The 140,688-nt window shown below is 46.1% G+C and overlaps 12 protein-coding genes, 3 long non-coding RNA genes and 1 pseudogene across 16 annotated transcripts; 10 read left to right on the forward strand and 6 right to left on the reverse strand.

Moving 5' to 3' along the window:
• Positions 1 to 12,020: 12,020 nt before the first annotated feature.
• LOC100834161 (glyoxylate/hydroxypyruvate reductase HPR3) lies at positions 12,021 to 13,332 on the forward strand. The gene is made up of 2 exons (XM_003580939.4): positions 12,021 to 12,512; positions 12,807 to 13,332. The coding sequence occupies exons 1-2, from the start codon at positions 12,021 to 12,023 to the stop codon at positions 13,329 to 13,331; spliced, it is 1,017 nt and encodes a 338-aa protein (XP_003580987.1). The 3' UTR covers position 13,332.
• Positions 13,333 to 23,397: 10,065 nt separating this feature from the next.
• LOC100834463 (serine/arginine repetitive matrix protein 1) lies at positions 23,398 to 26,545 on the forward strand. Its single transcript, XM_010242405.3, has 2 exons — positions 23,398 to 24,224; positions 24,323 to 26,545. The coding sequence occupies exons 1-2, from the start codon at positions 23,987 to 23,989 to the stop codon at positions 26,092 to 26,094; spliced, it is 2,010 nt and encodes a 669-aa protein (XP_010240707.2). The 5' UTR covers positions 23,398 to 23,986; the 3' UTR covers positions 26,095 to 26,545.
• Positions 26,546 to 29,110: 2,565 nt separating this feature from the next.
• Positions 29,111 to 29,998, reverse strand: LOC100834767 (annotated as a pseudogene).
• Positions 29,999 to 31,149: 1,151 nt separating this feature from the next.
• On the reverse strand, positions 31,150 to 33,823 carry LOC100845759 (glyoxylate/hydroxypyruvate reductase HPR3). Its single transcript, XM_003580681.3, has 2 exons — positions 33,261 to 33,823; positions 31,150 to 31,976 (listed from the first exon to the last, which is right to left on the reverse strand). Exons 1-2 carry the CDS (start codon positions 33,714 to 33,716, stop codon positions 31,437 to 31,439), a joined length of 996 nt encoding a protein of 331 aa, XP_003580729.1. The 5' UTR covers positions 33,717 to 33,823; the 3' UTR covers positions 31,150 to 31,436.
• Positions 33,824 to 35,790: 1,967 nt separating this feature from the next.
• On the reverse strand, positions 35,791 to 39,445 carry LOC100821269 (arginase 1, mitochondrial). Its single transcript, XM_003580686.4, has 6 exons — positions 39,035 to 39,445; positions 37,800 to 37,959; positions 37,578 to 37,711; positions 37,135 to 37,344; positions 36,548 to 36,658; positions 35,791 to 36,212 (listed from the first exon to the last, which is right to left on the reverse strand). The coding sequence occupies exons 1-6, from the start codon at positions 39,185 to 39,187 to the stop codon at positions 35,952 to 35,954; spliced, it is 1,029 nt and encodes a 342-aa protein (XP_003580734.1). The 5' UTR covers positions 39,188 to 39,445; the 3' UTR covers positions 35,791 to 35,951.
• A 1,620-nt stretch (positions 39,446 to 41,065) lies between these two features.
• On the forward strand, positions 41,066 to 42,086 carry LOC100835075 (21 kDa protein). Its single transcript, XM_003580942.4, has one exon. The coding sequence runs from the start codon at positions 41,119 to 41,121 to the stop codon at positions 41,773 to 41,775; it is 657 nt and encodes a 218-aa protein (XP_003580990.1). The 5' UTR covers positions 41,066 to 41,118; the 3' UTR covers positions 41,776 to 42,086.
• Positions 42,087 to 43,838: 1,752 nt separating this feature from the next.
• LOC100822502 (acetyl-CoA acetyltransferase, cytosolic 1) lies at positions 43,839 to 49,315 on the forward strand. The gene is made up of 14 exons (XM_003580690.4): positions 43,839 to 44,048; positions 44,214 to 44,310; positions 44,805 to 44,903; positions 45,004 to 45,177; positions 45,273 to 45,378; positions 45,703 to 45,841; positions 46,197 to 46,274; positions 46,360 to 46,425; positions 46,760 to 46,845; positions 47,702 to 47,801; positions 48,032 to 48,142; positions 48,220 to 48,261; positions 48,436 to 48,522; positions 48,977 to 49,315. Exons 2-14 carry the CDS (start codon positions 44,283 to 44,285, stop codon positions 49,064 to 49,066), a joined length of 1,206 nt encoding a protein of 401 aa, XP_003580738.1. The 5' UTR covers positions 43,839 to 44,048; positions 44,214 to 44,282; the 3' UTR covers positions 49,067 to 49,315.
• A 2,366-nt stretch (positions 49,316 to 51,681) lies between these two features.
• On the forward strand, positions 51,682 to 54,358 carry LOC104585268. The gene is made up of 2 exons (XM_010241362.3): positions 51,682 to 52,811; positions 53,346 to 54,358. The coding sequence occupies exons 1-2, from the start codon at positions 51,745 to 51,747 to the stop codon at positions 54,118 to 54,120; spliced, it is 1,842 nt and encodes a 613-aa protein (XP_010239664.2). The 5' UTR covers positions 51,682 to 51,744; the 3' UTR covers positions 54,121 to 54,358.
• Positions 54,359 to 63,242: 8,884 nt separating this feature from the next.
• LOC104585497 lies at positions 63,243 to 65,216 on the forward strand. Its single transcript, XM_024455722.1, has one exon. The coding sequence runs from the start codon at positions 63,243 to 63,245 to the stop codon at positions 64,980 to 64,982; it is 1,740 nt and encodes a 579-aa protein (XP_024311490.1). The 3' UTR covers positions 64,983 to 65,216.
• A 209-nt stretch (positions 65,217 to 65,425) lies between these two features.
• LOC100827438 (UNC93-like protein 1) lies at positions 65,426 to 68,365 on the reverse strand. Its single transcript, XM_003580704.4, has 2 exons — positions 67,055 to 68,365; positions 65,426 to 65,853 (listed from the first exon to the last, which is right to left on the reverse strand). Exons 1-2 carry the CDS (start codon positions 68,245 to 68,247, stop codon positions 65,613 to 65,615), a joined length of 1,434 nt encoding a protein of 477 aa, XP_003580752.1. The 5' UTR covers positions 68,248 to 68,365; the 3' UTR covers positions 65,426 to 65,612.
• Positions 68,366 to 70,270: 1,905 nt separating this feature from the next.
• Positions 70,271 to 75,996, reverse strand: LOC100829558 (UMP-CMP kinase 2). The gene is made up of 9 exons (XM_003580711.4): positions 75,804 to 75,996; positions 75,519 to 75,563; positions 75,381 to 75,420; positions 75,120 to 75,237; positions 74,877 to 75,033; positions 72,525 to 72,605; positions 71,963 to 72,070; positions 71,405 to 71,469; positions 70,271 to 70,603 (listed from the first exon to the last, which is right to left on the reverse strand). Exons 1-9 carry the CDS (start codon positions 75,915 to 75,917, stop codon positions 70,597 to 70,599), a joined length of 735 nt encoding a protein of 244 aa, XP_003580759.1. The 5' UTR covers positions 75,918 to 75,996; the 3' UTR covers positions 70,271 to 70,596.
• Positions 75,997 to 78,631: 2,635 nt separating this feature from the next.
• Positions 78,632 to 80,036, reverse strand: LOC100830793. Its single transcript, XR_732863.3, has 2 exons — positions 79,756 to 80,036; positions 78,632 to 79,072 (listed from the first exon to the last, which is right to left on the reverse strand). It is a non-coding gene; the product is annotated as an uncharacterized LOC100830793 (long non-coding RNA).
• A 3,786-nt stretch (positions 80,037 to 83,822) lies between these two features.
• On the forward strand, positions 83,823 to 86,198 carry LOC104585498 (UPF0481 protein At3g47200). The gene is made up of 3 exons (XM_010242407.3): positions 83,823 to 84,217; positions 84,382 to 85,171; positions 85,252 to 86,198. The coding sequence occupies exons 1-3, from the start codon at positions 84,154 to 84,156 to the stop codon at positions 85,895 to 85,897; spliced, it is 1,500 nt and encodes a 499-aa protein (XP_010240709.1). The 5' UTR covers positions 83,823 to 84,153; the 3' UTR covers positions 85,898 to 86,198.
• Positions 86,199 to 89,257: 3,059 nt separating this feature from the next.
• LOC100835380 lies at positions 89,258 to 89,841 on the forward strand. Its single transcript, XR_732864.2, has 3 exons — positions 89,258 to 89,290; positions 89,451 to 89,547; positions 89,610 to 89,841. It is a non-coding gene; the product is annotated as an uncharacterized LOC100835380 (long non-coding RNA).
• Positions 89,842 to 120,316: 30,475 nt separating this feature from the next.
• Positions 120,317 to 122,036, forward strand: LOC100834461. 2 transcript variants are annotated; one of them, XM_014895610.2, is made up of 3 exons: positions 120,317 to 120,800; positions 121,416 to 121,511; positions 121,619 to 122,036. In XM_014895610.2, exons 1-3 carry the CDS (start codon positions 120,543 to 120,545, stop codon positions 121,712 to 121,714), a joined length of 450 nt encoding a protein of 149 aa, XP_014751096.1. In that variant the 5' UTR covers positions 120,317 to 120,542; the 3' UTR covers positions 121,715 to 122,036. The 2 variants fall into 2 exon arrangements, with proteins under 2 accessions (XP_014751096.1, XP_003580775.2); XM_003580727.4 differs by having other exon boundaries at positions 120,320 to 120,800; positions 121,413 to 121,511.
• Positions 122,037 to 138,582: 16,546 nt separating this feature from the next.
• LOC104585269 lies at positions 138,583 to 139,326 on the forward strand. The gene is made up of 2 exons (XR_732865.3): positions 138,583 to 139,016; positions 139,087 to 139,326. It is a non-coding gene; the product is annotated as an uncharacterized LOC104585269 (long non-coding RNA).
• The last annotated feature ends 1,362 nt before the right edge of the window (positions 139,327 to 140,688 follow it).

Here is a 140,688-nt window from a genome sequence, read left to right on the forward strand (position 1 = left end):
GCGCTCGACGCCCCTTCACCTTGGAGGAGATTCATTCTGCCATTCAAGCTCTGCCTTCCGACAAAGGTCCGGACCCAATGGATTTCCAGGTCTTTTTTTCAAATCATGTTGGGACACTATTAAAGATTCCATCTTCCTTGCTGTCCAGTCCTTTGCCAATTCTGCCGGTGCTAATTTCGGTTGCCTGAACTCTGCCTGTATCACTCTTCTGCCTAAGAAGGCTGTCCCAACATGCATGGGGGACTTTCGGCCCATCAGCCTCATTCACAGCATTGCTAAGATTATTGCTAAAGCCATGGCCATCCGGCTTGCTGAGAGGATGAACGATCTCATTTCGACCTGCCAAAGCGCCTTCATTAAGTCCAGGTGTTTGCAAGACAACTTCCTTTTTGTCCAAAATCTGACTAGACGCTTCCACAAGAAAAAAAAAACCATGCTCTTCATCAAGCTTGACTTCGCCAAGGCGTTTGACTCTGTTTCGTGGCCGTACCTCCTCGACGCCCTCCTTGCTCGGGGCTTCGGTCCCAACTTCATTGGCTGGGTCTCCACTCTCTTCCGGTCGGCTAGCTCCAACATTGTCTGTAATGGAATTGAGGGCATCCCCTTCCAGCACATGCGCGGCCTGAGACAAGGGGACTCGCTCTCCCCCTTCCTCTTCAACCTGGCCATTGAGTCTCTCGCCCGGCTACTCGATCTAGCCACCGATCATGGTCTGCTAGGCGAGCTGTCTCATGATGTTGGTCGCCTGCGCGCTTCGTTGTACGCTGACGATGTGGCGGTTTTCGTTCGGCCGTGTGCCGAGGACATCCACTGCCTGTTGGCCATTCTGGACATGTTTGGCGCGGTCTCGGGCCTCCGGATTAACCTCGCGAAGAGCAACATTATCCCTATACGTTGCAATGGTACTGATGTTGCCGCTCTCTCTACCTTGTTTGGGGCTCCGCTTGGTTCCTTTCCTACCTGCTACCTTGGACTCCCCCTCTCTCTTATGAAGCCTCGGAAAATTCTGTTCCAACCACTTATTGATTTAGATTGAGGGTCGGTTGGCGGGATACAAATCCAAGATGCTCAACAAGGGTGGACGTCTTATCGTTCTCAGATCGGTGCTTTCCACTCTGTCTACCTTTCACCTCACGATCTTTGAATTCCCTGCCAAGCTTCGCGAAAGAATTGAGAAGCTCCTTCGCGCTTGGCTTTGGCATGGTGAATCTTGCTGCACCGGTCAGCTGCCTTGTTCGATGGTCCACTATGTGCTCCCCTAAATCCTTTGGCGGTCTCGGTGTTCTCGATTTGGATAAATTCGGCAGGGCCCTGCGCCTGCGTTGGGAATGGCTTCGTTGGACGCAACTTGACAAGCCTTGGGCCTGTGTTGCCGCTTCGCTTAATGACATTGATCGCTGTGTTTTTGCTGCTGCCACTACTATCACGGTGCTGGACGGCCGCTTCACCAATTTTGGGCAGGATGCCTGGCTCTTTGGCCAGCGGCCCATGGACATAGTGCCCGATCTATTTCAGATCGCTAGGCGCAAGAACCGCTCGGTCCGTTCTGCTAGATGGCAATTTCGTTGGGTGACGGACGTTGCGCATGGCATCGGCCCACTCAACATCGCCCAATTCACTCACCTCTTCTCTTTGCTGGATGAAGCTCCCGCTCTTGCGCCCAGCGCCGATTCCATCCGTTGGAACCTCACTGCCAATGGCTGCTACTCCGCGAAAAGTGCCTACTTGCTTCAGTTCCAAGGGCTTACTCGGGTTCCCTTCGATCGCCTGTTTTGGCGCATTTGGGCTCCCGAGAAATGCAGACTCTTTGGCTGGCTCATCGCCCTCCAGAGAATCCCCACGGCTGACTTGCTTGAACGACGGGGCATCCCGAATGACAAATGGTGCCCTTTCTGCCACAACGTTGTGGAAACTGCCGTTCACATCCTTCTGGACTGCTCTTACGCCTGGGCTGTTTGGTCGCTTACTGCTCACCGCTTCAACTCCCCGGCGATCCACCCTTCTGGCTGGACTGACGTCTCCTCCGTCAGGTCCTGGTGGTCTGAGCGCTCCTCAGTCTCGAGCGCGTTGGGGAAGCCTCGGGTTAAGGCCACGACGTCGCTTATTCTGCTCATCTTATGGGAGACGTGGAAGGAGCGGAACCGGCGCATTTTTCAGCACAAGCTCCTTCGTCAGTCTGCGGTCGCCGCCTTCATCAAGGAAGAAGCTGCCCTCTGGATCAAGGTAGGTGCCGGGCTTGGCGAGCTACTCTCCGGCTCTGATGATGTTCCTTAAATTGTTTGACTGTATTGCCTCCCCCTCCCCTTTGCTCGTGCCCGTTTTCTGTATTTAAATTGTGTATTTTTTCCTGGGGTTGATTCTCTCAACTCCTCTATTGACAATAAATAGCTTGCTGTGACTGTTTTGTCAAAAAATAAAAATAAAAAACTCCAAAAACAGGCACCTGTTTTGACAACATAAAGCAGGCGCCTGGCCAGGGGATAGACATACCCACGTGGTTTTTGCCGGGTACTAGTGTTTTGTCCATCCGAGCCCCGTGGAGCAGGGTGTCTTTGTCCAACGGCCAGCCTCCATTGGAAAGTTGGCTCGCAACCCGGCCGCAATCAAGTCGACAGCTGACGCGGCCGTACCGTCGCGCAACGCGAGAGATATCCTCTGGATGGACGGCGGCGGCATGGCTCCCAGCAAAACCTCGACGAGTCTGCATTCCTCGCCGTCCGTTCCCCTGAGCCCGTGGACATTCCAGCAGGCTAATATTCTTCTGGACGCCACCCCATCGATACTCTCCTCGCGGTGGCACCGGCACGGCGCTCTGCTGCACGATCCACATGGAAAAAATACATCACAGAGCGCGCTCCATGGCCTCGCGGTACCACGGGCTGCCGATGTAGCCGTGCCCGTCGTCGAACTCGAGCGAGATGGAGGGGATGGCGGACGTCGGGTACCGCGAGAGGGCATCCGTGCAGAGGTCCCGGAAAGAGACTGCCACGCCGCGACAGTCCTGGACGGAGAGATTGAGGGCGAATCCAACTCGATCCACTCGCCGGGAATCCAAGTTTCAGCTCCCGTCTGCCTTGCGCTTCTTCATGCATGCCAAGGCCCGTCCCGCCGCTAGTGCGTCTGCTTTGTTACACTTAATTAATCTTCACTCTGAGTTATATACTGGATGGATTACGTACGTGTTAGCATATATAGCTGAGTATGAGTCGACATTTCTAGCTACCTAAACCCACCCGGCGGGCATATCAATTAATCTCCAATTTATTTTATTCTTACTTGGGCTGATACAAAACATGTTCTTTAGTTGTCGACTCGGACACTGGAGTATTTGGATGTGGGCTTGCCTAACTAGGATCACTTGGTTGGGGAAATAGATGTAAAATCCCAATATCTGGGTTCAGGTCATTTAGATTCCCATTTACACTGTAGGGGTTCTCCCGTGCAGGTTTCTTTTTTTAAAAAAAAATGGGCTGTCAGGTTTTTTTGCCATTTTTTGGCAACTTTGAAGTTTCGATGTTTTGGTTTTTAATTCTTTAGCTTTTAATTTTTATTATCTAATTCGAAGAATTTAAAATTTTCAACTTTAGTTTTAAGATTTTAAATTTGCAGGGTTTTGTTGAAAAATGCACCTCCTCCATCTACCCTGGCGAGCGATGGCGGCTGCGGTGGTGAGGCTCAACGGTGATTACGGTGAGGGACGATGAGGGGGGAGGGAGGGGGGGAGCGATGCTGCAGCGGTGCGCAGAGAGGAGCTCAGCGGCGGGTCCTGGGGTTGGATCCAGGCCATGGTGATCCCCGGTGGCGCGAGGGGTGGGGAGCTGTGGGCGCGGCCGGGGGAGATGGTCGCGCGAGCAGGAGGGAGAGGGGGAACGACGGCGGCTCGAGAGGAGGAGAAGGTGGGGGGTCCGAGCGAGGAGAGCAGGAGGAAGAGGGAGAAGTCGTCGACCGCGCGTGGCGGAATCGGCGAAGGAAGGTGGAAGATGTTTCTCATTTGGATGGTTCTTAATTATTTATCCAACTATATAAGGAGATTGGCGTAAGAGAAATTAAGTTGTTACAATCACGGACGGACGATCAGATCAACCCACCATAATTTGACCGGCCGGTTCTTTTTTGACCTGGAATTTTGTCCGGCTCTCCCGTTCATGAATAAATATGCATGCAGTCATGCGCTGGGATAAAACCAGTCAACTCTCAAGCTACGGCCGTCAAAGTGATAGCAGTTGAGCTCATCGATGGCCTTCTCGGCATCCTCCCGGCGTTGGAAGACGACATAGGCGAAGCCCCTGCACACCTCCGGGGCGACCATGGCAACGCCCGTTCTGTACATGTTAGAACTTAAAGTCTCCTACAGATGAATCCCAGTTCAGTGTTCATTACCATGCTCCATGCACAAGAATGGCAGTTGATTCCGAGTAAGATCTTACATAAATATATTTACTTTCTTGACTTATCGGTCCTTTACTGGTTAGAACTTAAAGTTTTAGATCATTTCCATAACTTGAGACATGTGGTAGAGGCAAACAACATTTCTGAAAAAAAAATACATTTTCAATCATATATTTAAGAGTGACAAAATTAACGTTTCTATAATTAATTTTTCAGTCACCAATATTACATCTGAAGAAACTGATACAAAATTATTACTCGAGCCACAAGGGTGATAGCATTAGACTAGGCACAACAGCAATGTCCGTTCTCGCAATGGGCACCAGATGAAGGGCTGCCACTGGCGCTGCAGAAAGTTCCGCAACGTTCTTCACAATTTGGCAAAGGGGAGCACGCTGCAGCTTTCGCTCCATCAACAACTGCAAGGTCAATAGAAAAAATCTATTATAAATCCCACATGAATTAGTCAATTAACTAGCAAACACAAATCATATAAGAAGATTGATGTTGTAGTAGGACAATGAGGCTATATCACAAGCTAGATATTTATAATGGAGCAATTAGTTTTCGTTCTGATCTACGCTATGGATGATTGTACTCTGCTAGTCCATATGTACCTTGTACTGAAGTAGTTTATGCTAAAGTATATAACATGTTGGAAATTTTAGTAACTAACCTGCTTCTGCATCTGCACAGGACTGCTGGACAGTGGCCATGACCACCATGAGGGCTACCAGGCACACAATGGTTGCATTTCTCTTGCTAAGCGCCATGACAAGATATATAAGCTCGCAAGTGATCATTTGTCTACTTCTGTTGTTTGATTTCTATGACAATGGGTTGACGCTAGCTCCTTTTGCCGGTGTTTATATAGAGGGGAGATCGAGGCACATACGTGTGTATATATTAATGGCCTCATGGGGATGGTTATCTCCGTGATGATTTGGCAGCAATTATTAATTATATTAATTGAATAATGGATATCCTTAAATAAGACACTACTATAGAAATCTACATTAGTAACGGACGAAAAGGTACATCAGTAACGGGCCGAGGGCCCGTCACTAACTTCTTGTCACTAATGTGGGTATCAGTGGCGGGCAACAACACCACGACCGACACTAAAAACATTTTCACGATTTAAAAAAAAGCACCCACTTTCATAGGCACCCCCCGTTCCAATCGCCAGCCGGAACGAGAATTCATAGAATGAAAAAAGCATCCGTTCCCGTCGTCAGAATGAGAATTCATACGGTCAAAAAAATCACAGAAGCAGATCTAAACTAATGAAAATGAACCTAAAACTAAAACAGATCCGACGACGACGAGCTCCTCCTCTCCTCTCCAACGACGAGCAGCTCCTCCTCTCCTCTCCTCTCCTCTCCGATGAGCTCCTCCTCTCAGAGTAAACCAAATAGAAAGCGAGTTAGAGGGAGAAATCCGAGAGACGGAGAGAGAAATCAGAGAGAGGGAGAGACTAACCGAGAGAGGAGAGGGGGAACCAGTGGCTCGCCTGGTCAGGGGAACCGGATCCGGCGGAGATGGCCACCACGACACCTGCGAGGGAGAGAGTAAGAGAGGGAAATTTAGAGAGAAGGAGAGAGGAAGAGAGAACTTACCGCGAGAGGTGGTGTGGCGGCCGGTGGTGCTCTCCTCGGATCCATGGCGCAGGGAGGCGGATCCGATGGTGCCTCCTCGGATCCATGGCACAGGGAGGCGGATCCGGCTCCTCGGATCCATGGCCGGCATGATGTAGGATGGCGGGGGAGGAGAGACGAGGGAGAGGAGGGAGCTTGGGCGCCGCCGTTCGGGTAAGACGAGGGAGACGAGGGAGTTCGCCAGGGGGAGAGATGGGGAGAGGGAGCTCGCGGCCAGTGGAGAAGAGAAGGAGGGAGGGCGCTCGGGCCAGTGGAGAAGAGAAGGGGGAGGTGGGGCGCTCGGGCTAGTGGAGAGAAGAGAAGGGGGAGGAGGGGCGCTTGGGCCAGAGAGAGGGAGAGAAACGGCTGAGAGTAGGAGGAGAATGAAGTTTAGAATTTGTGGAGTTGTTATATAGGATGGACAGTTTGGACCGCAAATGGGTCGGGCCCAAGCCGCACAAGTGGTCATCAGTGGCGGGCACAGATGTAAAGCCCGCCACTGATGTGCGTTTTTATGATTTTTACAATTTTTCATATGTGATCATCAGTGCGGGCTCTCCGTGCTCATTACTGATTAGGGTTCATCAGTGACGGGCATGCGAGACTCGTTCATCAGTGACAGGCTTGGTACGCCCGCCACTGATGAGGGGTCATCAGGGACGAGTTTTATGTGCCCGTCACTGATGACCCCTCATCAGTCACGGGTTTTCCCCGCGCCACCTATGATGTGTTTTGTAGTAGTGAGATAATCCTCGCTGATAGTTTAGCTAGAATGGGCTGGTCTCGTTTCCATTTATGCAGATGCTCATGGAAATATTATTTCTATATTTTCATGCCTTTCGATTTTTTTGGTAAAAAATAAAATCTCACGCTTATCCTTATTCTATACGTAGTACTACATAAATGGAGTTGACTAGGGAGAGGAGGCGCTCCGTAGGGCACGCGACGGGCCAACACCGGCAACACTCTAGCAAAGTAGCAAGGCCCGGTGCAGCCCAGTCCAAACACATGTTTCAAAGAATCTGCCGGAAAAATTTACTAAAAATCATGGGCCTCAATCACCCCGGTCAAAAAAGTAGCAGGCACGTAGGATCAAATAATCTAGTCATTAGAAGTAAAAAATATGGCTATCGAGTAATGGAAAAAAAGGATGGCAACTAGATAGTACAGAAAATGCCAACTACAATCAAAATAAACAGGTGATTAGAGACAAAAAATTATGGCAATTGCAACGATGTTAGAAAACAAGATGTCGAAGTTTGTATACTACACAACATGTGAAGTATGACCAAACAACATATCAATTAGGACCAAAGGATAGGTAAATACTTCCTCAGTATCATAATTCTTGTCTCAAATTTGTCCAAATATAAATGTATCTATTCATAAAAAACGTTTATATACAAGTAATATTTCGACAAGAATTATGGGACGGAGGGAGTAGGTAATAGATGACATGCTGACTAGAGCCAAACAACATGGTAACTAGGTGGTACACGACATGACAGCTAATTCATATTGCTTATAGAGGTCGGCAACATTTGTTGAATAATGACATTTCTTTCAGTCGAGAGTAATTAGGTTCACTCCAGAAATAAATATAATTCTTCCCCTTCCATTGCTGCCAAAGCTTCACAAAATTTACAGATGTAGCGCATCATAAGCTGTTTCATTTTATAATTTGTTGGTCACCAATACACCATCTATACATAATTCAAAAACTGTAGTAAGATTACAGCTCCATCGGAGCATTATATTAAGGCATGATCATAGGAGCCATAAAAATTACAGTAGTCCTTGTCGCAATGTTCACGATGATTACCATGATGAGGATCAAGGAAGTCACTTATGTGTTACCGTTGTGTTCTTATAGTTACCAAATGCTATGGCTCTTGCAGGTATTTAGTTTATATCGTGGGAGAAAATGAAATCATATGCATCGACCTATTAATTCTCCTGCATAATTATTGTTCTCATCTACTACATTGATATTATGATATCATGATATCACAGGTAAGGTTTGATGCAAGCCTTTGCAGTTCTTGTTGCAGGACACAACACTATCCCCCAGCCCGGACTCCAGGACTCTGATGGATGGCAAGCCTTTCAGCTTCAACGTGGTTTATCATGCGCTAATGCAAACACAACCATCTACAAATATCCATCATTATATCGTATTATTGTGCAACACAAAAATGTTCCTGTTGCCATTGTCTTTGCGACGATTCCTCTAAATATATGTCTTACCTTATTGGAGCCAATTGGACGAGATGGTTACATTTGGTCCAACGATTGATGATGGTTAACATTTCTAATGAACCTGATAGATTTGTCTGGAGCCTTACTTCATCGGGAGTTTTTTTCCGTTAAGTCTATGTATGCTGACTATATGGATGGGAAAACGGTTTTTCATGGGAAATACCTTTGGAAGTTAAAGATCCCATCAAAAGTCAAGATTTTTATATGGTTCCTTGATCGCCAAGTTTTATTAACAAAAGATAATGTCGCGAAACGGAATTGGGCAAGGAGTTTAAAGTGTTGTTTTTGCGATTCTGATGAGTGTACAACCTCCTTTTTTCACTTGCCCGCTTGCGCATATTATTGCGCACCATTTTTTATACCTTTAATTTGCCTCCACCGATATCGAGTACTAACATGTTTGGCAATTGGCTTAATGGTGTGGATAAAAAGATTAATACTCAGACTCGAATGGGAGTTTCGGTTTTTTGTTGGGCTATCTGGAATTGCAGAAGTGATGTTGTTTTTAATCGATCAAGAATTCCACACTTTTTGCAGGTAATCTACAAAGCTACTCGGTGGATTCATCTTTGGGCTTTTCTGCTTTCTGCGCATCATCGGGAACCTTTGGATATTGGATGCAACCGGCTAGAAATGACATCTCAAGATATTTTCGACCGGGGTGTCTAGCGGCATACTAGATGCGTAGATTGGTTATGTTTGTTCTATCCGCTGGTTTATTTTTGTATCCACGATCGCTGATCGTTGAACTGTATGACTTGGTCTCTTTTCTTAACATTGCAATAAAAATGGTTCTGTTGGGGGATCCTTTCCGCTTTTCGATGACATGGTGAGGAGTATTGATTAATGGGAAAGAGATACCCTAAATCTATACCCGTACCCTAACCAAGACTAATCGGACGACCTGTCGGGCATACCCATGGGCGTAAACGTCTACCCATATCCCACCCATTCGGCTCGGGTACCCGTGGGCGAGATTAATCATTGGGGGGGGGGGGGGGGGGGGAGAGAGAGAGAGAGAGAGAGAGGAGTATTGATTAATGGGAAAGAGATCTCTATCCTGTGAATCACTCCAATGGCGAAGAAAAATTCACCGTTTGGATTGGAAGAAAAAATAGGCAGTATGTGAGACCTCTTGATTAACATACAAGTCGCAAGTTAGGTAAATGTCTAATCACCATACATGTGGGGAAGGTTAATCCTTCACAATACCATTCATGAGCAATCGACTTGTTTTCACAGAAATACTACATTCACTCCTCTAATTCGCTTCACATTTTCATAAGAGGCTTAATTATATAATCCATTGAGGAAAGAAAATAGGCTCTCCCATTCCCAACTGACACATTGATACATGTGAAAAACAATTACTAATAAGATGAACCAACCTAATATTACATCCGCAATTGCTTGAGCGAGACGAGAATCATTATACTGGGGGCCGGCAACAGCACTCCCACTGGTTATGTGGTTCGAGCTTGCAGTAGGCCCCAGATGAAGGGTTGCCGCTGCTTGCACATTTGCCCTTGCATTGGTAGTCATCGCACGCTTCCAAAAGAGTGCACCTTATAGGATTGTTCAATAGTTCATCATCAACTACCAGGTCGATCAGCGATCCACAGAAGACAATTAATTAGCTTGCAAACACAGATGATAAAGAAGATTTATGTATCTAGGATAAATAAACCAGTCTTTATTTTTATTTTTTATGAAAGAGCTACAACGAGCTATTTTATTGCAAAAATTGAACGAAAATAATTCATCCAAGAGGTTTAGAGAGTTTGGAAAGACATGCATAGAAACAAATAGCGAGAGATGTTATTACTTGGGTTTGCATAGCAGAACGATGATGACAAGGTTGAAGACATGATCATAAGAGAGAAGAAAACCGCAACCATCCTTGATGCATATTGCCGCTGATGAGTGCCATGGCGATGGTGTGATAACTTTTTTTTAATGCTTATGTTACCTTCCGCTCTGGCCTTTGTAGGTTTATTTATAGGGACAAAATCAAATCATAGCATTGAATGAATAAATATTTGTAAATCAGACCGAGATATGCCTCCATGATTTTTTTTGCTGGAATTAACGTGTTGATTTTTGTGTAAAATACTCAATTAGTCCACGAACTCGGAAAAAATGAACACTTTAGTCCATGAACTCGGAAAACGCACACTTAAACCTTTAAATTGGCTACAATGGCATTTTAGTCAAAAAACGGTCCGGCAAGGATTAAACACGTTACGTGGCCGCCACGTCGGTTTCGGGCAGGACCGCGGCTGCTACTAGTTTTCTCAGTTTTTTTTGCCAAATCACCACACTGATCAAAATCCATCCGCGGCCGCTGCCACGCCGGGGATACTCCTGCTCCTCCTCCTCTCCCGTCCACCCCCGTGTGCCCAGCGCACCACTGGAGGGTTCCACCCGTCCTGCCTCCTCGGCTGCGGCGCCGCCATGTCGGTCTACCTAGCCACCTTCCCCGCCGCCTCGCTCGCCGCCGTCAAGACCTGCTCATCCCTGCACGAGCTCCATCTCCTCGCCTTGCTCCTTCCGGCTCCTGTCGGGTCGTCTCCCTTCTCGGCTACTCCTCCAACTTCTGCGTTGATGCCCAGCCTCTATTCCGTTAAGGAACCCGGATTGGGCCGACGACATCAACGATGACTCCAATGACGACAAGAGCACCCCCCCCCTTTACGAACGAGAACGCTATGCGTTAGAAGCCTCAGCGAAGGACAAGAAGAATGCCATCGACAGCGGCGCAAGTAAAGGCAACAACGACGGCGAGAAGCTGGAGGCGAACCAGCGTGGTGATTTTGCAAAAAAAAAAAACCTTGAGAAAATCAAGTAGCAGCCTCCAAAGCTGACGTGACGGCCATGTGACGTGTTTAAGTCTCGTAAAACCGTTTTTGGACTAAAGTGACATAGTAGTCCCAATTTAGAGATCTAAGTGTGCGTTTTCTGAATTCGTGTACTAAAATGTTCATTTTTGCCGAGTTCATGGACTAATGGTATTTTACTCTTGATATTTTTTACCATGAATTAATGTATTTGAGTAAGTCGTATCTGGCATGCACCTCAAAGATTTTTCAGCTGGACCAAATCTATTAAGATATTATTCCTCCGTCCAACAAAAGATGTTTCAAGTTCGTCAAAATTTGGATGTATCTAGACATGACTTAGTGGATAGATGCATTCAAATTTGGACAAAATTGAGACATTCTTTGTTGGACGAAGGGAGTACTAAGGATACATTATGTAATACGTATCTTGTACGTATCTCTCAGATTTTTTTTTCCAGATGGAACTAATGATTAAATAGATATCCTTAAGAATACATTTATTTAAGGCTTATACAGCACGTACTTCTACGAATTTTTTTTTGTGTGTGGAAATTATTTGTTTCCAAGGACAGTGTATCCTCCTCTGCTTGTCACGAAAGTGGAGCATGGAAGAGTCGATCAGAATGCAGAGCGTTGCATCGTCGCAACGCAAGAGAGGCCCGACATCCGCATCCTGCAGTAGAACACGAGCAAACATCAAGTGAATTAGCGTTTAGCGTACTAGCGAATTCAGCTCGTGGGTTTAGGCTCATCAAGTGGAATAGGCGGATCCAGTTAGTTAGCATTAGCGAATTCTCCTCCAAGCACCATGCATGTGCCCACGAGAAACAATCTCAGTTAGTTGAGCATTAGCGAATTCTCCTCGGAGCGCCACACCCATCTGGCATCCCCCGCCATGGCCGCCAACGGAACGCCTGCCTCCGCCAACGAGAAGCCGCCGCCGCTGCTCCTCCTCCGCCCTTCCAACGACCGCCTCAACACGGCGCTGCGGTCGCGCTTCCGGGTCATCAGCTTCTCCGACGATTCCTCGGGGGGCACTCCCGACCTCCAGGCTTTCCTCGCCGCGTCCGCCGCCGCCAAGGAGCCGCCGCCCCGCGCCGCCCTCGTGGTCGGCGGCGGCACCGTCGTCGTGGACGCCGCGTTCCTCCACGCGGCGCCGCACCTCCGCTGCCTCGTGACCACCTCCACGGGCATGGACCACATCGACCTCGCCGAGTGCGCGCGCAGGGGCGTCGTCGTCGCCAGCGCCGGCGAGACATACTCCATCGACGTCGCCGACCACGCCGTCGGCCTCCTCATCGATGCGCTCCGCCGCGTCTCTGCCGCCGACCGCTACGTCCGCCGCGGGCTCTGGCCCGTGCAAGGAGACTACCCGCTTGGCTCCAAGGTTCATCAGTTCTTGCCGTATTACTACTCCTACGTAGATCGGGATCACAGTATTAATTCATCACCACTGTTTGATCGATTGGAGTTAAACAGACATATAAACTAATTTCTCCAGTTTTTCCTACTGATCGATTGAAAATCACCAGAGATTCAGCATAGAATGGTTAAACAATTTTGTTGTTCAAGAGATAAAACAACAGTACAGCACTAGGATTGATCAGTGTGTTTAATTTGTATGGTTAAGAGTAGAAATGGATGGTAATACATATGTTTTGATGATGTACTAAACATACAGCTTGGTGGGAAACGTGTGGGCATCATCGGTCTCGGCAGTATCGGCTCCTTGATCGCAAAGAGGCTCCAAGCATTCGGCTGTGTCATCCAGTACCATTCCAGAACACCAAAACAGACTGCAGCCTCCTTCAAATATTTCCCCAATGTCATCAACCTTGCTGCCGAATCCGACGTCCTCATCGTGGCCTGCGCTCTGAACTCCCAAACACGGCACATCATCAACAAGGATGTCCTGGAGGCACTGGGGACAGACGGCGTCCTGGTCAACATCGCCCGCGGCGGGAACATCGACGAGGCGGCGTTGATCGCCGCGCTGAAAGGAAGGGAGATAGCCGGCGCGGGCCTCGACGTCTTCGAGAAGGAGCCTGTCGTGCCACCGGAGTTCTTCTCCATGGACAATGTGGTGCTCACGGCGCATGATGCCGCCTTTACCACTGAGTCGGACCGCGACTTGTGCCAACTCATGATCGCCAACCTGGACGCCTTCTTCCAAGGTAAGCCGTTGGTCACGCCTGTGTTTCCCTAGATAAATGTCAGAGATCATAGAACAGATCGTCGAGAGGACAATCCTTCCATTACTTTTACTTTTATAAAGATATGTAAGTACCGTAACTGTTATTCATTCTACGTTCTAGACATCTGTATCACGGTGTGCTGATTAGCTGATTCTACTGATGTGTGTGTACACTGAGACCGATCGTCCTTTATTCATTCTACGTTAGACATATGTATATGTATCGTAGTGTTTTGATTACCTGATATTCTACTGACTACTGGAGTACTGGTTATATATTAGCTAATCTAACTAGAAGACCAAGTCGGATCGCATACAGCATTTGTAATGTTAGCTTTGTCAGGTAGCCAGATATATACCACGACTAACATACAGCTCTAGTAGCATGCATTCGTGTGGAAGCTTGTCGATTGTGAAATTGTGGCGGAGAGGTTTTCCTCAGATGATTGGCTTGTTTTTTTTTTTTGTAAATTGTCAAGGAATGAAGGTTGCACATGCATCCACAGCAACAGCGATCTAGTACTACTGGGAGCAGAAACGGTAACGGAAGATCCAGGCCGAGGGTTGTCAAGAAAAGAAGAGGCAGATCATGAGGCAGCTAGAGGAGTAAAACACCTTGCTCGTAATAGTGAGTTAGGCAATGAAAGAACAAAGCAACGACATCTATAGCAGAGGCCGGGGCCTTCGGAGGAGGAAACGCACTCAACCGAGGGCTCTTCTGCACACGGCGTTCGCGGATCCGAGGCCCATCCGCGCAGGCAAGGATACATGGGCCGCCAGCAGCTCAGGAGAGAACACACAAATTGCTTGGCACCGCCGGCACAGACAAGCCTAATCAAAATTCTCCGTGTGCCTCGCGGATGATGACCAGTCGTGGCCAATAACTCCCTAGTAAATATATACAGGTAAATAAATGAAGAGTTAAATGCACCCGAGTTTCTAAAAGTATTCATGATGTGTTAAGTAGGTACTAAATCCTGATAGTATGAAAATGCACGTCTTGGATCTAAAAAGTATATTAAGTGTGTAACAGGTGATACTAAACACGTCATAACAGTTCTTACCTGCCCATGTGTCTGGTTGACTTGTGCCACATCGACATGAGTTATGCTGGAGGGTAACTAAACCTTTCCTTGCGTTTAAACATGTAATGTGCACAGTATATCATACCTAGATTTTGTGAAAATACAGGGCAATTGTCTCGTGTCGTTCCACGGTTAATGACTTAATTAATGGCCAAGGAGAAAACATAAGACTATCAAATGCACAAAACTCGTTCGCCTGTGCTTTCGAAGTTAGGACACTAAGATGAGTTTTTAGTCGTCTCTTTTATTCCATCCGTCCCATATTAAGTACCGAAAATATCACATGTATATATCTAAACATGTTTTGGTGTGTAGATACATGCATGTTTAGATAAATTTGAGTCACTTAATATGGAACGGAGGGAGTACATTTTTTTAGGAATATAGTGTTCCCTTTTTTGTTTTTTTTCTGAATATTGCACACTTTATTCTTTGTGTATTAGGTTACCTAGATCCAATTTCTGAAGCAGTTTGAGTAGTCTTTATTCTTGAAAACATGGGTACTAAATGCCTTTGCATAGTGTTTCCCAACTCACCTCAGGATCGATCAAACCTGTTTAAAGAAACATACAATTTTTATCCACACATGCATTTTGCAAATCAATAAAATATATCTTATCAATTTTCTGAGTTGTATATTTGTCTCAGTAAATTGGTAAAAAAAGAGGAAGATCAGACGGTAGCATTATTCGTAAAAGCAACACTTCCATGTCCAACTATGGTCGAAACAAATTGTCAACATCAGGATTTAGTGGTTTCAAAAACGAGCTACAGTATTCAAATTGCCGTTCTGATTCAGTGCACCAAATTTCATCAATCTCCGATAATGCGGTGTCAAATGCAAGGTTGGTACGAGTTCTGTCTGAAACTTGAACATTCATATTCTCATATGGGTGCTTATTGAACACTTATGGTATTGATTAACTTCTTTTCTTTTGAAAATTACCACAGGTATATCGGAAACTGCGGACTACATACGGTATTGTGCTAGCGCTCTTCTCCTTTTTAGCAAATTTGTTGTAGGCGAGGACGAGTGTAGCAGCAGCCCAGACGGGCAGCGCCCAACATCAAGAGCATGTTGCTGAAGTTGTTGGATCTGCTGCTGCTGCTGCGCCTGAGTAGTGGCCTGCGCCATGGGATAGGCGTTCTTGGTGAGGTCGGCCATTGGTGATGAAGAAGCCGACCAAGCATGGATGTGCCGAAACGAGCAGTCGCGTAGGAACACTCCCCAAAAACCTTATCGACTATCTCCTGAGGAGAATCTTGAAGGTCGGGATTTTGGGGGCCTGCTCTCCAGGCGAGCTGTGCACGTAGCCGGCAAGATGGGTAATTTTGAGGAAATGACGTACCGACGACGTACGCCGGTTTTTTCTCAAAAAACCGTACGCCGGTACCATCACCATCAACTGTAATTTAATAGATAGTAATAGATTTATGAGTGAACGTAATCGCTCTTGAATGAAAGAAATATGATTATTCTACAAATGTCGTCGACCTCTGTAAGCAATATGAATTAGCTATCATGCCGTGTACTACCTAGTTGTCATGTTGTTTGGCTTCAGTCACTCATGTCATGTACAACCTAGTTACCATGTTGTTTGATCCTAATTGACATGTTGGATACAAACTAGTTGACATGTTGTTTTCTAACACTATTGCAATTGCCATAATTTTTCTCTCTAATCACTGGTTTATTTTGATCGTAGTCGGCATCTTCTGTACTGTCTGGTTGCCCTCTTTTTACATTACTCAATAGCCATAATTTTTATCCCCGTGACTAGATTATTCATTTATTTGATCTAAGTGTTATACTGTTTTTTTTTACTGGCGTGATTGAGGCTGCAGGCTAGACAGTGAAGGCTGGTGCACTGGCCGGGCCACGCTGAAGTGTTGCAGGCGTTGGCGCGCCGCTCGCTAGCCATACGGAGCGTCGCCGCCCCCTAGTCAACTTTGTATAGAATAAGGATAAGTGTGAGATTTATCTTTTACAAAAATTAAAAGGCATGAAAATACAGAAATATATTTCCATGCGCCTATGCATAAATGGAAACCATTAATTTTGGTACGTCGTGTAGTGAGAGACCAGCCAATTCCAGCTAAAAAAATCAGCGAGGATTATCTTATTTAAGGATATCCATTATTTAATTAATATAATTAATAATTCCTGCCAAAAATCATTACGGAGATAGACGTGTGTGCCTCGATCTCCCTCTAGGCCTCTATATAAACACCAGCAACAGGAGCTAGCGTCAACAGAAGATCAGACAAAAGAAGTAGACAAAAGATCAGTTGCGAGCTTATATATCTTGTCATGGCGCTTAGCAAGAGAAATGCAACCATTATGTGCCTGGTAGCCCTCATGGTGGTCATGGCCACTGTCCAGCAGTCCTGTGATGCAGAATTAGGTTAGTTACATTTCCAACATGTTCTTCCAGAAATATTGTTTGCGTGTACTACGACATCTCAAGTTATGTAAATGATCTAAGATATAAACTTTTTTTGTTCTTCCAGAAATGTCTAACCAGTAAAGGACCGATAAGGCAAGAAAGTAAAGCAGAGTCCGGGCCTTCCGAGGAGGAAACAGACTGCACGTCCTTCGCTGATCCGAGGCCCATTCGCGTCGGCAAGGACACATGGGCCGACAGCCGCTCAGGTGAGAAACACAAATCGCTTTGCACCGCCGGCGCCGGCACACACAAGCCGAATCGAAATTATCCATGTGCCTGAGTGCCTCCCTCTGCACATGATGAGCAGTCGTGGGCACTAACTCCGTAGTAAATGCACGCACACAACACAGGTAAACGAATGAATGCATTGCCGCCTCCCTGCCTGCGCCCTGTTGGCTGCAGCAGTGTATATGCCCACATTAAACATTCTGTCGTTTGCTCTCGCATTGGCAATACAGTGGAGTATACCCTGGTACGATCGGCTCAAAATAAAAATCCAGTACGTACCGCAGCCCTGGTACGAGAGAAGCGATCCGCCTCGTATTTCAGAAAGGGATTCGCAAAAGAATCATATTTCAGAAACATTCGTAAAGGAAATCATCGGTCCTGGGCAGTTTGGAAAGGAGAGAACGCAATTACGTACTAATTAATGATTAAATTCACAGGCACGAAAATGTAGTTACCCGGCCGCCTTTCACAGTATGCTCCCTCTTGTCTTCGAAACCTGTACGTAGACGGTACTAGTACTCCGAATATGGTCGACCTGGCAGCCCACGGGACACGGGACATGGCTACATGCACGCATGGTCGAAGATTCGATCGACCGAGTGACGAGGTAGGTTTGATCATGTACTGCTACACGCGTCGGATCCGAGTTTGCTTCTTGGGTTAATTCCGATCGACGGCTGTGGCACGAGGTTTGAATTCGTATTGGCATGCAATTAAATCATCGAGATCGATCGGTCCGTACGCGAGGCTGTGTTAATTTCTCCTCCGTTGTTTCCGCTTCCTTGTCGGCTGGCTGGGCGTCCCACACAACGTACACGTTGCCTTTACTCCTTTACTCCTCCAATCTATCCACTGTGCCTGCATTCCTGTGGTCTCCTGACCTGACCGGCCAAGCTAGCTATGGCCGTTGGTTCCTTGATTCATTCACCTTGCTGTACATCGATCGATCACCCGCGCGCATGTGCATGCAGCTATATATATATCCGCGGTGGAGCTCCACGTACAAATATATACCGTGACATGCATGCGCCGAATCAAGTTGACATCGGCTCGTGTTCGTGTATATATACGCAGAGCACGCACCGCCGCCTGCTGGTATTATATCGTCTCTGTCTACGTGCCAAAACAATACCCGGAAGGTACATGAAGCCGTACGTGTACACAAATGAGGAAATGCATCAATGCATGGAGTACTATATATTTCGACTATATATTTGAAAAATGGAGAAAAAAAACGAGTGGCTGTGTAACGAGGCGCGCGCGCGGAGTATACATGATAGATGCATGTGTGCATCTAATGGCTTGCTAGCGTTGCTGTCAGCTGGCCTGAACGATCGAGGCTGTCAAGGACTCAATTGGTCGACATGCATGGGGGAGGCCGGCAACGTATATATTTGAATCGAGTTGAACTGGTCGTTGCGTTCGATCTTTGCCCGGCACACACAGTCACACACACGTGATTCAGCCAAGTGGATCTTCATACGGACACAAGTGCCGTACGTGCGCATGCAGGTCGCTCACTACCTGCGCGTATAGTACCTATTGGTGGGTAGGAATATGCCTTTGAGTTTCTCATCCGTTATTTTCGCCTATCGTCCAGACATGGGAGCATGCATGCATGCAACATTGCCCTCGTGTCAGTGTGCATGCTGCCGGGACGCGGTATTTACTCCTCGGCCGATCTATAACACTTGCATATGTGGTCCTTGCGTCTTCTTCCTACAGACAGCTGCTCCTGGCTTTTTATACAACTGCTAGCTCTATAAATGCTAGCATCTCCTGGTCCTGGGAGGAGCAGGTCCATATGTATGCAACTACCATCTGTTTTAAAATTTTCACTCTCGTCTCGTTCCGTACGTTCCGCTCGCCGGCCAATTCATTCACCTTGCTGTACACGTATAGTAGTAGACTGCATCATGCCATCATTTCACTAGCTACGACATGCATGCAGGCATATATAGGGCCTACGTACAACCGCTGTGGCCTACGCGAAATCAACATACGGAAAGCACATATATTTTTATTTTTGTAAATTTCCCCTTTTGGTGACATCGGCTCGTTCTTCAACATATGGAAAGCACATAATTAACGACTATAGTGGTGGAGAGGTGCGGTGGATCCATCTTCTCTCTTTTTTGTACGTAATTTCTACACAATCTTATGTTTAGATCGACCGGATGGTTCTAACTTCTTAGTGATTGCTTTGAAATATTTATTTCACGGTCGAGAAAATGATTAACGAAACCGAACTGGAACCTTCAACACGTGATGGCCTCCTTTCTCCCCCCTTCTTATTTGCTGTCACGAGTGCAAACGTTCTGAAACTCACGAGACTAGCTATACGTACGTACGGTTGCTGTCAGTGTCATGGTGCCATGTCATATTGTCCAGGACACGCGCGAAAAAGTAGGAGAGCAAGTTAGCCTGGAAAGGAAAGGGCTCAATCGTTCAATTAGCTCCTCGGAATATAAAGGCACAAGGAACGCAGCAGGCACGTCGTTTTCCTAGCTGGCCAGCTTTGTCTCGCTACACACCTTATGCATGCATGCATGCACGGGTAAGTAGGCCAGTCGGCGTGGGACGTACTCCATCGATTAGTCTGTCACGAGATCGGTCGAGATCGGACGTCGCGCTCTCGGCCGGCCGGGCGGTATTTTAAAATTCAAATCGAAGATGGTGCTCCACACTTAATTAGTACTCCGTACCAGTACTCCTTTACATGCATGCATGCACATACCACCAATTAAGCTAGCGCGCCTGATGCACATGCATGCACGTACGTATAGTATGCCTGAATGCACGCGATGATCCATTACCTCGATTAGGAACTTTTCTCTTCTTGACACCCTAGACTCACCTTGAATCAACACATTTGAAGTCTAAATCCCAATTCGTTCGAAACATTTGGATCGTGACATGTTAGCAATAACCCATAAATAATGTCCATCTGCAAAGTTTATTACTCCCTCACTACGAAAATAAGTGACGTGAATCTGTATAAAAATTTATACAAATCCAAGTCACTTATTTTGAACAGAGAGGGAGTATTTATAAATATTTTTAACGTACTCTTTTCTTTTCATAATTTTTGTTTCAAATTTGATAAAAATGGACTATGAAACGGAAAGATTACATACTTTTATTTCACGTGGTACGTACTGTATATTCTCCAGTAGCTGTGAGAGCAACCAAGAGCTAGCTAGCCGGACAGGGCAAATTGCATGGCGCGCTTGTCGTATAGTCAGAGAGAGAGAGACACTGCTTAGTGGGGCTGCGTGCCAATACTGGAAGTCTGGAACCGTTGCTGCATTCTGTTTCTGCCACGTACTCTCCTGATCTTTACTCACTTTTTTTCGTGCTCCGAGACGCTCTCCGATCCCTTTCTTTCTTTCTTTCTTTCTTTCTTTCTTTCCCTTTCTCTGGCGCGCACTCTCTCGCTTTATCGTTTTCTCTAGCTAGCCCTCTCTGCCTGGCAAGCAAGCCAGCGTCGTACGTACGAGCTGTCATATGCATGCATGGCACGAAATGGCCAAATGGGATGGAGGCCACAGAAAGCAGAAAAGGCAGAGAGCAAGTTAGCTCAGAACGGAAGGCCTAGTCACGTAGCTATCTCTCACGGTACACTAGCGAGCTAATTCTCGGACTCGTCTATCACCAGTCGCGGTCGATCCGCAGTCATTCTCTTCTCCTGTCCACGTCTTTACTTTACACGCTAGCTATATATATAGCTGCTCGATCCACGTACTCCAGGTTTCTTTTGTTGCTTTCGGTCATATCCTTGACTTTCTTTCAAGATTTCAAATTTCGAATATCAACGAAAGAGAACCATGTGCAGATCATGCATCGATCATGCTTTGCATGGAGCTAGCTACAAGCATATACGCATGCACGTACGAGCGTAGCAGTACCACACAACTGACATGCATCCACGCATTAATTTGGATAGATATTACTACTGTTCTGATCGATTAAATTGATTGCTGGCCGGTAGATCACGCGCACGTACCGCCCGTGAGTGTGTGATGACGCCCAGAGCTATATGGTCCTCTACTGTGTCCTCTGCAGACTGCCTGGAATAGCTAACACAGCTTCGAAATACTGCCTCCTCTGTTTCACCGTAACAGAGCAAATGGTCTCCTCCGTCTTGGGAGAATCCGTCTGGTAAGTTTTTAAATAAAAAATAAAAGTTATACAATAAATAGAGTATGGAGTAACCTTCAGCCTCTGGGTCATCCCTACAAGAAAACACTTCAGCCTCTGCGTACAAGGCGTACGTATATGTACCCAGAAAGCAACCAAAGTCTTATTACAACATGAGAAATAAATAAAAAGAACTCTATGACTATGGAGGACCTTCCAAAGACTAGACCACCGCCCATGAGAAAATATTGCTCCCTGACCACTGCTTCAGCCGGTTCATATGCTAGTACCGACAAATTCCGATCCTATGGATTCGGATGTGTAGACCAAGTATGGAACCGGTGTATGTACAAGAGCACATAATTAACCTGCATAGAAAGAAGTTGATTAAATCAGATCAAATCATTTTCGCATAGCCAAAGTGTGCGAACATAATGCTCCACACCAACGAGAAGCGATGCCCTCAATCATTTCGCACAATATTTTGGTTCATAGAGAAAAAACAATTTTTTTGGTAAAAAAAGGAAGAAGTGTAAATTACTGTCGTACTTCTTACTTGTTACGTCCATAATCCACTAGTAATTAAGTCTAGCCGGTGGATTGATGAAATCCTGTGGTCTCCCCACGCGCGTACGGACGAATAATGAATAAAACTAATTAAGCGGGCGATGGATACGCCAAAATCCTAACGCATGTGCGGATGGATCCACTGGCTAGCTGCATCTCAGCAATTTTCAAACCCGTGCATGGACTCGAATTCAAATCCTCCCTAACGTATACCTGCCATATGCATACATACAAAAGTAATCTAGCTCTAGCTGCTGCCCGATCGATCGAGAGCGGCCGGATATATACAGATCTAACTAATCTGCCTGCATTGAATAATAATCTACGGCCAGAACGTACTACAGCACACGGTGCCAGTACTAGTCTGATTAATTAACTATACAGTTCAGTGTCACTGTCTCAGTCAGCTTGTTTCAAAAACAGAGCCAAAGCGGTAGCTGCAGGGCGTAACTTGCCCATGTCCGTTTAAGTTTTTCCAAGGAAACTAAACTGGTTTCATTTCGTTTTTGTGAAAAAATCTTACTACTACTTAATTTGGTTGTAAAAAGAAAGAAAGATAAGACTAGTATGAGAAGGATAAGGGAAGAAGACGTGGGACAGTCCAGTGGGGGTGGTCACGGCGGCAGCATGCAGCTATTTTACTGGGGGGCTGTGGGTGCATATGTCAGGAAGATTCGGACAGTGCATCAATTTCAGTGCAGCCAATGGGGCCTCAAAACGTCATCATGCGTGATTCCTTATCCGCTTGGTAATAACCCAGTGAGTAAATTACTGGCGTCTCCGTGGTAATTAAACGTCCTGTCGCCGTGCATATGCTCGCATTCGCAGGCATCTCGCATGGGGATTAGTAATTACCACGATAATTAACTAAAGTAAGAGGGAGTGTGTTAATCTAAGCTACTCCAGCTTTCTTAATTTCTAGGATGAGTGGACAGCATCATGCGGTCCATGTACGTACGTGATCGAGCCCCATTTCTTTTGGTTTGCTCTTTGGAATCATAGTACGTACATACTTGTGTCCGTCGTGCCGTCATCTTCCCTCCCCCTTTCTCTGTCTCACACACACAAAAGTTAGAAATGCCTTGAAAAAAGGGAGAAGAAAGAGCTGGAACTTGGAAATGCGAATGCGGTACCTCCGTCCTCTCCTTTGCGCCCCGCAAAGCGAGAAAGGTCCCACCCAGATAATGAAACAAACTTTGGGTATCATCATGTATCCCTTTCCGTCTCCCCACTGGATGCTGCTAGCAACTTTCATTCTCCGCATGGATGCATGAATAACAATAGCAATGCACTAAACCACGACAACTATTTAAAAACAGAGTGAGTACGTGCGTGCTCCTTTCAAATCCTAATGACGAAGCATGTATATATGTATATGTACGTACATACATCCGTATATACCTGTGCTAAACTAGTTAATTTTTGTAGCACGTACGCACGTAGTGTTGGATGAGAAGATGCAGAAATCAATTGAGAAGGTCGTCAGCGAGCAAGGGTTAGTTAGACTGAAGCACATTAAAGAAACATAATACGGGGCCCGCGATGTGACGGTGAGGGGTAGCAGGATCCGGTTTTGAAAACAAAATTTTAAAGTAATGCAGCAGCCCAGGCCCAGCGACGGACCGCCCAGCATAGGTGCATGGGGAGCTCCGAAAGACTGAAAGAAAGAGATGTGTTGTAGTAGTAGCAGGAACTAGGAATCAGCCTGCATGATAACAACTTTCCCCTGTTTACATTGTCTACAGCAGCGATCGCTCTCACAGTCGCAGTACTGCAAATGCACAATCTCCCTCGATTTTTTCTCTCTCTGTGTAGCCTACCACCTTGCTGGCTGCTACCTGCTGCTTGTTGTTCTGCTCTGAATTCTGAATCCTGAATTCTGAAACGAAACTAATTTCCTCTCCCGGCCGGCGGCCCGCTCGCTGCTTATTCCGGCAGAACGGCCTCGATCCCTCTTCCTCCTCTCCTACACTACCATTACTGCCTGAGACCCTGCTCTGCTCCTTCCTGCTGCCAGCCTTCGCTCACTCTCACCTATCTATAGCTTAACTACTCCACCTGACACTCTCCTTCCTTCCTCTGTCTCTCACTCAAACTTCAAACTCTCACTCTCTTCCTTCTCCCAGCTTGCAACAGCTCGTTGCGTCGATCAGCTCAATCTCTCTCCCTCCATAATCCATCCATTAGAGCAGACATTCAGATGAAGAAGCAACACTGGTATTCGCGCAGCCGCTCCGTGCCGGCCTCGCCGAGGAGGGGCCTCCCGGCCGACGCCATGGCCAACCCGGGCTGCATGTCCATGGTGCACTACCTCATCTTCGCCCCCGGCGCCGGCTGCGTCGGCCGCCCCCCTTCTTCCGACGCCGCCGCCACCGCCACCGTCAACAATTCTCACCACGCCATCGTTTCTCCTCCCACTGCCACCCCTTGCACCAAAGGTAACTAATAATTGACTGACTACCCCACGGCCGGTAATTGCGATTGCTGGAACCCGTGAATGGAGAAGATTTGGTTGAGTTGGAATGTGCAATTGCAGGGGGGTTGGAGGCGCCGAGGAACAGCCTGGAGCTGGAGGCCGACGAGCTTCGGGACATCCAGATCGGCGTGCAGATCGAGCCGGCGTTCGACGCGCTGGCGGGGAGCAGCAGGAGGAGGAGCACCAGCAGCTGCAGGGCCACGGCGCCGTCCTCAGAAGCCGAAACGCCGCGGACGCCGAGCCTCGTGGCGCGGCTCATGGGCATCGACGGCCTCCCGGACTCGCCCTCGCCGTCGCCGGGTCTCAAGCAGCCGCGACCGTCCATCGTGAAAGAGAAGAAGAAGCGCGTCATCCCGGAGTCCATGAACAAGCAGGAGCAGCCGCCGTCGAACTCGAACAGGCAGCCGCTGCGCAGCCTGAGCTGCAATGTCGGCGCCGGCGACGCGCGGTCACGGTCGCTGCCGGACACGCCGCGGGCGTCCACGTCATCGGCGGTGCACAGAGCGGCGGCGTGGGAGGAGGACACGGTGTTGGTGGACCGGCCGAGGCTGTCGCTGCAGGTGCTCAAGGAGAGCGTGCTGGACAGGGCGGCGCAGTACATGTCCATGCCCAACTCGCCCACCAAGAAGAAGAAGAAGGACGAAAGCCGGCGGCGGGACGCCAAGGAGCACGCGCGCGAGATCGTGAGGCAGGCCAAGGAGACCGTCATCACCAACCGCAGCAAGACCGGCTCCAAGCTCAAGCCCACGAGCGCCGGCAGCGACAAGGAGAACACGGCTCCATATGTTGCCGTTGAAGACAAGATGGTCGTGGCTGTACAACTGCAAGTCCAAGCAGGGGCGCCGGCGCCGGCATCGGCACCGAGAGCGCTTGCCGATCAGCAGCAGCAGCCACACGCCCCGAGGCTCCCACCGCCTCCATCACTGCGAGCGAAGCCGTCGCGGCCGCCGCCTCCGCCGCCGCCACCGGATCACCCAACACCCATTAGAGCGGTTGCGCCGGCGCCGCTTTCGCCGCAGGCCGTCAAGTGCAAGAGACCACCGGACGGGTGCGAGCGGTTCGCGACGCGGACGATCAGGAAGCCCGGCGCCGGCGCAGCAGCAGCTGCAGCCACAATCCACCAGGCGGCACCACAAGCATCATCTTCCGCCGCGGCCCCATTAACGCCGGCAAGCTCCTCAATCGGCCAACATCGCACCGCCCAATCCGCAGCGTCGTCATCCAGGAGAGGGGTGCCGCTGCCGCAGGAGGAAGACGACCCCGAGTACAGCTACCTGCGGTGCGTGCTAGAACGCGGCGGGTTCATGCGGACGCCGCCGCCAAACCGGCCATTCAAGGGCCACTCCGTCTCGTCCCCAATCGACCCGCTCGTGTTCCACCTCCTGGAGCTCGACCTCCCCATGGATGACGAAGACTCCGACAACTACCACCGGCTCGGCCCGCTCCGGCACCGGTGGAACCGGAAGCTGCTCTTCCACCTCGCCCAGGAGATCCTCGCCGACATCCTCCTCGCCTCGACGCCATTGTTGATCCTGCAGCAGCAGCAGCAGCAGCACGGGCCGGCGCTGCTGGGGAAGGTGTGGAGGAAAGTGAAGGCGTTCCCGGCGGCGGACTGCAGGGTGGTGGGCGACATCGACGCGCTCGTGGCGGGCGACCTGGCGGCGGCGAGCGTGCGCGGGCTGGCGAGGCACCCGGCCGTGGCGGAGGAGGCCGCCGACGTGGCGGACGACGTGGCCGAGCGCCTCCTCGACGCGCTCCTCGCCGAATCTCTCCCGTCGTCACCCTTGGTCGCCTTCACGTGCACCCAGGTGTCAGCTACTGAGCTCGCCTAGCGAAAGCTAGCCGTTGCAGTCAGGTGACGCGGGGGTGACGTCACCCGATCCCCCACGGAAACAGCGGGGGCGCTGACACCCATGCCTCCTCCTCCGCCAGCTTGTCAGTCTCTCTGAGAAATATTAACCGCTGTCAGATGTAGATCGGCGTCCTGTTCAACGGCCGAGATGACGACGGCTGGCAGGGTGCTTTGAAATGCGTGCCGCGCAGTCACGGTCAATCTCAACAGGACTCTCAAATGGCTTCGTGCCTGCGGTTCGTTTTACTGCTACTCCTGGTAGTGAAGCTAAAGTGTACTACTCAAAACACTTTCTCTCTATTTTCTATCTTCCTTTTAGATTTTGGGGGTTTGTGCGTATATATACGATGGATATGATCGGTCCGTCTCAGCTCAGCTTGTAATCTTGATCAACACTGGAGAAAATATATATTGGTTTCGTCTTTATTTTATTAATGTATGTTATTTGCAAGGGTATTGAAAAAAAAAAGGAGGGGGTACATGTCGACATAATCACTGCATCCCTGCATGCAATTTGGGTTTTGAATGTAGATCTCGATGGATGGCCAGTGTTGGACATCATAATGTGCAAGCAGCAGTGTGTGGTGGTACCTCATGGATGGATGCCTGGATGGTAGGGACAATTGATGCAGAGAGGTGGTAGAGATCAAGACACTGTCAACATTAGCACTAGTATTAAACAGTAATCGCAGCAGTGTTCTTAACTATCCCATCTGTACCAGCATCCTTTTTATATATTACACACGCACAGAGAGAGAGAAAGATGCAAGGTGGTACTCCAGGAGCATCTTTGTGGGGAAATGGAAATGGCGATGGATTCAAGGACGACTGTGAAAAGCAGAGATGATTTTCTTGTTTAGTTGCTGACGCTGAATCATTTGTACTTTTCCATGGAATGTCTTTTCCCTGATTTGGGTGTACGTACCTTGTGTAATTTAGCTAGGGAATTGAGGCAACTGTCTAAATCGCTTCAAATTAACTGTTTCTTCCTGTCATACATAGTACACTGCAGATTTGTTGTTTTGCGTCTCTTTTAACGTTTGCCGCAGCCGGTTCACAACCTATCTAGCTAGCTACATCTAGGCATTTTATTATATTTCAGTTTCAAATACATTAATTAGGTGATTAGGACAAAGGATACCATTTTGAATTTCTGCACATAAGTGCATATAATATACTCCAAATTTCCTCCGGTGAACAAAGCGGAAAGAGAATTAGAGTGGGAAACAAATAGGGAAAAATTCAAAAGGGGGATTGACCCTGGTCTCTGCATCAATCAAGAGCCTTGTTTCTAGGGGTGGAAAATGGATATGCTAATTAACTGCTCCTCCGTTCCATAATTCTTGTTTCAAATTTGCCCAAAAATGGATGTATCTATTCTTAAAAAGTGTCTAGATACATGTAATATTTCGACAAGAATTATGGAACGGAGGGAGTACTTCGTAAAATCATTATCCAAATCTTTGGCATCTAAATAGTGTGAACCGTTTACACAAACTTGTATGGCTTATTCTTTAAAGTTTAAAATTTTATAAGCTCAGGCGCCAAACTGTACCTGGAGAACAATTTTGCTAGTATATAACTTCACTGTTACAAATAAACTAGTCGTAGAATGATAATCAATTTGGTCCCATTTCTGTCAGTAAACTTAGCTCTTTTTTACGAAGTCAGTAAATTTAGCTAGTGTTGAACAACCTAGCTAGCTCCAGGCATTTCCCACGAGGTTTTCTGTTAAAAAGAACTAGCTTGTTAATGGCCCCACGACCACAAGCTTACTTGTATTATGGGCCTCTCCTTGAGCTACTAATATTTCTACCGGATTTGCGAGGGCTCAGTCGCCTGAGAAAACTAATTTCTCAGTCGACGGCCGAAACTAACATGCTATAAGTACGATAATAACTGAAATGAAACAGTAACATGTAGTTGGCATTGTGGTGTGTGAATGTTCCCTCTGCTGTAGAGGTCCCATGTTTGAATTCCATCCCGTCCAATTTTTTGTTTCCTTTTTATTTTTGGTTTATAATTTATATCTCGTTTCGTTTTTGTTTTTAAATTTTTATTCCTCTTAATTTTTTGTTTTAAACTTTATATATGTGCACTAGCGTAAAATAGCAATATAATATAATTTGTACATTTATTTTACTTTCTTGTGTCCCGATTTCTTTTCGACGAGTTGCATATTCCGAAAACCATAACGTCAAAAATATTATATGTGTGAGTGTAATTATATAGGTTGCACATTTTGAAAGCCTTTCGCACATTTTGTCTTTTTTCTTATTCTATATTTTTTTTCTCTCTCTTGATTTTCCTTGTTTCCATTTTTTTTATTTGTGACAAGAGCGAGCAGCTACGGTAAATTTGAGAACAAAATTTCAGAACAAGTCGCTAGTTGTTCATGACATTTAATCGGCATGTATTTTTCTAAATGAAAGTTTAGATATCGGTGTCTATTTAGCCATTGGATGTGACCCACAGATTTTATGTTGGTCCGGGTGCGACCGGAATATTGCAACTGTAATTTTTCAGTCATACCAATTGCAACTGTAATTTTCCTTATTTCAAGAATTGCACCAAGATTACAACCGTAATTTTCCTAGTTGCAAGTTGGTTTTCAACCGTAATTTTTCAGTCGTACCAAACTTGCAACTTTAATTTTTGAGGCACGGCGGTTGCAATTATAAATTTTTCAACACCTGTAACTTTTGGTCCCTACTATAATTTTCTCTATTGCATGGGAATTTCAATCATAATTTTAAAATTGCACAATGTTTGTATGATTATCTCAGATGGAAATTTTAAAGTTTTTGTTTCGGATTATCTCGGTTGCATGGGAAGTTTAAAGTCGGGTGAAACAACTCACAAACTCAAAAAAAAGAAGGAAAAAGAGCAGCCTGTAGAATAGAAATAGCTAGCTAGCTAGTAGTACTCGACTGAGAAACTGTCGCGTGAGCGCTAGCCACTCCCTATTTCTACACATCTGGTGCAATTCTCTTCCCTAAAAACTAATAATTCCTGGTTCACTTCTGGAGATCTAGTATGACTGGAACGATGCATAGTTCATCAGTGTAATATTTTCTGAGACAACAAAGAATTCCCAAATTAGAATGCAAGTGGTTCACTGGTAGCAACGGCATTGGAAATGGGCACTAATTATCATTCTAGCTCCAGTAAATTTGAGTGACCTATTTGGAATTCAATCTACTAGGGAACCAGGACGCACTGGAGTGAGCAGTGGCTGACCGGAGAAGAAGGCTTCAATGTTGGTGATGGTGTGTGTGCATAGGTCTGACCCGAACTCCTCCGTGAACACCACCACGGCGCCACGTGAGGCATCAGAACCACATTGTCCATGGAGAACTGCTCTGCCGGTATCTTGGGCTCGTTCCCAAAAGGTCTGCTCATGCGATCCACCCCTCCTTGAGTGCCAACACAAGTTCCGCCTCATCGACGTTTGCTCCTCACCGATGTTGATGATCACACCATCTTTTCCAAGGGCCTCCAGCACATCCTTGTTCACGACGTGCCCTGTCGCCTTGTTTAGCGCACAAGCGACACGAGCACATTGGATTCATCAGCAAGGTCATGGACAATTGAGAAGTACTTGTAAGAGACTGAATCCTTGGGTCTTCTCGAGTGGTAGTAGATTATGCAGCCAAAAGCTACAAGCCTCTTAGCAATCCGCGAGCCAATGTTCCCCAAGCCGATGATACCAACACACTTGCCACCAAGCTGAGACCACCAAAGTAACAACAATAATTTTATTTCATTGCTTCACTCAAGGCAAGAGAAGGAGAAACATGTATCTGTGACAAAATCAACACTAAAAGAATGATAAGAATAAAGTGTTTATATAATTCATTCGCTGACAGTGCTCCACTCAACATTCCTATAGTTGTATGATGCAGAACTACAGTTGTTAATTAAACCTGGACATGCTTTGTCCCTTCCCTGGTTCCTTCTCTCTACAGGTAAATCACCCACGAATTCCATCCAGAGTGCTTATAAGGCATAATTAAAGAAAAGTTTAAGCAAGACCGACGATGATGATAGTGCAACTCAAGGTGTACATGAAGTGAACTGATTACAAATTCAGTTAGAAGCTGCTCGGTTTAAAATATTTAACTGCCTTCATTGGCATGTTATACAGTTATGGATTGGTAATGAAGTGTTACAGATGTACAGAATTGCATGATATGATAGGTATTGTAAATATAGGCAGTTTGGGTTTGTGATACTGTGTCCTTCCTTATAAATTGACAATGTAACTGTGATCTGAGGGCAGTAACCATGAAAATCTATCTTGAACCCCTATTTGAGCTTCCAATGGTGTGTTTAAGCTCAAAATCATAGCTGTTCTTACTAATTTAAGTCCCATGTTCAGATATGAAGAGTAGAAAGTAAGGGGCAAATAGTGTAGGAAATATGAATGGCACACCTAAACTCCATGAAGAACAAGCTCTGTTCCTCATCAAGCAATTGACAATTGCATAAAAGATCTTGTTAAAAAAGATGTCCACTTCAGATATTTTATTGAATGAGTTAACAAAATTGTACATGAACCAGTCAATTTTTTTCTATACCTAGGATGATGGATGGCCGCCGAATTATCACAAGTCAAATTCCTCAAATTTTGATCAAGTTTATAGAAAATCTGTCAACATCTATAACTCTAAATTAGTTATATTAAATTCGTCATAATATATATTTTAGTAATATACTTATTTGATATTGTAGATATCAGTAGATTTTTATATAAATTTGTAGAAGGTTAACTTAGGTCAAAGCTAAAAACAACTTGCATTTAGAAATAGAGGTAGTTGTATACGATCCTATCACACAAATATCCACCACCCTTGCATGGTTAGAACCAAATCATGTTGATTAGCACACAATATTGATTAGCTATACGGATAGTGAATCATATTTGCCCTCCCCCTCCAAATACGAGGATCCCCGAGCAAGATATGAAGGATCCCTAGGAATAGAAAATGGGATGGAAAATCTATTAGAGACAATTTTTGTGGTGTATTGCACAAAGATAGAAATGAGGAATGAGATAGGAAACCTCTTGGAGATGTTTAATATATTTTCACACATATCGACAGATGTGGTTGACACTTTACCTGATATCTCACAACTGATATAACTTGAACATAGAAATAACCAATACTTAGTAGCTGGAAGGGGAAAGAATGTGTATACAGGTATTCGATCCCTTGATGTTATTCTGTTTGCAAACCAGATAGACTAAGAAGATGTCGATGAACTAATAACACTGGCTATCATTCTAGCTCCGGTATATCTGAATGACCTGACTGGAATTCAATCCACTATGGAATCATCATGCACTGGAGTGAGCAGTGGCTGACCGGAGAAGAAGGCTTCAAGGTTGCTGATGGTGTGAGCGCAAAGGTCCGACCTGGACTGCGCCGTAAAAACCGCCACATGATTTGTCAGAACCACATTATCCATGGAGAACAGCTCTCCCGGCACCCTGGGTTCGTTCTCGAAGACATCAAGGCCCGCGCCTGCGATCTTTCCATCCTTGAGCGCCACCACCAGTTCTGCCTCGTCAACGTTTGCTCCTCTGCCGATGTTGATGATCACACCGTCTTTTCCGAGGGCCTCCAACACATCCTTGTTCACGATGTGTCGAGTCCACTTGTTCAGCGCACAGGCGACGATGAGCACGTCGGATTTGGCAGCAAGATCATGGACATTTGGGAAGTATTTATAAGAGACTACTGAATCCTTGGGTCTTCTCGAATTGTAGTAGATGACGCAGCCGAAAGCTTCAAGCCTCTTTGCAATCCGTGAGCCGATGTTCCCCAAGCCAATGATGCCAACACGCTTGCCGCCAAGCTGAGACCACCAAAATAACACCAAATTTTTTATTCTGCTTGCAGTACGAAAGAAGAAGAAGAAAGTACGAAAGAAGAAGAAAGTGCCGTAACTAAACATGAGGTCAATCATTGAATGACCAGAATATAAACAAGTGCACAAATTCTGGATGCAATCACTCAAACATATTGAAGATACAATACATAACTTTTTTACTCAATAAGGTTAATCAAACGTCCAACAATAGAACCGAGAATTTGTTACATACAGAAGTGTGCAATCTTGGATGCATGCCAGGGTGGATGTGCCGGTTAGTTCCATGCCTGTATACATTATGAGTTTTTGCAATTCATTCTCCACTCGATATTCTTGTAAGACGCATGTAAAATTATATTTGCTAACTAAACCAGGAGAAATTTTTCCGAGATCCCTGACCCTTCCTCTATTTGCAGGTTAAATGATGGTACTGTCTCCGTCTTTTATAATCATTCGATTCAGGATCCACGAAAAGTGCACTTGCAGACAGTAACTTTGCTAGAAGCTGTTCAGTTCAGAAAGTTAAACTGCCGGCATTGACATGTTGGTCTACCCGTCTATGAGATGATGACATGGTATAGATTTATGAAAGTGCATGAAGCGATGGAGTTTGGTTGTTAGGTAATGGAAATATTAGCATGTTAACAGGACAGATAACTGTTGGGTTCATGATATTATATTATCCTTCACAAAGTGAAAAATGGAACTTGATCTGAGAGGAGTAACCACATCCTGAACCCCTAATTTAATTTGTGAATGGTCTGTTCAAGATCAAAATACATGTATTAGAATCTACTGAAATAATTACATATTCAGATAAGATTTTCCCTTTTATATATTTAACGAGATAGCTGGATACAGTTTGGACAATGTGGAGGCTTTGAAGCCCCAACTCATGGGGAGTCCAGTATGGCAGCTGATTTATCTGATCAGCTAATCTTACATTAGAGCTTACTTAAATCAGCGTGCCTATATGTACCTGTTCTTCCCATATATCAATTTATCCAACAATAAATGGATCAAGAACAGTAATACTGTTTCTAAATTCCTCCCAAATCATATTCCAATTAAGATAGTGTACCAAACACACTAAAAGTTCTAATCTGAAATTGAATGAGAAGTCATGCACATGATCATCTACTTTGACAGTGAAACATATTCTGCAACTCAACACTCAAGGCATGCCCAAGCTCGAACACCATCAAATTAAGTTGCTCTGTTGCAGCAATTTAGCAAGCAAACAACAGGCTAGGAAGTCGAGAACCGGACCTTGGATCCGAGAGGATAGTCACCCTGCACCGGCCAGGAACCACTCCGGACGTACCGCTCCGCCGCCGACACGCGGCGGAGCACGTCGATGAGCAAGCCTACGGCGTGGTCGGCGACGTCGGTGGAGTAGACCTCCCCGGAGTTGGCGACGGAGACGCCGCGGCGCGCGCACTCGGCGAGGTCGATGTGGTCGACGCCGGCACCCGTGCTGAAGATGCAGCGCAGGGAGGGGACGGTGTCGAGGAAGGAGGCGTCGGCGCGTATAGAGCCGCCGCCCACGACGATTGCGGCGCGCGGGGGCTCCGGCGCGGCCGCGGCCGCGGCGAGGAAAGCCGCGAGGGGTTCTCCGGACGCGTGGAAGTCGAGGACATGGAAGCGCTCGCGCAGCGCGGTGGCGAAGGACGAGTCCAACCGGCGAAGGAGGAGGATAGTCGGCTTGCCGCCGGCGGACGCCATAGTGGAGAACTGAAAAGTTTCCTCCTTCCCGGGCGCTCGGTGTGTTCAGTGTTTTCCAATACGCAAGTAGTGTCGTTTGTCTGTCCAATGTCGGACAGTAACAGAAAGAGGCTGACTAGTAAAACATCTCTACCGCGTAGTCTATACGAGTTGTCGCATACGTATTGGACGATGCGAGAGCAAAATAGTCCTCCAACAGTTTGTCACCATAGTCGTAGACTCGTACTCATTATCGACGATGTCTACACAAGACAGTCCAGCCATGAGGTCCACATTGTAGCTTTAGTTATCAAGACAGAAAAAGGAAAATGAAACTTATAATGAGCGAACGTTCCCTCTTTAGTTTCCCGGAGTGAACGATCGGCTGGCCTTCCGATTAAAAAGTTTGTGTATGAGATCGCACCATGTGTCTTCTGGATTGCAACTTTAATTCTGTGAGGTGACAACTTTAGTTCTGTAGGTGGCAACTTTTGTTTCTACGGATGTCTAACTTTATCACCTCATGCTAGAAGGTCATGGAGCTAGACAATGGTTCAGGTATAACTGGTTTTGTATAAGTGGGTTTTACTTTCGGACTTGTTTGGTTCAGGTTAAAATGGGTTAATTGTCGAACAGTTCGGTTTGGGTTAGGTTCACGCTAGAAACAGGTTGGGCTAGTTCAGTTCGGGCTGGAACAGTTTACTTCAAAACCAAAGAAGCCCATGGGTTAATAACCGGTCATGTTGTTGGCTGATGGAGGAGTCACGTTGAGGATGGAGAGCATGATGTGCTCGAGCTCGACCTTCACGGCGAGGAGCGGCTGCTGTGCCGCCTTGGGACAGCCCCGCCGCGGCTGCGCCTAGGCACGCTTGAGCGCCACCACGAGCGCGCTTGACACCAGAGGCGTGGCCGCTCCGCCCGCCGCCGCCGAGGCAGAGAGCTCGAGCGCGACGGCCGACGAAGAAGTAGAGCTCGAGCGCGCGGCAGTGGAGCGGGTGCGCGCCAGGACCCCCGGCGTTGGCCGTCGCGCACCAGCAGCCGCGGCCCGCTCGCAGGTCTGGCGGAGAATCAAGCCGAATCAGGGGATCGTATGGCCTCTCTCTGCCTCCTTCGGGATCTGATTGAACAAAGAGTCAAAAGCAATCTGAATTCACCTTTGGGTTGGAAACAGGTTGAACCGTGGTTTCAAAATGGTTCTAAATTGCACCTTTAGATTGAGTTTGGTTGAATTCACACGCAGTCTAGATCAGTTCGGGACTCAGAAGATAATCAGTGGGTCAGTTTGAGTTTGGGTGCGGGGAGAGAAGTCGCATGGTTTGGTTTAGTTATGGGTCAGTTCCTGAACAGCAAACGTTTAGTTCCGTGTGGTGTCAACTTTAGTTCTGCGGAGGTGACAATTTTAGTCCATGAAGATGTCAACTTTAATTCTATGAGCATGTCAACTTTGTCCCGTCATGCCGGAAGGTTAGAAAACGAATGTTCACTCTCCACGTTCCTCATTCTGAAAATCAAAGGAAAATAGACGTGCTACTAGAAAAACTGGAAGATTTTAAAAGAGATCTTTATAAATTGGTGGCGTATCTTGTGAAATCTTCATTCAGTGCAAACCGTGCAAACTTCATAAAACCATGTAGTATAAAAGTTTCAGAAAAATCCTAAAAAAATAATATATGTTGGAAGTGTGATGCTTTACAACAACAACAATAACAACTAAGCCTTTTGTCCCAAGCAAGTGTGATGCTTTACAAGCGTGAAATTTTGTAAATAGAAAATCAACTTTACACATATATAAAACATCACTTCTCTAACATATGTAAACAAAATTGAGAAATTTTTGAACTTTTTTGACCTGCACAATTGCACCGTAGATGTGGTTTTCACTAGATTTTATGGTGAACTTCACAATCTCTGCCTGGTCTCTCACAAAAGGAGAAACTTTCCCTGCTATCAAGTCAATGCCTCATGACATAATTACGCTGCCTTTGCTTGTTAACACAATTTTTAGACTGCTGTGATTATATTGATGTGTCAACATGTCTCTCAGGAAAAGAAAGAAAAACAACTGTTACTACTGCACTTTCATCAAGAGCCGTCAGAGCATAAAGCCAAATGAAGGCAAGTTCTGAAACTTTTGCAACAAGATCTTATTATTCAAAGAGGTTAGTCAGATATACAATGTGGCCCAGATGATATATTAGGAACCAAGATGAACAACCAACGAGCCTGAAAATTCTATTGCTGCTTGACTCCCTCTGCTCACTTGGAGATCTTGGCAGTGAGCTCCCGAACCAGCTTTGCGGCGACCATGGCTGTCATACCATCCACCGTGTCACGTTGTGGGTTGAACTCCACCACATCTGCGGCAACGACATCACCTTGCAGATTCTGGAGGATGTTGAGCACATCGCGGAACGAGAGGCCTCCAGGTTCAATGTGAGAGACGCCAGGAGCGAATGCTGGGTCGAGGCAGTCCACATCGACAGAGATATACACTCCCTTTACACCTTCCCCAAGTTTCTGACAGGATAAAAATAAAGAAACAAGGTTGGTTGCAAGTTCAGATCATTTTGGGCATAAAACAATCTGCAAACTGAAGAAATTCCAGGAAAAATGGTGTAATAATGTACCATTCCTTGTTCGGTCTATTCTATTAAGAAAAATTGCGACTAACATACTTCCTCCGTCCAACAAAGGATGTCTCAACTTTGACTAAATTTGAATGCATCTATACACTAAGTCATGTCTAGATACATCCAAATTTTGACAAACTTGAGACATCTTTTGTTGGACGGAGGGAGTAGATCATTTTGAGCCAAGCTAAGCAAAGAATCGTCTATGTAAGATCGAGTTACCAGATTCTCAAGCTTCTCCCGATCTCTGGAGAAGGTACGCATCTCATACTGTTCTACACCAAATCTTTTTCCTTGTTCGCGTCCCTCTTTGGTAATTGATCTAAGTCCAACCTGAAAATCCATCAAAATCAAGGTAAAGACACAGAAGCAGGATAGAAGCAAGCAGGTTTTTACACGAGGGACGGGTGACTGGTGAGCAACAAAATGTTTGTCCAGGGCATCTCAGTAATCCTTAACTCACTGATGGACACAGAAAAAAAGTGTGTTTAATATTCCCAATGTGGTAAAAGCTTCATGATATCCTGTAGCCACTACTATTCTTTAAAGAAAAATACATGTAGCCACTACTATTCTTTACAGAAAAATACATGTAGCCACTACTCGAACAGTTGAACATTAATATCACCAATAGACTCTTTCATCCTCGATAAAATGTTTTACATAGAATAGATTACACAAGATTATGTTTATATATAATACTTATTGTAAACTTGGGTAGAAAAATTAAAAGGATAGATAACTTCGGTCAGTAGTACCCCATGGTTCATCTGTTGTGCAGAAAACAGACATGATAATAATACAATTACCTGCAGAAGTCTCCTAGCATGACCTCCTTCCATTATTCTTGCAAATGAAGAAGCATGTGAGTAAGGGTTGTCTTCAAAACAATCATAGATATCTGGATGTGCGTCAAGATGAAGAATGTCAACAGGTCCACCAAGCATTTCAGACACGGCCCTAACAACTGGATAAGATATTGAGTGATCGCCTCCTAATACCAATGGCCGAAGAGGATCCTATACAATGGTGTTCCAAAGTTGTTAAATATGCGTAAATATTATTCTTTTTTTAATAGCTTCAACAGATTTTCAGCTTTGTTATAGCAAATCTGTGCCTGACTTACATAAATAAATTATCACAAACTTTACCATATTCTAAAAGAAAAGCCTAATGGTATTGACTACAGTACAGAAATTTGATAGATCCTGAACTAAGATTCTGAATCAATCATCGTGCGCAATATACTTACTTCCTCCATCACTGTTTTGACAGACTCGCTGATTACATGCATCAATCTGTCATCTCCAACACCACAGTCACGAATCTCTTGTATGGGGACATCACCAACATCAGTTAGCACTCTTGGATCATCTAATTCTTTGCCTGTGTAGCACGAAAAACATGAATATTTATAAATGTTTCATGAATACAAGGAAGTAGCTATTAACCATTTTCATAATGTTAAGCTCACCTTCTTCCGTGCTAGAGTTGGTGCTTCCGCACCAAATCGCTTCCCTTATGCGGGGCGGAGCAAATGCAGGACCCTGCAGGAACGAGGAGTTGTGCCCAAGGGGTACTCCTAAGAGGGACGCGGAAGCTTTCACATCACCCATAGAACGCAGCAACTCTCCCTGCACCCGAGCATAAGTAAAGCAGGAATTATGGAATTGTCATAGGTGTCACAAAATCAAAAGCAATGTCATATCATAAAAATAACATGTAGTCATCTAATCAGAAATTAATCATTGTTTCACTTAGATCAGCTAACAGAGCATGCTAAATTGTTACTATCAAATGAATTTTGGGTTATTGTCACTATCTAAGAGCCTTGGGTACTATAAATTTGAACAAATCAAGCATTCCGTAAACGAAGACGAAAGTTTCTCTCTGAATATAACCTTTTGCCTGCTCCCTTCCTTCAGGTGTAGCATGGTACACTGTATATAATATACTAGCTGCTTCAAAGAAGGAACACCATTATAAATTATCTACGGGTTAGATTCCAGCTGAAGAGAAAGCCCATGTGCATGTTCTCAGCTTTGACCGTATCTTACTCCCAGTCTCCATATAAAGGTTGTGTTTAGTCCTTGAAAGATTCGATTGTAACATACGGAGTAAGCACAAACAATTCTCGAGGAGGCGAGAACACTTTAACACAGTGTAGCATAAAGATCTTGTTCCTTGATGCTGAGATCAGGTGCTACCGTCCAATCCATAAGTATATTTTCAAACTTCACAGGAACTTCTTTATTTATTTAATGTTTTCTTTAAATGCATCCCGAGTGGTAAATTTCACTGGAACTTTAAGTGTAAGCATCTGTTGCTGACAATTTACTAATGGCAGGCAGTATAAAATTGCAGCGTATCAATCGCAAGGAGAAACTTTGAAGGATTTATTACTAAAAAATTAGGGTGGCTTTAACTCTTGAGTAAAGTATATTACAAATCACATGCTCTCAGAATATAAGGGCCGGTAATCCCATCAGGTAATGGGAAACGTAGTAAAATAATTCTAAGAGAATGAAACGCAGACGAATTGATTTGATCGGCTGACACTGACGTTGATTCTCCACCCCGAAAAAAGACACTTGTCTAGTTCGCATCTCGCCAGTCAGTGGGATGCATGGGATGAAATATACATCGAAAATCTATTCAACGGCATGGTGGAGGCGGCAGATAAAAGAAGGGAGGGGAGGGGAGGATGACCTTGAGCCTGGCGCGCTCGCGGATGAGGGTGAGGGAGGCGTCGATGACGCGGCTCTGCCCGCGCTCCAGTGCCTCCGTCGAGATCCCGGCCGCGCCCAGCCGCTGGATCCACTTGGCAGCGCCCGCCGCCGCCGCCGCCGCCGCCGCGCCCATCGGTGACGAATCGAGGATGAGTGTGATGAGAAGGGAAGCAAGCGAGCGGAATGGCCTCTGGCCTGTGGTGTGCGGGTTGGGGGGATGCCGGGATGGTCGGATGGAGGAAGAGACGTGACGTAACTCCGTTCCGTTCCCGGCCGTGCCGTCTCGTGCTATAAATTTTCTTTCCAAGCAAGAAGGATGGAGCAATCTTCCAAAAAAAAAAAGGATGGAGCATGAAATCTGCAAGAATTCAATACTCTCCGTTCCGTTCCGTTCCCGGCCCGTTTCGTGGTATTACAATGCTTTCAATTTATACCTCAATTATAATTGCGTGGAGATTTTTTTTTAATGTTTTGAAAGGCGTGGAGAATATATTGGCTGAGATTATTTGGAGTGGAAACTATTCCCAGATTCTTTTTCTAGTTCTTTTGGTTTTTTTAGTTAGTGCTTACTTGATTTGTGTGCCTGGTGGTCCAAGGACTATCGCACTACCCCTTGCTCTGAATTAGTGATTGGATAAATATCGTGGTCCTACGATTTTAAATATAAGATTTTTTTAACTTTATCGTAAACAGAACTTCTTAAAAGTTGATTGAGTTTATAAAATTTTTTTGTCAGCATTTGTAATTCTAAATTAGTTTTATTAAATCCGTCATGATATATATCTTTAGAGTATATCTCGTGGATAGTGAAACTTAAAGAAGTTTGACAATATGACAAAACTATAACATCTTATACTCCCTCCGTTTCATAATATGAGACGTCCACACATTTTGAGGTCCAATTCTGACCATCAACTAGACTAAAAATATGAATTATGTGTTAGAAAAATTATACCATTAGATTCATATCTGAATGAAGTTTCCAACGGTATAATTTCTGTAATACATAATTCACATTTTGTTGGTCTAATAGATAGTCACAGCAAAATCTTAAAATACATGCGTCTATTATATTGTGAAACATGTAGCATAGACAAGTTTCTCAAAATCATATACCATACATCAAAGCTTAAGTAATCATTGTATGTTTACCTTTATTTCAATGTTGGCATTCTATTGGGCGAGGTAAGTTGGAGAAGACACACATCCTGCCCTCCAAGGGACACAAGACGGGAAAATTTTAATTTCATGTCAAAACATAATATTATTCCCCTTGTTGTGTAGATGCTTAAAATGAGACGTCTGCCCTTATAAAGTCTACACACCTAGGAGATTTCATCTGAATAGAAACCTTAGATGATCTTTGAGCAAATTGGTTATGAAGGAATGAAAAGACAATTTCGGCCCTTGCTCTGAATTTCATACTTTAAGAAAGAGAGGTTTCCAAAGAACGGAAATTTCACGAAATGAAAACAAATGTCTACAAACGTGAAACGAATTACACTAGACTAATTTGTATTTGTGAAAGAATGGTTGCATTTGGGGCTTGAAAAGAAAAGAATAATCTGAAATACTGTTACTCTCGTCTTTTTTTTGTTTTGTTTCTATAGGGCTTTGTGCGACTGAATCTGGAGAGAAAAAAAAAATTCTCTTCGAGAGATTAGAGTAATGTAAATTATCTGTAGAATTTACAATAAAATAGTCCTGTAGGAATTACGTAGAAGCCCTAAAGTAGGAGTATATGGATTGCATAAGTGGAACCAACGCCAGCTTTAGGGTGTTTGATCTGTAGCAGAAACGAGTAAACAATTTTTTTAAGGCAGACACCTGCAAATCTGCCAACTCCAAAGTGACATCTACGCCCCTGGATTAACACGGCCGGTCACTCGCCACTCGACGACGGCCAGAAGCAAATTTCCTCTTTTGCCCATCGATCTGATTGGACAGGCGACTCTCCATCACTCTGACCAGGCCACGTCACCCTTTCCATCTTCCCGTTTCCTTTTCTTCCCAACGCCAAACCCGCACGCCAACAAAGGAAACAAACAGTCGAAGCCTGGAAAGATGAGGAGAAGCCACCACCTTCTCGTGCTCTGCCTCCTGATAGCCGCCGCCGCCGCCGCCGCCTCAGCGTCTCAGCTGGCGTCCAAGCCCCGGGCGCCCGCGGTGAGCCCCGCGGCGGCGGCGGACTTCGTGCGCCGGTCGTGCCGCTCGCTGGCGGGCACGGGGTACCCGCGGGACTGCGAGCGGAGCCTGATGCCGCGGGCGCCCGCCGTGGGCCGCAGCCCGCGCCGCCTGGCCCAGGCGGCCCTCGCCGTGGCCGCCGACCGCGCCCGCGCCTGCTCCGCCTACATCGGCGTCTCCCCGAAGGGGAAGGGTTCAAAGGGCGGCGGCGCCATGGGGGACTGCGCGGAGACGGTGCGCGACGCGGCGGGCCTGCTGCGGCAGTCGGCGGCGGAGGTGGGCGCGGGCCGGATGGGCCGGGCCTCGTCCCCGCGGTTCGCGTGGCGGCTCAGCAACGCCCAGACATGGGCCAGCGCCGCCCTCACCGACGCCGACACCTGCCTCGACTCCCTCGCCGCCTCCGGCGCCGGCGGAGCCCCCCGCGACGACGTCAGGCGGAGGGTCGTCGCCGTCGCGCAGGCCACCAGCAACGCGCTCGCGCTCGTCAACCGCCTCCAGCCAGCCGCCCCCCACCCACCACCAGCAGTAGCCACCTAAACTCCATGATCCATCCTCCTCACGACATTGCTGCGGCGGCTGCTAGATACTACTACTACAGTATGTACCCATCGATTCGAGCCTGTCAGATCAATTCCTCGCGACGTACTGCTAGTGAAAGCAATTCCATCGAATTCATCCTGTTTTTGCCCCTTGTTTCATTGTTCGTGACTGCGTTCTATGCAGTAACAACATTTGCTGATTTTGACGGTGTATGGCGGGTGGATCGATGAGGAACGTACCAGTACAGATCGTCTTTATTGTTAGCCAATTTGTAGCTCGTCCAGGACCAGAAAGGAAGGAGCCAGCAATCTTTCGCGAGCGTGTCCAGGATGTGGGCCGCCATGGCCGTTGATTGGTGGTGGTTGGCTCTTTGTCATTACGTCCAGATCGTTCTGGAGACGACGGATTGGGTATAATTTCGTCGGCATGACGCGTGTGACTGTGTCCATCAGTCTTTATCTATAGGAGTATGATGCTGGTGTACTCATTCATGGGCTTGCGCACGGCCATCGATTGATCCAGCAGCACGCGTTGATTGGCATGGCCATGGCCGCCCATCATGCATGAACCAACAGAATGGCTGCAGTCATTCTTCTCATCTCAAGTGACTAGGGGATTGGGTGCAGTCTCCTGACATCTAGATCGCCCTGGCAGCGGAGAAGCGGCTTAATATTTGTACTCCGACACAAGGAGAGAGTGCCGGCCCTCAGTTTTGGGGAGTACCGTGTGCTTTCGAGCATGGATCATTCAAAATTTCAAATGCAAGGAAAACAAATCTTTTTTCCCCGATCCATATTAGTTGTCACTCGTCTAAAATGGATCACGATCGATGACTAATAAGGATCAGAGGGAGTAGTAATTCAATAAATATGCTAGAATACTTTTCATGATGCCTCTCCCGGTGAAAGTCCGTTGGCATGCAGTTTTAGGCATTTTGTTGACATGACATGCTGATTAAACCCAAACTACCTTTTCTTAGGCGTCATTGGACGGCCCTCGAAAAACTGAAACAAGATCTCCTATAAAACTAAAATCAAGATTCTTTGAAGGTCAAAATTGCTAAATCCGTTATCCCTATCTTGATATTTCATCATGTCTCTTGCGACGAGACTAAAGGTCTAGGGATCTCACAGGAAGAAGCCTCCGCTGCTCTGACGTGAAAACAGGAGGAGCCTAGGGGCCTTCTACACGACAATGCTGATCTTGGTCGAGAACTCAACTAATTTGATTGCATATGAGCTTAAGAACCTGGATGAGAAGTGGTCTTGGCAAGTTCAACAACTCTTTATTCACAAATCATGGATGGTTTACCCCTCCAAGTAAAGCCTCATCATGGAGCTCAAGTCATCCGCAGAGTGTGGGGGAGGATAGCCTCGTGATATATATACCCTTCCGCTCAATCAGGTCAACTGTGGTGGTGCGCGAAGTGAGCTCGGATCCTCATGCAACTATGCTTCACAATGTATCTTCATGCAACTATGCTTCAGAATGTATCTTCATGCAACAATGTGGGAGAAGGTTTTGCTAAAATAGCCTCTTCTTAAACACAATTGACAAAAATACACATTCCAAAATTGGTTATAACAAAGATAGCCTAACAAAAACTCCACAAAAAATGTCACGTGGACCCTTCCGCCATCTCAATTTACGATAGCCACTTCCGACCAATCGAGATGACATAAAGAGCCTTGCACCAATTGAGACGGAGGAAGACAACTTGGTGCCACATTCCTCGATCTCAGCAGGCAAAAGATACAGATATGAACGAAGGCCCCTAGGTTTCTTAGGGTAGTCCAAGTCCATGAATGTCCCGTTGTTGGGTCCAAGCAAGCAAACCCAGCCCAGCCCAGCCCAATCCAGTATATTCCTCTGCTCATTTCTAACTACCGTCTCTTTCAACAGCGCCAGAGATTCTAAAAAATAAAATAAAAAATTCAACAGCGCCAGAACAGTCACTCGCTTCTTCTGTCGTTGTCCGGGAACAATTCTGAGCTTTAGCAGCCGGTGTCGCAAAAATAAAGAGAAGAAGAAGAAGCGAGTTTTCGCAGCCGGCGGATCGGGACTTTGACTCCCCGTTGTCCAGGCCAAGCCGCCCCGCCCCGATCTGATCTCTGAGAGTGGGTCCATTCATCTCCGTGCCACTACGCATCTTTCCTTCTTAAACTTCCAACCCCCCTGTCCGATCTCTGCTTAAGCCCCCAACCCCGGAGCCTAACCCCCGCCCCCCCTGCGCCTCGTGCACTCCGCCGCCGCGCCAGATCCAGCTCCAGGCATGCTCCCTCCCTCTTTCTCTCTCCCTTTCTTGTTATTTGCAGAATCGAAATCCTGTTTCTTGATGCCTGCCGCGGTAGCGCCGCTTGTTGTTCTTCTTTGGATTGCGTGTGACGGCGATGGCTGTTTGCTTGATGCCGCGGTGCGCTTGTTTTGCCAAGCAGGTGGAATTGAAGCGCGGGTTGTTCGTCTAATCTGTCGCAGTTCCGAGTCGGACCGTTGGAGCTGCCATCATGGGTTCAGATAATGTCGGCCCGAGAGGTACGTTCTAGTATTTTCTTTCTGCTCTTGTCTCATGTCGCAAGTTTGTGTTTTCTGAACCGCGGGTAAGTTTTGATACAAGCTTTTGTCTACGATAACGTTAATAATGAGCTCATTATTAGCAGTTCAGACTTCATAATCATCAGTTTTTTTTTGGCGCAATTATCGATCTCCGTCGAGAGGCACGACTCTGACTTTAAAAGCAATTTTTTTGATCTAATACATTCCTAGGTGCCGATTGGTTGTTTGCGGTTTGAGTCTAAAACCTCTGCCTGTGATCTTGGATTTTCTGAATCATTGTGTCACCCTTGAATTATGTTCTCAAGTGTCTTGCAATAATCATTGCAAAAGGTGAAATTAAGGGGAGGATCAGTTACAGAGTAATCTGGCATCTACTGGGTTACCTTGGCCATCACCACTCTTCTAGCTAGGAGAGCTAGTCTAGATGCTGTGCAATATGCTGCAATGTGTAACCTTTTCTTCCTGAATGACAGATGTATGTGTTGTTGGAGTCGCACGCACCCCTATGGGTGGTTTCCTTGGCGCCCTGTCTTCCTTGCCTGCTACTAAACTTGGATCCATAGCCATTGAAGGTGAGATCACTACTTTCTCTATATACCCCTGAACGTATAATTTGTTGAGTTTGTTTAACACAATATTAATAATTAATAACTTGATGACTGGGTTGACCAGCTGCTCTTAAAAGGGCACATGTTGATCCATCCCTTGTGCAGGAGGTCTACTTTGGTAATGTCTTGAGTGCTAACTTGGGGCAAGCTCCTGCGAGACAGGCTGCTTTAGGTGCGAGAATACCAAACACGGTTGTTTGCACCACAGTTAACAAAGTCTGTGCATCTGGCATGAAAGGTTTGAGTTTGTATGGCCATGATCTTGTGTTCACAGTTCCTATAAGCGAGAAGTTTTCTCTGACCATGATCTTCTTTATTTTTTCCTTTCTGCAGCAACCATGTTTGCTGCACAGTCAATTCTACTGGGCAGCAATGATATTGTAGTGGCAGGTGGTATGGAAAGCATGTCGAATGCTCCGAAATACATTGGTGAAGCTAGGTCAGTAAAGTGTTCTTCAGGTTGTATCGTGATGAAATATATATAACTGAAGACCAATCTTCCTTTGCTTGGTGAATGAACTAAGCACATAACGAGGAATAACAGGATGTCAAAATATCCATTTGAAACTCTGGTGTCACCTGTCTTTAGATTGCTTTTGTTGTACTTTGTATTGCTTCATTCATTCACCTTTTTTAAGGTAGCCAGTTAAAAGTTTAAACTATATTATGTTCTTTGTCAGAATGGGTTTGAAATACAATGTTAGTTTATGCCTATTTTATGTCATGGTGGTGGCAACTTAGTGATTTGTGCAATCAAATGCAGAAAAGGTTCTCGCTTCGGACATGACAGCCTCATTGATGGTATGCTTAAGGATGGCCTTTGGGATGTATACGGTGATTGTGCTATGGGAGTGTGTGCTGAGCTTTGTGCTGACAATCATGCCCTGACAAGGGAAGACCAGGTAACTTATGACAACTTTTAGTAACCACCTTCTGGTGTTGTTATTATTCTTGCATTGTCTAGCACAGAAGGGCGCATTTTCTCAATTACTTCTAGAGATCCTGTAGAGGTGAATTAAATATTGAAACACTTGAACAATTGGTCTTTTGGGTGCACTGAGCTATTCAGTACAGAACAATATGTTTTGGCACCTTATCACTTCCTGATATATATTTTTCTCACTGTTTTGTGGAGGAATATAACATAGCAGAGTTAAACTTGTTATATATCTTGAAAATCTTGTAGGTTTTGATCTGACGTTCTTCTACATTATATTTATTAGCTGCGACATATCTGAATTTATACATTTTATGTAGGACGCTTATGCAATTCAAAGTAATGAGCGTGGAATTGCTGCTCGTGACAGTGGTGCTTTTGCATGGGAGATTGCTCCGGTGATTTTATCTCTCTTTGCCAAAGTTAGTAATAGACAATCGTTCCTTTATTAGTTTTCCTAATGCTCTGCGTCCTATCAACCAGATTGAAGTTCCTGGTGGAAGAGGGAAGCCACCAGTAATTGTTGACAAAGACGAGAGTCTAGACAAGGTAATTTTTTTATATATAGTAATGGGTATAAATAAACTATATGGCCATTCCTCATGTTGTTTAGTTAGCAGTAGCTGTATATTTCCTTTTAGATCAACCAAATTTGTTTGAAGCAAGTTGTGTTTTTCTCCATTCTTTAATTGGTGCTTTCATCATTCATGCATTGTGTAGTGAAATATAATATATACTAGGCTAAAAAGTATTAATAGGAAATACAAATTACATTATTGGCAAAGTTTTGTCTTGTAGTTAATTGAAACAAGGAAAATATGTCATTTTTATAATTTTGTTATGTGATACTACTACCGTGTAATATGAGCCTTGTGTCTCTTAGTTTGACCCAGCGAAACTGAGGAAGCTCCGGCCAAGTTTCAAGGAGAATGCCGGTACTGTTACTGCTGGGAATGCTTCTAGTATAAGGTGCTTGCTTGCCATTTGTTTTATTTCTGAGCCTTGTGGAGGAGTACTTTGGTGGTATTGGCCTTCGGGCCACCGATGTTGGCAGAACATACTAGTGATTAGCACAAGTATGGTGCTAAAAGATGTGTTTTGTTTCTTGTTAACACTTAATAATTTGTTCTATACTATGTGTTGAACTTGATTAGTTTTCTTGCTTTCCTCTGTACTGCCTTATTTAACTGCTGTTTGTTCTTGCAAATTTCTAGTCCTGTTTAATATTTATGTTTTGGCTGCTTGCCTGCTTGGTATGTAATTACAATCCAATTAGTGGTGAATGTTAGGGTGTGTTTGGTTCATACCAGCACCTTTTCTTCTAAACTGTGGCAAGCCACAAGTGTGGTGAAGAAATTGGTTGCCACAACTTAGAGAAAGTTTGCCAAAAGTAAGAGTCTATGACAGGTGGGACAGAGTGCTAAGAAAGTATGTCATGCCACAGTTGTGGCAGTTTAACAAACAGTAGCCTAACAGCGTTGCCCACTTGTGGCAAATATTGGCAAGGTTGGGCTATGAATAAAAAATTGCCTTAGTATGTTGTTTCGCATTCGAATAGGAATTTTGTAAATGTCCATCCAATAAAAAATGTTGAGATTCTTTTGTATACAGCTCATTGTTGGTAAAGAGGAATTTTGATCCTTTGATCCTTGCTAGTGCAAATAGGAATTTTGTAACCTGAGTCTTGGACCCTCTTTTCATCCTACTTTCTTACTGGTTTCCTTTTCCATTGACTGGCATTATCTAATGTACTGCCCACAATTTCCTAGTGTGTTTGGTTATGCACTGAATATGCGATACTTATCGGTTGTTTTACATGGTGCAGTGATGGTGCTGCCGCATTAGTACTGGTGAGTGGGCAGAAGGCTCAAGAACTTGGACTACAAGTACTAGCAAGGATCAAAGGATTTGCCGATGCAGCTCAGGTAAGTCACGGTACCAGTTCTTATCTTAGTTAGGAGTAGATTAACCTCTTGTAGGCAAGTGGGTACATAATGATCTTTATTCTGGACGGATATAGTGATGTCTAGGTTCTGGATGGATATAGGTGTCCATCTTATGTGGAATATTTTTATGTGATTACAGTTTCTGAATGTTATTCTCATCAACATTTGTAATCTGGAATGATATTTCTAACTACCAGTTCGTTACACAGGCCCCTGAACTATTTACCACTACACCAGCACTAGCCATACCGAAGGCTCTATCAAATGCTGGCTTAGAATCCTCTTCTGTTGATTTTTACGAAATTAATGAAGCCTTTTCGGTATGGTCTTGATCATTTGTTCCACTAATTACCAAAGGCATTTTTTATAATCATATTGTTTCCACTTTTCAATACAGGCTGTTGCACTTGCAAATCAAAAGCTTCTCGGGATTCCTTCGGTAAGTGCTGCCTTGGTTCAACTATTCTTTTTCCAGGCCTTAAACTAAGCTAACTTTCCTGTCAGGAAATGCATCTTAATTATTTAGTGTTTCCTATTCACCAGCGATATTTAGTGTATACTACAGATGATAGTTACTACTTCAGTGCTCATAACAGTCTTTTGCTGCTTTCAGGAAAAGATTAATGTACATGGAGGCGCTGTGTCTTTAGGACACCCCCTTGGATGCAGTGGCGCTCGCATTTTGGTCACTCTTATTGGTGTAAGTTCTCTCTCTGGTGGCGTTATTTTGTGTTCCGATCATGTGTGAGAATTTTGTTCGAGGACGTATCTTGTTTCTAGTAGAAGGTAAATACTGAAATCGAGTGATACTTAAAAGTAGCATTAGACATCTTGTCGGTGGCTACAAAGGTAAGCCATCTTTAGTACTGCAATCCAGTATATTTTTTTAATCTTTGTGCAAAATATCTGCTAAAACGGTCTTAGCTAAATCTTTAGCCTGTGCCAGATATTTTTTTCTCCGAACTGTTACTTGAGTCACAGATGGAAATTTTATATCCCGTGATTCCATTTACCATCTCTTCCCCCTCTCAAGTCCCCTTGAAGTACGTTGCAATGATTTTTTCAATTGCCACCATTTACGACGTCACATCTGCAATGCCTGTTTCTCATAGTTGCTGATGCAAACTAAGTACAATCATGTTTCTTCTCAATAGGTTCTCAGGGAGAAGGGTGGCAAAATCGGGGTTGCTGGTGTCTGCAACGGTGGAGGCGGAGCATCCGCACTTGTTCTCGAGTTAGCTTAGAACTCCAGTGACATATCCAAAGAACTTGGGATGCGTCCATTGAGTACAAGATGAAGTTGGGAGTGGCCCTATTTCAGCTGCTACCGTGACAGGATGTAAAATCATTTCGTAATAGCTGTATCCGGCAAGTGACCATGTTTAACTTCTGGGCCAGTTTTCTGGGATAACCTTCTATCAGCAGTTGTAATAAAGCAGGTTTGTGCTACGAAATTTCATTGTCTTTCTACAGCTTGTGAATATTTTCTTCCAGCTGGTGAAGTGCAGAAGCACTGTTCTGATGATTCATTTACAATAGTGCAAGTTACACTGCGTCACTATGAAGTATGAACGTTCCCTTAGTTTGCACGTAGATGACTAACATATCGCTGTTCATTTAACTTGTGTTATCAAGAAAAAAAAGAAAAAAAACTATAGGGACATTTGTCAGACGGTCAAACCGTTCTATTTTTGAGTACATGCAACGTCAATGTGGTGTTCCATTGAGTCGTAATAGAGTAATTCAACTGCCCCCTGATCGGTTTTGTAAACAATACCACCCCTTAGAAAACATCCCTAAAAAAAAGATAACATCCCAAAAACCCTGGTAAAACTCCTAAAAACCTTGCCATGGGAAAAATGGAGAAAATGTACTTGGCATACAATGTCTATGTGTGCATGGATTGCATAGTTAAAAACCTGCTATGTGAGGACACTTCGAGGAAACTTCTCCAAGTCTTCTCATGCCAATGCTCTTTGCACATCTTTGAAAGGTAGATGATGGCAATAACTTCTTTGAATAAATTTGCAAATTTGGTACACAGTACCTTTATTTTGTCATTTTGTGCATTTTTTGCAGCTCATGTGCATAGAAACAATGAAAAACTTGGGGTTTATGTCGGTGATCGCAGAACATCCAACCCACATGCATTCTGAATGCGGTGTGTCATTCTTCTGAGCCAGACGCATTCTTGAGAGACCTTCTTGAGATGCTTCATAGTGTAATTATTTATGAGTGATTTATAGACGTGGATAGTAAAGTCTGTTTCAACGACTTCTAGGAAATTGTAGTTTCTCCACATAGAAGCACACATCCAGTCAGTGATTTGGAAGTATACAGGTCGGAGAAATAACCTACATCAACATAACCCATCAAAGTTTTTTTTTTGCGGGTGCATAACCCATCAAAGTTAAGTCCTGGTTTTCTCCCATCGAATAACGCAATATCCTTGCTTCCCTAGATATAATGAAGAATTTCCTTTATGCCTTTCCAATGCCTTTAGGCGTTGGGGGTTCTGCACTATAACTTGCCAGTAGGTTGTGAAAACAATGTCAAGTCATAGTTTCCTGAATACATGAGTGCTCAAATTGCGCTCAAATATGGAGTTTCTGACCCCAGTGCATCCTCCCTCATATCCAGGTCTACGTGGATCCTTTTGTTGCTATAAGTATCTCACAAACATAGGTGTCATTGATGCGCATGCCTTGTCATGTTCAATCATTTCTAACACCTTCTAACTGTAAGCACATAGGTGCACCAATATTTCTTCCCGGAGATTGCTCTTGGACCGTTTCCGACTTCAAATTCGGTGCCGAATGTCCTCCACGGGCATGTAACGGGGTGTCTCAGGACGTTCTCATGATATCTATTTTCGCCCCTCAACGTGCCAACACATCAATTTTCCCTTTTTCTCGTTTGCAAATAAATGCTTATGGGAAGGGCCGGAAGATCTTCATACGACCTTTGCAGGAGCGGCACTTGGCACTTGATTCTTGGCGTGTCTTGGTTTCGTCCCCGCTTCAATCGGGATGTCTTGCACACCAGACATTTGTGTAGATCTTTGTAATCATTGCGCCAAACAACGCAGTCATTCAGAGAGGGCAGACAACCTTGTTTGCTTTCACAAGTGCTCATAGGCACAGGCTGTCCTTGGGAAAGAAAAATTCCAAGCAAAGCCGGTGTCTCATTGAAGCCTGTCTCCGATTGTCGTGGGATCGCCGATGGCCACGGGTATTACATTTGGTATCAGATTCAAGACGATTTGGTGAGATTAATTCAATGGCGTTGGTAAGAGTACTGAGCTCATTTCTCTCGATCCAAGCGGTGAAATCCCTAGATGAACGCATTTTTGTTCGTCTTCTCTGGGCTATATATCCTCGCAGAACTCTGGTCATTGAATCAAATTAACCTTAATGAATAACTAATGATTTCAAAAAATAAATGATCAAAAGGAAAAGAAGAAAAAAGCAAGCAGGGTGCATACAAATCAATGTTCTTTGCTTCCACCGATCGAAATGAAAAGAATAAAAACAGCAGAGTACAGACAGGACGGAACAGCAGAAAGAAGAAAAGAAAAAGCTGCATGCAGATATATGCGAGACCTTACTTACATTGGGGTTAATTAGCAGAAATAAGTAACAAATGAGAAGGAAGAAAGCATCATGCACAAATCAATGTTCTTTGCCTCCACAGTAAAAGAGCTCAGCAGCAAAGGACACAAGGTGCACAGGCAGACAGTAGTAGAAAGAGGAAAAGGAAATATGCTGCATGCATCTATACGGTGATCTCTCTTTGGGGTTAACGTCCCTAGCGCTATGTAATCAAGCTTCCCTCTCCTTAACACCCCCACACGGCCACACCCCAGTTCAGTTCAGGCTTACATTGCAGTCGATCTGAATCAAACACACTTACACTTACGTCCATGGATCCTGGAGAGCCGCACCTGCGAGACACGATGAACATGACAAGGGCGCTGGAGGCCCTGTCCCCCTACCTCAAAACTCCGCGCCGGACAGTCATCCAGATCGAAGCCTTGGTGGTTTCGGCAGTGGCATTGCTGTTCCTGCAGCTCATTCTGGGCCCCTGGCGCCGGAGGTCCAACCACTGGTTCCTGCAAGGTACCCTGTGGCTTGTTTACACGGTCACCTTCCCTTTGATCACCTACACCCTCGTCCAGATGGTTTCTTCCCCAGTGAAGAACGTCCTCTATCCTTTCTGGGCCATTCTCCTCTTTTGGGCTGCCGGATGCTCCAACGCCATGACCGTCTATAGCCTCGAAGACAGCAAGCAGTGGAAGCGGTATAGCTTTGAGCTCCTTCAGTATTTCATCTATCTAAGCTATATAGCGTCTCTGCTTGTACCTGGTTCAAATCGCTTGACGATTCACAAGCCGCGGCGTCCAGAGGTGCTTTTGCCACAGCCTGTTTTCTTCCCTCTGATTTTCCTGGTGTCCGCGGTGTTTACTACAAATTTGTTCAGAATAATTTCTGTTTGGATGATCACCAATTCTAATCCCAGCAAATTAGTGGCTGACCACATGCGGGTCCAGGTGGACCAAAGAGATGCTGATCATCAGGGCCAAGGCCAGGATGAGCCATTCGATTTCGATCCTGTCACGATGAAGGGCTACAGATATCTTATTTGGCCCACACCCAGATGTCATCTGATCCTTACCATAGAAGCTATCAAACTTGTGGATGGACCCATAACCATCAAGGAAATATGGGACATGACATTTGATGACAGCTTGCTCAACACAACTCAAGTTGGCCCTTCACAACTGAAAAATGTATGCCTCTCAATTGCTCTGTCTAACTTGCTGCGGCGCCGCTTCTTTGGGATGGATTGTGCCGAAGCCGGACTTCCAGAGACCCGCAAGTTTGCACTTGAGGGTTTATTTGCGGAAGAAGATCAAGCCAACAATTACTCCAGAGGATTTCATGTCATCGAGGTAGAACTGGGTTTCCTCTACGACTTGTTCTTCACCAAGTATGCAACTCTCTTTCAGACAGAGTTTCATTTCCTGTTTTATCTTCTTCTCAAATTAATCATCACATGTTGCTGTGGACTATTACTGCTTCGATACTCCCCCACCATCAAAATATTTGACCCAATAATCGAGGTTGGCACAAGAAGGGTCGATGTTACCATCACAGTCCTGATTATGGCAGCCATCCTTCTATTTGAAGCACTTCAAGTTATACTATATTTGACATCAGACTGGGCCACCGTTTCACTAGCTTGGAGATATACCAAAGGACTTCAGTCCAATCTCATTGTTTCCATCTTGAATTTTCTTATCCTTAGCTCCAAGAAAATGTTTGCCAAGATAAACTCGTTTGGATATTGGCAAAATAAGATGGGCCAGTCATCTCTTATTGAATGCTGTTTCCGTGCCAAACCGTTCTATATGAACCCCATGTTTGGCATATTTACGCTTCCAGTTTTCTACATGACGATGCCATCTTTTCATTCTTTGGTATTTTCAAAGAAGACGTTCCAAGAGGTTCCTTCTTTGGTCAGGAAAGAGATAGTTTCCTGCTTGCGGAAGTACAGCAACGGTGGTCCTCTAACTAATGGAGAAACAGCATTGCATCTCCATGGAGAATTCTCCTGGACTGTCAATCTAGGGAATCATAGCCAGACAGTGGTCATGCTTCTTTGGCACATTGCAACTGAGTACTGCAGCATGGCAGCTTCCCATGATCAAGAGGCAGATATTGAGAGTGGTCCACAGCCAGATGTGAAAATGAAGATAGAGAACTACAAGCAAGTTGCCATCACCTTATCCAGATATTGTGCCTACTTGATATCCTTTGTTCCAGAACTCCTTCCTGGGAACTCTACAGATATATTGTATGTCTTCAACGACGTGCTATTGGAAGGGCGTTGTGCGCTGCGTCAAGGCAAGCCGAGTAGGAATGAATTGCTCAAGGTCATCACCGATTCTGAGAGCGGCGGCGGCGACGGCGGCGGCGGCGACGACGACGACCACAACAACAACAACACCACCACCACCACCACCAACAACAACACCAACACCAACACCACCACCAACAACAACAACATCAGTGAAGATAGCATCTTCGTCAAAGGCTTGAAGCTAGGGAGGGCTCTGGAGGAGAAAGATGCTCTCTATCGCTGGGAGCTGATGGCAGAATTCTGGGTTGAGACCATCGTCTACATCGCGCCATCGGACAATGCTGCGGCACACATGGGACGCCTTGCGCAAGGAGGTGAATTCCTTACTCATGTCTGGGCTATCCTCACACACGCAGGCATCCTCAAACGTGACTAGCAGCAAGCCCCTGTAATACGTGCTTTGTGTGCTTGGCTTCTTCTGCACTTATATGTTCTCTTTGTTGTCCTATCACTATGCCGACAAGTGTGTTCATTTTGATCCTGGTTTTACCTGTCGTATGTTTGTATCAATCAGGTGTGATATGTCAGTCCATCTGTAATGAATGTGTGCTTATCTGAAAGACTTCATTGTTCAGTGAAGTTGGTTATTAGAAATTCAGCCTGTTTTTAACACTTGTTCACCATGTTTCAACTCTCGTTTTTTGTTATTGAGTTTTCTTTTCATTTTTTGTGGAAAAGGCAGCCGCCTTACAATTCAACTAGATACAAAAGGAAAGTGAAAATTATGGCAAAACAGAATGAAAAATAAATCAGGCAACAAAGTTGGAAGTGCCACTGGAAGGGCCCGGAGGCATTTCAAATTGTTGTAACTGATCCCACCAAATATTTGCCATCCTTGATTGCCACCATTCTGTTTTTTTTTTCCACAGGAGATCACTTTTAGCACCCGGAGGAGACCACATCCGAGTTATCATGCAACTCAAACGGAGTGCTGCAGCTTAGAAATGCAAAGATGCACGAAATAATCAGAACAGACCTAGCTTGTATCGATCCACAACAAGTGAAAAGAAGAGACATGTCTTGCTGCTTTGCTGGTAAATTGGTAGAAATTGGGAATTCTCTCGCTGGATTAGAAGAGGCATGCCCGGTGCGGAGCTTTCCGGCAAGGTCGACGAGTGCTCCGGCCGTCGGCGCTGGGCTTGCCCGCAAAGTCAACGAGGGCTCGGGCCGATTTGGCTTGCCAGCGGCCGCGATGACTTGGGCCGGTGGCAAGGGTTACGAGCCAGGGTGACGAGCGGCTTGCCAGCGACTGTAGACGTCAAATGGGATGCCCCTCACGATGCAATTTAGATTTTACTGTTAATTCTTTTTAATGAGAAATGTCTATTATTCTTTCCAGAAATGAATGGTGAAGATTTATATACTTTTTTTTTTAGGGAAATTAGTATCATGGCCCTCGCAAATGCGAGGGCATCGACTAACAGTGTTAGATAAATAGTCCGAAAATGACGGGTAAACACATTGTGGTTTCGTAGGTATAAATTTAAAGCTTTATAGTTATTGATATTTTGTTATATATTACAAATCATTATGTATTCTCCCATTTAACTTTGTATGCAAAAAAGATGGAACACTTAATTTATATGCTACATTGCCTTTTTATCTGAGAGTTTTATTGAATTCTTGTCTAGAATACACCTAAATCGCAATTGTACTAAACCAAGGCAATACCAACCTGATACTAAGTACTCAAACCAAGCATGTCAAACCTTAAACCAATCATGTTTGGTAAAATTGGTGGCATACATGTATAGCAACAAAATGACATGTAAATTCAAGGGCATTGTTAGTACGAGCTAGCTATTTAAAATTCTATTTGGAGGAAGTGCATTAATTTTATTTCCTACTGGATGATTCACACATTTTTATGGCGTGCGATTATTTCCTAGAATGATCGGGAAATGTCTTTGTTGTAATTTTTTAGTTACTTTAATTTTCACATGTAGATGAGAGCACTACACTATTTGAAACAATACACTTGAATCTGTATGCATTTTTTTAATGGGCTTTAAGAATGTTTGTTTTCCCATTTTATTACCCATGATTGCTTTTATTCCTAAAATTATGAGTACGCAATTGGCAACCAATTTTTTAATACATGTAGTAAAGTTTTATTTATGTTTGTCTGGTGGAGTAGTCTTGTAAGTTAAGCCGATCCTTGGAAGGGTGTATTCATGATTTTGTTTTGGGGGTATTTCCCTTTCATTTGGAGTTCTACTGATCTTGATCTCCCTTCCAACTCCTGGGGACACATGATTTGTGTCAGATTTGTTTCCAACATTGTTCAAGCATTTATTCACGCCGTTCCTAGCACTCATATATAGGTTTGAAATGCCGATTTATTTTACTTAAAAAATTGGTTCATATGCGACCAATACACTTAGAATTGTTTTCTTCTAGGTGATCGTACACATACCTATCAATGCTGGGTCAATGTGAACGTATTTGCCCAATCAGTTAACATGTTTGAAAGAATTGATGTTGGACTTACTTGATCCTTAGTATTCACGGGAGATTAGGTCACTTATGAGATCCATAGAGATTTGTATATCCGAGAAGAGAAAAAAAGTGTTTACCTATGTCCAAATAGAAGGACAGTTTTGTCGACCACCAAAGAGAATGCTTTTTGTCCAAGTACAATTAAAAGAGCAGGTTTAAACATATCCTTACTAATTTAGATATATGTATGTTGATGTCCAATATTTTTCTATCTGTGGTTATGTTGATGTTCTCTCACTTGTTTTTATTGAGCACCATGATGTGTATCGAACCATAATGACTGATTTTTGGTTTGAAGTTTCACTTCACATCAACATGACTGAAACATTGCTTATGAAATTTTTTTTGATGCTCTTCCATCTTTTTTCTTGGGGGTCTATCTTTTTCTGATTGCTCCGTCATGTATTTCTAATTAGTTGAATATACCTTGATATCATGCATATTTTGTTCTTTCCGCACGTCACGCTCCCTCCCGGCTCAGAGCATGATGCAGTCCTTGCTACGGATGCAAATAAAGATCCAGTAAAAATAATATACATTTTACATAACCTTTCAAGAATGTGCAACCTCCAAAATCTGAGAAAAATTTATTGTATGACCTATAATCACCTTGTGATAAATATATAGGTGCCATGCAAATGCTAAGGCGAACCATGTATTCTCGAAATGGTTCCACTCCATCTATAAAAGGTGCACATCAATAACTTTAGATGATATTATTAGCTTCGCTAACATGAAGGCGTTTAACTCTTAGTACTAATAAGTAATTAAAAATTGTGCTAATGTTTTTTGATGAAGGAAAGCAATGATAAAAGCATTAAACTCTTAGCACTACCAAACACTCCTTCCGTTTTGTACTAAATCCATGCCAATTAATATGTAACGGAGGGAGTAATTAAAAACTGTGCTAATGTTAGTTTAGCTGATTATATGGTATTGATAAAAAATATGAGCAAACTGTTTAATAAGCGTACTTCAATAGGTTGTTTAATAGCGCACAGCTAAATAAAAAAAATCCCTGTTGGCTCTCAAGTGCCAGGTAGCCCTTTTTGGACATTTTTCCAGAATCACATTTTTGTGTTTCAAAAAATCATGAAAAGAATATACATGCACAGGTGAACGTATGTTGCATGTATATAAATTTTTAATTATGAAATATTTGTGATTTTTAGCTAAAAACAAATACACAGGTGTCAAATAGATTTACAGGTTACAATTTTTACATCCTCAGATTTATGTTTTTGCAGAAATCATAAATCAATATATTTCTTGATGAAAATTTACATGTGTGTAGTCTATATCTATACTTATACTTGATTTTTTTTCTGAAACTTCTAAATGTGATTTTTTGAACCCATAGTTCTGAAGAATTTCTAAAAGATAATCACATCGCACTGAATCGAAAGCCTTAGCAATGTCCAATTTCAGGAACACCAGGGAGGAACGGTGCCCGTGTGCCTGCTTGACCATGTTTTGCACATACAAAAAATTGTACTGGATAGTTCTGCCTTTTATGAACGCACTTTGGCTCATTGAGATCAATTTTGGCAGCTCAAGGCGCAGGTCTGATAGCTAATAACTTGCAAAGTTTTTTGGAGACACTATGCATTAAACTAACCGGCCTCAGATCCTTTGCCATCTGAGCATTTTCCTTCTTTGGCAACAGGACAATGTTGGCAGTAATCAGAAATTTCCAGTGGTGCCCTCTCAATTGATGAAACTGGCTGATAGCATTAAGCAAATCGCTCTTTATTATGTTCCAGCAGCTCTTAAAAAATCCACCAATAAATCCATCAGGCCCGGGAGCTTTTTCGGTATTCATATCTTCAACTGCAAAGTGCAGTTGCTCCATGGTGAATCCCTCATCAAGGTGCTGGAGCTCCAGGCATGGCATTCTCAGAAAATTCCAATTTAGTCTTCTTTCCCTTGAGGAGCTTGTTCCCACCTGGTTCTTGAAATGCTCAAATAGGGTCGACGCCTTGCTTTCATGATCAGTGAACACCCCGTTAGGACCTTGCAACAGGGGAATATGATTTTTCTTTCGGCGCCCATTAGCTCTAAGGTGAATTTTTTTTATCCAAGTTAATCTTGATCGTTGTCGCCATTTGGTTCTGTCAATTGCAGAGAGCCCTAGCAGAATACTAGCTTTTAATTTTCTTCTGAATGCTCGTTCTTGGCTCGAGAGCTCCCTGTCCTCTTGTGCTAAATCCGATTGGAAAATAACCTCATTGGCGATTTTCGCTTTCCATTTCATCTTTGACATCTGCTCTTTGTTCCAGCTCTTAAAGGCACCTGCCGATCTACATAGCTTGGTGCGCAGAATTTTAATAGCATCTGCAGATCTTACGTTCTTTTTCCAAGCCGTGGAGACAATTCCCTGAATTTCATTATTTTTCAACCAGAAACTCTCAAATCTAAACCCCTTGAACCTCTTGAGTTGCATTTTTGACAGGAGCAAGGGGCAGTGGTCTGACACTGCAGTCGATATTGGGGAGAGTTGATACTGAGGAAATTAATATTGGGTAGATTTATATACTGTCCCTTTCAATCCTCAACAACTATCAGGACTATGAATAAACAAGCAATATGACAAAAATCTAATATGACCAAAACAACTATAAATAAACAAGCAATATATGCTACTTTAAAGATCTACATACATAGCAATGCATGTGAGAAAAATCTGCAAACTTCACAGACATAGCATACGCATGTATAATTTTTTTTTAGAGAAAAGTATTTTTTTCGTCCTCAATTTGTCGGAAAGTTCATTTCTCGTCCCTCAAAAACAATTAGTACTGTTTTTATCTCTCAACTTTCAAAACCGGACACTTTTAGTCCTTAAGGCTATCCGAAGCGGTTTGTCCCACATGCCCGGTTTGCACTTAATCCCGTGACCGCCGAGGCTGTTGAAATTGGCCATCGTCGTGCTCTGGATCTCGTCCAGGCACTGGTTGTACTTCTCCTCCATCTGCATCATCCATATCTTGATTGGAAAAAAAATAAGTGAAAAAAAACTATGCGAAAACTAGACAGGTGGCTAGGAAAACCACATCGGATGGACCGAGTGACTAAAAGTGTCCGGTTTTGAAAATTGAGGGACGAAAAAATACGAATTTTTTTTTGAAGGACGAAAAGCGAACTTTCCGACAAGTTGAGGGACGAAAAAAATACTTTTCTCTTTTTTTTTAACTATTTGAATGTGACCTGAATTTGCATAAGTTAAAATGTAGTTTAAGTTCTGGCTATCGGATTTTAAAATCTGATTCCACCATAGGGTTATTAAGAACAAACGGAAACTTTTCTATGTTCAAATCAAAGTCATTCGATGGCTAGAGCGGCAGAGCCAGGTCGGAAGGTTTATGCCGGTGGCAGCTCCGATTGGCTTATGCGCGGCCAACGACATCAATCAAAGGAAAGGGAATGGAGGTATGCTGGTTCGTTCGAGGGGAGTCTACAGGCGAGAGCAATTGAACGGAGACTCACCCGAGGCGAAGAAATCACGAATCACGATGGACGGCCAAATTCGTCGAGCGTGGTCGTCCGCTCGGGCCGCAAGAGTGGGCGCAGCATTCTTGACGTCGTCATGGTGCATCCTTGCGCGAGGGTACGGCCAGCGGCGTCCCGGCCGGTTCGCTGGAATCGGCCGGCGGCGATACGGCTGCTGTGGCATAGCTTCGGGGCACGGCATCGGTTGCTCGCACCATCTTGTTCACGAGGCATGTGATGGTTACGAGATTCATTGGATGGGAGGAATTGTCCGGAGGTGCCCATATGCGGCAGCTTGGCGAGGTTTTGGCAATGGCGGATAGCGGGGAGAACGGCAACGGTACGGGATTTGGAGTAGGTTTCCAGTCGAATTAGGAGATGCGTGTAATAGAGGTTGTCAAGGGACTCAAGATGACGCGTTCGGAATCGGGTTTTGCAGCGGCGGCGGCGGTTCCCGGAAACGGGTTGGAGTTTCTGGCGCTGGAGGAAGAAGATGATCGATCGGGTGCTGGGCTGGGAGTACGTAGATGGGCCAGGAAGAGGGTGGCCGAGAGGGAGAGATGGGCTTCAGCCTAGTGATGGGAAGCCATATGGGCTGGTAGGAGGAGGCCCCCAGGCGGAAAGGAAGAAAGAGAGAAGGTAGTTGGGCTGAACCCAAACAGATCAACTGAAAAAGAAGAAAGGCCTTTTCTTTTCACGGAGAGCTACAAAATCAAATAAAATTTAATTAAACACTAAATCAATTTCTGAAGATACCAGTAAAATTAAGACATGCATATTTGAATATGAATGGCTCAAATAAAACATGAAAAATCCAGTATGTAAAACTCAAATTTAAATTTTAGTTGGTTACACAGTAGAAATTTTTCAATTAAGCTCACATTTCCTCGTGATTCATTGCCCGAGTTCCATTAACTTATCAGTGTGAGTAGAGCTGCATACCCTTTGACCCTTCTTAGTTCAAACAAATGAGCTAGTTTTTCAAAAAGTTGTGTCACTTTAAATTTTTAGTTCATTTGTTTGAACTAAGAAGGGTCAAAGGGTACGTGAGGATCAAAAATTTGCAGCTCTAGATGTGAGTAGAAAACAAAAGATATCCATTCTTTGGTTAAAGTTGCGGGTCCTATGGGAGACGCACTTGTGCTTGTTAAAGCGTCGGCAACCGCTATGCTTGAAGATGAACATCCAGATTTTGGATCGCTGCCTTGTACTGATCGACTCCAAGGCGAAGGAGGTTTCCCCAACTATGTCGGTTAAGAAAAATCGAACATCTGTTTTGACAGGCCCGGCAACCTTGCAGGCTTCGGAGCTGATGACTAAACGGAGTTTGCATGTAGTTCTCTTTTGTGCTGTTTCAGGGTTTGTAAGCTTGTCGAGAAGTTTCATTTCCATTAGCTGTTTCTCCGATCCTAAATTATTGCCGTCGTGTTAGTTTAAATTTGTACTAAAGCAACGACAACAATTTAGGATCGGACGGAGTATGTTCTAGTATCGTCTTTCTTCGGTCTGATAAACCATTTGGATCAGGTCTGTAGTAAATGTTTGAGCAACTCACGCTGACAGAGTAAGTTTTGTTTCGGGTGGAACAGAGCTGGGCAAGATGCCTGTTGATCTTAAAAAAGCTTCTAATAATTGGTAAAAAGAACTGCAGCCAATGCCCATGCCATGCCCACTACTAACATGGACTTCGAAGGGTGTGAAAAATGTACCATGAACCCCATAATTAATTCTGATTAGTGGAAATCAACACCAATTGCACCATAGAGTTAGCTCTAGTGCGAAATTTTGAAGAAGTGCTGCCAAATCCAGCGGGCAGCCAAGTCGAGGAGCAAGCGGTACTAGTTGACTTGACTCCAGATCTAAGGTATACTCTCCTTAACAGCTACACCCCCAGTTTAGTCCAGGCTTACACTCGCGTTCATAATCAAACACACTTACGTTCTTCCGTCCATGGATCCTGGAGTGCCGCACCAGCAAGATGCCATGAACATGACGAAGGCACTGGAGGCCTTGTCCCCCTACCTAGACACTCCGCGGCGGACAGTCGTCCAGATCGAATCCTTGGTGGTTTCGGTAGTCGGATTGCTGTTCCTTCAACTCATGCTCGGCCCCTGGCGCCGGCGGTCGGGCCACTGGTCCTTGCAAGGTATCCTGTGGCTGGCTTTCACGGCCTCCTTCCCTTTGATCTCTTACATGCTAATCATGGATACGACCATTAGAATCTTAATTGTTGGTGTATCTAATAACAATTATAATCAGGTGAATTCAATTACAAAATGTTTTCAATATGTTACTTGCAAAGAGGCGGAGCTACTATCTTGTGTAATCTTATTATGTAGGTATCTTATTAAACTTTACAAGTTCAAAGTGAAGATGAAGTGTGATAGCCTGCAAAGGAAGATTCAAAGTGAAGCCTATCAAGTCTACTTTCTAACAAATCAAACGGCACATGATTTGGAACTTGCTAGAGAAAGATATCATGAATTAAAGTTGAATCCGATTCGGGTCCGAAATGTTAGGAGACCCGAATTTGTTTTAATCACCCAGGCCGCATACGGAGTCCAAATCAAGCAAACAAGCACTTATTGGAAAGGTAATTACAAGACCTTTCCAACGGATCTGGCCCCATCAAGAGAATTGACTCGTGCTGACCGTGGCGGACAAAACAAGCGGACGGATCTGTTTTTCTGTTTCCTAAAGAGTTGTAGTTTGTTAGGAAAGTTAGAGATAGAGTTGGATTTTGGCCTCCTTACTCAAGGTGGACGAAAATATCTCTCCCTCCTCCTTTATATACCCCATGAGCCCCCCTAAGGAGCCTGTGGTTTTGATTAGATAAAGTTTAGCCATCTTTGCTACTTTCGTGTAATCGCATGTGTCGGTTAGACCACCTGTTTTACCGTCGTCAAGACTCTAACTTATCATCTCGTTGAGACATTGGTTTGATATAGTATATTCGCAATTTTAGATTGTATCCGCTATTTATCTTGTTCTTACTTGTTCTTCGATTGCTTGCAGGAACAAAGACCTTCGTGGTCAGGTTGATCGTGCCCCCGCGTGATCAGTAACTCTCTGGAGTTGGTGTATCGATTGCTAAGGCGCTGTCTCCTAGGCTGTAGTCGGATCGTCAACGTCATCTCCTATCCAAATCGAGAGTTGTCAATCTCATCGAAAGATCGGGTCACCCCGCACCCGCATCACAGATGGTGTCCTCTCCCGTGAAGAACGTCCTCTATCCTTTATGGGCCATTAGCCTCTTTTGGGCTGTCGGATGCACCAACACCATGACGGCCTATAGCCTTGAAGACAGCAAGCAGTGGAAGCGGTACAGCTTTGAGCTCCTTCAGTATTCCATCTATGTAGGCTTTATACTGGTTCTGCTTACACCTGGTTCAATGACTGACTTCCGCGTGCGTCGAGAGAGGACTTTTGCACAGCTTCATGTCCTCCCTCTTATGTGTTTTCTTATTTTCCTAGTAATTGTGGTGTTCGTGACAAATGTGGTCAGAATGGATGGTCACCAATTCTAACCCCAGCAAATTAGTGGCCGACTACATGCGGGTCCAGATGGAGGAAAGAGGTGCTGATCAGGGCCACAATGAGCCATTCGATTTCGATCCCATCACGATGAAGGGCTACAGATACCTCTTCTGGCCTAGACCCAGACATGATCTGCTCCTTACAGGAGAAAATGTCAAACTTGAGGATGGGGCCATAACCATCAAGGAAATATGGGACATGACATTCGATGACAGCTTGCTCAAAACAACTCAAGGTGCCTCCTCAAAACTTAAAAATGTATGCCTCTCGTTTGCTCTGTCTTATTTGCTGCGAAGGCGCTTCTTCGGGATGGATTGTGCTGAAGCCGGATTTCCAGAGACCCGCAAGTTTGTACTTATGGGTTTGCTTGCCGAAGAAGATCAAGCCAACCATTACTCCAAAGGATTTCAAATTATCGAGGTAGAACTGGGTTTCCTCTACGACTTCTTCTTCACAAAGTATGCAACTCTCTCTGAGAGCGAGTTTTCCTTCCTGATTATGGCTCTTCTCAAATTAATCCTCACATGTTCCTATGGACTAGTAATGCTCCGATATTTCCCCACTATAAAGATACTTGACCCTATAATCGAGGTTGGCACAAGAAGGGTTGATGTTATCATCACAGTCCTGATTATGGCAGCCCTCCTTCTATTTGAAGCACTTCAACTTATACTATATTTGACATCAGACTGGGCCACCGTTTCACTAGTTTGGAAATATACCAAAGGAGATAAGTACAGTCGCATCCTTTCCATCTTCCAACTTATACTATATTTGACATCTGCCAAGATCAACTGGTCTGGATATTGGCAAAATAAGATGGGCCAGTCATCTCTGATTGAATGTTGCTTCCGTGCCCAACCGTTTTATATGAAAGCTTTGAAATTTACCACAGTTGTTCTTCCAGATTTCTACATGACAATGCCATCTCTTCAATCTTGGGTATTTTCAAAGAAGAAATTCCAAGAGGTTCCTGCTTTGGTCTGGAACGAGATAGTTTCCTGCTTGCGGAAGCAGAGCAGCGGTGGTCCTCTAACTAATGGAGAAGCAGCATTGCATCTCAATGATGATGTCCATGGAGAATTCTCCCAGACTCTAAGGAATAGCCAGACAGTGGTCATGCTCCTTTGGCACATCGCAACAGAGTACTGCAGCATGGCATCTTCCCATGATCAGGAGGCAGATATCGAGAGTGGTCCACTGCCAGACCTGAAAATGCAGATAGAGAACTACAAGCAAGTTGCCGTCACCTTATCCCGATATTGTGCCTACTTGATATCCTTTGTTCCAGAACTGCTTCCTGGGAACTCTGCAGATATATTTTATGTCTTCAACGACATGCTATTGGAAGGGCGTCGTGTGCTGCCTCAAGGCAAGCCGAGCAGGGATGAATTGCTCAAGGTCATCACCGACTCTGAGAGCAGCAGCAGCAGCGGTGGCAGCAACGGCAACGGCGACGACAACACCACCACCAACAACAACAACAATGAAGATAGCATCTTCATCAAGGGCTTGAAGCTAGGGAGGGATCTGGAGAAGAAAGATGTTCTCGGTCGCTGGAAGCTGATGGCAGAATTCTGGGCCGAGACCATCGTCTACATTGCGCCATCGGACAATGTTGCGGCGCACATGGAACGCCTTGCGCAAGGAGGTGAATTCCTTACTCATATCTGGGCTCTCCTCACACACGCGGGGATCCTCAAACGTGACTAGTAGCAAACCCCAGAAGATCTTGTGTACGTGCTCTGTGTGCTTAGTTTCTGCACTTGTATGTTCTCCTTGTTGTCGTATCACTGTGCCAACAAGTGTGTTCATTTTGATCCGGTTTTACCTGTCGTATGTTTGTATCAATCAGTTGTGATATGTCTGTCCATCTGTAATGAATGTGTGCTTATCTGAAAGACTTTATTGTTCAGTGAAGTTGGTTATTAGAAATTCAGCCTGTTTTTAACACTTGTTCACCATGTTTCAACTCTCGTTTTTTGTTATTGAGTTTTCTTTTCATTTTTCGTGGAAAAGGCAGCCGCCTTACAATTCAACTAGATACAAAAGGAAAGTGAAAATTATGGCAAAACAGAATGAAAAATAAATCAGGCAACAAAGTTGGAAGTGCCACTGGGAGGGCCCTCAACTGAACTGAAGACAAAAGGAGAACAGAGGAAAAATCACATGAGAACAGAGGAAAAATCACATGGGTAATTAAGCACAACACAAGATTGCACTTTGAGTACTTGTTCATTCACCACCGACCTAAACCAATGACCAATGTACCTGCCTGATAAGTTTCTAGATACCGCGCTGAAGACGAACACACGGAATGACTGTAATGACCTCTATTTACCCTCAATGGAAGCTTGTTGGCGCAGCCATTTTGGTATCTTTCTCTTTGCCATCCTCCACGTTGGAGACCGAGTTGTCGTCGTCCTTCACAGCCAAGAACACCAAAAGCGCGAGCAATGGGTAGCTGATGGTGGTGAGCCCCCAGTTCACGATCAGCTGCGACAGCAGGGATCTCTTGTGGGTATCGACTTGCCATGCCACAGCTGCTCCTGCGCTCTGCACTCCTTTGTAGAAACCAACATATCTGCAGAAAATTGGGAAATCTATTCAGAGAAGGGTTTTGTTTCACGCCAAATGCATGCCAAGGAGATGGAACCCCCCTTCCATTTTGCAGGAAATTAAATTATGTGTTTTAGTGTGTTGGTCCGCCTCCGGCATCTTTTTAAGCAAATTATGGCTGTGTGTATCGTGTGATGATGCAGAGGCAAGAGACTGACCGTCTCCGTTACGTGGAAAAATACAATACAAAGTGTCTTGGGTTTTCTCCCTTCCCCACCCATCTTTGGTCATCTTTTCTGCATGTGCATATGCCAAGCAGGGCAGGCACCATGCCTTGTATTTCAAAGAATTAACAAATGCAGGATACAACAAATTAAGAATGATGGAGTATAAGACTGTTGAGAAAATGTTACAGTACAGACCAAGGCTTCAACCATTCGTTTTTTAAGACTAGCATTTAGAGAGCAATATTGTGTGGTTATTTTAAAGGAAAAGGTAGCTGGATAAGAATCTTTATCCAACACAACCTATCCAGTATCGAATTTATTGTTGTAAGCATATTTCTATCAACAGCATCAGCTTTTCTCATGCATTAACTTGGAAAAGAATTCCGGATAAACATCAGGTTTCAGGCAGCAAACATTACTCTGACACCTAAGTTCTAATAGGGGAAAGAGTGAGCCTGAAGTGGTGTTTCCTTCTTGCAATTAACGTCTGAAAGGGGGCAGCATCCAAACTCTAGGCATATGGAGCATGGGTATCCATGGAGCATATATTGAACAGGCCATCGCAATCATCTTTTTTCATATCTTAAATAGTATCTGCCGTGTGGGTGATGAGCCAAAGATTTTCAACTCCCTATACGTACTCCATACTATGAAAAGATCACCCCCTTTCGACGTTGACGATTCAGATGACATGTTACGTCCGTGGACCCTCCCAAATTTATCTTGTATTTTATCAGTTGTTAGACTTTCCAGGGCACAATCTGCTGCTACCACAGAACATGGAACTTGAGCAGAGTGAGAACCCATCAGAAAAGCTTAAATATGTTCTTTCATCAAAAACAGTGGCTTAATTATTGCTTCTAATCAGCTTTAGAATGATATATGTTGATATGGGAAAAAGAGAGTAATAACTGAATTGGTGCCAAACCAAAATCAGTGAGTATTTAATACCACAACAGCAACAAAAGTCTGTGAGTAATTCTAATTCAGGAGTAGTACCTGCTGAGGATCTGTGAGTCGTTGGCGAGCGCGCCGATGATCCAGTAGATGAGGCTCTGGAACATGGCGTCGAGCAATCCGTAGCTGAAGTAGAGCAGGAAAGGCCCTGCATATCGGCTGCCCTCCTTGAAATCGATCTTATTCGGAAACGTGCCATCCAGGTACCTGAGCTGGTTGGCCAGGCCGCCCGCCCAAATCGCCGTGCCCAGCACGGCCACGGCGGCGACCCCGATGAGCCCCCTCTTCCTCCGGCTGGAGAAGCCGAAGTCGAGGAAGTATCCAATTCCGGCGGAGCCGACCATCTGCGCGCCCCAGTAGAAGACATTGTTGAGCCCCTTGGTCCTGAGGGTGAAGAGGAGGCCGTTGACGTTGTTGAACTGGTAGGTGTAGAAGAAATTGCTGGCCCAGGCGGCGGGGAGCACGAGCAGCATCCTCCAGTTGGTGAAGAGCTTGAGGATCTCCCAGCCCTCGGTGGAGACGGAGGAGTATGTCACACTGGTGGCCCGGGTGCCGTCGTCGCGGACGATTTTGGACGGGGGCAGCACGAGGAAGGTGAGCCCGGCGCCCACGAGCATGAAGGCCATGAAGGCGATGTAGGTGGCGTCGTTGACGTTGGCGGCGTCGGCGCGCCGGTTGTAGTTGAAGGAGAAGGGGAGGAGGCCGCCGAGGACGCCGCCGAGGTTGAAGAGGCACCAGAAGAGGGAGATGTAGCTGCCCCGGCGGTTGGGCGGCGGGTAGGAGGTCATGATCGCGCCCTGCGCCGCCCAGAGTAGGCCGGCGCCGGCGCCGAGGAAAGCGCCGGCGGTGACGGGGAAGACCTGGGAATTGCGGCGGTGGTTGTAGTAGAGGAAGGAGGCGGCGTAGAGCGGGTAGGTGAGGGAGCCGAGGAGGAGCGTGGTGCGCGGGCCGAGCAGGTTGTGGGCGCCGCCGCCGAGGATGCCGAAGACGGAGAAGCAGGCGTAGAGCGCCGTGTTGGCGTTGTCGGCGGTGGTGTGGTCGAACTGCCCGCCGCCGCCCAGGCCGGAGAGTGCGTTGAACATGCCGGGGCAGCAGAAGCACACCAGGCCCATCAGGGACACCTGGACCAGCGGCGAGTTGTACCGCAGCCCGCGGCGAGGCGGCGGCACCGGCGGCGGCGACTCCGACCCCGCCGGCAGCTCCCGCATGGCCATCTCCTTCCTTCCTTCCTCCATGGGGATGGGGGCGCACCGCGCGGAGTGGGCACGGCAGTTGGTGGTTGGAGTGGCGGAGACGAAGGCGAGGAGGAAGACGGTCAGAGGTGGTGGTATTTATAGATGGGATCTTGCTGGTTTCTTGGTGGGTTTTTGTTTGTTTGGTTTGGGAGCGGAGAAGGAGACATTGGGAAGAAGGAGAAGGCGACATTTGGAGCATCATCAATAAGTGATGATTGATGGCACATCTAAAAATATTACTCTAAATTAATTTAATCAAGTTGCACAATTAATCGAGATTTGGAATTTAATGAGGTAGTACTCTGAACAAAAGTATTTCATCTATTGGTAGTTTAGTAGGTTGAACTAAAAGTTGGACTATGCTGTGTGACCCAAAAATTAGGCGTCGCTCAGAAATTTAGTTTATTTGGTTATTACCCATAACTGAATGGTTATACCCAAAAGACAAACCATATTTATCAAAGTATAATAAAAAAAAGTTTACCAAAAACTGCATAAACCAAACTGAATCAAACTCCGGTTCGGAACAAAACTTGAATCAAACTGAAAAACCGAACACAGCCTGTAGGATGCACTCCCAGATGAACAATAAATTCATTAAAAAAAACTAAAATGTACTCCCTCCGTCTCATATTAAGTGATTTTTTATTACATGTATCTACACGCATTGTACTGTCATAGAGATAAGTTCATATTTAAACAAATTTGAGTCATTTAATACGAGACGGAGGGAGTAAAAGGTTTGAAGGAAATTACATAGTAATATACAATGTTCATGTTTCCTGTATACATGTAAATTTCCATTCAGTTTATCAAGATTGTTACCGTTTCTTCTTTCGATCAGCTATATCGTTGTTACGAGAACACATTGTTCTCGTTGGCTCCGCAGCCAAGCCAGAGTACAGTGAACCTTTTGTAACAGGGCTACGAAAGATGAGCAATATCAAACATACTTAAATGGTAATATTTCTTGATAAACTGAACATTACACCAAATATCTTCAGAGTCAACATCTCGAAGGATGTTCCAATATTCCTTGGTTGGTTACCACAAGGACACAAGGCTCAGATTCTTCAGCTTGGAATTTTGGATTTGCTCGATCGCATGCAGCGCATCACTGTCCTTCCTACTGAATCTCCTTCGTCCGTTGTTTGGAGTAAAAGACACAGGCCAGCTAATCATAAGGGATTCTACCTTTATTGATACACTGTCAGCTAGCTAATTTGTCGTGCAGGCTAGCATTAGGGACTCCTTGACTCGAGATAAACCTTAATTTGCTCCGTTCTACTGGCTCCATTTGACAGGACTTGAGACTTGACATATTCTTTATCGATGCTGTCAGCTAGCTATTTCATCGTGCAGGCTAACATTAGGAGCTCCCCTTTAGTCGAGATAAAACATAATCCGTTCTTTTTTTTCTTTTTGCACATAGCACCATACATCTTCTGCGTTCATGAGAATTTTGGCTTGTGATATCCAACAACACGTGTCGTGCAGGCTACAAGTTTTGCCGCCCAAGTGCCCAGATCGACGTCACCTTAACACTTAATTCTGGGTTGTGAATCTGTGATAGCTGACGTTCCTGGTGACGAATTCCGTTCCACAACGGAGCAATTGTTCAATTTGTGAATTTGTGATAGCTGAGGCTGTCCATCGTTTGGTTTGCTAGGCAAGGATAGAAGCAAGGAAGGACAGGACACACAGGTTTCCTTGATAGATCGAGACCGCTGATGGATGAGGCACATCCCATCATTTTTTGGCCCTTTCTAGCTCCTGCAACAACGAGATGATTTTTGAGGCAGAATTTTGAGATTAGACTTGCGTGCGCGTGCCGGCCGGCCTTGCAGAGTTGCAGTTCCGTGGGGGAGCGTTGAAGCTTCAGATTACATTAAAGGGCCGCCGGTCCAAGAACTGACAAAAACACGCCGGCCGCGGCACGGCTTCATTAAAGCTAATACTCCGGATCAATACTTTATCAGACGCCTGCAGTTCCCATCTCTGAATTCACATAAACATACCCAGCAAACGTCACCAGCCAAGCACGGCAGCATACATCTTCATTATCATACAGTTATATTCTGGTGACAGCAGACATATGTTGTATGGCGTTGGTAAGGCCGGATTTATCATAAGGGTTTTGCCAGAAGAACATAGTGCCGCCCGTCTGCGACAAGAGCCCAAGGTTATAATTTATCATAACAGGTTGAACAATTCCCAAAGTCTTCTGTTTCAAAGGGGGATTGCATATATCGCATATGTACAATTATTATGCTAAATATGTTGAAAGAAAATGTAGAACTTCCGCGAGGCGCAGTTCTCTTGTATGCATGGAAGCTAACAACAGCCTCTTCATAGCCTGCAGATAGGATAAAATTTCAGTTGTTCATTGTTTTGGCCCAAGGTAAGATAAAGTTCACATTTATAGCGATTCAAAATTTTGTGTGGCTGTAGATTAACATCTGCAGCAATTAAATATTGGTCAAATGATTACAACTCTTCATTGCATAATAATAACAAAACATATCTTTATTAAGAATTGGGGCCTAGCGAGTGTTTTTTTTCAACTAAAAGAGTCAACAAACTAGCTACAAGCAAGAGTTCAATGAGCCGACAACGAGCCAAACTAGCGTACTCTCGGACCTCTCTTTCCTTATCCATCAAAGACAAATGCTATTTTGTTCATTTTGCTTGCAACTTCGTCTTTCTTTATTGTAGAGAATAAAAACGGAAGGGATATTAATCAGAAAGTCAAGCTCTTGCTACCTACAAGAAGTACCCTTTTGCTTAGCAAAAGGCCACCCTAGCTAGAAAGCTGAGCTTATAAATTACTAGAAAACAACTCAACATCATATCTCAATTTATGGAAAGTGTGGACACTGCAAATCAGGTAGCATTCAATTCGTAGGATTTAGATATGCTAAACATGTGACTACTGAAAATTATATTCTGAACCAATTTGGTACAAGAGACAATCTGCACGCGATCAGATGATGCAAGACTCTGGCCCCTTTAGGACAGCTGTATGCACATTACAAACTCAATCAACTCATAAAACTAGACCTCCAAATACGTGGCCCTATTATTGGTGAAGAAACACAGCACTATATTCTCTGTTCATCTATTAGAGAAATTCCACATGTCAAACATCAGGATTTACCTTAAGGACGAAAACAGCTTGCGAACTGCTTCAAAGATTTCATCTTCAGTTCCAGTTGCATTTATCTGCATGCAGTTGAACATTAGACATTCTAAAGACCATCGATGTGATATACAGAACATTTTCCAATGATATATCCATGGTTTATATCCCTTTAAAGAGAATAGCAATGTCCCCCAAAGGAACCAAACAAGCATAGTACAATCACACATCTAGAATCAAATCAATCAGTAGGTTCTTACAATTATAGGAATTCAAAACAGGAGGGAATCCTATGATTTTTTTTAACAATCCATCCATCTATACTCTATTAACACTATGTTCTGCAATACATACTGAGATTTACAAAAAGTCAAGAGAATGAAGGGGCATAGTGAAGCTTCAGGTCAATTTCTACAGCAAAAGGAAAGGGCAAGGTAATGGAAATTGAAAGTAAAAAAGACTCTGTTTCTACTACCTGGTATGGAAATAGGGCAAAAACCTCATGCCATAAAGAAAAAGGTAAAAGAAGTGAACCTATGTGGGAGTGGGAGGCTCTGTGCAAAACAAACAGATTACCTTGTGAGCTTTCCCCCTTGAAGAGTAGTACTCAACAACAGGAATATTCAAACTCTCAAACACTTTTAGACGCTTCTTGATTGTCTCAATGTTATCATCAACTCGTCCCTAAAACGCATTGATGAGAAGCAAAAAATGACATAAGTACAGTAATAGAAACCAATACACTTTAGGGTAAACCCCACTAGAGTAATGCATGTATTGGAAAATTTACATTCGTCAACCTGCCATTTTTGCTCTATACAATTTATGGAATTTGGCTTACTAAACTAATGAAGTTGGTGTTTCTTCTCTTCGATTTAAATGATATATAAAGACAAAAACTATTTGTGGCAACTAGAAAGGTTTTATACTGTCCTTTCGGAATGCTATGTTTCATGTCCTTAAAGAGAGAGGGAGTTAGCAGATGACTGTCAAAGCTGAAGTAATGGGAGTGAAATTGAAATCTTAAAAAAATCACATATCGACTAAATTTCGATTAATCACATATGGATTACAATTTTGATATAGTGCATATATGTATCTTGTGCTCTTTACCCCAGAAGCTAGTATAATCACCAACCTGGTTACGGCCTAGGAGACGTTTAACCATCTCATCCTCAGGACAGTCGAAGAATATCACAAGGTCTGGTTCAGTTCCTGTCTGAAATTAATAGAAAAGTGATTCATCAAAATATCAGGACAGGAATCATGCAATCTGCATTTTTATTTTTTTTGAGAAAACGCAAAAGCTTTGCGTCTCAATGCATGGATAGATAAGAGTACTCGATAGATAAGAAAAAGTTATGTACAAGGTCGCGAAGGACCACACCCAATTACAACATGACGCGCCTAACTAGGATCCGAAGGCAACAGCGTTCCCAGACCCACAGCTCCCGCCCTAGACCACTGCCGAGCCTCCACCTTGATGTTGAGGGGAGCGTTGTCGAAGACTGCAGCGTTGCGGTGTTTCCAGATCGACCAAGCCGTGAGCTTGACCAGCGATGTAGTGCCTTTCCGAGCAGATGAAGGGGAGGATTGGATTGCCCCCTGCCACCAAGCTGCAAATGGGACGCTGACGGTCGGGAGGGGGGGGGGGGGCGCAGGTGGATCGAATCCACAAGAGAACCTCATGCCAGAGGGAGCGGGAGAATGGGCAGTCGACCATGAGGTGGTTCATGGTCTCCAAGGACTGGTCGCACAGCAAACATTTAGGGGCATGCGGCAGCCCGTGGCATGCCCTTCGGTCAGGCATCCAGCAGCGGTCTTGGCGAGCCAACCACAAAAAGAACTTGACACGAGGAGGGGCCCAAGACTTCCAGTTCAGCTTCCATGTGTCAGAGGTTATCCCTCCCAGAAAGAGGGTCTGTTACACGACCTGGAAGACTACTGTCATGCTAGTGTGTTTACGCGGGATTGCATGTCGTCTGGTAACACGACATGCAATCTGCATTTATATGGTTAGCAATTAGTGACTGGACAACAATTAAAATATCTCAATTGTCATGCCAGTGTGTTTACGCAACCACAGCACACATTGTCTTCCATATAAATAATACTAATACAAGTTGATGTTATGCAACCTTACCCCAAGAAGCAACACAAACATTAACTGGATTACTGCATAAAACCTAAAAACATGCATCACTCTCGAGCAGGAGAGTTATCCCTTCATCTGTTATTACAAGCACAAGGCCCGTGCCTTGCTACGGATTTTCAGAAATTATACACTACATATTTACAAATGTATTCCATCATTTATGGATCAAATTAGGTCATATATAATTGCTCTTAATTCAATTCTAATTATTCATGCAAAATCAAACAACAGGTAGGAGTTAGAGGGTGGACGGACTGCCGCCACCAATTGACATCTTTATAATCGTAAAGATAGTTGCTCTTAATACAATTCTAATTGTTCATGCAAAATCAAGAAAAGGGTAGGAGTCAGAGGGTGCAGTATTCTTAATTGTTGGATATACACATACAGTTCCCATCGAAAGCTCTACAAAAAATGAAAAGCCTACCTATTGGTGGCCTTTCAAAAAAATGAACCTAAACTGATGAGCAGCATGGACCTATCATCACACTCTGTACCATCTCAATCTACTATATAATAGAAGCACAATACAGGGTTCCTTCGAGGCAAAGCACCATGTTGACCCACATCACCTAAATTATTTTTACATTTGGATCTGTAATTTATGGCTAGGATTTAATGAGATTGGAAGGTGTATAATCATGTAAACCTAGATCTTTATTGATGGAGTACACTAAATCTAATCCTTGATCATGCGGGCTCTTTGTAAAAGAAACATGACTTATGGAAGTGCCTCACGTCGCCTGCACTAGCCCCCACTGCAAATATCATAATTGAATCTAAGGATAACTAGTTCCGCGCACAGCATGCATGAGATCCAATCCGTCTTACACAACATGGCCGGAAGGGGTAGGCATTGGTATTTCTTCTGATTGATCTATCTATCACTATAACCCCCAGATTTTGCGCTTAATGCTTTAATTCATATTTTCTTTCTTAGTACTGTGCGGATGAGACCTCCAATCAACACCAACACCGTGGTGGAGCAATATAGGTGTGTGTTGATCAATGCTATGTTGACAATATGCATGAAATCTGTATATGCCATGTGCAATTTTGGTATTAATTAACTCAAGGCCAAGTTGTTTAATTGATCGTTTCCATGGTGCTCTATATGTCACATTCTATATCTCCATAATAATTACTCCCATCATCTTCAAAGAACTCACTGTTTGACTTATGTGAAGCCGGGCTTTCGTTATTTTGAGAAATCAATTATGTGTTTTGAATGTTTATATGTGATATACAAAAATTATGTGTAGATTTATCTCAAGCAGTACGCTAGTTAATAGAAAAACATAGACCAGTAATGCAATAGTCAAGCAGAAAACTTACTATCTTTTCAAAGGCAATTCTGTTTTCCTCACACCTTGGGAAACCATCAATAAGAACCCTTTTAGCAGTGGTTGATTCGATTGCTTTTCTGATCAGTTCAACAGTTATCTCTGATGGAACAATCCTCCCTTCCTTTATTATCTCTAGGATTAACTCCCTGACAAGTGCCATGCAAACTGACGGATCAATTCATCGAACACCATCATAGGGCTACCAGAGGATAGGATTTGAAAAATAAATTACCCTTTATCAGTACCAGAAGAAATTTCATTCCGCAGAAGATCGCCAGCACTCACATGAGCAAATCCAAAATCTGAAGCAATCCTAGTACATTGTGTTCCTTTCCCACTCCCAGGTCCCCCTATATGCAGGATCTTGATTAGTCATGTGTGAAGTTGGAGCACTACAACACAATCCGACTTCAGATAACACCGATTATCATTGGGAAAAGGGACCCTCAATTAACTCTACACAAGATTTGTATGTAAAAATAGGTTAAAGTACCTAAGATGAAAGCAATGAACGGCCTGCCACCATCACTTCCCTAGAGCATGAAGAGAGGGTACAATGCTAGTTAATCACAAGCAGTCTGCAGAGATGCAATGGTGACAAATACAAATGCAGGTTTGGGAACAAACATACAGCTTGGGACGCGAATAGCCTGAGCAGGCTCAGAGCAAGTGGTTTCTGCAAGCACAATATTCAAGTCGGTAAGCATCAAGAGAACACAGGATTGTGAATCGCACTGGAGCAAGGTAGCACACATGGCAGACGGCATCAGATAAAATGAACGCGCCATTTCGATCCCCCACAGATAAAAGAATTGCAGGGATCACCAAGGGGCGCGGATTCGGTTATGCCAGGGGGTGCTGACTGTGCGCCCGACGAAATGCGCGGGAGCAAAGATAAAGGGGAATATGGAATTACCTCATTGGGGGTGGGGATGAGGTGGTGGTGGTGCTGCTGGTAGGAGGAAGAGGAGGAAGGGGTGGAGGAGGAAGGAGATCGGAGAAGAAGAGCGCCCAGCCGACGCCTCCACATCTCGGATGCGCGCGTGCTCCCCTGCTCCCTTCCCCTGCTTCTCGTCTTTGTCTGTTTGTGCAGTTCGGGGGCAGCCTCGGCAATTGATTGATTAACTCGGAGAAAAAAAAACTCGGATCGGCAAGGTTTCGTTGCACCCTAAATTACTCGCTCACGTCCGTGTCAGATTCTGTATAACTTGGTAACTAAATCTTAGACATTTATTATGGATCTGATGGATATTCGTAAAACACCTTTTTGACCATTTGTATTTTGTCAAATGCTGCCTCAGTTCGAAAGGTCCGCGTGTGTTCCTAGGTCATCAATTTGACCAAGTAATATCTACTCCCTCTATTTCATAATTCTTGTCGAAATATTACATGTATCTAGACACTTTTTAGAAATAGATACATCCATTTTTGGACAAATTTGAGACAAAAATTATGAAACGGAGGGAGTATTATATTGCAAAGAAAATATCTTCTAGTTTGGTCACCCTATGAATTTTTTGGCGATACTTTCGCCGTCCCGAAATAAGCAAGTCAATTATTTTGGGACGGAGGGAGTATATCATTTGGTCATATAAAGTGTGTATCGTCAATTAAGTTGGTTACTTAAGGACACGCACATGACTTTTAAGTCCGAACGGAGGGAGTAACGGTATTCCAAAACAGGATATTTTGAAGAAAGCTTCGGCCCGCATCTTAACGAGGGGCGACATGGATGGCGAACCCTAGCTCTCTCACTTCCTTCACTCCCCCTACCACCGCTGGGGAAAGTTTGTGCCGCGGACTACAGCAACAGGGTTCCTTCCTTGAAATAGCTGCCTAGGGGTGACGACGGATGTCTCCAAAGAGATCCAGTGGGGTGTCACAACCACGGCGACGCTTCTGGCGCATGTTGCCTCTCTTGCAATGGCCGTGGTTCTATCAGGTCGAGCAACACCTAGACAATGTGCGGTCCCCTGGTGGTGACGCGGGTGGTTGTTGTTCAACCTCGACTTGGTGGAGTGTGGAGTTTAGATGCTGGGGCGGCACGAGAGTGAGAGCTGCTTAGTTATGCGGGTGGGGCCCGTAGTTCACGTGTTGGCTGGCTTCCAAGGTCGTGAGGACAGTGTGGTGCCTAGCGAGGGACATACGGTGATGGCAGTATGGCGGTCGTTTTCATCAGCTGGCTATGCTCTCATTGGGACTTGATCTGGAAACCACCCATGCCAAGTCTGAGACTTGAACCGGGTAGGTTGGTTTCACCGTAAGAAATCAACCACCTGAGCTATGCCACTACTATATATTTTTTTGTTTTGAAGAACCCTTTCTCTTTTTATTTGAGAGGAAACATCGACTATTGGGCTAGAGTCGCTAGACTATATATATACTAGGTGATTCCCCACGCGTTGCTGCGGAAAATTCTATTCGCATATTTGCACATGATGTTACGAACATATGATAATAAAATGATCAAATGCAAAAAATATATGAATATTGTAGAACCAACGACTTTATCATCCAAAAAACGTATGCAACAAAAATAATTTTTGATATACATGAATATTAACTATTTCGCAAAAATAATAATAATAAAGCTTCAGGAACCTGAATATTCACAATTCTTAGAAATATGGACATAAATATCAAGAAAATATGCGTACTCGGTGAAATATTTAAGTGAAATTAAGTCTTAGGTGCTAAAAAATTGAATTGTAGAAGATGCCACTAAAATGAATTGTTTATGGGTTGCATGATGTATGATGTGGAAGGTGACGTGGACATCTTGCATGTTTAGCTTGCAAACGTTAAATGCACCTTAGCGAGGATTAACTTTATAGATTATTATATAGATATATATCAATTTTTTTTGAGAAATCATGCAGCTTTATTAACTCAAAATAACATTAGGGATGCAGGTGATATCAAGAGTTGAGGAAAGATAAACATATCGTCCTGTACTGAAAGAGCTGATGCTGCCCTTTGCCAAGTTATGAGCATCAGTATTGGACTCTCGCTTCTCATGGGCAAACACCACCGGATTGAGAGCCCTGCTCTTCACCTCAATTTCCTTGATAATTGGGCCATAAGCACAAAGCAAGTTTTTGGACTGAATATCACGCACAACACCCAGACAATCGGAGGCAACCTGAATATTCTGAACATGCAGATCGTGCGCAAGCGAGAGAGCTTCATGACACGCAGAAGCTTCCAGAGCTGCCGGTTCAATCAGCCCCTCCATCACCACAGCTGAAGCGCAACACAATTGGTTTCTCGTCTCCCTCCAAGCGAAACTGGTCCGTTAAGGCCCATTTGCAACTTAGTTTCTTATTTTTCCAAACTTTCATAGGCCCCAACTCTCTCTTGGAATGTGCCTATACAAATTCATTTCACGGCTTTCACCCAACAATTGAGGCCCAAGTTTGGTAGGCATTTTCTTTTTGCCTTTTCTTTCCCTACAAGGCTGCATATCCATTTGCGACCATAGGACCCTAGTCGTTGAAAACAGAAGTTTTGGGGAGTTATAATCTTAGCTGGTTCCTCTCGTCTCCGATTATCAATTCAGTATTAGGAGACATAAACAGCCAACATCTGACATGTAGTTTGTGTACCTCCTTGGCTCCTTCATGAATTTTTGTTGTTGGAAAACGCAGTGCAGAATTAATTTTTCATCACCTTTTTCCGTTTCACAATATTACTATGCTTTAGGGTGTTACAAAGGAAAATGTCGGTGTTTCAGAAAGAACAATATATTTCCCATAAATAGATGCTGATGCCGGAGCATGATTTATTCAATAAGCAATGCTGATCACATCCAAGTAGGAGTACAGACGTATTACATCACACAGTCACGTGGGGAAGGGGAGATACTCCTTGAACACAGATACGTTTAAAAAAGGATTACGGCGTGGAATCTGATAAAAATACAAGGCTCCTTCATGAGTATACTGTAGTAGTACTACCCAGCGAGAGGCCTTGAAGGCAGGCTGCAACACTGCAAAGCATATTGGAGGATTTATTATTGAATTGCGTCGCAACTAATATCTTCTTCTCATGGACGTGCTGCAGTGGCACTGCCAGCCTTGGTAACGCCGTGGCAAAGTATGGGCGGGCAGCGAGGAAAATGAGAAATAATTGGACTAATTGAAGGTTTCTGATCTCCCACTCTGGGTTGGTCCACATCAATAATACCTGTGGTCACAACAAGGAATGAACATGACATGACTTTTAGAGAGATTTTTTTCACTATGTAAAATACCCTGAGAAAACCAGCCTGACCCAGAGCAAAGTGTAATGTGTGCAATTGCACAGTCGATATGCTCATGTTTTTTTTTAAAAAAAGTGCCTAATCCCTAAAAATACACTTCCTCTGTCCTGAAATAAGTGATTTGGATTTTTATTTATTTCCGGACGGAAGGAGCACCGGGACTTTAGCCGAAAAGTCATGCAGAACCTTAATTTCATGCATTTGGACATATTTATGTGATATAGGAGTATGTACTGACATCACAATAAACCTAAAGTTTGCAAAGGCTGGCTGTTTATGTAGAAGAAATTAAGTAGCTTACTTATGGTGGGAGGAGCCAATCATCGCTTTGATGGCTATGTTGATGGTTGTATCTCCAACCTATCAAGGATCAAACTCCAGGTTTGACGTCATGTGTATCTTATTCCATACGCATTACCTTTTCAGTGGCGAGGGTGCATATATGTGTCGGCACTCGACAGTGAGCAACAATATTGACGCAGTAATCTCAAGACGCTCTGTTACTCTGATCTTTTTCTGGACATTGTTTGGACATAGGTATGTGATGGTGTACGTGGATGTACATGGTTCTACGATGTAATCATATTTCTAAATAAATGATACTTACCGCGGCCACCGGCATCGTCCTTGGAAGGCGCGTGAACAAATGGAACGAATGTCATCGTTTCTGATCTCGAGACGGAAATGTCTCGAGCTAACACCCGAGGGAAGAGCGTGCGCTGGCCTGAAAGCACTAGCAGGGAGCAAAGGCCGAACAACAAGTATTTGGAACCCATTGGGTGTTCCAGCCTTCTAGGTAGGAACCTAGGCAGAGAAGCGTCGGCTGGCCTGAAAGTACTAGCAAGGGAGCTAATCAGGTCGTTTCGTTCGTTGCTTGGGAATGGGATGCACAGACTCAGGTCGAGCGAGCAAATTTATAGGCGCGCGTGGGGCTGACGCTGGTCGGGAGTAAACTACACAGTATTACATAATTCTAGTCGAATGCCGAAATATTACATGTATCTAGACATTTTTTAGAAATAGATACATCCATTTTTGTTCAAATTTGAGACAAGAATTATGAAACGGAAGGATTAACATATATACTATGTTATTAGTCTAAATTAACCTTTATTTACCATAAAAAAAGTTACTACCTTCACAGTGTCATTTATTATTTTGTAGATTCATCTTGTCTTGATTTCTATGATGTTATGATGATAACATATCTAGTTACCATTTTTTTTCTTTTTCATTTGTTATCATGTCATGTCACCAAAATGCCTAGTTGGCATGCATGTTACTACCTAAATTACTTGTAATATGAGTAGTCTGACCACGGTAGTGCCTTGTGGAGATCCAATGCACGACTACCCAAGCATCTACCTAGGCACATTCCAAACTTTGACTATATGATAACTCCACACAGTTAAAAAACGAATACAAATTTAGTACTCTCTTCGACACATAATAAATGTCGGAGATTTAGTACAAAATTATAGTAACTTTGTACTAAATTCCCGACACTTCTTATGGATCAGAGGGAGTATAATTTTTGTGGCATGAAAACTTTTTCAAACATGTTTACTCCTCTTTGAATTCTACTCACAACGGAAATAACAAATTCTGAACAAACCTTGTTATATACTAGTGGAGTAGTGAATACCCCACGTGTTACCGCAGGCATCAAAGGGCACAACATTTCTCCATATGTGAAATAAAAAATGAATTGCAATGAAGCAAAATAAACACCATAGGAGTATTGGAACTCATGATATGATTGATGAAAGGGAGAATGAAAATATTCTTGTGTGGTATACAAATTAATTTATATTTGTAACTAATTCCTCACGTGTGACTGAAAACATTATTTAGGCTGAACTACATGTTGCTTCTTCCATAAGAATAATTTGGAGATATGGCGTCCCATTTTTCATGTAATCAATGTTGATAAAATGGATAATCACACGGTAGCTGGTTTGGGATGTGAGCATGAAAAGACATACTTTTGAAAGTTAGCCACACCGGTGGTGGTTTAGTATCACTCGGCTTTTGAATTATATCAGTAAATTTCTTAGGCTTCTTTTGCTGGAATGGTGAAAGGAAAGAGAACAAGGTTTGGTGTATTGGGTGATAGCCTAGAGGTAAAGAGTTATAATGAGAGTGCCTTGAGATGAAAATTATACGATTTTAAGCCACATAGAGAACGATAGAGAATTTTCTTTGGGCCGTGCAAATGCTAAGAGTTGGTTGAGTTGATGACGACGTGGACATCGTGCATGTGGAGTTTACAAACATTAAATAAATCGAGATAAATAGTGATGTGGACACTTTGCATGTCACTACAAGAAATATGCTGATTTTTTGCCCCCATTTTCGTCACTAAGTCGTCATTATTTTCAATTTATGACCATTTTGTCTGATGAGATTATGACCTTTTTGACTGAAATGGTCATAAATATTTAGTATTCGGATCTTTCTGAACACTTTATGACCATTTCTTCCATGGTCACTAAAGAAGTCATAAATGAACACATTTCTTGTAGTGTGTTGAACTTACAAAGGTTAAAGGAATCTTATTGGAGGTCAATGGTGATGACGTGGACACTTTGCATGTTGAACTTACAAAGGTTATAGGAATCTTATTGGAGGTCAATGGTCATGATGTGGACACTTTGCATGTTTAACTTGCAAACATTAAATGAGTTTTCGTGGGGATCAACTTTATAGATATTATAGATATGTCCTCGTTGGTAAATGCCTTTAAATTTCTAACAGTCCAATTTCTTCACAGAATTATCGGGAGGTATGAGGACCATAGAGTGGAAGGCATCTGCATCGGGGGCTAGGTTGATATTCAAAGTATGTATATTAGTTAATTATGAGCATGTACTATTTTATTAATATATGGCGCACATCTCACTCCCACGAAGTTTTAGGAGTTTATGGTTCAACTGGCTATTAGATTACATCTAGATCTTCTTTCTAGATGTAATCAGTGACGGGCAGCCTGCCCATTACTAATGCATAACCCATCAGTGGCGGGCACCAAACAAGACCGACACTGATGTAGTTTTCGGAGAAATAAAAAAAAATTAGAAATGGCCCTTCCGGCCCTCACGTTCCACGTTCCCTAATCCCAAATCACATATCGAATCCCTAATCCCTAATCCACGGCGGGGAGACTCCATAGCCACTCCATGGCGGCGAGACTCCACCCGTACAGCAGGCGGATGTGCGAGGATCCATGGCCGCCGCATGGAAGTCGATGACAGCACCGGCCTTGTCTCCACGGCGACGACGATCTGCTGCTCTGCACGAGAGAGAGAGAGAGAGAGAGAGAGAGGAGAGAAACATACCGGCTGTGGAGGGGCTGGGGCGGCCGGATACGGAGGCGTCGGGAGGCCTCACCTCCACGGCGCCGCCTGCTGCTGCTCTGCAAGACAGAGAGAGAACCAACAGAGAGAGAGAGAGAGAGAGCCAACAGAGATTACCTTGGAGATTACTAGCGACGGCGGCCGGATTCAATCTCGTGGCGGCCGGATCCGGCGTCGGGGCCGACGGCTGCTCCTCCAGGCGCCACGGGCCGCCAGTGCTCCTCCACGCGTTGGTCGAGGAGGCCGCGGGTCTGGCGGCGGTCTACATCTTGGCAGCGGCGGCCGCTGCTCCTCCTCCATGCGCAGGAGAGGAAAGAAGAGGGACGAGATTGGGGGAGATGGAAAGGAGACGAGGAGAGGAAAAAAAAGGGAGGAGATCGAGGGAAGAAGTGGATGGGGAGGTGCTGCCTGCTGCGTGCGTGAGAGATAGCGAGATAGGAAGAAGTGGATGGGGAGGTGCCACGTCACTGATCCGTGCCTCCGTTGCCTCAGCCAATCAGAACGCAACACGCTGATTGTGTTTTGTTTCCATCAGTGGCGGGCTGGATAGAAAAAACCGCTAGTGACGGATATAAAATTTTGTATTTTTTTCATTTTCACATAAAACCATTAGTGATGGACCACCTGCGCCCGTTACTGATGAGTGGTCATCATTGACGGACCTGTGTGCCCGTTAGTGATGAGGCGTCATCAGTGGCGGGCGTGATACGCCCGTCATTGATAAGAGGTCATAAGTGACGGCCGACCACGCCCGCCACTGATAAGGAGTCATAAGTGACGAGCGAGTACGCGGCCGTCACTGATGACCATCATCAGAGCATGTTGGACAATTAAGATATACGGTACAATCTATTAGAGCATGCATGTATAGCCCGGCCGTTAGTAACATAAATATTTTAATTAACAAGCCAACATACAAACTACCGAAGATACCCTTATGAATGGATGCAGTACTTTGTTGGCCATTTATCTACTGTTTTCCGTTGTTCCTGACGGAAACCGTGAGGAATAATAGCCATTCCTGACGGTTTTCCATTGTTTCTGACAGTTCGGCGCCGTCAGGAATTTGTCAGTTTGGGGTAGTGTATGGATGGATGCAGTACTTTGTTGGCCATTTATCCGTGCATCTAATGCAGTACGCCAGTACGTGTCTGCTACTGCTTGTAGTCTTGGCGATCATGAAGATTTTTTGTTTTCTTCTTTTGCAAGGGGGTACTATCTACTGTGGTACGTACTGCTGGTTAGCAGTAATATCTACTGTAGTTCATCCTGGAAAGGGTCGCCCAATAATGCATGTAGGACGATGAACAGATATAGAGAGATAGGATGCTGGATGCATGCATCTGTACCAAGGATTCTTAGCCCGAGGTAGGTAGGATGTCCATGCATTTTGGGTTTTTTACCCACTAGCTAAACTGTGCAGATTATATACCAACCAAGGGGATCTCCGTGAGGCCGAGGTGTAAACTAAAAGAACGAAATAGCTACGCTAAAAATCAATACAGCATCACAAACATATCGCACTTTCATCTTGCCGTTGATTTTTGGAGCCCGAGGTAAGTCACTACTAATTAGTGTTGTTACTCTTGGGCTCGTGAGCTGATCGATCGACGAACTCCGGAGACCGGAAGCTGCTAGCGCGCGCTCCAATGTCGGAGAACGGAATTGAGCTTGCAGCAGCAGTACCACCACCCTCGGGTTCTTCCTCCAATGGTGAGTCAAGCTTGGCCTTATTGCAATTATTCCACATGGATATATATGATCTCCTTATCTTTCCGTGGCGATTATGAAATTGATAGAATAGAAGAAGGGAAAGACTAGGATTTCTCCTTGCAGTTTTTTCAACCCCAATTTATTGATATATAAACTGCATGCAGGAGACACGGATGTCAGCGTCGACGGCCGCATCGTCCAACTCTCCGACATCATCGTCCATGAAATGAGTGCTAGCCGGGTACCACGGCCACCAAGACCGGAGATCTACCGTGTTCCAGCGATGTTCCTGGCCGCCGACAAGGGCGCGTACCAGCCGAGGTTCCTGTCCCTGGGACCCTACCACCGTGGTGACTCCGCCACGGAGGATATGCGGCGCGCCGACGAGCGCAAGCCAGGTAACCTGGACTTCGCCCTCTCAGACAAGGACGGCGAGCGCGGCGGGCCGCCGGTGGAAGAATACATGAAGGCCGTCGCGTCCATGGAGGCCGCCGCCAGGAGGTTCTACGATAGGGACGTCACCATGGAATGGGGCGCCTTCTGCAGGATGCTGTTGCTCGACGGGTTCCAGCTGATCACACTGCTTGAATCCTACGGTTCTGCAGATGAGCCGCCGCCTGCAGCAGGAGCAGGAGGCAACAACAAGGATGGGTGCAGACCCAGAACTTGTGTTTTGAGCAGCATCGGACATGACTTGATGATGCTCGAGAACCAGATACCGTTCTTCGTTGTCGAGAAGTTGTACGGCCTGCGTTACGGCCAGCTGCAGGATGTCGTTGCCGCTAGTGGAAGAACTGGGAGGACGGTTGCCGAGCTAGCCTGGACAACCATCAGGAGGATGATCATGAACGACGACGTCCCGGCGGCGTCCAGTGGTCCGCCGGATAAGTGCTTGCATTTGGTCCATCTCTGCCATGTTTACCTCAAGCCAAGCAACCTCAAGGAGTCGCTGCCGTACGTCTCTTCTCGCGCGCCCGGCCGCCATGAATTTATATATGTTGGAGCTAATTAAACAGTACTATATATATTTGCAGAGACAAATGCCCCCGTGACCGTGAGTATGGAAGATTCCGGCGAGCCACCGAGTACCACGAGGCCGGCGTCAAATTCAGGCAGATGTACAGCTGCAAAGACGGGGGTAGCCCGCAGTGCCCCTTGCTGGACGTGAGCTTCTCCAATGGCGTGCTGAGGATGGCGCGCCACAGGGTGGACGAGAAGACCAACTACATCCTGCGCAACGTGCTCGCCTACGAGCAGAGGTACATCGGCACGGCCACGGACGGCGCCACGGGGTACGTGGCGGCGTACGTGGTGTTCATGTCGCAGCTGCTGGGGAGCCCCGAGGACGTGGCGCTGCTGTCGCGGCGTGGGGTGATCGAGCACCACCTGGGGAACGACGGCGAGCTGTGCGCGCTGTTCCGGGGCCTGGCGGAGGGTCTCGCCTTCGACCCCTCCAGCGGGCATTACCTCAACGCCGTCGGGGTGAAGCTGCGCGCGCACTACCGGTCCCGCATCCACCGCTGGCGCGCATGGGTCGTCCGGCGCTACTTCGGGAACCCATGTCTTGCCGCCGCCTGGGTCTTCGGCGCCATGGCCGTGCTGGGCACCATCCTTCAGACGGCCATTGCGATTCTTGTCTACGTGAATCAAGGGCGAGGACCCACGCGCAACATCGCCTAGCTGGCCTCAATTATTGCTACGTTTAATAGCAAGCAGCTGAACGCGAGCTAGCTTATTTCTCCCCTCTTTCCCTTCCGCGAAGGTTTTTTTTATTAAATTACATTGCCATTTATGACAGTAAAACCGAACCCTCTTCCAGCCCTCTCATGCTATCAGCATTTGCAATGAAAAAAAGTGTTACTGGGGTTCCTAATAACACAATTTCTTATGTGTTCCTTTAAGCTGTGTTGCAAGAGCTCGGATGGTGTAACACATGATATCTGTTCCTATATGTAATAAATTATGTTACAATTTTGTTACAGTAACATCTATTATATGTGTTACTACAATCACCAGGAACACATTTTTTCAACTCTAGTAACATGAGTAGCAACATTTTTTTCTAGTTACAGTAACATAATTAGTAACATATTTTTTTTACTTGTAGTAACACATTCTTCTAGTTGTAATAACAGAATCAGTAACACTTTTTTCTAGTAGCAGTAACATGGTTTTTTGGGTCCACTGTGACCAAAAGTCAGCCCACTCCACAATAGTCATCTATATGGGCCAGTCCAACACCACAACTGATGATTCACAAGCATCTTAGTAACACTTTTGTCTGACTACAGTAACACAAGTAGCAACAGGATTATGTTAATGTTGCAACTTAATCAGTGTCATTGTTTTGTAACTCTTGTAACACATAATGTGTAAGTCAACTTATACAAGATTTATTTATTTGAATGTATTAATGCTTGACACGATAATAAATTAAAGCAAATAAATGAAGCACGGCAAACACTTTCATAAATTCAGAAGACCAAGCTCATATGCATTCCAATAAGGAACAAATACCGATAGTTTTACGGTACACCATATCATTCATAGCAGTTTCATAATAGAAAAACATCCGAGTATTACATTTTTCAATCCATCGATGTAAACTACATTTACTGAATAAAATCCTGAATAAATTATGCGCTTCTTGATGCAGCCTCTATGGAGCATCAAACTGCAACACCACCATCCTTTTCAATCTATGAAAGAACATGCGAAATGAGAGTTATGATTGAGTCCTCAAAATATGATTATATAATATTAATATTGAATAAAAGAATCTTAACTTACAAAAACTGAAGGCCAGGCAATAAACGATCCTGTAGCAAAAACACCACCTATTGTTTTGCAATCACGTACTCCCCTTACTAACTCCTCATCTTCCTGGATAGGTTTATCTATCCTTACAAGTGTAAATTCACCACCTAGCTGAACACCTTGAACCCTAGTTGCAGGATTGGAACTCAAAAAAGTAGCATATGCCACTTGCCGCTTGTTTGGATATTTCCAAGTCTTTAGAATTACTTTGGTACCCTCCTATATTGGCATCAATATTAGTACTCAGCGGCAAACATGACTTAGTTTGCATGAACAATATTCTAATAGGTATACATGGTGACATTTACCTGCATTGAAGGAATAGAAGGAGGGCGCATTCTCTTTGCGGAAGCTGAGTGTGGTTGCTTATTTCTAGTTACCTGCTGCTGTAGGCTTCCAGAATTCTCATTCATCCTATCCCTGGTATTTCTCATCTGCACAGAGATGATGATGCTAGTTACATCATTCGATACTACTGCCTAATATATGTAAACCACTGTTTATTGAAAAATTAAACTAGGCAAAAGGTTGCCAGTGAAAGTGCCACAACACCCAGAATTGCAGGGGAGTATATATATTTAGAGAAAAAAATGTAAAGCAAATGATCTTACCTCTGAAGGAGAATCGAGAACCCAATGTTGTGATGATGATGATTTTTCTTGACCTGGTAATCCATTGACATAATCATGCTTGATATCCTGGTTTTACGAAACAAGAATGTAAATAAAAGTGTATTTTTGTAAACAATCTTTGTAACATGAGTAGCAGCAGAGTCGTTACCTTTTCACTTGAAAATATACCATGATCATCCTCATATGTGTCATCTTCCATCAACGAGCGTACTTCATCACGTCCATTGCATTGGACTCTCTAAAAATTGACATATTAATAAACAGAATTGATGAGGACTAAGCTATTTCCAAGTGTTTGCATTACCTTCCTTTTAGCATGTACTATTTGTGATTGAATATTACCATGATCTGTTGCTTCGTGATTTTCCTACAAAACCAAGTTTGAGTGACATATTGATACAATGAAAAATTGAACGGTCTAGCATCGGGTATAATTTAGAGGAATCATACAATTTTTATGTGAATTAGAGATGGCAAATATTCTTAGCTCAGAGGAACTAATTAACATATTAGCATGTAGTCCTGATTACAAGCATGGAATGACAAGGTAATCAGGCAATAAATATTTGTTTCAAGGAAATTTATTTACGGCTGCCATTTCATTTTTCCTATGGCCTTCATTGTTCTTCATATCTTCAATAATCTGGTCTTGCCATTTTATACGCTCCTCGAGCTTAGGCATTACCTCCCAAACATCAGTTTCACCTTCAGATGCTGAACCATCAGCCGTAGTCATATTGATGTTCTTGAGATACCGCGGTGTCCGACCATAGACTTGCTTAGGAGTTGGAAGCAAACCCATGCCATGCACTTGTCCAGCCTTTTCTTTCCCCAACACTTGCTGCAGAGCATCACCTTCCAGATGGGTATTCGGGGAACATCTCAAGATGTGTAAATGTTGCTGAAGGGAGAATTTCATGATATAAAAGTCCCAGATGGGTATTCAGGGAAGATCTCAAGATGTGTAAATGTTTCTGAAGGGAGAATTTCAGGCCTTAAAAGTCATGATTGTCATGTTCTAATGCAACAACTTCTGCCTGTTGCTTTGCGAGGTTTACTTCCAGATAACGTCACATCTGTCTTGTTTGATCTAAGTGCATATTTTAGAGAAGTTAGTGCAAAAGTCCTCTATGTGAGCGAGCTTGAGAAGTTAGAGCAACGAATAAAGATAACTTTATGCCATATGGAGATGATATTCCCACCAGGATTTTTTACTATTATGGTGCATTTAGTTATTCATCTAGCAACCGAGGCAAAAATAGGTGGTCCCGTGGCCTACCGTTCAATGTGGTTTTGTGGAAAGGTATGTTTTCAGTACATATGAGCTATATTTTCTGAATATTGTGGTACAATGGTACCTCGATAATTCTGTTAATTCTTTCTCCGTTTTATTTTTGTAGGTATCTCGGTGTGTTGAAGTCATATGTTCATAATAAAGCTCATCCAGCAGGATCTATTGCAGAAGCATGTTTGGCAGACGAGTGAATGACATTCTGCTCTCTATATATTGAAGGTTTTGAAACCAAGCATAATCGGCCTTCAAGGAATGATGAGGACGAGGTGGCTGATGTGGAACAAGGACCAACTCTCTTTCCTCATGTTGGCAAACCACTTGGAAAGCCCGGTAATTATGTTATAAGGGGTATAGCTAGACTGCAGACACATAGATATGTGTTCAATTGTGCGGACGTCAACCCATACCTTCGGTAATATCTCATTATTTTAAACAATTTCATTTTGTGTTTCCTGACTTTGAAATTTCTTATGAAACCACTTATTTGCAGAGCTCATGTTGATGAGGTCACTAGCCAGCGTAACGTCTCCGCAGATACCCTTGAGTCAATGCAACATGAAAACTTCCACAACTGGTTCAAAGCTCATGTAAGTGTGTACTTCACATCCTTTGTCTACTGATACCATTTACTAAACTAGTTAATATACAGATAAAGAAATTGGAGAGGAAAAATGGCATTGATAGTATTGATGACAATATTAGATGGCTAGCACGTGGCCCGGTTGATGTCGCCAAAAGATACCGTTCTTTCATCTCTAGAGGCTACCGGTTCAGACCTAAACGCTTGGATAGAGTGACTCAAAATAGTGGAGTAGTGGTAACTGCAAAAACCTCTACATATGCTGCACCAGGTGATGCAACCCCTGTTTTAGGTGAAGTGACTTACTATGGAGGATAATTGATATTATTGAGCTGAACTACTCTGGAAATTTTCAGTGGTCCTTTTTAAATGTGAATGGGTTGATATTTCTTCTAAAAAAGGAATAACAAAGGACAAATATGGGTACACACTTGTGATCTTCTCGCATTTGATGCACAAAGGAGACAAGATTGACCACGAGCCTTTTATTTTTCCAAACCAAGCTGATCAAGTATTTTACGTGGAGGACGAACTGAAACCAGGTTGGTCGTTGGTAATGAAGAATAAGCTACCTAGAGATAGATGTGACACAGGCAACGATGAATATACAGAAGACATAGAATCAAAGCCGTTCCATGTTTCTCACCTTGCGGAGATGTTTAAAAAGAAAAGGAGAGATCGGCATTGGGTCAGAACCGACATTGAGGGCACGGTGGTGGATGCTAATAATAATGCTTTGAGCAATGAAGAATAGTGGAGGAGAAATCCTATCAAGGTATCTGTATTTTTCAACTACATTTTCTTGAATATATATACACTCTGTTGTGTTACCTCAAGTAGTTGATCCTTGCCGTCCTACTTACTCTGATCGGTGGGCTGAAATTTTTAATCAGTAGTTCTTTGCTTTAGATGAACTTTCTTCTATAATGTGCTATTTAATTTGTTGAGAACATTTGCAAATGTTTAGACACGCCTGAAATTATTACCATTTGAATTATTATGCATCTGTTTTTAAGTGTTGAAGCAATAGCTATGTTCTTGGCATCGTGTCTTTTGCTTCTTTTCTGAAGCTCGATAAGATGTTTTATTACTCTTAATAAAGATATGTGTGCTGAATCGTCAATGATGAGTATAACTAACCCATGTGGAGTGAATGCAAACTAGATAAATTCAAATTGTGAGTTGATGATCTAATATCTAGTATGAGTTAGCCATTAATTCTGACAAAGTAACAGTCTGTAATCCGCATAGGTTTAGAATTTAACTTGGCTCTTTTGATTAGTAGGGAACGGCTGCTCAAACGCTTCATTTTAATCTTAATTTTCAGGAAATTTTGTAAGTGGAGATTGAAAGGATCATTTCAGAACTGTTGCATGAAGTTGTCAAAGATTCCTTTCTTTCATTTGTGTACTCAGGATGTTTAGCTATCAGTTCTGCCATTATGGTTAGGGTGCAGACTTTGGTTCACCTGCCGGGAAGCTCTGAAAATTTTATAAAACTTTGGTTCACATTGTCGTTGGGAATATCTGGACTATTTGTCAAAGATTTATTATGTCAGACTTACCATTTTGTGAACTTAATTTATGCCACTTTCAAATGTATGTTTGAATTATGTAATGTTTGTATTTTGATGTCAAACACCTGGACTTGTGATTCATTTTTTTTGGTCAACCCGCTTCGATTTAATTATAAGAGTATTTGTTTATCTCAATGGTTCATAGCTTTATAATTTTGTCTGGTCGGGTGATATATTAGACAAAATATCTTGCAAATCAAATTTTTTCCAGAGGTATTAGATTTTGGTAATATATATTCACTTACATCTACTTGTGGATTGGGGCTCCATTAAGACGAGTAATACGATTGCCTTAATTGTAGATCTTAAAGCTGTTGCCACAAACTCTGTTTTGCATGTGAACATTCTAAAAGAAACTATGCCAAGCTATGCAACTAGGAGTTATCACGAATGCAAGACTTGTATACGATGACTTAGCCCATCAATGAAAATGCACCTAAATTGCCTAATTGAAGGATGAAAATCCGATCAGCAAAACTGGATTTTTTATGCATGGAATCTCAATCATTTCTAGTCGTTTAGCACGTCCTCTCTTGGCTTTCAACTTTATTGTGCTAAGTTAGTACGGTTTTCTGGGCCAAACCAAAACTCAGCTGGGCCGTTAAAAATGTATAATATTGTATCTATAGTTAACAATATTATTTTTCATACTTAGCGTGCAAAAGGTTTAGGCGTCTAGCGGTTAGCAGATGGCCGTGAAGAATTCATGTGGATGTGCGGAATACATCAAAATTAAAATTGTAGCATTGTGTTTAAGATTTTTTTTTCATGGAGTTATACAAACTAGTAACACTATGTACTAATAGATAATTATGTGTTACTGTATCTACAATTTGTAACACATGTGCAGTAAAAAAAAATTATATGTTACTATGATACCATGGTAGGTATAATTTGTAACACATACGGACTAACACAAACTTATATGTTACTATTTCAATGTCCTTGTAACACATTTTCAGATCTTATCTAGTATGTGTTATTGACTATTCATTCAACACATATGATGTGTTACTGTAAATTACTTTGTAACAGATATTTTTACGTGTTACATGATTGTGTTACTTAAACTGTATTTTGTTATAGTACCGTCGGATCGTCTCCTTCGTCCTAAGGGTAAGCTGCTCCCGAAGAAAAATCGCAAACATCTGGTTAACTGGGCCGAGTGGGCCTCCTCTTTCCGGCCCTCCTCCCCTATCCCCTCACCTTCTCCGACGGAAAGAGGAGTTTTCCGTCATCTATCTATCTCTCTCCCTCGCTCTGGCGCACCTCGAGGAACCCAGCCGTGCGGCGGTGTACAAGAGGCGACAGCGAAAAGGGCATCCACTACTCATAGAGCGACGACGTCTCTCGCGTCGCGCGGCATATGGTAGCAGACGGCCGATTCAGAGCCACCGGCAAAGCAACGGGGAGGGGCTCTGCATCGTTGCTGCAAGAGGTTCCAGCCTCAGCCCTCAGGTCCGGCGGCGGCGACCCTCCACCAAAACCCTAAGGTCTGCTACACAAGCCCAGCCCGATGGAGCAGCCGGTCTGAACCACACCACTCTTGGCGTCCTCTTCGTCTCCCTCACTGGCTTCCTCCTGTACCGCGCTCTTCTCAGTGAAATCCCAAGTTTGCATCCTCCGCCTCCCCAATGGATAGCACGCTGTGTTTACGGTGCATGTATATGCACATATAAAGATGGATATGAATATTTATGGAAAAAACTCCTAATTTGATTTGTGTTGGAAATTGATTGCAGCAACTTGTCAAGTACTCCTTTCGTCCCATATTAAGTGACTCAAATTTGCCCAAATATTAATGTATCTATACCTACAAAACGTCTAGATACATGTAATAAAAAGTCACTTGATATGAGACGGAGGGAGTAATAGTCCAGGCCAAGAGGAAATCTAATCTTGCACATTGGTTGTTAGATTCCAACTTGTCTCGCTTTCGTATATATTCCAAAAGATATGTATAGTCCGAACAGGACAAGCACGCATACAGTTCAAAATGATACTCTCCAAGGACAGCTAATATAGGCACTGAAGGATGGACAAACAGGTTGCTCTATTATCATGTACCCATTCAACTAATCTAATTATACATATGGCTAAATTTTTTTATGAGCAATGGTTTCAAAGTAAAATTCCGCTTGACTGCTAGGTCACGTTGTTGTGTATTAGATACATTAAGAGTGAATCTCCTCAACACTAACGGTCTGATATTTAAGGTAAAATTTCCATATTTCAGTTTTATTAAAATATCCATAAATAATGCCCAAACAAATCATGTGTTTGTGTCCGTTAAGATAGAGAACGGTCACAGCTACTATTTTCGTAAGCGTTGATAGTTGTATGACAAAAACATGCATGGGAAAAATTCTGCTTTTCTATTGAATAAGATACAAATTTTGTAGGTTTAGGTATCTTCCACTCTTTAGCTGCCATTCCATATGTATTGACCGAAGTTGATACGATCTGTTTGCTTATCTTGCTTGCTTAATTTTGCTTTATACTTTCGTTGTCAATAATTTCACTTAATAAAGTTTCCAAGGATGATATGCTGTTCACTCATTTTTCTACTCCCTCCGATTCATAAAAAGTGTCGTTCACTTAGTACAAAATTTGTACTAACTTAGTTAAAATGGGCGACATTTTTTATGGATCAGAGGGAGTAATATATATTCAGCTTGTACCTTCTTATTTATTGCTTGATTCATTGCATACTTCTCAATGTAGATGACACCGCAGAGCCATACCATCTCCTTCTGACCCCCACATTCTCTAGGCGACGGAATTAATGCTCGTCCAGGATCATGGTTGATTATCGAGTAGTTTTTTTGACCTACAAATGTCTCTGTTGTTTCAACGGTGTTCGGTCTCCTCATCTTTGGTACGTAATGAACAACAAATTATTCATTAGCTGGTCATTCTGTTGTAGAAATCGTATGCAATGTCGTGTATAAACCAGGGTGCATCTTTTCTTGAGCTCCCAGCTGCTTCACCTCAGTGCAGATCATGTTCTTCTTGAATACCTAGCACAGTGCATTTGTCCTGATTTATCACGATTCATTAATATTCAGTTGTCATGACTCTGCTCAAAGTCGTATTGGAAGTTTATTCATATACCAATGCATGATGTATGATATGTACAGAGTATATCTTCATACAGGCGGCGACAACATATGAAGTGTCAAAAACAACTCTATTGTTCTCCCTGCTGCATTGAACTATTGGAAGTTACCCCATTTCGTGGCCCTCGTGTACCTATGCCGCAATGATTACCTTTTTGGAGGGTAACTCACTTATCTCTGTATTTACTGCATTTGATTTAGGATAGGCTTGTTTGTTATCTCAAGTCTATCAAAGTTCAAAACCGGCCAAGACGTCATCATATTATCATTAACTCTTACTAAGTGTCAATCTGAGAATGTTTTCCCAACCTTTTCCCAACCTAAGACTTTTGTTATTTGGTAAGAAAGTTCTAGCTCTGAGAGAAGCCAGAGCTTTGCTAATGACTCTGAAAGGGAAGAAATCTCAGCTAATCTGTAATACACAAGAATGGCTTTATGAAGGTCATGCTGAGAGTGAGACTAAATAGTTTAGAGTGGTAAACATGAAGAGCTCAGAAAGGTAAAAGTTCACTTTTTGTTGGTTGTTCTCTCTGCATGCATGGCTCCTTATAAATCTTTCCTGGTATAGGTTTGTAAGATATACTATTTCTTATTCATGCTACTACAGTTCAATTTTCACGTTTGCGAGAGCGCCAGCCAAATGAGCCACCTCTTGAGTGGCCAAAGAGGACCCGGATTGCACTGGGATCTGCCAGAGGACTCTCCTACTTGCACGACCATTGTGATCCCAAGATCATTCATCGTGATGTCAAAGCGGCAATTTTCATTGTTTTCTCCTCATTTTTGGGCTTGATTTAACTTCCAGTTGTATATCTCTTTTAGTCTGTTCTTTTTTTTTTATTTTATCAATTGTATCGTGTGGTCTGTCATTAATATTCCATCCTAATGCACATTGTCTTGAATCCGTTTCCATCCAGTGTACTCTCATGTAAGAACAAGATGAGTGTTCTACGTATTCTTATATTTTATCAAGAAGACTTGCTGTTCTTTACATGTTAGAGATACATTTTCCTTCTATTAGTAAATTACGACATTTTCATCAATACATTTCAGGTGATCGCCGATCTATGTTTAATGAAATCAGGTGTTACCTTGTGATTTCTGGTAGACCACGCAGATGCATCTTATTGCCTGTGATTAAAAGCTTGAAACTTTGAACAAATAGTGTCTCAACTGCATTGACGCGCTGTAATCCGAAACGTGTGCATTCATTTTCATGTTCTTAGACAAGCAATTCATTGAGGAAGCATTTGTGTCTTCCTAATGAAGGGGAGGATACAAATAGAAAAGTCTTATAGGAACCTAAATGGCACTGAGATGTACCCCTTCAATGCACCTTCTCTAGCAAATGGAGTAGTTGGCGGTCTGCGTCAGCACTGCCTATGATGTGACTTACTAACTTAGGATTTCCTCACAAGGTAAGTAATATACTCTCGTAGGTTTCTAAATAAACTGGTACAAATACTAAGTGAAGTGACTACAGATTTGTCTAATCTACTGACATTGTATCAAACATGGGACATCATAGTCTGTTGAAAGCGCCTTATATGGATCATGTTATGCAATAATGCCAATTCAACAAGTAATCAATTACAATCTTTAACTTGCATGTTTGAGGCCTCCATATATTTACCTTCCAATCAGTTTATGTGATTCAAAAGGTGCTTGAAATCTCTTCCTCTATTCGTCACGGAGTATGATTTGAGTTGCAGAAATCCAAAGAAGGCCATGTGATTCAAATTATTCACACCTTCATAGAGATTTGCATCGGCTAAGGTTACCTCAAATATTTGTACTATTCTTTCGGTGGTTACCACATGTTCACCTTTTCAGGTTTATTGTTGAAACTGACGGGCGCAGCAACGCGCGCCATCATGATCTAGTAATTGGTTATGATCCATCACTACTAACGAATCCACGTGAGGCCACGGGGCAAAATAGTTGCAAAATGTCAATTTTCGTTGCAATATTTAGATATGCAGCAAAACGCAAGTGTTGGCAGGCGATGGTAAAGGTGGCGTAGCTAGAGATTTTAGATACAATTTGTTTTAAACGTTGCCACAACCTTAAGCTTTTGCAATCAATGTGACGAGGCAATAGGGCGTACAAGCAACTATTATGGGCGTTGCATATGAGTATTTGGCGTGGCTATAGTCATTATTGCATCAATGCAGCTAGTTGCGAGAATACATTCTTTCAACTCAAAGTGTTGTAGCAAGTGTGTTATATCGCTTCAATATATCTTGGTGGCCAAAATAACGATGGTGTTGCAGGGTAAGGTTTTAGCAACCAATTAAATGTCCTCGCGATAGGATAAGGCAACCAGTTTGGAGGCGTAGCTACAGCGAAGGGAGCTCGCAACAAATGTATTTCGTCGCGAGAGGATATGGCAACCAGTGTGGAGACATAGCTATAGCAAGGTGATCTTGCAACCAAATATGTTTCAAGGCAACTAGTGAGGAGACGTAGCTATAGTGAGGGGATCTCGCAACCAAATGTACTTCATCGCGAGAGGATATGGCAACCAAAGTTGGAGACGTAGGTATAGGCGAGGTGTTTAGCAACCCAATATATTTCAACGCGAGAGGATATGGCAACCAAAGTTGGAGACGTAGCTATAGGCGAGGGGTTTAGCAACCCAATATATTTCATCGCGAGAGGATATGGCAACCAAACATTTGGGATGTAGCTAAAATGTAGGGGTTATCGCAACCCAAAATATTTCATCGCGACTTGTTATTGCAACCAAAGTTTGGAGACGTAGCTATAGGTATTGTGTTTAGCAACCCAATATATTTCATCGCGAGAGGCTATGGCAACCAAATGTGGAGACGTAGCTATAGGCGAGGGGTTTAGCAACCCAATATATTTCATCGCGAGAGGATATGGCAACAAAAGTCGAGACGTAGGTATAGGAGAGGTGTTTAGCAACCCAATATGTTTCATCGCGAGAGGCTATGACAACCAAATTTGGAGACGTGGTTATAGGTGAGGGGTTTAGCAACCCAATATATTTCATCGCGATAGGATATGGCAACCAAATTGGAGACGTAGGTATAGGCGAGGTGTTTAGCAACCAAATATGTTTCATCACGAGAGGCAATGGCAACCAAAGTTGGCGACGTAGCTATAGGCGAGGGGTTTAGCAACCCAATATATTTCATCGCGAGAGGATATGGCAACCAAACATTTGAGAGGTAGCTAAAGGGTAGAGGTTATCGCAACCCAATATATTTCATCGCGACTTGTTATCGCAGCCAAAGTTCGGAGACGTAGGTAAATGGTAGGGGTTATCCCAACCAGATATATTTCATCGTGTGGTAGATTGTATAGTATTTGTATTGGTTAATGCAACAGATTTATAGATCATCAGAAAATGATCTAAAACCATATATATTATTAATCAAATAAATCATTCGTTCACTATTACACATTCCCATTCAAATAACAATCACGGTCATATACTAAAAAACATTGTATATATCCTCGATTCTACTTCAGATAACCTAACAGAAACTATGAAACTAAGAATTATGTGGCAGCTCCTCAAGAAAAAAAAACATGGCATCCTTCAGGGGCTTGAGCAATTTTCAGTCTTATAGCCCCAGTCCAGCTTGGTTGTCCTGCCGAAGAGAGAAATTTTTGAGATATAATTTGTCTTGCCATTAATCAACTACAAAATAAAATTAGAATGGCACTGCGAAGTTCGATTGGCATTATGAAAGCACTGTTCCACTTCTTACCTGATCTTTCAACTTGCTTGCTGCTCATGTTTTAGCACCATTTACCAGCTCATGGGAAGTAATGTATGACAGTGCCACATTACCGTCATCATTATTGGGCTGCTGACGTTTTTTACCTTTGGGAACTTTACCATTGCGCAATGGTGGCCTATTTTTTTTTTGTAGCTTGGGAGTACTTGTTTTCTGCACTTGGCATTATAAAGTTTTTGGAACAGTGTTAGCTATACTGAAATGCTAAATCAACGATGCTTCAAAGCATTCATCAATTTCAGTACCTGTGGCAATGTATCTTTAATCTGCGTTGTTGGTGCAACATTGCTTGCAGGTTTTGCTGCTGGTTGGGCTTCGGGTTTTGCTGCTGGTTGGGCTTCGGGTTCTGCTGCAGGTTTTGCTGCAGGTTCTTCTGGAAGTTTTGCTGCAGGATCTACTGAAAGTTCTGCTGCAGGTTAGGCTGTAGGTGCTGCAGGTGCTGCAATGTTGGTTGCCGTGGCAGTCTATGAATTAAAAAAAAGGGGGGCACGTATTACTGCTCCTTGGCTGATATGGCATTCTAAAGTAGTTGGAACGATGTTAGCTATATTTAAATGGTTAAATCCAAGATGATTGCAAACATTGTTCAATTTCATTACCCGTCCCAATGTTTCTTCTGTGTGGCGCTGCGGTGCTGCTTCATTATTCACATCCTCAGTGGCCCTAGCTGTAGCTGCTGTGGCATCATGTGTATCCTCATTGGCCGTAGGTGCACATTCTGTTTCATTGTTGGTTGTAGGGGAGTCTACATGCATGTTTGTAAAAAGGCAGGTAAGTGAGCAGAAGTCATATAATCAGAACGAACTGTACATGCTCACTATCGTAATCTCCCAATTAGTTTTTTCTTATGAACATAACAGAAATAGCGCGCCTTGCACAAATTATCTTCTGTTCAAATGACATGAAGAATGAAAAATTATTCAAAGTTGATTACCTTCTGAACAAATGAAAATACTCTGTCTTCTTTGAACATATCATGAAACGCTTTCATCAGTTCTTCTCTAAGGGATTTTTTTAGTTCTTCCTTCGCTGCTTCCCTATCAGCAGCTTGCTTTGCAAGCTGTTCTTTTAATCTATCAACCTCGCGTGCTTGTCATTCCAGTTTTTCTTGAAGCTGTTGGCTTTTCGTTGGATTCTTCGATAGGTATCCACCTCCAACTAACTTGTTTTGTTTGAGCCCTGTTGTTTCCCTGTATGCAGCCTGCAAAGCAAGTTCTTCCTCAGCAATTGTAACTTTGGAAAATTCTGTTTGTCCCTCCAACAGTTCCGGCGATTCTTCCCTCCCCAACCTCTTCAATGCATCAATCTTGGGGAAAGAAGAGTGTGTGAGATCATGCAGGTCATGTTGAGACAGGAGACAAAACTTGTGCAGTCAAAGAAATAACATCAAATTAATACTCACGTAAACTGCTTCAGCCACTTCATCTGACCATTTTTCATGCTTGTAGTGAGTAGCCTTCCAAAGTTCCAAAGGACCTGGCTCAACACCATTTTCATTTCTCTAACATGGCAATATTAAATGTCACTAATATATCATTGTGGAGTGGAATATATTAGAAGTTGAGACAATTGGAACGGATGTTTACTTGTTCCCAGCTGCATTGAGAGAAAGGTTTCGAACCCGACACATGTTTGCACTTCCTTTGTTTTCGATTAGAGGAGTTCTGGCTGCTAACCTTCTGCAACAAGTGAACAAGCAATGAGAAATTGTACAATGTTTCTGTTGTTAAATTAATGAAGTAGTTCATGACCTTGAATTTTTTAGATCCAAAGTACTCGATCAAATAGTGCCACTCCACAATGTCCAAATCTTCTGGCTTATGACTCATTCTGGCATCGTAGTCTTCGTACGCCCTGTACGTGGCACTCAAAGAAGATCGCCATCCTTTATATCGCTCTTTTGCAATCTTCAATATCATGTCCTTTGTTTCATTATTGTTGGTAATATCCCATCCATCCTGTTGAAAGAAATACATATTAAGAGTGTGCAGAGATTGGGCAACTTCTACCTAACACTTAAATGGAAAAACATACCAGTATAGCTCTGACGATTGTTAGCCTCACCAATCTAGGCACATCCTTCCAGCGTTGAATTCCAATTAGTGGGGTGTGTAACCTGGTAAAGGTAACCACTTCATCCACAAATGTGCGTGCGTTTTCTCCACATGGACCACCCAGGTTTTTCAAGAATTCAACCTTAAGCTTGTGAGTGCGCTGCATCAATCTCTTGTGTGTTGCAACGAGGCCTTTCAAAGTGCCACGACCACGCTTCTTGAACACTTCATCGAATCAAAGAATGATACATTGCATTACAGATTATTTTGTTGAACAATAACAATAGCACTATATAATTTAAAGCAGCATAGAATGCATGAGGAAACTTTTAAAACCTTTTTTTGTCCTTGTTGTATCTAGCATGGCTTGGCCATTGGTTCGGTGGCGTTGTGCTGCTACCTCTGCTCTCAATGGTCTCTTGGCTGTCATCCTCTGCTGGTATATCGTTATTATTTACTAATAGAATTCTCATAAGCCACTGCAAAAAATAAAAATGTCTTGCATTTAATACATTTAAAAATTTAATCAGAAATAAGAAGTTCAGAGGGAAAATAATTACTAATTGCATCCAGTTCTCCTTGTTTCTTTAACCATTCAGTGTATGCTGCGATTGTTTCTTCCCTGTAGATATCGCGTAGATCTGTGAAGTACATGAAAATGTCAGTAAAGATAGATACAGTCATGGGTTCAGGCCGTTAGTGTAATACAAGTAACATATATGATCCAAGTTCTGATCTCATTAATTATTACGTGATAGTGACTCTTCCATATTCTCTTGTAGCCAATCTTTGTAGGCATCAAGTGCATCATATGATCCAACATCATCATCATCGTCCTCTTCGGGCTCCTTCTCCAACGGTCGCTTGACAAGTGTAATATTGACATTCTTCTGTTGTTGTTCTTCTTTTGACAGGACGAGCCTGACTTCCTTCTCCATAGCCAGGTCCTCAACTATTTGTAGTGCATGTTTGCGAAGATCAATCACTTGAAGACTTGCTACATCCAGACCTGATCTCTTCTTGTAATACACGTAATCCCGCCCAGTAAAACCAAGCTGCTCTTTAAAATTTATTATTGTTGACAAAGTTACGTCAGCCTTTTCAACTGTGGCTGTGACGAAGTCGTCTTCAGTTCTTCCTGGTATCTTGCACTAGAAGATTAGAGTCCACATCTCACCTGTCCTTTGGGGTCTGTACACATGTGCACAGATATTATCATAAAAACAGGTATGAATAGAGCCACATATTCGTATATAATTGTACTACACTAGTAGTTTATTCTTTCATTATCAAGATTCAGGATACCTCATAAAAAATAAAATATGATTGATGCCTCATGAAACAGACACAATGCCGCATGTTCTTCACTGTAATGATTTGGGTCTCCTAAATATTCGATCTATTGAAACAGGAGATGGTGGTGAACATGAATCTGGCATGGACGATCTACGTGATTATGTCATGCATGGATGGGAAAATCGAAAAGATAATTAACCAGATTTGACGAATAAATCCAATATATATGGAAAAACAGTCGAAGCGGGGGATGAACACCTGATGCATCCTGGTTTCGTCGGGTCGTAGTCCTCCTCGATCGAGGCGATACGATATGAACGCCGTCCGGAGCCGCCATCGGCGTTTCTGCTATCGGAGGAAGTCGTCATGGATAGAATCCTTGGCACCGGACGAAGCAACCAGGGGAGAGAGGACAGGAACCAATCGAGGCCTCGCCCTCTCTCGTGATTATCTCTTCTCCTTCAGCGCGTGTTATTCGGGGAAGGTGTTGGGTCAGACGAGTTGATTGAGGGTGGTTAGGGGTCATTTAAATGGAAACAACCTGGCGGCAAAACCTGGTGGGCGAAATTTAACATGGAAAAAAGTATGTGGCAGCAAAATCTTGTGGGCAAAAATTTACATGGTAAAACGTACGTGGCGGCAAAAACTGGTGCTCGAAAATTTACATTTAAATGTAGCAAACCGCCAGGCAAAGCGGGTGAGCAGAAATTTGAGAGAGAAATTTGAATTTTTGGGGGAAGAAATTTGAAATATGCATTCTAAGTAAGTAGTAGTGCATTTTTTCACAACTTGGTGAAGATGAAATTGATTTATGTGACTCGCTTTGAATGGAATAAACATACACATACCTTTGGGGACAACACAAATGTAAAAGCTAAATGCATGTGACATATGTTTCAAGGCTAGCTAGCTAGGTGCTACATTTGGGTCCAAGACGAGTAGGAGACCGTGTGCTACATTTGGGTTGAAGGTGTTCATAATGGTCAGTTGATGGTGTAAGAGGTGACCATGCATGCATGCTACAGCAGCATGTACATGCAGCCACAGAGACCGTAGATGCAACATGTGTGTGTACAAGGTGAAATCCAATATATTGAGGAGACCCAAATCATTACAGTTGCATGTTGAGAGAAATCCAATAGTTGTGATGATGATGTGGTATGCTTGGATGTTGAGAGAAATCCAATATATATAGTTGCGATGATGTGGCATGCTTGCATGCATGTTGAGGCTTCCTTTGATTCAAATGATTTTCTTAGGAATTTGGTAGGCTTGAAAGCCTTAGAAATTTTTCCTATGTTGCTCGTTTGATTCGTAAGATTAAATCATATCGGAAATTTTACAAAGGATGCATTTGTACAATATTCTATAGGGGAAAATTTACATCCACTCCAACCTCTTGGAAGAAATCCTATTTGGTCCAATCAAACAAACTTTGGTGCAAACAAAATCCTGTGACGAGGAGATGTGGGTCCATGGGGCCACACGACATTTGTCCATGGATGCTACATGTTGGTGAAACATGACAATGCGCGCTACATGTGGGGCCTTGGTGTCAATGGGTGCTTTATATCGGTCGCAGTTGGTTAAGTGAGAGAAGTGGTAGAGATGTGGGTCGACAATGTCGGAAATTGAGTTCTGTGTCGGGTACCTAGGGTGACCGGCCATATATGTACAATCGATCGGTTTCGACAAGTAGGTCCAAGGGTGCCGGATACAGTTTCATGAAATCAATAATAACAATATGTTCAAAAATTACTGACCTGAACTCAATTTACGGTGACTATTTCCATTAAAAATAAAAGTTGCCCACCCAGATTTCAATCAACGGGGACCAAGTTGGGGTCAACGGTTTTACACCGAGTCAAGCCACAGATCTATATCGAAACGGGTGACTGGGCTTCATCACCGCCTACTACCAAGTCGGCCCATGTTGAACGGGCCCACAGAGGGCGAAGGGAGGAGTCAGTTGCATGTGCGTTTAGAAGATATCGATATGTGCTGTGGAGGAAAGTATTTATACAGGTCAGGTAGTTTGTAAACTGCCGAGGTGGGACTAAACATCCCACCTCTGGTCGTTTCTTGTGCTATCCGGTCTTGTTGGGCCGCGACGATGGGCAATGGCACGGCCGGCCCATAAGCACGCGCGTTATTAAAAAAAAAATATGGACACGTCTGTTCGTGTTCGATCTGATCTGATTGCGTCGTGTTCGATCTGATCTGGTCTCATCGTGATCGACCTAGATCTGATCTCATCTTGTTAGATCGAGATCCGATCGACAGATGTATGGAGCTGTTATTTTGTGTTTATTGCTTCATATTTTACCAGCTCTCTCGATTAAATATACTCAGCCACGTCCATGTCTCAAATTTTGAGAAATTTGAATGTTGACGATGTTGGAAGGTGACTATGCAGTTTCAAGATTATCTTAGTAATTTTGGAGGCTTGAAATCCTTAGAATTTTTTCCTATGTTGCTCGTTTGTGTTGCACCAGCGGCACCCGGGATACCACCGCTGTGCGACGCGTGGGCCCCGTCCCCGAGTTCCCGGGAAGGTTCCATCCCGGGCGGCGGCTACGAGCAGCCCGGCAAGCTACCAGCCCGGAAGGGCTAGCGGGGCTTCGGGGAATATTCCCGCCTGGGCACCTCCCGGGAAGCCGCTTCCCGGGGGGAGGTCCCCGGGTGCGCTGGGCCTGGGTGCTTTCGGGGAGTGACTTGCCGGGACAGGGGGTTCCCTGGCGCTTACCCCTGCCCATGCGCGGGGCCCAGTAGCCAGATCAACAGCGCCACGAGGACGCGTGGCGGGCGTGGGATGCGCGGTCCCACCAGGGCAATGAGTAAGGCGCACGGCTCAGTAAATGAGCCGACCGACGGGTTGTTACCCGTCCGATCAAAGGAACAGCGGCTGTCCGATCCTACTCTAGGGGTTTTAGACCCCTAGCGGTGGAGGTGGTGTCCATGCACGCCACCAGCTCACTGGGGGGAGTTGTATGCCTTCCCGCCCGACACTTGTAGCTCATGCACCGTGACGCCTGTGGCATCCCCTTAAGTATAAAAGGAGGACCCATGCCAGCGGTCAATGGGTTCCGCGTGAGTTGAGTTCGGAGGAGGAGAAGGTGGTTCGGCATAAGATTAATTGGCTCCAGTAGACAGTGGGACTGAGTTCGACCAGCTCGTAGTTAGCTTCCTGCACTAGCGAAGAGTAGTGAGGAGTACCTATCCGGTGAGAGAAAGCCCGGGAACTTGCCCGGAAACTTGTAAACACCAAATTCTAAGCCAATACCAGCACAGACAAGTAAGACGTACGGTTTTACACCTCCGGGTGGCCCGAACCTGGGTAAAAAACGTGCGTGTGTCCGTTCCTTGGTTAGCGCGCACCCCTAGCACTTCATCGCGCTGGCCCTGTAGGGCCCCATCGGCCGTGCCGGCGATCGCCGGGGCTCTACCCCGACGCCCCTACCGAACCTAAAAGGGGGCCGTGGCCGCCCGCCCCCGGTGTCGGAGCACCGTGCAACGACATCTTGCGCGCCAGATAGGGGGCGCGGGAGTAGAACTCCTCGGTAATCGCCGCCAGCGGCGTTAGCATCGACGTCGGCCTCGCTTCCTTCGCCAACGGGACTAGTCGCCATGCCCCCCAAGCGGGCTGGTGATCCACGGATAGACTCGCGTGAAGCCCCAGCGGCACACACACGGTCGCACGACGTGCGGCCCGAGTCGGGGGCTCAGGAGAATCCCGAACCCTCAAGAGTGCAGCAAGCACAGCTACCTCCCCCGCCTCCTCGGCCGTCTGCGGACAATCGGCCGAGGGGACCGGCTGCCCCCAGTGCCAGGGCCAGTCGCGCGAGCGGGCATGGTGCCGCCCCCGCCGGCCAGCGAGTTGAGTCGCGGGTCGAGGATGCTCCGCGGCAGCGGCACCAGGAGCACACCACGTCGCGGGCAACTCCTGGGGGTTCGCGCCCTGCGCATCCGGAGGCGTCCGGGGCTAGGGCGGGAAGCCACCGTTCGGGAAACCGGCTGCCCCCGTGCGAACCCCGGCGGAAGCCATCGTCGCCGCGCGCGTCATGGTGCGGTACGAGCCGCAGCAGGGCACGCTGGCGCATGAGACGTGGGGCGAGTAGCTGGAAGCGCTTCTCGCCCTGGCCGCCCAGCAGCCGCAAGGCGAGGGCGCCCCGGTAGGCTCCGGCCACGGGCAGAACCCAGCGTGCGGAGACGCGCCACCCGCCTCACGACAGGGGGAGAACCCTCCCCCTCCTCAGAGAGGCCAAGGAGATGGGGGCCCGGAGGGGTCCTCAAAATCATCGCCCACCGTTCCGAGGGGCGATGCGCGTGGCATCTTGAATGCCCGCCAGCAGGAGGATTTGCGCCCGCGCTTGGAGCGCCGGCGCAGGCGCGAGGTAGAGCGCCAGCACCCACAAGAGCAGGAAGACGCTCCCCTGAGCCCCGAGGACGGCTGCACCGTGTTCGCACGCGAGCTGCGGCGGGTGACGTGGCCCCGCAAGTTCTGGGCGCCCGCGCTCGGTACGTATGACGGGACCGCCAACGCCAAGGATTTCATCCTAACCTACACGCTGGGCATGCATGCCATCGGCGCCGACGACAAGGTTCAGGCAAACTGGTTCCCGATGGTCCTGAAAGGATCAGTGCGAACCTGGTTGCTCAACCTGCCCGCCGGGTCCATCGCCACTTGGGCGGACCTGCGCGAGCAGTTCGTGAGCGCGTTCCAGGGCGGCTATAAGCGTCCGGGAACTATGGCGGAGCTACACACTATTGTGTAGAAGCAGGGAGAGACGTTGCGGGCCTTCGTCAACCGCTTCTCCAACCTCTCCTATTCCGTCCCAGAGGCAGAGGCGGCCGCCATCATCAATACCTTCGCCATCAACGTCCGCGATCCCAAGATGCGCGAGGAGCTCAGCACGCATTGGATCCAGACGAAGCAGGAAGGGCGCCATGGCCGAGGAAGGGCGCCTAGCGCCCGAGCTGGCAGCTAAGGCTGCCGCGAGCCTTGGCGAGGGCTCGCAGAAGAAGGGTTCCCGCAAGCGTAGCGGGAAGCAAGTCCTCGCTGCGGACTCGGGGGCTCCTGCCGCGAGGCCCGCGAAGAGGGTCTGGCGGGAAGCAGGGCGATGCGCCCCGCTACCCCATCCACAGCAACTCTCCCATGACGCGCAGAACTGCCGCGTTCTGTAAGGTATGAAGTAGTGGCGGGAGCAGCGCCATGAGGAGCGCCGTGCTGCCGGCGCCTGCTTCAATTGTGGCGACATCGGGCATCTCTCCCGAGACTGCCCGAACCACCCCAGAGCGGGGCCGAGGCCGGCCGGCGGTGGTGCCGGCTGGGATGAACCCCAAGGGGGGCGCGGTCAGCCTCGCGCTGGCCGGGAACACCCTCCCCGGGGACGCGACAGGGCACGCGCTGAGGAGCAGCGCGAGTCCGACTGTACTGGCGGCGACGAGCCGGGTTTCCAGGAGCCTCGCGGCGTCGCCTGCATCCATGGGGGAGCTTACGCTCTCCCATCCCATGCCGCGGTGAAGCGCCTCACCCGCGACGTGTGCGCGCTGTTGCCGGACACAGAGCCGCAACAGCCGCTAAGGTGGTCGCACGTGCCGATCACCTTCAGCGCCGACGATCACCCAGCACGACGGTTGGGTTCAGGGGTAATACCCTTCGTCGTCTCGCCGATCATTAGCAATATGACGGTGACCAAGGTGCTGGTGGACAACGGAGCGGGGCTCAACCTCCTGTCTGTCAGGCTGGTGGAGAAGCTCCAGCTGCCGGTGGAGCAGCTGAAGCCCATCGATCCGTTCCGGAGGGTGAACCCCGGGATCGTGCGCCTGCTGGGGCGCATCACGCTGCCGGTCACCTTCGGGTCCCGGGAAGCGTTTAGGACCGGGCACGTAGTGTTCGACGTGGCGCATACCCCGTTGCCCTACAACGGGATCCTTGGTCGGCCTGCGCTGATCAAGTTCATGGTGGCCACGCATTGCGCCTATGGCGTGATGAAGGTGCCGTCCATCTATGGAGTCCTCTCCATCCGGTGTGACCTCAAGGACGCGGCCTGGTGCGTTGGCGAGGTTGTCCGGGCCGCTGCCACAGCTGACGCCGGTGACGAGGATGCTGTCGGGGAGTACAGCTTGCCGGGCGATGTCCCGGCAGCCAAGAAGACCCGCACTACCCCGTGAGGGCTTGCCGGGGGAGGCGCAAGATCGAGCTCGCGCCCCGGCAAGGGGCAGGGGCTCCGGGAGGAGGACGCCAAGGTGAAGAAGCTGCCCCTCCAAGCCGGCGACAGGGAGCGCACCGTTACCGTCGGTGCGATCCTTGCTGCCGAATAGGAAAGCGCCCTCATCACCTTCCTCCGGGACAATGCCGACGTGTTCGCTTGGGAACCGTCGGATCTTCCCGGAGTCCCCAGGGAGGTGATTGAGCATCGGCTTGCGGTGTGCTCGGATGCGCACCCCGTCAAGCAGAAGATACGGCGGCAAGCACAAGAGCGTAAAGATTTCATCAAGCAAGAGGTGGACAAGCTCAAGGACGCCGAGGCAATCAGGAAAGTTCTGTACCCCACTTGGCTGGCTAACCCTGTAGTAGTGCCTAAAGCAGGGAATAAGCTCCGCATGTGTGTAGATTTTACTGATCTTAATCGCGCATGCCCCAAGGATCCCTTCCCTGTACCTCGTATCGATCAAATAGTTGATTCTACCACTGGTTGTGACTTGCTGAGTTTCCTGGATGCTTTTTCCGGCTACCATCAAATCAAGATGGCAGTCGAGGATGAGGAAAAGACAGCGTTTATCACCCCGGTTGGCTGTTATTGTTATACATGCATGCCTTTCGGGTTGAAGAACACGGGCTCCACATTTCAGCGTGCCCTGCGCGAATGTTTGGGGCCCCAGCTAGGCCGCAACGCGGAAGCCTACATGGACGACATCGTCATCAAATCGAAGCGTGGGGACTCGCTGACAACCTCCGCACGATCAAGCTCAAGCTCAACCCCGATAAGTGCACCTTCGGTGTTAACTCCGGTCAGCTTCTGGGCTTCTTGGTTTCGCACAGGGGTATACAGGCCAACCCGACCAAGATAGAAGCCATCAAGAATATGGAGGCCCCCTGCAAGGTGAAGGACGTCCAGCGCCTCAATGGCTGTGTCACTGCGCTGGGACGTTTCATCTCCAGGCTGGGCGAACATGCTTTGCCTTTCTTCAGGGTAATGAAGAAGAAGGGTCCAGTCGATTGGACTCCCGAGGCCGAGGCGGCGTTCCGGGAACTCAAACAGTACTTGAGGTCGCCGCCCGTCCTCATCGCGCCCAAGCCGGGCGAGCCGCTGCTACTCTACCTAGCGGCGATTGACCAGGTGGTCAGCTCGGTGCTGGTTGCCGAGAGGGAGGAGGACGTCCCGGGGACTGGTGCTGCGAGGCAGGGGGCTGAGCGACCCCCGGCAACCGCTTCGGACCCGGGGACCACCCCCAAGTCGGTGACCTTGGTGCCGCGGAAGCGGTTGGTGCAGCACCGGTGTACTTCGTCAGTACGGTGCTGCGCGACGCGCGGACAAGGTACCCGCAAGTACAGAAGCTCCTTCTGGGGATTCTCCTTGCGTCCCGCAAGCTGCGCCACTACTTTCAGGCGCACTGCATCACGGTGGTGTCAGGGTTTTGCCTCGAGCGAGCCCTCACCAACCGTGAAGCCATCGGGAGAGTGGCCGAATGGAAGATGGAGTTGTCGGAGTTCGACCTCCACTTCACCAACTCCAAAAGCATTAAGAGCATGGCCTTGGCGGACTTCATCGCGAAGTGGACGTCCACAGGCGTAGAAGAAAGTGAACCGAAGACCAGCCTGCCCGACAAGCTGGATGAGGACAACTGGGTCCTCTACTTCGAGGGTACGTTCAGTCTTCAAGGAGCAGGTGCTGGGGTCGTCATCGAGTCACCGACAAGGGACCAGCTGAGGTTCGCTGTCCAACTCGACTTCGCTAACTCCACCAACAACACGACGGAGTACGAGGACCTGTTGCCGGGTTGCGGGCGGCGGTCGCCCTCGACATTAAGCGCCTAGTTGTTCGCGGCGATTCCCAGCTCATGATCAACCAGGTGAACAAGGACTACGACTGCCCTCAAATGGCACCGTACGTGGAGGAGGTCCGCAAGCTAGAGCAAAAGTTCAAAGGTTTGCGCTACGAGCACGTCAAGCGGAAGGATAACTTCGCTGCTAACAAGCTGGCCAAGATGGCAGCGGAGCGCCGGAAGCCTCCGGCGGGGGTGTTCTGTCAGAAGCAAGCCGCTCCTTCAGTCGCCCCCCAGCCGGCTGCCGGGGACGCCCCTCCGGCAACTGAAGGAACCCCTGCGGCAGCAGGGGTCCATGCCACTGATATAGCAGCATGCGTTGGCAGGGAGATTCCCCCCTGGGCGGAGGAAATCGCCCGCTACTTGAAAGGGGAAGCTCTCCCGGAAGATGACGTCGCCGCGGAGCGGGTAGCGTGGCAAGCCAAGATGTACACAGTGGTGGATGGGAACCTCTACCGCAGGCGTGCAAACGGTGTCAAGCTTATCTGCGTGCCGCAGGATGAAGGGTGCGCACTTTTGGAGGACATACACCGAGGCGCATGTTCACACCATGTGGCCTCCCGGGCTTTAGCCTGCAAGGCGTTTCGGCATGGCTTCTACTGACCCACGGCCCTGGCCGACGCAGAACGACTGGTGAGGACATGCGAAGTGTGCCAGTTCCATTCGAAAAAGAGCAACCAGCCGGCGCAGGCCCTGCATGTCATCCCGTCCTCATGGCCGTTCGTGGTCTGGGGGTTCGACATCGTCGGCAAGCTACCGAGGGCGATCGGCGGTTACGAATATTTGTTCATGGCCATCGACAAGTTCTCCAAGTGGGTGGAGGTGGAACCAGTGCGGAAGGTGACCGCCCAGGCGGCCATCAAGTTCTTCAGAAGCATTGTGTGCCGGTTTGGTGTGCCTAACAGCATCATCACCTACAATGGCACGCAATTCACGAGCGCGGCGTTTCAAGCCTACTGCGAAGGCATGCGCACCCAGCTGTGCTTCGCGTCCGTTGCTCACCCGAGGAGTAACGGACAGGCGGAGCGAGCCAACGCAGAGGTGCTGCGGGGGCTCAAGACGAGAACCTTTGACAAGCTCAAAGGCCATGGGAAACACTGGGTCGAAGAACTCCAGCCCGTGCTGTGGTCCATCCGGACTACACCTAGTCGGGCAACGGGCGAAACTCCATTCGCCCTTGTCTACGGGGCAGAAGCAGTGCTGCCCCTCGAGCTCAAGCACGGATCTCCCCGAGTACGCGCGTACGGCGACACCAGCTAACACGAGCAAAGGGTCGACGATCTAAACTTCATCGAAGAGCTTCGATGCCGGGCTGCTGTGCGAGCCGCGCGCTACCAGCAGGGACTCCGTCGTTATCACTACAGGCGAGTCCGCCCCCGGGGGCTCGAGAACGGAGACCTTGTCCTGTGCCGGATACAAGGAACGAAGGCCGGGAACAAGTTCACTCCAAAATGGGAGGGGCCCTTCCGGGTAGCGCAGGTAACCAGGCCGGGGGCTGTCCGGCTGGAAACCGAAAACGGCTTGCCGGTGCCCAATAGTTGGAATATTGAGCACTTGCGCAAGTTCTACCCGTGAAGCGGTGGAGCCCGACCCTCAGGAGATGCCGCCGATGCATACCTCTCGAACTAGTGTAGCCGGGTAGCCCCGCGTGTAAACCACAAGTGATTGTGAATAAAGATAAGTGTTTCACCCCTGAGCTTTGAATTTGCCTTGTTTATTCGCATATTCCTCCCTCTTCTGCCTCCTGCTTTAAGTGCACAAAGGTGTCTTTCCATACTTGGTTGTGAGCAGGGGGCTGTTGGAGCCTCGAAAGCAATAACCCGTTGCCGGACCGTTCCGGCACGGGGCATGCAGTTGCCGGGCTTCCCGCAACGTGCATCACTGGACATGCAACTGCCGGGCTTCCTGCAACGTGCATCACTGGACGCACAGTTGTCGGGCTCCCCGCAACGTGCACCGCGCAGTCGCTGCGCCTAGGAAAGGAAATGCTCACATCCAAGTCTGGTATCGACCCCTTTGTGCCCGGGGGCTGGGAGGCAGGAGGAGTTTCTTTGTATTGCTTTGTGTATTTTCGTAAATGTCGAAAATTTTTGCAGCACCTCGGGCTTGGTAAGAATCTAACTTGCAGGGAAGGGTGGAATTTTGTGCACTGTGATGCTCGTGGGCCGCCCACGGGTCGCACTATGCACCGGTGCCTTGTGGTGCGGAGTGACCGCAACGCAAGGAGCTCACCGCACTCCGAGGCTTTTGACTCGGGAAGGCGCCGCCACGTGTGCCACGGTTGCCTGGTAAACATGACGCCGGAAACTGTGCCGCGTTTCGAGGAAGGGGTGCCAAGGGTGCCGCGTTCCGTCGCGCGCGCTGGCAAACCCCCCTCCCGCGCCTATAAAAGGCGCGCCCCAGCTACAGAACGGCTCAGAGCGAAGCCGGGTCGGGGGCTATTAAGGCGGGTGGTGCCACGGAGGCGTGATGGTGGTGCATCCCATCAACGCTTAGCGCCGACAGGTGCGCTGCCATCGCGCCCCTGCCGCATCACCCCATCGAGCCCGCCCCGAGGGGTGTCGCAGAGGCACGGCGGTAGTCCATGCCATCAGCGTCCTGCGCTGACGGGTGCACTGCCGCCGTGCTCCTGCCGCGCCCCCTGAAGCAAGTGGCTCCTGGGCGAGGGTCGCCGCGGAGGCACTGTGGTGGTGCATCCCATCAGCGTCCGGCGTTGACGGGGTGCATTGCCGCAGTGCCCTTGCCGCGCCCCTCCATAAGACACCTCCGCAAGGAGCAGGGGCTGCCGCGGAGACTCTATGGTAGTGCATGCCATCCGTGCCTTGTGCCGACGGGTGCACTATCATAGAGAGAGCCTTTTCCGGCGCGGGTCGTTGCGAGGACGCTGTGATGGCGCCGGTGCCGGCGCCCGCCGCCCGTACCGGCCCATCACCGCGTCCCTGCCACGGCCCTCGATCAGTTTTGCTCCCGGGCAACAAGGGCTGTCACATCCCTTGGGACGAGCTCCCCAGAAAAAACCAGGTCTCCCCAGTTGTGGGGGTTGTCGCCGGGAGGCTATAACTTCCTTGCCACCCATGCCCGCCGTTCGGGGTGGGGCGTAGCTGGCGGCGAGGACGTTATAGCCGTCTTGCGGTAGCTCCCGTGGAGGAGTCCTCCTAAGCCAGGGTTCGTCCCTGAAGGCAAGGGTTGCCGCGTGAGCGTGGTGGTAGCATCGTCGGCGGCGGTTGTCGCTGGTGGCGATCCTGCCTCCGCGCTCCTGCCGCATCCCTCAGAAACCGTTTCCCTTCAACAGGTACCCAAGGTGGGTTCCTACCAAGACAGTGGCCCAGCTGCGCTTTACCGTCGAGCGTCACGAGGCATTGGACTGAACGGAAAAGCTAAGTGTCTGAACATGAACGCTGAACTCGCTAAGAACTGAACGAAATTGAGCTCTGTCCCGTTGGGTGTGGCCCCAGATCCTGTGCGTAGTCGGGGTGTTAGGAGGACGCTTGCGGGGGGAGTGCGCTCCCCGTGTGGCTTTGCGGGTCCGTCCCGGAAGGGCACGGCTTGGAGTAGTTACCCCGCAAGTGGAGTGGCTCCCAGCTACCGCTTCGCCCCAGGTCGGCACCGCGGGTCCGTCCCGGATCCCTGGTCTGGTCAAGGGTGAGGCGTGCGAGTCCCCGCAACACAAGGCGAAACACGCAAAGGCTAAAAGGGCCACCCCGCTAGACAGCACCGGGAACAATGAACATGTCGAAAAACTTAATTGATTAAGAGTTGAACGGTTCCATGGGCTAATCCAAAATATGATTGTTCGAACGGCGCTAAGCGCCATACTTGCAGGAAAAACAAACTAGAGAGGCTACAATGGGAGCAACGAGCGCGGCTGGGGGCTGCGGCAATTACTTGGCGCCTTCTTCGGCCAGGGGGTCGACGGGGAGATCAGGATCTGGCTTCATCTGCATCCGCTCGACGACCTCGTCGACGAACTCGCGCACTGCTTGGGTGTGTGTGGGCTCGTCCTCGCTGTTGGACCAAGCGTCTAGCAAGGACTCGAAGGGAAACTCCGGGTCCCAGAGATGAATCCGCGGGAGGATTGTCCCGGCAACCTCACAGGCGCAGTTGGCGACCTTGTTGGCGCCGTACCGGGCGATCCAGACGTCGAGCGCCCCAAGCTTCCCCACCAGATCGGAGAAGAAGGGGATCAGCGTCGTGACGTCTGTCCTGTCCACTTCCGCTGCCTGCAGCTCGAACCTAGGCAGCAGATCGCGCAGCGACTGGGCGATCTTCGTCAGCTTCTCTGTCTCGATCTGCCGCTGCCCGATCAACGTACCGTGATGGAGTCGAGCATCATGCGCGGCCTTCTTGGCCTTGCGGACGTTGCCCTCCATCGCCGCGAGCTCTGCGGTCTTCGCCGCAATCTAGTTGCCGGCCTTGGCAAGCTCCTCCCGAACGGCGGCCAGCTCAGTCTCGAGCCTGGCCGCTCTGTCCTTGGTTGAGTTGAGCTCGGTCTCGTGCCGGGCCGCCGCTCCCACCGCGTCCTCGGTGGCCTTTGAAGGGGCGCGTAGAGATAAACAAAAACTTTTCCTACGCGAACTCCCAAGATCTAGCCGAGGTAGAAGGCCATGAGGATTACCACTAGACGCGCAGTTGCGGATTATCGATGCGGCGCCTTAATGCAGTGCAGTCCCTCGATCCGATCCAGCCGATCCAATCCCGCGATCGTCGAAGTGCTGAACGTACAGCACCTCTGCCGGTATCCACACGTGCGAGGAGGAGCTCCGGCGGCGGACTGCTAGGTCCGGTGCGACGGTTGAACTGAATCGGGCTAGGGTTCTCAACGCATGAGAGTGGAAAAACCGTGCCCCTTAGGCATCCCACGCCCCTGCTTATATATCGAGTGGAAGTGGGCTCCAAGCCTTGTGGCCCATCCACCCTGCGAGTCCAACTCGCATTGTCAGCCCAATTCCAGTTCGGGTCCAACCCGACCAAATACTTGCTCCCGCTCTTAAGTGTGTGACCCCACAGGCTCATGGCAGAACGTGCCGACTCCCAAGTAACATCGAGTCATGACGACGTAGCTTCCAATGTGACATACGTCTTAGTCCCTTTTGCCTCACGATATACCTTGTCGAACTATAGGCGATTAATCGTCATCCCTTTAATAGTTCAACTCTCTTCTCGATCTGTGATATACGATTCATCCGACTAACTCTTAGTCGATCGACCCGGTTAACAGTTAACCAAGTCGCGCATGGCCATGCTTCCCGAATCATATCACTCGAGAGGGCCTAGAGAATATCTCTCCAGTCGGAGGGGCAAAATCCCATCTTGGTTATCCACATCACACAGCTTGATTCTCAATCAACCCGAACTCTGCCTTTATAACTGCCCTGTTACGGAACAACGTTTGACAGAACCTAAGTTGGTGATCCACAACTCAGATTGTGCGATAACCTCAGGTCTAAGGATTACATTGATTGAGACATGCAAATGACGACCTACTCGTTGCATCTCAATATGGGTCAGTCCGACTTGCTAAACTCTTTAGCCGAGTCCGTGTAAGCTGGAATGACATCACCATGCCCATGACAAGTGGAACCGAGTCATCAGCCAACTTTCACATTAGTCTAGGTTATGTGTCCAGCACAACCTCAATGACTAAGGACAATTTAGTATGAACAACATGAATACATAGTTCCACAATCAAATCACATATTCCATGATACATATCAGATGTTCAAACAAGGACAACTTAATAATATTTATGAATACATTGGGAATTACATCATACATGATTGCCTCTAGGGCATATTCCCAACAGCCTTGACCTTCACCTCCAGCATGACGCGGAGGCCTTGGATTTCGCCGCGGTAGTTGGCGATCAGGACGCTTTTTTCGTCCAGCCGGGCTTGGGCCGCCGCGATCACCTCGGCGTGTTCCTTCCTGATCGGCTCAAGGGTGGCCGACATCGAGTCGAGCTTCCCTTGGAGCTCCACGCGCGGGGCCACCAGTTGCCGCTGGAGCACGGCCTCCGGGACCACCGGCTCCCGGGCGTCCTCTAGGGCTTGCCGCGCCAGCCGCGCCTCCTCTTCATCGAGGCGCGTCTCCTCGCGCAGCCAGGATAGCTCACACCGTTCTCTCTCCACGGCCTCCCGCACCTCGCCGTGCTGGTTCTCGGCGGCGGTGTGGTGCTCCCTCATCTCGTTGAAGGAGGTGAAAGAGGCCAATTGCTGGTCCCTGACGGCATCCAGGAACCGGTGCCCCTGCTCGAAGATGCTCGGATCCCAAGTAAGGGGGTTCCAAGCGACCCCGGCGAGGGTGCCGAGGTCGGTACCGAGGGGAGCCGCCGAGGACGATGAAGCCCCTGCTGCCGAAGTGGGGCTGGGCGCAAGGTCACCAACTTGCTCCCGGGGGTCTTGCTGTCCTCCCCTGGCAACTTCCCCTGCGCCTGCGCCCGGGGACCCCGGGGCTGGGGAAGTCTCCCTGCTTCCAGCGGGGGCTGCCTCCGGCCGCGGCAGCTATGGGCGCGTCGCCAGGCGCAGTCACGGCGGCGGCGATGTCCACTGGTGCCGCTGCGTCCGCCGCAGTGGGCCTGGACGTGAGAGCCGGTTCCGGCTCCACCTCCGCCCCCACAGCCTCGACGACCAAGTCAAGGCCGACCACGGGTACGCCCATTCCTGGCGGGGGCGCACTTGTGTCTGCAACGACGAAAAGCATGAGGATCAGCGAAGGATGGCGCTAGTGAAGACGCGCAAGGGTGACCAGCATGGTGACCTTGTGCGGCCGCCGGGTTTGCCGGAGAAGCCCCCCCTGCCTCGCCTGTGCCGGCGGAAGCGACCAAGAAGCTTGCCGTGGGCGAGCTGCCGCTCACTGCGAAAGAAAAAGGAAAGGTACGCTCATGAGTTTAGCTAACAGAAATTGCAATTGCAGAGGAGTGACGAAGGCATACCGGCTGCCGGCCTGCCTCCGTTGGGGCTGGGTCGCCACGGGGCACGCCCGTGCCACTGCCGACCCCCGCGGCGGTGGTTCGGCGGCGCCGCTGGCATTGGCGCGCACCTTCTTGCTTGGTGTGCCAGGTAGGGAATCGCTCCTCGCCCTCTTGCTGGCACCCGCCAGCGAGGAGGACTTTGGGTGGTTACGCCGGAGCGCGAAGCCCCGGAAGATCCCCCGAGCGGGTGGCGCAGTGGGCGCCCGCGGAGTCGTCGTGACCCGGAGAGCTCTGGGTGTCGACGGCGAGGCCGCTGCGGCGCCGGAAGCCGAACTCGCAGAGGCCCCCGCTACCGGGGCGAAGGCCGTTGCCGGGGCACCGGCGGCCCCTGCAAGCGCTGGCGCTGCCGGGGTACTGGCGGGCGCCCCGGGACCGATTGCCGCCACGGTGCTGGCGGCTATTGCCGAGGCGGAGGCCGCCGCCGCCGAGACACCCACGGCCTCTGTTGCCGCGGATACCGTCGAGGCGCCGACGAGCACCCCGGCGGCAGCCACCGTCGTGAGGTTGGTAGACGTTACTGTTGAGGAGATGGCTGCGGCCGTTGCAAACGCCCTCGATCTCCTCAAGATCTCGTTCACGGCGACGACCTCCGGGGACGCAGCCGTCTGGTCCGCCTCATCGTCCAGCGACTGGAGGGAGGGCCAGCTGGGCTCGGATCCACCCCCGCTCTCCTCGAGCACCTGCTTCTCGCGGGGTGCTTGCAGGGGAGCGCGCGGGACCCGGGTGGGGGTGTCGTCCATCAACCCCTACTCATTGCAGGGCGGGAAGGCGCCGACGATGTCGCTGAGCGCCTTGACGCCGGCGTGAAGAGAGGAAACCCCCGACGGGGACTCCGTTGATTGGAAGATCTCGCCGGAGATCCCCCTCACCCATGTCCTGAGGGTCTCCAAGTCCACACCGTCCTCCTGAAGGCGTGTCCTGTCCCCGGGACCCGTGTACATCCACGCAGCCCGGGAGCGTAGCTGCAGCGGGGCTATGCGCCGATGGACGACGGTGCGTGCCACGTCCACATCGGTGAGCCCGCTAGCCGCAACGTCTTGATCTTCTCCACGATGGGGAAAAGGTCGGCGTCGTGGTGGTATCTGTCCTCCCAACCGTTCTAGGGTAGCGGCAACTCCGTCGGCGACTGGACGAACTCCTGGGGGTCCTCCACTCGGACCCAGTACCAGTCGCTTCGCCACTCTTTCTCAATCTTCTTCCCCGACCGGACGATGAACTCGGACTTCATCTGGTCGCGGGCGCGGAATACCACCCCCGACGACATCGCCTTCGCGTTGTCAATGCGGGGGTAGAAGTAGTGGCGGAAGAGTCCCACCGATGGCATCACCCCCACGAACGCCTCGCAGAGGAACTGGAAGGTGGCGAGGAGGAACAGCGACGTGGGGTGGAGCTGTGCCACCCGCAACTTGTAGGACTCCATCAATGTGTGGAGGAATAGGGAGAAAGGCGGCACCATGCCGCAGAGGAGGAAGCGTGCGAACACCAGGAAGTCGTTGTCCTGGTGCTCGATGCCCGCCGGGAAGATCCGCGTCTCCCCGTGTTCGTTGAAACTGGAAGCGACGGCGTGCCGGAGCTTCCCCAGCGCCTCGCCGTTATAGCCGGGGCGGAAGAAGGCGACTGTGGCACGCATCTCCCACCTCTTCTGGTCCTTGGCAGCGGCCGCCTTGATTGCCGCCTCGGTCTTGCTTGTCGTAGCCTTCTTCGAGATTTGGACCTCCTTCCCCTTTATGGTGGTGGGAGGCACCATGGACAGCGAGGGCGGAAGCTAGCAGGAACGCAGGGATGCGAGATGCGGAGGGGGATGGAAATAAAGGCAATGGGGTCAGAGTATTGTTCCCCTTTTGGCAACAGTGATGGCTTTATAACGCCCGGCCGTTTGGCAACGGCCGGTTCCGTACCCTACGGGTGCCCGAGGATAACTCCTAATCATTAGGAGAAATGCGCGGAGTGGCCTTAACTTCCCTATTTAGGGGGGGAGTTAGGGCGGAAATCACGCGTCCACTACTCCGTTTGTAACGGTGCGGTACAACGCGACGACACAAAGAGACGCGGGTCCGCGGCGAATCGGGGCCCACGCGTCGGTTGAGGGCGTAGCCCGGCAACCGACCAGGGGGAAGACTCTTCCGGGAACAGGTGATGCCGGCCCACGCCCGAGGGCTACTGTCGCACCAGCGGCACCCGGGGTACCACCGCTGCGCGACGCGTGGGCCCTGTCCCCGAGTTCCTAGGAAGGTTCCATCCCGGGCGGCGGCTACGAGCAGCCCGGCAAGCTACCCGCCCGGAAGGGCTAGCGGGGCTTCGGGGAATATTCCCGCCTGGGCACCTTCCGGGAAGCCGCTTCCCGAGGGGAGGTACCCGGGTGCGCTAGGCCCGGGCGCTTCCGGGGAGCGACTTGCCGGGACAGGGGGTTCCCGGGCGCTTACCCCCGCCCCAGGCGCGGGGTCCAGTAGCCAGATCAACAGCGCCACGAGGACGCGTGGGGGGCGTGGGATGCGCGGTCCCACCAGGGCAAAGAGTAAGGCGCATGGCTGAGTAAATGAGCTGACCGACGGGTTGTTACCCGTCCGATCAAAGGAATAGTGGCTATCCGATCCTACTCTAGGGGTTTTAGACCCCTAGCGGCAGAGGTGGCGTCCATGCACGCCACCAGCTCACCGGGGGGAGTTGTATGCCTCCCCGCCAGACACTTGTAGCTCATGCACCGTGACGCCTGTGGCATCCCCTTGAGGATAAAAGGAGGACCCATGCCAGCGGTCAATGGGTTCCGCGTGAGTTGAGTTCGGAGGAGGAGAAGGTGGTTCGGCATAAGATTAGTTGGCTCCAGTAGACAGTGGGACTGAGTTCGACCAGCTCGTAGTTAGCTCCTGCACTAGCGAAGAGTAGTGACGAGTACCTATCCGGTGAGAGAAAGCCCGGGAACTTGCCCGACAACTTGTAAACACCAGATTCTAAGCTAATACCAGCGCAGACAAGCAGGACGTAGGGTTTTACACCTCCGGGTGGCCCGAACCTGGGTAAAAAACGTGCATGTGTCCGTTCCTTGGTTAGCGCGCACCCCTAGCACTTCATCGCGTTGGCCCTGTAGGGCCCCATCGGCCGTGCCGGCGATCGCCGGGGCTCTACCCCGACGCCCCTACCGAACCTAAAAGGGGGCCGTGGCCGCACGCCCCCGGTGTCGGAGCACGGTGCGACGACAGTTTGATTTGAAAGATTAAATCATATCGGAAAATTTACAAAGGATTCATTTGTACAATATTCTATAGGAAAATTTACATCCACTCCAACCTCTTGGAATAAATCATATTTGGTCCAATTAATCAGACAAACTTTGGTGCAAACAAAATCCTATGAATCAAATAGTTGTTGCATGCTCCAAGAATAAAGTTTGCTCCTATGAATCAAATTTGCTCGCTTGATAATGTGGCATGCTTGCATGTTGAGAGAAATCCAATAGTTGTGATGATGATGTGGCATGCTTGCATGTCGAGAGAAATCTAATAGATATAGTTCTGATGATGTTGCATGCTTGCTGAGTCTTTTCTTAGGAATTTGGGAGGTTTGAAATCCTTAGAATTTTTTCCTATGTTGCTCGTTTGATTCGTAAGATTAAATCATATCAAAAATTTAATCCAATAGTTGTGATGATGTGGCAGATATGCATGCTGGCATGTGTTGTGAGAAATCACATGTATATGAGTCATCCAAATTAGAGCTTAAACCCACATCACATATATAGTCATCCAAAATAAGACTAAATTCGTACGGGTCAAAGAAAACAATCGAACAATTGATCCTGGTCTCCTCAGATTCTCATTCTGGATCATTTTTTACTTGTGCCTTGCGACTATGTTTCACTAGTGCGTGGACCCTCCAGACGTGGGCCCCACAAGGCAGTGACCAACAAGGCACGCAGTGAGGTAATATTCTACAGATTCTTGGGTTTCCTTCCCTATGAAGACCCAAATCGGCACCTCTTTCTCGTCGCCTCCCCACCTTCCGCACGGATTCCCCGGCCCGTTTCCAAATCCATCCCTCCCACGTCCCATCTCCAATCCCCATCCTCTTCCCCGGCGACAGGCGTGCGATGGCCAGTGGGAAGGACCACATCTCCCGGCGGAAGGCGCGTGATGCATGAGGGAGGTTCTCCCGTAGCCCGGCGACGAAGATGCAGAAGTGGCGCATCACTCGGAGCAAGAGAGCGACACCCGTTGCTGTGAGCTGGTTGGCGTCGCCCCTCATTGCGGCCTCCATGCCTTTGTCCCGCCATCCAACCCGTGGCCCTGGCCCATCCTCCTCCGCTGGCCCAAGCCGACTGCTGTCCCCTGGGACTGCAAGGCAGACGCGGGCCGGGGCCCTTGCCGGCATGGCGGATGGCGACGAGGACGAAAATGTCACCGACAGCTCCTCCTCGCTTCCCGACCAGGTTGGTCAGATGCTGAACTAGGGTTTTGTTTTTCAGTTCAAGTACTATTGTTATTCTACTGTGCTTCCGATTTGTTTTTTTTTCTATTATACTAGTAGTACTTATGTTGTTTAGGCAGATGTTAATCTACCTAGATTTAATTTATAGTGCAAGCTAGTTGTAATATCTAAGCAATTAATTTGCAACTATACAGTGTATTAATCCAGTTGTAATATCTCTGCAATTGATTGATTCTCAAATAGTGCGTGTGAATTAGCTAGATGTATTTTGTATGCAATTAATTTCTAAGGAACTGATTTATTGATGATTGTATATAATGTAGTTAGATTCTTGTTCTTAATTAGTTTTCTTATTTTCCCTGCATAATATATTGGCAGAATATAGAGGTCAATATGTATATACTGTAGTTTACACTTTATAGTATATACTATGCAATTGATTTATTGATGAATGTATATATGCAATTGCTTTATTGATGAATGTCTCATGTTTACTTAACGTAGAGTGATTAAACATATTTTGTGTACTTGTAAAAATTAGTTGGCGAAGAACTTGTAATATTTATGACAATATTTGGTTAAGAAATACTTGTGTTATATATTTCAAATCTAGAAGGAGCAAGAGTTCACTTTCGAGAAAATGCGCATTCTGCTACAATGGACCGAGGAGAGCGACGAGGAACCAGAATCGGTCACTCTGCCAGGCTACAAGGTGATTAATAAATATGCTACTAGTGCCATTTTCTGAATGAGTGTTTAACAGTTCATTGAAACAAAAGGATGAACTATGTGCTCAGTTTTGCCATTCGGAAATGACAGATTCATCGAATGGCGAAAGAACTTCGGTTGGTTCTGAGGCGCAGGCTGCAGAAGAAACGCAAGGAGGCAGCTAATAAGGGGCCTGATAATAACTAGTTGTTTAATTAGAAGTTCCAGATATTTGTGAACTGATGTTTTCTAAGGGTTATTTTGCTGTCCGGTGATGTATGCATATTGGTTCATACTATGTATGGATCAGTATGCTTCCTATGATGATGCACTATGTGAACATGTTTAAGTGTGTGTGGATGGGTATGCGTCCTGGTGCACTGTGAACGGTCCTGGTGCACTGTGAACCTTTTTAAGTTTGAATGCATGCATGCTTAGAACTGAATGTTGCATGTTTAGTTAGTAATATTTTGTTAATTATTGTTGTTGTCAGTCGTTTATTATCTGTATGGGAAGTATGGATCAGTGATGCTTTTGAGCATGGTTCCTGTGGTTGCACTATAATCTATATTGCACTAGCTAGCTAGATGGCATGAATCTATATTTGTTCTTGCTTTTACATCATCATGCATATTGTATTTGCTCTACCTCTTGGTCCCACATGTAGCACAAATGTTGTCATAAACATAATGAATGTAAGTGAGAGAGGAAGCAAACAAAATTTCTCTCCCTTTCTCCCCTTCATTTCCTCACTACCAAGTTCATCGCCCAAATCCTCTGCCACGTCCATCGCCCAAATCATCTGCCACGCTCATCGCACCCACCCTCTCCCTCCAATCCCCACACCCTCTCCCTCCAATCTCGAACGAAATCAATGGCGGGTGCAAAATTTGTCCAAACTACTCGGATTATGTATAATTACAACATGTTCAAAATTACTCAGATCTGAAATCAATTTATGGGTTATTTTCATACAAAAAAAATTAAAAAGATGCCCACCCGGGTTTTCTAATTAAGGTGTATGTTTGTTTGCCCAGCGATTTCTCCACCGATTTCGTTGGGTTTCTCCATTTATATCCAAACCTCTCCCACGTCCCATCCAAAACCCCTCTCCCCTCCAACGAACCCAATGGCGGGAAAGAAGGAGCATATCTCCCGCCGGCAGCCTCGGGATGCGCTCGGGAGGTTCTCCCGTAGCCCTGTGACGAAGACAGCGTCACGCCGTGGTGCCACATCGTGGGTGTCAGCCGTTCCTACGACCAAGAAGATGGTGTCGCCCAGCCCTGCGAGCCACCGGGTCTCTCCGCGCACTAGAGCTGTGACTCGTCACGTCGATGAAGCCGACTTGGCGGAGGAGGACGTCCAGCCAAGCGAGAAGGTTAGCTCTTCGATCAATGAAATCCCTTTTTCTCGCAAAAAAAAGTTTCAGTAGTAGTTGTACTACTTCTGTTGTTTCACCTGTAGATGTACTTTTTATTATCGGACTTGGTTTATTTTCATCAACATGCATTTACTAATATTAACAAGTTGAATGAATAGATTTATCTTTTCAAAAGTTGCATGAATGTAAGTGAAACAAATTTGTATCTATAGTAAGTACTTAAATTGCATTTGATCAAATGCAGTATATTAACGAGGTGGGGTTCCTATGCTACCCAAAGATAACCATTTCGGTGACATACACAGATGATACCAGTGACGATGACGACGTCGAGCCTCCGCGCGCCAGCGAGGTAATTCATATGCTTTGCAAGTGTGTGTGTGCGCGTGCGCGCGCTAACTTATGACCTTCAGATTGAATGCACCATGTTATAATAATTAGTTGAAATGTCTGATCTGTTTGACTATGTCAAGTTTGTTTGAATGATATCTTGTGCCATGTGTAATGGTACTGTGCAAGTCGCTTACCTAAGTTGAATGATATCTTGTCCATCATCAAGACTGATTGTTTTTTAATTGGGATTTTTATTTGAATTTGAACTGTGAACAAAGATGTTTGGATCTAGCTGAATTTAACTTGTAATGTTAAGTATATTGCACTCCATTCCCTTGGGGTCCCTAGTTGTAATGTCAATGATTCCCATCCCCTAAACTTTTTGGCAGTGAAATTAGTAGTCAGGCTGGTACTTTTTGGCAGTGAAAAGTGAACACATGGATGCACAAAAGTGAACAAGACAAAAGTGAACACATTGAGATAGAAAGGAAATAGTACTAGTACTTGGCTACATCGAACATAAAGACAGGCAGGTAGGTAGTTCAAGGAAGGGAATCCCAACATAGTACTTCCAGGATTACATCCCAACATACAATAGACAATACTACTAGTACTTCCAGGCTACATCCCAACTCAAGGACATCTCAGAATGGTAGTGGGGTCGGTGGATGGGCGCTCAAGTACCACATGAGCCCCATGTGCCTTGCCCTCTTTGCCCCAGCATGTGGATCCCCCGGCTGGCAAAACTTGCAGTGGTTGAAGACACTGACGTAAGTAGTGTTGATGGCTCTGTTACAAAATGTGCAGCTGTAGATGCCATCCACAATCGGCACCCAGATTCCCAGGGTGAGTAGGTCGAAGATTTCCTCAGCTATCTGATGGATTCTAGATCATTGTAATCAACATCCCACATATGGGCAGGCTCGTCATCCTGTCACAACCATCAACACCATATGTACAAGGGATCAAGTACAAGCAGGGGCGGAGCTGTTATAGAACCATTGGGTTCAAATGAACCCAGTGAAATAAGTAATTCTTTCATTAATCTAGTGTTAGTTCTGCTTATTAGTGAAAAAAATACACTATAATCAAAGGGATTGAACCCAACGGTGGCGGATCTGGTATACAACCATTGGGTTCATTAACTATAACCAAAGGGATTGAACCCAACAGTGGCGGATCTGGTATATATACAACCATTGGGTTCAAATGAACCCAATGGAATTGTTAAATCCTTCACTAATTTAGTCATTGTTTTCTTATTAGTAAAAAAAATACACCATAAATAAGGGGATTGAACCCAATGACTTTTGTTTCTACCTTCGCCACTGGAACCCAATGATCAAATTCTCTAGCTTCGCCACTGAGTACAAGGGATCAAAATGGTACAGTAGATACAAAATGCACGAAAAAAGAAAATGCAAATGGACTAGTTGGTACCGTCGGTTCATGTTGAAGCTTCGTGACCTGATCAACTTCATCAAGGGTGATCATCTTCCAGCTGCCCTCGATATCGAACCTGCCCTGGCGCCTGGCTAGGCGGCTAGTGAAAAGCTTCCAGACCATCGCTTGCGCCTCCGGTCCAAGCTGGACGAAGAAGAATGGGCTCACGAAGCTCCAAAGCTTGTGCTGGCCAGGATGGATCTGCGAACAATGATGAATGAAACAGGTATTCATGCTTCATTCACATTCCCTTAACAATTAAAACGAAACTCGAGCAAAATAGGGAAACTATTACCTGCTGGCGCCTGATGGCCTCGATCCACACCTTGGATTTGGCACGCTCGGTCAAGGATGTGTACTCCAGTGGGTTACAAACCGTCCAGATGGCCAGCCAGCCTTTCTCATCCTAAGTGCGACAAAAATCAAAATTAGGGATCCCTTAGATCTACTCTAAATTGATTAAGTGCTCGAGCTTTAAATCGACTGCATAAGAACTAGATCGGGCATTGCTTTCTAAAAGTGGAACTAAAAGCGGAGGGATCCCCAAAGCGGATGGACACGAGGTGGGATTCACGTGGTCAGGCATCGTAGAAGGGAAGCATGTGAGACACAAAGGAAAGGGAAGCACGTGGATTCGTACCTCTCGGATGTTTGCCCGGACAGGACCACCGATCTGAACGAGGTTTCGGTCGTGCACCTAGATTTGGACCACGAATCCGTTAAAAAAGGGGATAGATTAGAATGAATGGATCGATTAAAAAAGGCAAAGGGGGGAAGAAGGCCATGAGCGTACCTCTCTTTCGACGAGCTCTGCCTCCCGCTTGTTCCCTTCCATGGCGACCAGCGCGGCAAGGTGAGATGAACGGGCGGCGTCATCGCAGGGCAGCTAGGTCAGAAGAAGAGGAGGCGGAGGGATGCGTGGTCAGGTGGGGAATGGGATGGGGATATGCTCAATAAAAAGGGAAGGGAGATGGGAAGTACAGCCCGGGCCCACCTGTCAACCTAAGAAGGGCCCACCTGTCAACCCCACTTATTGTGTGAAAACTGCTCTTTGTACTAGTTAACTTGGCCGCGTGTGCGTCAACTTGCTTTATTAATGAATAAGAATATTCATTCATCTCTACCTGCATGCATGCATGCAAATGATGTGTACACACGTTAATTAAGGGATCCCTAGATGTGTACATACACCAATTAAGGGTTGAATCTTGCCAAGATTGGTCATCATATCTTCAAAATTGATCAAATTTGAGTGAATTTGGAATGCTCAATGTATAGTGTTTGAAGTCAAGAAAATCTGAAATTTGGTGACAACATCTAAAATGTACCCACAAGTACTATATATAAATCTTGGGATGAATCTTGCAAAGATTGGTCCTAATTTAGCCAAAATTAATCAAAATTGAGTGGATTTGAAATTCCAAAAATAGCAAATAATTTGAAAACAGGAAACAGTTTGAGATAGTTGTATCAAGACACAAATGGGGGGCTCAGGGATTATTCGGCTGCACAGATACAGTTAACGGGCCGGTGAAGGAAAATCTGTTAAAAAAAATCAGGTTAGCGCAGTTAACGGGCCGGCCCCGGGCTTCCTGCTATCGCGGCCCATTTACGCGCACAGCAACACGCCGGCACAGGGTGGGACTTTAGTCCCCACCTCGCTACTTTACATCATCTCCACCTAGCATAAAAGGCTTCCTCCCTCTGCCAAATCGATTTCCGAATAAAGACACGCCTATACTGCTCTCTCTTCGCAGCCTGGCCCGAGTGCCCGGCATCTTGTACTTCTCGCTGCCCTGTGGGTCCGGTTTGACTGGGGTTTGCCGTAGGTAGTAAGGGCTAGTAAACATGGCACTGTGTGCCTGTCGAAAGCTTCTGAATCCGATCCGCCCAGTCAATTCGGGGGGCATATTTTTTTTCGGCCCCTCGATAAATTCTGAAATTGTAAAGTAAACACTATATGTTCTTAAAGGCAACTTCTGTCCAATTTGGTCTGATTTAGTATTTTAGTATATATTTCAGCAAAATATGAAATGAAATGCAAAGCAATATAATGTTCAGTACCTATATATTAACCATATGGAAATATCCAAAAGTGACTTGCAAAGTAATCCAATGTTCAGTACAAATGAACTGAAATGCAAAGTAACCTATATTCAATAAAAATATCGAAAAGGACATGCAAGAAGTTTTCAGCTAAAGATGAAATGAGATGCAAAGTAATCTAAAGTTCAGACAAAAAAATATGTGTTGTCTTCTCCTACGATATTGACAGCTGGAGCAACTACTCCATCATCAATGTACGTGTCATCAGCATCAAGGTCTTCCTCTGGTATGTCGGCATCATGTGGTTCAGGCATGGCTCAAGCACGCCCCCTGTCAATAACAGAAACATCACCACTAACCCCTTCCACGTCAGTCGCATGCCACTTTGTCAGATTTTGACTGTTTTGAGCAGTCATATGTTCCACTCCTACTTCAAGCGAGTCCACATCTCTATCACCAAGACTACCAGTGACTTCACCTTCAGGCATTGCAAAGAGGTTCCTAGGTTTCAGTCTAAGGATGCTGCACCAGTTTGCTCTCTTTGCACTTCTCAGATAACGAACCTGCTCTGCCTGTGTGGCCAGGATGTATGGCTCATCTGAATATCGAGTCAAAGTGGTATCAATATCGATAATCCCATATTCATCTCTAACGAATCCTCTTGATCTGTTCCTATCTGCACCTGGAACATCAAACCAGGTGCACTCGAAGAGTATGACTTAGTGCTTCCTTTAAAATTCAGGGTAATGATTTTTTCAATCACTCCGTAGTACTCCCTGTCATTGCCCTGGACAACAACACTGTTCTGAGTGGTTAAGCTTTTCTCTACAGACGCAGTCCGGAAGAGAAAGCCATTGATATGGCACCTGTTGGAAACACGAACTCGTTGATCTGGACCACGAGACAGAGTATGTAACATATCGTCTGCTTCTCATGTAGCATGCAATTTGCTGATCTGCAATTAGAATTATGAAGTCAGGATATCAGGAACATATACATACAAAAGTGACCAACTTCAATTCTAATGAAATATCGCTCACCTCACGCTCAAACCATGAAACAAATTGTTCCTTATGCCTTGCTGCTACTCTCCTCGGGCTGATTTTCTTTAATTCATCTATATGCTGACTGCAACAGTATTGATAATATAGCTTATCAGCTGAAAGTAGCGAACACATGCTAAAAAATAATAATTAGCACACATGCTAAAGAAAATTAGATTTTAAATGTAGCTTACTTTACGAATGAACTGGCCTCCTCACAGTTCGTTAGTATGTAGTGCCTCATTCTATGCAAGACAGAAGCACTTACAGACTCCAGCCGGTGCGCACGTTCGTAGTCCATGTTCCCAAATACACTCAGGCCACTGGGTGGTTCACTAACAGCGATCCTTGCGTGGCGATCTGGCCTATTCTCCTTAGTACTAATATTGTCAAAGAACCGAGAACAGAATGTAAGGCACTCCTCCGATATATATCCCTCCGCTATTGAACCTTCTGGGGCCGCTTTGTTCCTCACATAGCCTTTCAGGGTACATAGGTACCTCTCAACTGGATACATCCATCTATAGCAAACAGGGCCTCCAAGTCAAGCCTCTTCAGCAATATGAACTAGTAAATGCAACATAATGTCAAATAATGCTGGTGGGAATATCATCTCAAGGCTACAAAGTGTCTCTGCTATCGAATTGTTAAGTTCTTCGAGTTTGGTAACCTCCAGCTCCTTTGAACATATTGAGTTAAAGAACTTGCTCAGCTGGATCAATGGGATCGCTGCAGCTTTAGGCAATAGATGGCGGATCACCAATGGAAAAAGTTTTGCAATATAACATGGTAGTCATGGCTTTTAACTCCAGTGAGCTTGCAACCATCGACGTCAACACATCTCCTAATATTTGAGGCATAACCATCTGGCATCTTCACCTGTTGTAGAAATCTGCACATCGTTTGCTTCTTATCTTTATCTAAATAGTACACCGCTGCTGGCAAATTGTATTTACCATCCTTAACCTCTGGATGCAGATCTGTCCTTATACCCAAATGTTGCAGATCTAGTCTAGCCTTCTCACCGTCCTTAGATTTACCATCTAAATCAAGCAAAGTGCCAATCAAGCTCTCACATACGTTCTTTTCAACATGCATGACATCTAAATTATGGCGTATAAGCAATGATTTCCAATAAGGAAGCTGAAAAAAAAATACTCTTCTTCCTTCAGTTGTGCCATCTGTTTTCTTCATCACGCTGCTTTCTCTTCTTAGAATCCTTTCCAAAAGTGACTTGCTCAAAACTGGCATACTGGAGCAATACCTGCTCACCACTGAGTGACATTGGACGCTCCCTGGTTTCATACTCGTTGTTGAAGCCGGACTTGTTCCTTCACCACCTGTGGTCCAAAGGCAAAAAAGGGCGATGCCCCATGTAGCAATGCTTTGAACCGTATTTTAACCACAAGTGATCAGTTTCAATGTGACAATATGGGCAAGCAAATTTGCTTTTGTGCTCCAACCAGATAATATCGCGTATGCAGGGAAATCGTTTATTGTCCAAAGCAGGAGTGCACGTAGATAAAATTCTTCTTCTCTTTCGCATCCCATGATTCAACTCCTTTTTCCCACAGCTCTTTAAGTTCATCGATCAGAGGCTGCAGATACACATCAATGTTATTTCCTGGAGATTTAGGGCCAGGTACCAGCATCGACATCATCTAATAAGATTGTTTCAAGCACAACCAAGGAGGCAGGTTGTAAGGAATTAGGATCACCGGCCATGTAGTGTAAGTCACATTCAGCATCCCGAATGGATTGAAGCCATCTGATGCAAGTCCCAGCCTAACATTATGTGGATCCAATGCAAATTCCTTATACTGCTCATCGACATGCTTCCATGCCTGTGAGTCGGCTAGGTGCCGCATTTTCCCATCACACACCAATCCGTCCTTGTGCCAACGCATATTCGACGATGTGATCTCATTCATATATAATCTTTGCAGCCGAGGAATGAGTGGAAAATACCTAAGTATTTTATGAGGAAACAGTTTCTTCGGTACATCATCGCCAATAGACTCGCCAACCCCATCAGGATCTTTAGTTTTCCACCTACTCTCTCCACATGTTGGACAGGTGTCCATGTGTTCGTACAATCCACGAAATAACACACGGTCATTCACACAAGCATGAATCTTGTGGTAGTCCAGGCCAAGGTCTCGAACAACCTTTCGAATTTTGTCCAAGCTATCTGGAATACAATGCCCTTCAGGTAGCAAAAGACAGAATAAGTGTAGAATTTGCTCCATCACTTGGTTGCTAATACCAAACATGCACTTAATCTGAAATAGTCTGACAATGAAAGATACTTTGGTTGCCTCCTTGCAACCTGGGTACAACTCTTTCCGCGCTTCTTGCATTAAGTTGAAGAATTTCTTTGCAGTCTCATTTGGCTCGTGATTAACTGTACCTATAATTTTCCCGTCTATAGCACCCGTGATTAGTGATTTAACCAGATCATTGGTAGAGTCCACATCGGCACGTGCTCCGCCATCACCAATATCCCCATCATCATCCAAAACCCTAGGTTCAGTAGCTCGAAGACGTTTCTCTTTCATAATCACATCCTTATGAAACCCTCTACTAAGCAAGTCCTGTTGAACCTGCGTCTTCGTTTTGAATGTCAGGCCTCGACACCTACGACATGGACATGGTGCAGTCTGTCGATTGCCTTCAAATGCACCATCGATGTATTTTGCGAATCCGGTTTGCCACGCATCTTCTTTTTGAGACAACATCATCCAACTCTGATCATCTTCTGCCATTTTTTCCAAAAATAAACCAAAAAACTAGAGATGCTCGAACACCAAATCTGCCCAAAATTACCGTTCCCGCGGCATTCGAAAAGAGAAATTACATATTATTACATGATGCATACATACTCCATCCATCCCATATCATTGTACAATATACCTTGGGGTTGGGTGGCCGGGGCGTCTTTTATGTACGTATTGCACGCCTGCAATCGTCCCTTTTGTCCTTCTCGATTTGCTGGTGCAATCGTCCCTTCTCTCCTCGATTTCCTGGGTTGGAGTTTACAAGCGACGTGTGTACACATATATATATATAGTCTGATTTTAATTCTAATCGGACAGGAATTCTAATTGTGCACGTACACAACATACCTAGCTTATACATACGTAATTTAGGCAATCATGTTGTGCAGCTGGGCCTGCTTACGCTGCGTGCGCATTTGGGCCTGCTTACGCGTGCGCGTGCATCTGGCCCTTCTTACCCTGCGTGAATCTGGGCCTTCCGTGGGCTGCCCCTCGTCTCGGCCCAACAATGCCTGTCAGCACCGCCATCACAGGGGATGGGATATTTAGTCCCACCTCGGCAATTTACCAGCGACGCGACCAACATAAATAGCTTCCTCCGCCTCTAATTTCGAACTCTAATGAACAAGCATGCTGTCGACACACTGTTGTGCTCTGTATTCTCATGAATTCTATGGATGGGCTCCATCGCCCTTTATGGGCCTAACCAGGCCGGCCCTATTCGCTTGAATCCGATGCTTGATTCCGAATGTGTAAATCATATACCCCTACCGTCTGGCAGGCGGCCCATGTTGAGACCTAGGGGCCAAAAATTTTCGAGGTTATTTTCAACTTCAAACCAACCACTCCTAATTGTTGCAATACTTTTGACAATACCAACGCGTCAGACAAGGCGTAGCTATACCAAACCTGGTTAGCCACCATTCAGTTGTCGTCACCATATTGACCTGTACCAACCACACGTAATTGTTACAATTGTTTTGGCAATAGCAAAGCGTCTGACCGGTGTAGCTATATCCAGGTTGGTTAGCCACGTCAGACCAGGCGTTGCTATAGCCAGGTTGGTTAGCCACCATTCAGTTGTCATCGCCATATCGACCTGTACCAACCACTCGTAATTGTTACAATACTTTCGGCAATAGCAACGCGTCTGACCCAGCGTAGCTATACCCAGGTTGGTTAGCCACGTCAGACTAGGCGTTGCTAAAGCTAGGTTGGTTAGCCACGATTCAGTTGTCGTTGCCATCTCAAATATTTACCAACCATTCGTAATGGTTACAATACCTTTGGCAATAGCAACATGACAGACCCAGCGTAGCTATACCCAGGTTGGTTACCCACGTCAAACCAGGCGTAGCTATATCCAGGTTGGTTAGCCACGATTCAGTTGTCGTTGCCATCTAACCTATACCAACCACTCATAATGGTTACAATACGTTTGGCAATAGCAACGTGTGTCAGACCTGGCGTAGCTATACCCAGGTTGGTTAGCCATGATTCAGTTGCTGTTGCCATATCAGACCTATCGTAGCAATACTCAGGTTACTTAGCCACAATTTGCGTTGTTATATGTTAACACTCTTGCAACCCAGAAAATGACCAGTTACAATGTCCTATTTGTGTTGCATGTAGACAAACTATTAGCAACCATGATATTACATAGTGGCAATAAACTCGACCTATTGCAATGCACAACTGAATAGTGGCTATATAGCATATGTCTTGCAACCACAATCATCTAGATTAGAACTCGACAAATTCGATGCAACATGGCCCCCTTTCACAACTACAGGAACCCTATCCCAACAAATTTAGATTTTAGTAGCCACAAACACTATCAATTGCAACTGAAATCACGTTGTGGGGAAAAAAATGGTGGCATAAGGTCTCGTGATTAGTAGTGCATGGCCCCCTTGTTGGCGTGTACCGGGTTAACAAGCCACGTACGTGGGTCAAACCCGCCAGAAACAGTTTGCATGAGCCACTTAAATAAAATTAGGATTTAAATGTGCAATTTCATAATTTTAGAACTAAAATGACACCAACTCAATAATGGTCGGTGCATTATCTCATTATTTAATATTGTGAGCCTTGTAATACGATTGGGGGTACCATGCCATCGAGAATATATGTACTCTGGTTCTTCCTCTAGTGCGGCGGTGCCTTCTTGGGCAATACCACGGGGCTAGAGTGTTTTAGTCACCGTAGATTCGATGCATCCGATCATCCAGATTTTGAGTGTGTGTCATGGTGCTTTTGTTGATATGATCTTTTGTGCCTTTGTCCTCTGGCGTAATTGTGAAGATCATGTGGTTTGACGACCTGCACCTTTAGGAGATCAGCTCCGGCCCAAGAACGTTCAACGCTCATGACTTCCCACCTTTTTAGATGGACGACTCAAGGCTTTTCGTAACCTTTGAAGGTACGTAGTGAAGTTCGTGCAGGAGTACGAGCGGCGATGTTACCGTTCCAGTACTCTAATTGAAGTCTTTTTGCTGAAATCTGGACATCATTTCGTGTCGTAAAGATTGATGCAATGGAGAAAAAGTTTTCGAGAGACTTCACTGTAACTCTTAGCTATAAAGGTTATTTTTTAGGTTTTTTGTATCTATGATCCGTAGCACAATACCTGTAATAGTTTCGAGTTTGAATAAAGTTAGAAATTGGCTCCATGGATTTATTTTTTTAGAAACATTGGCTCCATGGATGTGGCCTCAAATTTTCAACTCCCCCCGTCTCATATTACGTAACTCAAATTTACACAAATATGAATGTATCTATACCCAAAAGAAGTCTAGATACATGTAATATTTCGTCACTTTTTTGGAGACAAATATTTCGTCACTTAATATGAGACGGAGGGAGTAGTATCCAGGCCTGCAGCTCATTAGGTAACAAGGACTCAACCTCTCAAGCAGGAGGACAGCGGCCCGACCGTCTGTTCCTATGGATTCCCTCGCGCAGGCATGCTTTCACGTGAACCGTGACTCCTCATCAACCACATTAGGCGGCACGGGCTGCAGCAATGTGCTGCCGAACTTGGGGAATAAATCGTGGCGCGGGCGGGTGAGTGCGTGGCGGCATCAAGGATTTGTGGGAGAGAGGGTGGGGCTACACGGAGGTGCTCAGGACCGCAATGCTTGGGCGAGGGAGGAGGCGGCTCGAGCTTGGTGTCCTCGTCGGAGAAGGAGCACGGCCGGCTTGGTGGGGAGCAAGAAGAGAGAACAGAGGGGGAGCCCAGGAAGAGAAAGAGATCAGAGGTGAGAGGGAGGGGGCTGCAGGCGAGGACCAGTGCTGGGTGCTCGGCATAGGAGCTGTGAGACCAGGTGCGAGAGGAGGCGTCGGACCTCGCGGGCAGCGATGGAGTCGTCGGGGGTGACCGTGACCATGACCACACTGGTAGGCCGCGCTGGCAAGACATGTTGGCCCGACAATGGGCTATACCGGTCAGAAACGGGTTTAGACGCTAGCGAGCAAGGGGTTAAGTAAATCTAAATATTTTTAGCAACTAGAACGTAAATAGTTACTTATGTGAAACCCTATCCCTAAATATGGTGGTTTCTAGTAATTTACTCTTTCACGGCCCCCAAATTCCCCCTTAGAACGTGCCTAGGATTTAGGGTTTAGGATTTAGAGAGGGAGGGAGTACAAGACTTGGTTCAACAAACTCGCTAAGGACAAAGAGCATGCAGAAATACAGACATAACAAGAAAAAATCAGGAAAAACAGAGAGCCATATGAACCTGCTGCAGCTAGAAGGCCAACACACGAACAAAACCAACGGCGCATGAAGCTCGCCCAAGGACATCATCCTCTATTGGCCTCGCCACGTGGACAAGAATTGGAAGAACAAAAACAACAGGAATCATAGACATAGCTAAAAACCCGTTTAATAAAGGAGGGTGGAGTTAGTTGGGTGGGGTCAGGCGGATTAGCTTGCGTCCGGGTGCAGCGTCACCGTCGTAGTCTTCCTTCGACTTAGATCATTTCCAGTTGCATCCCCCGTTTGGCGTCTCGAGCGGCTGATATTTAGGCCCTTTGTGCGGGCGCCGGTGCAAAAAGAAAAATTAGAGACCCGCCCCTTCCTAGTCGCGCCACCAATACTAAATTACAAATAATTTTAAATTTGGCACTTTTCATCAAACTCGGTGACATTTCATTAAATTTGATGACATTTTATTAAAATTTGCGACATTTATACAAAATTAAAAAGACACTAAAATCTAGTCGTCGAGACTGTTGACCCAGACGTCGAAGTCAAAGTCAAAGTCCTCGTCGTTGTCGTTGTTGTTGTCGAGGACGATGACACCGGGGCTCCTACTTCACCGGCTTCTTCTTCTTCGTCGCCACTACCGCCTTTGCCGCCGAGGGAGAGCACCCAGCCACCAGGCAGCTGGCAGTCCGGCGGCGCCGGGTAGTCATGCTCGTGCAGAGCCAGCGCCTCATCGACGTTGATGGTCCGGTGGGGCCAGTTGTTCTCTCCGCCAGCGGCCATCTTTTTTGTTGTGTGGGCGAGAGAGGAGAGGGCGAGACAGGAGACCGGCGAGAGAATGGCGAGCACCGCTAGGGAGGGGCTGGCTTTTACAGTCGGGAAATGGATCGGTCGCAGGCAGTGTGAACACAGCGAGATGGCGTCGGGAATGCGTGGGGATGTGGCCGCGTGGCAACCAGCGGGCTTTGACAAACCCGGTGGGAAACCAGTAAGAGGATGATTAATGGTCGCTGACAGGCCAGGCCCGCCGCAATAACATGTGCCGATGCTCCCCCCCCCCCCCCCCGGCCCCGCTGGGTTCGGACTGCGGAGCGCTAGCAATTTTATTGGCTGCGACGGCGCAAAATTTTATTTGGGGAGGCCGGTTGGGTAGATTGTATGGCACCGGCGCCCCCGCTCGCGCGCCTCCCCATGGGTTGGGTTCTGCCTGAGGGGGCTCGCTATTTTATTGGGCAGGGTGGGTTTTATGGTGTCGGGCCCTTTAGGACCGCTGAGTGGAGAGGCTCTTGGGTGCGTTCTTTTCGGCTTCTAAAACCGGATTCTGCTAGAAGCTGCTCTCACCTAGTTTCATGAAGAAGCCATATCTCAGATTTAGTTAGGCATCCAAAGTAGTTTAGACCAAACTAGTTCGGTAGCCTAATCAAATTTAGGTGACGGTTTCTCCAGAAAACTGGGGGAGGGCAGCTTCTCGGAGAAACCGGTCTAGGAAGCCGAAAAGAACTGGCCCCTTATATCAATTAATCTTTACAAGAAAACAAAACAATATCACCACCATGGCCTCAACCACAGAAATCATCCTCTATGCAACCAACTAAATTTCAGCAGCGTGTTTGGGAAGGCATTTACGGTTTCATCTCATACATTTTGTACTTATATCAATAGACAAAGGCAGTTTGGCGGGATCTGCGGGGCGGTGTTACCTTACCCCCGACGCGAATAGTGCCATCAACATGGCCTACCCAAACGTGTTAAACTCTCGCGAGATAATTTGGTCCACCTGTAACGATGCGAAAGCCACCGATATAGAGAGGCCCAACTTAGATTCACCAACATTGAGGAAACCTTTGTTACACGGATACGGATACGGTGATACGGGAAAACGACATTTTCTAAAAGTTCACTTACGGGGATACGGCGAGTATATATATGAAAAGTTAAAAAATACATAGGCCCGGCCCTGAGGGGGGGGCGGGGGGGCGGCCGCCCCAGGCCCATGAAACTAGAGGGCCCCCAAGGTTTACCTGTATACTAGGCCTATGTATATACTGGGAGGCTGGAACATGCGTGGGCTTGCTGTCTGGCCCATAATTGGATTGGAATTCGGCTCAGGAGTTGTACGTACCGGTACGGGAATCAGAACGGGAGCAGGGATATCGTCCATACGGAGATCTGGCGATGGTTTCCAGCGGTTGGGCGAACGTCGGAAGAAAGAAAATAAATCGCCGACGCACTGCGTAGCCAGCCAGCACGCAGATTGGCAATTCCGACACTGCGGCAGACGCCGGATTCTAGAGTCCGGTCTCCAGACGCCAAACGGGGGCCGGAGAGGGGCAGACGGCTTGCCGGAGTCGCCTTAACTTCAAAGAAGCAGCTGGATGCGCCCGACGAGACAACCAAATAATCGGTAAAATTTTATTTAGTTGATCTAGTACAGTACTTTGTAGCTTTGTGTTAGTTTTAAATTAGATCTAATTCTTGACTGTGACGTCAAAATTAAACTTACGGATTCGGCAGCAAGTAAAAGAAGAAGAAAAATGAGTAGATGAGTTGAACTATATAGATGATCAATTAATTAATAAAAATTTGAAGAGTAACACGTACACACATCGAGAACATTGAGAGATCAAAGTTGTTCAAGAGGAATAAATTAATATTGTTAAGCTAGAATATGATGGACCTACGGAAGATAATGCTATCAACGAAAATGATAACAATGTGAGTGATCATAACCCCCATATCTAATTCATCTGGTCTCATTTACGGAAAAATTCATCTGGTGTAAAATCTGTTAGTCTTATAGCTTAATGAGGAATCATGTTTTACTATGGTTCTGAACTAAAAGACCGTTGCACTCCCTGCGCCAGAATGTAGCTTCGCGCGCGACCTTCAGTGGCTGTTCGAGCGGGACAAATAAATCAGAGCCACTGGTGCTCCACCAATGGCGGTGGTTCTGGACAGCCACCGGTGGTCTAGCACCCGTGGCGGTGGAGATGGCGACAACAGAATCACCGCCACTGGTGCTCCCCCACCGGTGGCCGTGTGCACCCACAGCCACTGGTGAACCCCCAACAGTGGTCGTCCCTATGAACAGCCACTGGTGACCACAATAGTGGCCGTCCCTGGGAACAGCTACTAGTGACTTCCCAACAGTGGCTGGTTTTGTTAGCTAAGGCCGCCACTGTTGTAACCCCCCGAAACCGCTGAAACTTGTAAAAGTCATAACTAATTCATAGAAAATCGGAATGATGTGATTCTTTTTTCTGAAGTCTACGTTCCTATTCCTTAACGTGTTGGAACAATAATATGACATGGTGTTTCTCGGAAAAAATGATTTACCATTTTTTTAATGCAAAAAATGAAGTAATTTGTGAAACAAGTACAATTTTATGGTTCAAAATGGCACCTATACAGTTTTCACATAAAGTAGAACTTATTTAGTTGGTTGTGTCCAAAGATTTTAAATTTTCTATCTTTATTGATACTTTTCTCTATTTAAATGAATTTCTAGCGATTTCCCAAAAGTAATTCAAATTTGAACTACAAGTGTGTGATAGTTTGTTCCTGAAAAATTCAAAAAATCATTTTAAGGTACCCAAGTAATAATTAGGTAAGTTTCGAGAGGGTGTTCAAATATTCAACATCTTGCTATGGAAAGATGTGCCGATAATGTTCACCTCATCTTGCGAAAAATCAACAAATATGAAGAAAATATCAAAAAAGTCAATTCTTTGGCATGGAGTCCTCTTATGTGTACTAGTTGCCATGAAAAATGGTAAACTTTAATTTTGGCAAATGTTCCAAAAGATCCTTCACAAAATGGACTATCAGGTATGAATTTTCATGGCTTTCAAGCCAAATGACCAAAGTCACGATCATTTCTATGCATAATCCATGATATTGTATCCATCTTTTGCACGGAGGTGCATCTTGCCATACCAAATAATATTGCTAAAGAGGTTTACAACTTTTTTATTATAAAAATATTTTTCCCTTTTATAAACGCAAAAAAGGAGTATTTTGTGAAGCATGTACTTTTAATATAGTTCAAAATGGCACTCCATTTTTACACAAAGTGGACCATACTTATATACTTATGAATCAAATTAGTACACTCCAAAACAAGAAATATATTGTACTAATAAATAATTTTTTTACAAATTTTATACACGTCCGGTGGTTGTTTTTCCATAAAACCCGCCACTGCGGATAAAAAGATAAAAAAAACATGATCCGGATGAAACCAGATACTGATCGGTGATTGGCTGTGAGGAGGGGCGCAGTGGATCCATGACCTGGCATCCTTCCTTCTCTGCCCCACCGAGCCAACTCCTTCTCTCCCTCCCCACCTCCTCTCTCCCTCTGCAGCCGCCCCTTCCTTCTCTCTGCCCCGATCTCTCTTCTCTCACTCCTCCCCCGTCTCTCCTCCCCCATCCTCCTCGTCTCTCCTCCCCATCCTCCCCGTCTCTCCTCCCCCAACCAGCCACCAACGGCCTATCCCTTCCCTCCCCGGAGCCCCTCCTCTCCTTCGAGCACCGGCCGCCAACGAAGGCCGCTGGCCCCAGATCCGGCAGCCCCAGCCCCGGATCCGGCGGATCCGGCCGCCTCCGGCCCCTGCCATCACCGCTAAGTATCTCCCCCTCTCTCGGTTCTCTCTTGGTTCTCACCCTGCTCTTTCTTTCTCTCCCTTTCCTGCAGACGGGGAGGGCGCCGCTGTGGACAGCTCGCGACGCCATGGAGGATCCGGCCCCGGTCGTGCCCTGCGCTGCCTCTTCCGGTATGTTCTCTTTCCGTCGTTCCTCTCTTGATCTGCTGCTAGATGAATCTCTTTTCCGTACGAGGTGCAGGTCTTACATGGGGTCGTCGCCGGACCAGATGAATTTCTACGTGCTGGGCGGATGTGTTGATTTACATGTTGATATTTGTTTCTGTGATTTGTTTGTGTACAAGATAAACAGATCGTGATTTACATGTTGATACTTGTTTCATATATGTCGATCTATGTCTGGATTTTTTTCTTATGTGTCGATCTATTGTATCCAAATTTGTTTCTGTGATTTGCTCCCAATTCGATCTATTGTATGTTATTTCGTTCATGGGCGCTGTTATTTTTTCTGTTAATCCGACGAAATCGTGTGCAGGCCTGTGGCATGCCTTTTTTTTTTAATCACCAAGTTGAGTACTAGTGGCGGTGGACAACTGGTTCCTAGCACTGGTGACGCAGGCTTAGTGGCGGGCCAGTCCACCGCCACTGGTATTGAATTTGGCCAGCCACTGGTGACCAATTCCATAGCAGCGTAAATTTTCAAAAACATTCATTTCCGAACATCTTTTCATCTTTATACTATTTTGTTGAGTGGAATTTTCATCTTTATACTGAAGGCCCAGTTTTCTAAGCCCGCTCCGGGCCTCCGAAATCCCAGGACCGGCCCTTAAATACACAACAAGTATGCTATATTATACAGGGTGACAAAATTGAGATGGGCACTGGACTTGATCGCTTGCAGAATGCAGATGGGAAGGCAAGCTTGCCGGAGAGGAGAACTCCGTGATGCGCTCGATCGCGATCTGCAACTTTTTTTTTTGAGAATTATTCGCGATCTGCAACTGGGAGGTGGAGGAGACTCGTGCAATCGTGCGCAGTCGTGCGTGAGAAGCGGATAGGCTTCCTAAATGGGTTGTCAAGCCAGTAATAACAGGCCTGTTGATGTCCCGCGTGTAGCCCAGCCGTTTTTCATTATTTTTATTCGTAAAAGTGGGCTAATCTGTTCTCAAAAAAAAACTGGGCTAATCGGGAAACATGAAGTATCCCATGCTTATCTCCGCGTGTCCCGTTCTATGCCGTATTCTGCACGGATACGGCAGGTCTAGGATGTACGTATCCACGCAACATAGGAGGAAAACCTCGTAGGGCTCCTACTCCTACGGGGACTTATATCATATAGGGCATCCATCTTACGTACTTGGGGACTTGTACATGCGAGGAGGGCATCCATCTTACCCAGACCTGGACGAGTCAGCCTTTCCTTGCATTGAGTGACTGTGACGAGGCCATTTCTCTTATTGAAGCTACTGATCAAAATATTTCAAGATACAACAATCAGGTGTCGAGCAAGATCACACAGGATCAAAATAATGTATCTCATCTTTTGGTTAACTCTGGTAGAATTGATAATTGCACTTTTTCCAGGCTTGGGGAATTCCCCTCTTTTACCCGCAAAACAAAAAGAGCCGTGACTATAAACTCAATGGTTTCAATATATAATTAGCAATTATTTTTGTATTCTAATGCAACGATTTTCTCACTATTACTAAGCATAGTAAATTGCAAATCGGCCGGTTGGTTTGCTTCTCTCCAAGTATGGGATATTTTTGCCAATTAGTACAAGGCATTCAGCTAGGTGGAATATCATGGCATTTTTTATATTTTGCTTGCTGAGCTACTATGT

Source organism: Brachypodium distachyon, chromosome 5, assembly GCF_000005505.3.
Source record: "Brachypodium distachyon strain Bd21 chromosome 5, Brachypodium_distachyon_v3.0, whole genome shotgun sequence".
In the NCBI taxonomy this organism is placed as follows: Eukaryota; Viridiplantae; Streptophyta; class Magnoliopsida; order Poales; family Poaceae; genus Brachypodium; species Brachypodium distachyon.

Coding starts and splice junctions, on each gene's coding strand:
- LOC100834161 (XM_003580939.4), top strand. CDS start 12,021: ATGGCCGCCAACGGAACGCCTGCCTCCGCCAACGAGAAGCCGCCGCCG. Junction 12,513..12,806: donor ACTACCCGCTTGGCTCCAAG/GTTCATCAGTTC, acceptor CTAAACATACAG/CTTGGTGGGAAACGTGTGGG.
- LOC100834463 (XM_010242405.3), top strand. CDS start 23,987: ATGAAGAAGCAACACTGGTATTCGCGCAGCCGCTCCGTGCCGGCCTCG. Junction 24,225..24,322: donor TGCCACCCCTTGCACCAAAG/GTAACTAATAAT, acceptor GTGCAATTGCAG/GGGGGTTGGAGGCGCCGAGG.
- LOC100845759 (XM_003580681.3), bottom strand. CDS start 33,716: ATGGCGTCCGCCGGCGGCAAGCCGACTATCCTCCTCCTTCGCCGGTTG. Junction 31,977..33,260: donor ACTATCCTCTCGGATCCAAG/GTCCGGTTCTCG, acceptor TGGTGGTCTCAG/CTTGGCGGCAAGCGTGTTGG.
- LOC100821269 (XM_003580686.4), bottom strand. CDS start 39,187: ATGGGCGCGGCGGCGGCGGCGGCGGCGGCGGGCGCTGCCAAGTGGATC. Junction 37,960..39,034: donor GCGAGCGCGCCAGGCTCAAG/GTCATCCTCCCC, acceptor GCTCGGGTGCAG/GGAGAGTTGCTGCGTTCTAT. Junction 37,712..37,799: donor CAACTCTAGCACGGAAGAAG/GTGAGCTTAACA, acceptor CGTGCTACACAG/GCAAAGAATTAGATGATCCA.
- LOC100835075 (XM_003580942.4), top strand. CDS start 41,119: ATGAGGAGAAGCCACCACCTTCTCGTGCTCTGCCTCCTGATAGCCGCC.
- LOC100822502 (XM_003580690.4), top strand. CDS start 44,283: ATGGGTTCAGATAATGTCGGCCCGAGAG. Junction 45,842..46,196: donor CCCTGACAAGGGAAGACCAG/GTAACTTATGAC, acceptor CATTTTATGTAG/GACGCTTATGCAATTCAAAG. Junction 48,262..48,435: donor AGCTTCTCGGGATTCCTTCG/GTAAGTGCTGCC, acceptor TGCTGCTTTCAG/GAAAAGATTAATGTACATGG.
- LOC104585268 (XM_010241362.3), top strand. CDS start 51,745: ATGGATCCTGGAGAGCCGCACCTGCGAGACACGATGAACATGACAAGG. Junction 52,812..53,345: donor TACGACTTGTTCTTCACCAA/GTATGCAACTCT, acceptor TTCTTTGGTCAG/GAAAGAGATAGTTTCCTGCT.
- LOC104585497 (XM_024455722.1), top strand. CDS start 63,243: ATGGTCACCAATTCTAACCCCAGCAAATTAGTGGCCGACTACATGCGG.
- LOC100827438 (XM_003580704.4), bottom strand. CDS start 68,247: ATGGAGGAAGGAAGGAAGGAGATGGCCATGCGGGAGCTGCCGGCGGGG. Junction 65,854..67,054: donor GACTCACAGATCCTCAGCAG/GTACTACTCCTG, acceptor AATTTTCTGCAG/ATATGTTGGTTTCTACAAAG.
- LOC100829558 (XM_003580711.4), bottom strand. CDS start 75,917: ATGTGGAGGCGTCGGCTGGGCGCTCTTCTTCTCCGATCTCCTTCCTCC. Junction 75,421..75,518: donor GGCTATTCGCGTCCCAAGCT/GTATGTTTGTTC, acceptor TTCATGCTCTAG/GGAAGTGATGGTGGCAGGCC. Junction 75,034..75,119: donor TCTTCTGGTACTGATAAAGG/GTAATTTATTTT, acceptor GGCACTTGTCAG/GGAGTTAATCCTAGAGATAA.
- LOC104585498 (XM_010242407.3), top strand. CDS start 84,154: ATGTCGGAGAACGGAATTGAGCTTGCAGCAGCAGTACCACCACCCTCG. Junction 84,218..84,381: donor CTCGGGTTCTTCCTCCAATG/GTGAGTCAAGCT, acceptor AACTGCATGCAG/GAGACACGGATGTCAGCGTC. Junction 85,172..85,251: donor AACCTCAAGGAGTCGCTGCC/GTACGTCTCTTC, acceptor ATATATTTGCAG/AGACAAATGCCCCCGTGACC.
- LOC100834461 (XM_003580727.4), top strand. CDS start 120,543: ATGCAGAAGTGGCGCATCACTCGGAGCAAGAGAGCGACACCCGTTGCT. Junction 120,801..121,412: donor CCTCCTCGCTTCCCGACCAG/GTTGGTCAGATG, acceptor TTTCAAATCTAG/AAGGAGCAAGAGTTCACTTT. Junction 121,512..121,618: donor TCACTCTGCCAGGCTACAAG/GTGATTAATAAA, acceptor CGGAAATGACAG/ATTCATCGAATGGCGAAAGA.